We start from the raw sequence: 112,020 nt of genomic DNA, 5'->3' as shown, positions 1-112,020 counted from the left end.
TTTTGCTGTTTTACCTCCTACATACTATAGCATCTCCAGTTGTCACACAAATACAGAAAGAGTGATGCACCTGCTATACAGAAATACGGTATGGTTATTCAACAGAAAAGCAAGTATTGCATTTAAAATACATAAAATGCAAAGTACAAAGTAAGCAAATTATTACATTTTCAAAAATCTAAATAAGTGTGTAATATAGCAGCTGTTCAACTTCAGATTCAAATATTATTAGTTCACATACAGTACATAACCATACAATGTTTTTTTATGACTAGATTGTGACGTTACAAAAAGGGGGGGGGGGGGGGAATATAAATACATAAATGCATATATAAAAATTACATATTTACATAGATTACAATAAATTAATTAATTAAATTAATAAAAAAGAAAGATAGAATATGAAGTATATGCATATGTATCAGCATTTTAATTCCTGGGAGGCAGAAATAGTGACTTATGTATATTATTTTACCTAATAATGTGCAGCTGTGAAAAATGTGCAGTTATGACACTGAATGTGTGCAAAAAAATTGCATGTTGAGTAAGTGTGTTGTGCATAGTTAGATAGATAGATAGATAGATAGATAAATAAATAAATAAATAAATAAATAAATAAATAAATAACAGGTTGAGTGCTTCGCCTTATGAGTCCATACTCTAGACTGGCCTATTTTTAAATAAAGCACTAATGTACTGTGTTAACATTAGAATAATAATTTTTTAAATATATTTATAATTGGTCTTTAGCAGGTTTCTAGGAATAGGTTGGGCATGTAGGTGAGTGTGTGTATGTGTGTGTGTGTGAGTATACCTCACACACACACACACACACACACACACATATACACACACTCACCGAGAGAGAGAGAGAGAGAGAGAAAGACACGACTGGAAGAAGATCAATAGGACAGAGGCCCGACTGACTGTCGCTGGTGGACAAACAAACCGAGAGACCGGTTCCATATAAAAATAAAATGCTTACACGTCATCTAGTCCATTTTCTGTACTCTGATCTTTCAGAGATACTCTATCGGATGAATATTCATTGAAGCAAACATTGTTCTTCAGGATGCAGTTTTAAAGTTAGACCCGTGTTTAATTTTTCTAACACCAAACATTTTAATGTGAGAAATGACACATCATAGCGTTTTTATCTATTCGTAGATTAAAAGTCCCCTTTAAAGTCTTTAAAGTCCCCTTCTTGAGTTAAACAGCTAAATACAAGTCACATCCTGATTTTAACTACAGTTTAGATTACAGTAGACAGGAATAATGTGAACGATGTGAAAAGATGATCTTTCATTATTGTACATAAACCAATGGGAGTTTTCAAGAACACTGTAATTATAACAGGGTACATGGCTACATAGACGCAGTGAAAGTGGTAAGGAGAAGTGTGAGAGAGGGTTCTGTTTTTTTCTGAAACAGGAACTGAAATAAGCCACATATGGAGGCAGTTTATTGTGCAAATCCGGCTCCCTACTGCCATTCTGTGGCAAATGCGCTTAAATACGCTGAAGGACTTCTGAATCTTAGACTTAATTTTCGGATGGTTTTGAATGAAGTTCTAGCAACTTGAGGAACTTTCAGAAAAATAAAAATACTTGCAAACATGCAGAATTATAATAAGTCAAAATAGCACTTTTTGAAGTAATATGTTTTTCTGAAAGACATGTAATCGGCATATTCTCACTTCTTGCAACACAGGGGAAGAGGAAGAAAGGGTTTTTGGGTGAAGTTCATTTGATGGTTGGGATTTCTAGCCTTTTTGGCACCCTAGGCAGGATTCTTATTGCCATCCACACCCCCGCCCCCCCAACCTTCCATAAAAACGTTTAAGAATCATTGCAAAATTGCCTGAATTAGTAAATATGTATAAGTGCGTAAACATAGACTGTATTTTCATCTTAAATGTAAACATTAAAATAATTTAAATGGGCGAGGGTGGTGGTGGGGCAGGAGTGCTCACTGGCGCCCTCTAGCTGGTTACACTTAGTCTGCCTATACCTAGAAACATTGCCGAGCCTTAAAACACAATGAAATTGATATGAAAACATCTGCCAGTTGCTAATATCATGATTGGGTGCTTTAAAATGTAATTTATTTTTACAAACTATAAGCCAGAACGTAATATGTAACAATTATACTGATGATATTGCGCACATGATGACACAAACAATATTTTCCCAAATGAAAATAGAATTTGCCAGTTACTAATTTTGCTTACTGCCACTTTAATTTTGTGCTTTTGAAAATTAGCTGAGCATGCAGGACATGTCAAATTGTCCCGACTCCATTTTCTTCTGAATGCTCACATGCATTTAATGTCTTTCTTTGGATTGTTGGAAAAGACCATTGTCTCCTAGCTCCAGATAACAGCTCGTATTCTGTGCCCTCTAATCCTCCAATTTTCTCCCTCTGGATTATTGAGCTTCATGACCTGATGTTCTGTCAGTGTTTAGCCTATAAAACACTCCACATTTTGGAATTGGATAGTTTGATATAAACCACAGCACAGTTATAGAACACCCAATAAACCTTATCTGTCCTTCATGTGCTCTTTTTGGTTTGGACTGAATCAGGACGAATACAAAGCTGCACAGAAAGAGAATGTAGTTCAGTGGAAGCTGAGAAACAGGGGCAGAGGATTTTGCAGCCTGTGTTATAGGATTTATATTATTATTTGTTGCACTTTGTTTACATGGACACTATATGGACAAAAATTAAACCTCATAATAGGATTCATATGTGGTTTTTGAACATCCCATTCCACATTTAGTTTCTATTTGCTGTTATAATAACCTCCACTTTTCTGGAAAAATGTTGCACTAGAAAGTGTGCTTATAGAGATTTGTGCTTTTTCAGCCACAAGGGTGCTAAACAACTCAGGTACTGATGTAGGTGAGGTGAGGTGAGGTGAGGCGATCTGGGGTGCAGTCAGCATTCCACATCCTACCAAAGGTGTTCAGTAGAGTTGAAGTCAGAGCTTTAAAACAGATCTTTCACTCCAACCTGTACTGTATCTTCATTAAGCTGGCTTTGTGCACAGGGGTATTGTCATGCTGGAACAGGTTTGGGCCGCCTAGTTCAAGTAAAGGAACAATTTAATGCTACTGCTTCCAAAAAAACATCCTATACAGCTGTGTGCCTCCAGCTTTGTGCTAACGCTTTGGAGTAGAACCACATATGGCTTGAAAAGTTTGATGTTCTAAAACTTTACTCAGATACTCGCCTCAAACTGGCATTGAGTCTGCAGGTCAGCTCAACTTTTCACTCAAGACCATTCAGGATGTGGTATAGTATAGTGCATCTCAAGTCCACTTATTTCTCAACCAAATAAGATTTAATACAAAAGAAAAATGACCTTAAATCACTGTAAGTACAATAAATGCCCAAAAAGAAAAACTGACGCAATTTTCCACTGTGCCAATGTATTATGAAATTAGTGTTATAAGGTGATACAATTTTAGCATTTTTAGAACTTTTTTAAAAGGTCCTAAAAGGTTTTGGTGCAACCTCTGAGTGGCAAATTATGAGTGGCAATTACAGTATAAGTGGCAAATTGTACCAGAAAATGGGATCATATTGTTTCATGCTAATGAAAACAATATTGCTTGGAGCTGCTTAATTTAAAGCTTTTAGAACAAAGAAGTCAAACTGTCCACTTGAAATTTGTTTAAAACACACTTTAGTTTTCTGTATATTATATCTACACTTCTAAAAAGGGTTCAGAGTTCTAGCTACTTAAACCAATTTATGGCTAATATTTTGTAAAAGAAAAATTAAAATAAGTTGAAATAAAAAAGGAATCCCACAATAATATTATTGCATACCACCACTTTAATTTTAAATATCGCCTACAGCCACTTTAATTCTGCAGTGCTTTGAGAAAAGTCCTGAATCAACTGTCCTCCATATTACAAATTGTATATGTTTTTGTCACAACTATTTACACATTCAGTGAGTTTAACGCATTACTCCCTCTAAATAAAGTTTAGTCCTTTTACCAATTTTGTTTCAATACAAAAGGAACCAGGAATGCTAATTTGAGTTTATTGAAATGTACTTTTTCTAGACAGTGGAATGAGCACACGGTGGCTTGTTGATGACTCATTCAAAAAGCACAAGCCATCTTTTCTATAACAAGACCTTCTGTGAGACCTTTTCAGACTTTAAGTTCAGTCCTTTTCTTTTTATCCTTCACAGCCTTCATCTTAACCCTATGGGTTCCATTTCCCATCTGTCTTTGTGATGATGCACACTGCAGCTGTGGGCTTTGGGTTTTTCCAGACCCGTCCTCTCAAGAGTCATGCATTAAACCAAAAGGATGAGGAGGAGGAGGAGACAAAGGAGAAGGAGGAGGAATTCAGAGGGAGACTTTCGCAAGAAGCTATAGATCTAGCCTGTAGCACAAGACTAAAAGCAAACAGAGGAGGTCTTTGAAATATTTGAAATTAGAGAGTAGGAGGATAAAGCCGTGTGGAAGAACTCAAAGAGGCAAAGACAGCCATCTGAACCTGAAGCATAAACAGATATAAGCCTCAAGGAAAGGGAGAAATCCAGACCAGGCACTTCTATTACATAACAATTGTCTTTTATGGTTTAGGGAAAACCTTTCATGCTAATTTTACTGATGTTAATTCGGTACATCCAGTACCATACATCTCCTGCAGCACATTTATATAAATAGTCTTTGAACACAAGGCAGCTGTGCTCACGGATCCTGAAAGCCAAATATAAACTACAAAAGACAAAACAAAGAGAATGGATAGGGTGATGATTTGTATCTAGAAATTGGTATAATATATTTTGTCTATATTAAATGGTTATATTTTTCTATGGTTATTTATTTGAAACCCAGCACTGTTGAGTGATTGATCCATTTTCTTAAACAGGGGATTGAACAGTAGTTAAATTGTAATTCAGAATCGCAGTCCTAGAAATACATTATTGTTTCTACTGTATGACAGACGCTGCATATAATCAAAACCAAAGAAATGTTTATATGGCGAAGATTTTCTGTTAGGAAGTGTTTATTTCTCTTTCTTGGAATCAGTCTGCAGCGTCAGCGTTTTGGAAAAGTAAGAGGTAAAGCAATAAATGTTTGCTTCATGACAAAGTTTTCTGGACCGATGATTTTGTGCTTTGTTGTTGCTTGGAAACATAACAAGCTACATATTTCTCTTGTTAACTTCAAGGAAGAAAGAAATGCAGAGAAAAGGACAGGCTTGGGAATGGGAAATTTGTTTAAAGCTAGCATAATGTAAGTGACAACAAAACTAGCTTGTTTTGTGGCTGATCTACAACATTATGTTACAACAAATGGATAAAAAAACACAATCATACACTTTCCCCATTTTCAAACAATTGTTTTTAACATGGACTTTTACAGACAAGGCTGTCATGTAAACATTTCATTGAGAATTTTGATGTGTAAACTGTGACTTGGAAAGTAAATCAAATTAAGAAAATTAATCCTTCAGGTAAACATGGACAGGAATAGTTAGAGAATAGTTCACAAGATAGATGAGACGCAGTGGTTGGCAGTGCATTTCACAACTTGGCCTTTAATGGTGTACTGCCTGAATCAATTCACCTCAATACCATCATTACGATGCCACTGCTATAAAAACCATCAATATTATACAGAAACACAGAATAACAGAGCGCTGCATTACAGACAGGAATCTCATACAGTGAGAATGAATGCAATTACTAAAGCAAAAAACACAATAAACCCAATTCAACAAGTCTCTTTTCACTGCTCCCACAGATGCATACATCAGCTCTAAGCAGAAGCATCAATATTAACTTCATAAGAATGACCCTGGGTTTTCCATGAATTTTTGTGCATTTTGTTCATGCCTTATGGTTTTCCTGGGGATTTGAAATGAAGGCAAATTGTGGGTTTTTTTTACTGCAAATTCAATGGAAAAGAAAATACAAAAGTATGAATAGTTCATGAAAAAACAACTGTTTTGTGTGGTTTTGGCCGACCTTTCGTAACAATGTTCCACTTTTCTTGAACAGTCCATCTTGAAAATGTCCTTGTAAGAAATCTGTGACCAAATCAATTTCTTTCCTCTGTCAGTCATTTGCGGAATAAAAAAACAGCTATTAAATACATGTATGTTTTTGAGCTTGTGCACTATGCTACAGATGCAGTTTGCGAGCTCTGTCTAGTGCGCTCTTTGACCATTCAATCAAAGGACCCGTTAGAGGGCCTCAGAGTCGCTAGCTTGAAATCTGATTGGTTAAAGCAGCAGCTTTTGAGCAACATGGATTTGAAGCTACAGGTGCAAAGTGTGCATTGTGAAGGCCATACAGCAGATACATTTGACCCCCGTCATCACGTGATGTGACGGCTGAAATTTGATTGAATAGAAAATCAAACCTAAACTTAAACTTTTTGTACTGGTTGTACTGGTACTTGAAGCAAACACTATTAAAACAAAAGTATAGACTATTAGCAAAATTTAATAAACGTTTTGGACAAAGATATATTAAAAGTAAGTGTGTGATTCCTGGAGAGAAGGCATTGCTGGCCCGGACATTGTGTCAGTGTTGAGACGCCATTCATTTATTCACAATTAATTTCTTAATTAGCACTTGCTGCTGTAGCCATTAGGATTTGAGATTTTGAACATCCTGTACACCCTTAGTAGTGTTTGCCTCGCACCTGTGTACTGTAATTACTTACAATCCCACTACTAAAGCGTGTGTTGAACCAGAAGAAGAAGAGTTTGGTTCTCTTCTTCTCTTCCCAGTGCCACCTGTGGCAATCCCATTACACCCAGATGTCTGCAAGGCTGCATGGTGGCTATGGCAATTCTTTAAAAAACTTAAATGCACATAAAATTAAATTGAAATAGAAATACATTACTGTGTTGTTCTGGCCATTAACAGCAACATGAATGGATTCTCATGCCGTCGTTCTGAATTTTTCACTTCAGGATTTATTGTCAGTGTGGTCCTGCTTTAATATCCTCTATCCCAAAACAACCCTGAATGGGAGACTCTGTAGGGATTGTGTGCAATCGCTCAGGCTATTGTGTTTGAGTTAACCACCTGATGTTCTTCTCTTTATGTGAATATTTATTTCAGGGCGCGATCGTCTTGCCGAAATTGCTAGACCTGAAGAGACCCTCTATTCAGTCCAAGTGTTTTGAATCATTCCAGACTCCTGATACACAGAGGTCATCTGTTTTATTTACTGCAGCAGATACCCCAACAGTGTGAAATGTTCTGGGACCTGAGGGGGAGAGAGGTAGCATTAGCAGAATTTAGCTGACAAATACAGCTATGTGACTAGCATTGTAGATGAAGTTAATTCCACATCTGTTCTACTGAAGTCTTTAATCTAGTTGGGTGTCAATTTACATTACTCATACATCCCTTCATACACACACACATACAAACACACACACACACACACACACACATACAATGCCTGTGAGGACCTCTCATTGACATGCTAAATGCAGCTAACACAAACATGGGTCAACAAAACATTTTGTCTGCAGTATTCCTAATAGGTAAGAGCCAAATTTCAAATATTTCTATCCTTGTGGGGACATTTTGTCCACTCACAAACACAAGCCATGCACAAACATCTGTTTTGGCTATTCACACTTCAAACCATGCAGCTGTAAAAGATGCACAGCCAACCTTCTGGGAAAAAAGGATTCAAATCATCCCAATTCAACATATGCTACCCACTAAATAAAACGCAAATAAATTGGACATTGATTGACTGGAAGAAAGAATCCAAATTTTACATTTTTGGCTCGAACACAAGATTTGATGTAATATGTAGAATGAAAGGAGATGTTAGAAGACTGCCTCACACCCACAGTCAAACAATGAGGTGGAAGGGTTTGGCATTGTTTTGGAGCAGGGAAGGTTGGAGACTTATTCCAGGTGAAAAGAAAACTACACCAACATGGCTACCATTCAAAAATTCAACACTATGCAGTTCCAGTTGGACTGTGGCTGACTTCTTCATGATACCATTAAATTACCTAGTTTATTAAGTAAAAACTAAAGGAACGTACAAGCGTCTCTTCAAAATGATAAAAGATTAGGTGTTTCAAAATGTTGACAGGGCACAGCAGATGCGAGGGGGAAAAGGCACAGTCTTTATTACATTTATTGCCAGCTATTTTGACAGTAATGGCTGTATGTGGAATTCTTTTCAGAGGACAGTAAATCTATACTTTTATACAAGCTGCAGATTGACTAAAATATATCCAAGTTTAATTTCTATAGTATTGTTCCTTGAGAAGATATACAAAAATGGTTGCTAAAATTATTTGGAGTACTCACTTTTGTGAGATACTGTATATTTACATATTCTTATAGATATACAGTATAAGCTAATATTCTGGATACTAATAATATATGGTGCTTGGCCCCCTTTGTAATCACTTTTCTTTTCTTTCGTTCTTCTTATTTTTACACACACACACACACACACACACACACACACACACACACACACACACACACACACACACACACACATGGGATTGTATAAAGGCACTTACATACAGCCCACTGTGAAACAAGTCACATGTCATGCGTCAAGTCAAACCAGATTCGGGCCAAATAGCTAATTATAGCAGATTGATGATCTGATGTCCTGCACACATGACGAAGCTTTGGGACACAGAAGCTTTTTAATAAAGAAACAGATCTTTACAGTTTACTGACTGTCTTCTTCTAATCTGGGTGTGGAAAGTCAGAACTGGTATTTTCACATTAGATTAATCAGGGTGTCCAGCGGATTATTTGGATTTTTGAAGACTTAACTCAAATCTAAAAAATATGGTACTTAAAAAGGAGCTGATTAAAGGGTTATAAAGTTGTGAAACATCTAAATAATAAATACCTTTAAAATTACTTTACTGGAGCAAGAAAGTTTCAAAGTCCATATAGGAGCACAGAAGCATAAAAAAAAAACACAAACACCACCAAATTACTAAAATACTACTTTCAGAAGAATTAATAATGGTGATATATGTGGATTTTTGGGACATAAAATAGGCAACTTATTTAATGGAGCACAATTTGGTCGGGGGGCAGATGATTGTCAACTGAATAAATTGAAGAAACTGTAATAAGCTAGACAAAATAAAACCTAAACTAATTAAAAAAAAAGTGAAGTAAAGATTGTCTAACATGTAACATGATGTAAATTTAAGTATTTTAACAAATATAGCACACCTCTGGACACAGGTGGAATTGCACCTGGGGTTGAGTAAAATAAAACAAATAAATAAAAATGGCAAAAATCTAATATATATCTCATTGGGTTTAGTATTTGCTTATCTTGAGCACAGCAAAAGTTCATATTTTTGGCCCCTCAGTGGTTATTTAAAAATATACAAAACAAAGCCTCGTCCAAATGAAGTCATAGGAAAAGCTACAGCCATGTATCCCACCCCTCTGCATAGCTTTAACCCCACAGAACATCACAAGTGCAAGTGTAAATTATAGTTTGAAATGATGACAACACCTCAACCTGCCAGCTGCAGTAATTCATGTCTATGGGTTTTAGCATAGCTGAACATCTGTTAAACTGCCACAAGCAACAACCTGTGCATGTATAACACACAGAGAAACATGAAGTCATCTGTATTAGTCGTGTGTAAGTAAACAGCGTTTATTTATATATACTTTAAAGGTCCTACAGGAAAATTTCTTTGCATATCCCAGCTATGTAGAAAGTCTGTGTGCCCATGGAGCACAGATGGTTAAGGGCCTTGCTCAAGGGCCCCAAGGGTGGCAGCTTGGTGATACTAGGGCTTCAAAACCTAACCTTCTGAACAGTACCCCAATGCCTTAACCACTAAGCTACCACTTCACCTTAACACTAATAGCATGATAAGACATGCTAAATTTATACAGCACATGATGTGCCTGCTGATTAGCATGCTAGCCATGCTAACCTTATGTGCAGCTATCCAAACATTGCATAAGTGCTGGCAGTGTCATGACTGCACATACTTCTCAGGAATATATATTATAAGTCAATTTAGGTGCTTCTGGTTGCTATAGCTTCATGGCTCTTAGTTTAACTGTGAGCTTGAGTTACCAATCGATATTGCTATCGAAATATCACAGACGTCTTGCTGGGTTTAAAGGTTTACTTGAGCTACACCCAAAACCCTTTTTTTAGAAACAAATAGGAATACTTTCTAGAGTATCCAATGATTTGTTGTTTGTGTTTTTTTTTTATTTATAAGTTTTTGCATTAGACATGTATATATATATGATGCTGTGCCTATCACAGATTTTTGAAAATGGATCAATATTCTAATAATATCGGGTCAGCAAAGTTGTTTTGGCCATCCTTATTCTACTTATCCAGGACGCTTTTTATGTGGAATAATAAATACAACCAGTAAATTTAGGTGTATATACTACTGCAGATTGACTGCAGTGGTTCTTTGGCGGTCTTGTGATGTAATCTTACACCAGCATTTTAGGCATTGGCACATGACAGTATCTGATTCATAGTGCAGTGGTTAAGTTGTGGGACATTTGATAGGAAGGTAATGAGTTAAAATCCCAGCACAACAGCCACTCCTGGGATTTCAGCAAGGTCCCTTTACTGTAACTGTCTAAAAAAGTATAAGGGCTTCTGTCAAATATCTGAAATATAATGTAATGATAAGCTATCATTACTTTAACCAAAATACAACTTAGAGCCATGCTATCAGTCTCAGTTAACTAATAAAGGATATAATAAAAAAAATGTTTTGCCTTTATTTGCCCTTTGGGTGCAACCGAAAAAAGCAATCATACATACCCCCTGTAGTATAATTCTCTTAAGCAAACTAATAAAGTTGATCATAACGATTGCTCACACATTTAATTTTTATTTTCCTCACCACATTGTTTCATTATATTGGAGTCTGTTGGCCCGTTACACCACGTATGGTTTACAGTGCGCACATTGTCATTAAACCTAACAATCCAAGAAAAGTTAAAAACACGATCCATCAGCTACACAACCAATTCGATGCAAACAGGTTTGTTCCTGATTCATTCAAACTGTGAGTCAGTATGAGGAAAAGCTTGCATCTGTTAGTCCTGGTAATCGTCTAGACTAACCAGGAACAGACCTGAAGCAACAGGAATCATGGTTATAAAGTCTTTAATAGGAGGAAATTGTGCTCTTTTGACTGCATCTGGATTAAACACTGTATCTAGTGGTTTGACTGGAAAAGTACAGTTTTTAACTAGGCTTTTCTATTTACAGCTAATATTGACTTTGTTCTAATAAAGAAATGACAAGAAATGGTTTCACCTTAGCAACAGGATTTCTAAATAGATTAGCCAGGCTTGGGGACATAGGGGGCATGTCATAACATTTTCATAATATAGCCTGGGGATGTGCCTCATTCAAGGGCGTTTATAGTGTTGTGCCAATGCAAGCTGTTCCACTGCCAGCTCCAGGTTCAGTCTCGAGAGATTTATAAACAAACATTAATAAAGTTGAAGGATTAGGGATGTTATACTTGTATGCAAAGCTTGGATGAAATGAACACATTTTTTTTTGGTTTACCGTAGCTAAAAGAAGCCATGAAAAAAACTCATTCTATAACAGCCACCTCTAAAGATTATTACTTGTCACACTGTATGACATACGTATAAAAATTTCTATAACAGACTGTTCCCAGAATGAGGACTTTCTAACAGAAATAAATGACTATGTTTCACTTGTATAAGTACAGGGTGTCCAAATTGTCTCCATACATAAAGAACTTTGTTGAATTGAATTGAATGGGCATTTAGTACCACACAGATGAAGATGAGTTCTCTTTTAAATCTGGTTCTTCTCAAAGCTTCTTCCTCATGCCATCTCAGGGGGATTTGTCCTTGCCACAGTCACCACTGGCTCGATCATTAGGGATAAACTTACAAGTATAAAGAACAAACTTACAGGCACTAAACTTTGTATGTTGTTTTATAGACTTTTAGAACCTTTTAATCTCTAAAGCTTTCAAATCTTAAACTTCTATGAGACAATGTCAATTGTTAAAATCACTCTACAAATAAAAATTAGCTATTAAAACAGTATGACAGCAGCACACTGGTTGTGCCTTTGTAAGTGGATGTTCGGTGTATATGCCTTGGTTGGTAAAAAAACATTTTCAGTCTTTTTGAATAAGTTTTGCAACAGTGTCCTGATCAGCTTCCCAAACCAGCCATGCAAATGATTTCAATATGTGATTCTTTTGTCAAAGAAATAAATCAAAATGTAAACGATTTGACATTTTGTTAAAAACGTAATGTGTTAATATTCACTGTGTAATTCTGTGAAGAATTTGAGTACAGTTTGTTAGAATAAGAAAGTGTTTTTCTGTCTATTAGTTTCATTGTTTTATCTTTGCCACTATTGTTTCATGAGTTCTGCATCATACAAAAGTTGATTGGTAAATAAGAAATGATCTACTATAGTAGCGCATACAATGTCACATTAAGTGTTCCAATATTCAGCCAATCAGAGTGTATATATGTCCCTGGTGGTCTACTGGTTAGGATGCGGCGCTCTCAGTGCTGCGGCCCGGGTTCGTTTTCCAGTCAGGGAACCAACCCCAGCCATTGGGGTGGCACAAGCTTCAGTGCCGGTCCCAAGCCCGGATAAATGGGGAGGGTTGCGTTAGGAAGGGCATCCAGCATAAAAACGTGCCAAGTCAAACATGCGGATGGCGCATGTGGCGACCCCTAATGGGAGAAGCCGAAAGAAAGTTTTTTAGAGTGTATATATGACTTTGAGGACCAATTGTCAATGAAAATGATATACTCCATTACTCCAAGGTGTTATTATCTTCTGGTCTCTGTCCACCCTGACTATATACATGCACACTGTATATACATTCATATATACAGTAAATATATATATATATAGACAGACAAAAGTATGTGGACAGCTGAGGGTAGAATTGGAATGTACCTTTTTATATCACATTTCACATTTAGTCCCCATTTGCTGTTAGAATCACCTCCACTCTTCTGGGTAGTACAGTAGTGTGGTAGTGGAGATTTGTGTTTACTCAGAAACAAAGGCTTCAGATACTGATGTAGGGTGTGGTTCGGAGGCCTGGGTTTCAGTCAGCATTCCAATTCATCCCAAAGGTGTTCAAAAGGCTGGGGTCAGAGCTCTATAACAGGCAGCTCAAAATCTTCCACTCCAAACCATGCAAACTATACCTTCATGGAGCTTGGCACAGGGGCATTGCTGGAACAGGTTTGGGCCTCCTAGTTCAAGTAAAGGGAAAAGTGAAGTGAAAATGTATATACAAATATACAACTTAAACTGTGTGCCTTCAACATTGTGTTTTGTAAAAGAATCACATTATGTATAGCTGGTCAGGCATCCCGATACATCGTCCATACAGTGTAGGTGCAGAGGTGACAAAAGTATACACATCCTTTACACCCTTTAAACTTTTTTACTTAAGTGAAAGTAAAGAAGTCTTGGCTCAGACATGTGCTTAAGTAAAAAGTATTTATTACTTCCACCTGTTTTAGCTGTTAACTGGACCTCACATCATATAAGATAGATAGATAGATAGATAGATCAATTGCTAGCTAGCTAGCCTAGTGGGTTAATGTCAGGGTCCCCATGAGGATGAGTTTAAGAGTTTGATTCCTGGTCGAGCTGGTTGCTGTGTTGGTAAATAAAACTTCTGGACCTTGTCAACTCTGAAAACATTTTAATTCTGTGTTGGATTAATTTCTTGATTTCCTGGTCTTTAATGAAAGATAACTCCACCAAAAGAAAAAAAAAAAAAAAGCACTTCTGTGGTAGCTCAGTGGGTTAAGGCTTGTGCGTGAACACGGTCCTTAATATTGTCCATGTTGGTGATAAGGTTTCAAAGCCAGTCCTACATGCTATCTTTCTTACTGCGCTGGCATGAAACAAAGTATGAACCCTCCAAAAAAGCACACATGCTTTTCAGCAGTGGTCGCTGAGTGTTTTAAGGCTTGTGCCTCATCTAAACATGCTTCCCAATCATGGTTCAGTGGGTTAAGGCTGGTGCCTCACTGAAGTCCTAGACTTAACAATCGACACACACTCATATAGACCTGCTCTAAACAAACTTCCTGGCCTGTCTTCCCTGATAGTTCAGTGGGTTAAATCAGGTGTCTTGCTTTTGGTGGGGTTTAGGGTTCGAATCCTGCTTTCTGCCTGTCAGTCACGATCAGGATTCACTTCCTACATCTTTCTTTAGCGATATATTTTTGTTTTTAATGGGTTGAAAAGAAAGATAGACCTGCTCTAAACAAGCTTCCAAGCCTGTCCTCATTGATGGTTTAATGGGTTAACGTTGGTATCTCGCTGGTGGTGGGGATCATGGTTCGAATCCTGCTTTCTTCCTGCTATTTACAATGTAGGTTCAACTTGTGCTACTTACATCTGTATTCGCTTCCTACATCTTTCTTTAGCGTTAAATTCTTGTGTTGATGGTTTGAAAAGAATGATAGACCTGCTCTAATCAAGCTTCCCATCCTCTTTTTTCTGATGGCTTAGTGGGTTAAGGCTGGTACTTTGCTAATGTTGGTGGTCAGGGTTCAAACCTGGCTTTCTGTTTGCTAGTCATGAGGTAGGTTAAATTCCTGATTCCTACATATTCATATTCTTGTTTTGTTGGGTCAAAAAGAAAGATAGACCTGCTCTAAACAAACTTTCCAGCTTGTCCTTCCTGATAGTTCAGTGGGTTAATGCTGGTGCCTCGCTAATGGTGTGAATCAGGGTTCGAATCCTGCTAGTCACGATATGGGTTTGCTTCCTACGTCTGTCTTTAGCGTTATATTCTTGTGTTGATGGTTTAAAAAAAAAGATAGACCTGCTCTAAACAATTGTTGCAGCCGGTCCTTCCCGATGGTTCAGTGGGTTAAGACTGGTATTTTGCTGTTGGTGGGGTTCAGGGTTCGAATCCTGCTTTCTGTGTTTCTTTCTGGTCTGAATTTCTTGCTTTGAAGCATGAAACGAAGGATAAACCCCCCAAAAAAAGAAGGTGTGTTGTGGGACTTGATGGCTTTGTGATAAAAGCCTTGTCTCTGAGCTCAGAGGTTGCTGGTTCGAATCTGGCTTGTCCCCACACTGGTTGAGCTGTGTGGAAAGTAGTGTGTGGTGAGCAATGGAGTGGGTGACTGTGAACAAAGGTTGTGAAGACCTGCTTCTTCACAGCCTCAGAAAAAGTAAGGGTGATAGGTTTTTGGCAGAATTTTTCCCGATATATGCAAAACTAAGTCGATACTTTTTTGGACGTTTTTGCTTCATAACCCCCTGTTTTCAGCTTCTCAGACGCTGGGGGGGCAGATGCCCGGATACTGCCCCCCTGCTTTAGGATACACCCTCCGAATCCACATCCAACCTTCCACACTTTTAACTTTGAGCCCTGGCCGGGTTTTGAACCGGCAACCTCTCAACCCAGAGGCAAAGCTCTTTCAATTGAGCCACAGGATCTCCTGCAAGAACCCGATTTTTTAGGACCTTTTTTGGTTCTTTTTTAAAACTTTAAAAAATTTTAAAGGAAAGCTAAGCAATAGGACTCGAACCAGGTGAGTCAGATAGCAGCAACCACTTCACTGACCATTACACCAACACAGGAGAGGCAAACAAGCCTTTGCTTATTGGACTCTTGGCTTTTCTATAGTTAGGAGACCAGCGTTTTCTCTTAGATCAAGATGGTAGAGGGTCAAAATTTTTCCTTCCAAAGACAAAGAGACACAGACACAGCTTTAGAAAGAGTGAGAAACAAATAGAGAGACAGCAAGAGAGAGACATATACAGTGAGACAGAGACATTTACTAAAAGAGAGACAGAGACAATTAGATAGAGAAACTAGAGAGACTAAGATAGCGAGATATAGCCACTTCCTGTTGGAAGTGTTTATCCCGAGCGACTCTTTATGATCTCATTTACTAAATGAGCAGTAGTGAGTTAAGTGCTTGCTCAGGTGCCCAAAACTGGCAGCTTGGAGGTGTTAAACATGTATCATATTTACAGCATGTGATATATATGTAAGCATACGTACAGTGATTAAATATAAAGGCTAATTCAGTGCAGAGACGTGTGGACATCATTAAGAGCCTTTGCTATGTTTCCACACGGACAGTTAATGAGGTGATACCGGAGAAACTGCACCTCTTCAAGTCAAGTCAGGAAGCTTATATATAGAAAATTATAGACATTTTACAGATTTGAATGATGTATTGTTTTTATCTGTACGATCAATAAAGACAGTAATTTAAGTTTGTGTCGCCATTATGAGGGAAAACCCCACAAAACGCCACCTAGAGGGTTAATGGTGTGAATCATGGCGGATTTTGATGTTTGATTTGAGACTTGGCGCAGAAATAAAACAAAAGTTTACTGATTAAAAAATATTTTTATCTGGAGTTTATTTATTTATTTTAGATCTAAGTAAAGAAAGGACGTCGTGGATAAACGTATTTTTTGCCAAAGGTTTAAATTTCGCCTCTTTTTAATTTAGTTACTTATTTATGTATTTACATTTTTTATAAAAATGGTGAAACAGAAATTCATGCTGAATTGGTAATTTTGTGCGTTTAAAATGTTTTTAATTTTTACAGCCAAATATACATATACATTGGTACCCTGCTTATCGACCGGCTCAGACATCGACCTTTTCGCTTAGCGAACAGTTTTTTGACCAAAATTTGCGCCCGCTGAATGACCAAATGCCCGCTTATTGACCTTTTTTTACCCCCACCCACGTTGAGCTTTTTTTTTTTTACTTTTGTAATGTTTTTATTTATACTTTTTACTGTATTATTGTCAGAAATCCACCTGCCACGTCCCTTTCAGTGGCTGTCAAAACCTCCGCTTTTTTCTGAAGCCCCCAGCTTCAACAATGCACACCTGGGGCTCATTATTCACTCATCCCCAGCTCCTATATAAACCACTCATTCAGCCACACTCCTTGTCAGTTATTGTTGGTATGTGAAGGTGTTTGGTGCATGGTTGTCTGTGTTTTCCCTGTCACACGTATTCCTGTGCGTTTCTTCCTTTCCTCTTTTTCTCCATGCGCTCTCCACGGCTGCGCTTTCTTTCCAAAGCGCACCCCGGATTACCTTTTTCCTCCCGTGCGTTCGCCCATGGATCTTACCCCTCCAGGCCGTACTACGGATATCTCTCTCTCGTTTGTCGGGATTCTATGGACTGCCGTGTGTGTGTGTGTGTGTGTGTGTGTGTGTGTGTGTGTGTGTGTGTGTGTTTTTGTGTTAAACTCTCCGTGTTTTCGTTAACCCAATGCGAACTGTGCTCCGGCTTTGCCTTCGCTCATTACGCTGCATAACAATTATATACAGTATTATTTATGTACCTGTATTATTTAGTATTAATACTGCTAAAAACAGGGCAAAAATTGGTAATAAATGGGTATCGGTGAAGGTCGGGAACGGATTAATTGGTTTTCCATTATTCCTTATGGGATAATTACATTCGCTCTCCGACCTTTTCGCATTTCGACCGGTTTTAAGGAACGGATTAAAGTCGATAAGCGGGGTACCACTGTACATACATACATACACATATGTATATGTGTGTATGTGTGTGTGTGTGTGTATATATGTGTGTATGTATATATATATATATATATATATATATATATATATATATATATATATATATGTGTGTATGTATGTATATATATGTATGTATGTATATATATGTGTGTGTATATATATATATATATATATATATATATATATATATATATATATATATATATATATATATATATATAATATTAATAAAACTAATTAAAATGTTGTTACCTAATGAATGTATCCAGGCTGAAGATCCACATATAGAACACAAGCAGAGAAAAGATGATGATGATCAGGAATGTGTCTGTTCTCAGTCATGTTTACATCACTGACTCCCTCTGTCTCATCCACATTAACCCCAAACTTCTTACTGCCTTCTGCCTGCTGATTCTTATCTCCATAAACTAGTCTACATCTGTGGTGAGTGAGAGACAGGACTTTATACACCAGTGGATTGAAAAAGACATGCAATAACAGAAAATCGGTTGTTTGGCTGAAATTGCACGCAGGGAAAATTAAAAAAATATATATTTATGATAATCAGCACTGTCTAAAACTTAAAAAAAAAAAATCCAACCAGGGGTTTGTGCCCAGCAGGTATTACTGCTGGGAAGAATATCTTTAGTGTGTAGAAAAAGTGCATAGGAAGTCAGGAGCTCTGGGAATTTAGGAGGGGATAAAGCAGAAAAAGGGAGGGGAAGCGTGAATTAAAGTACAGGGAAAGCAAAGAAGGAGGAGGAAATCATATACAGCGTTCATGAGGAGGGAACTCCTTTGCAAAGAGAGAGACTGGGAGAGAGAGAGAGAGAGAGAGAGAGAGAGAGAGAGAGAGAGAGAGATTCCAGCTGATCACGGGAAATCATCATCAGCAGCAGCAGCAGCAGCATTCGGATCGGCTGCATGAGGACCCCCAGGTAAGTTTACCAGCTCATGCAATTATATTTATTTTGCACTTGCACGCTTTTTCAGGAGCGCGCAAACTAAATGCGCGTTCACAACGTGCGCGCAACTCGTCGGTGCGTAAATTACCGGCAACATCTAAAAGGAAAAAAAATGCAAGAAAAAAAAAAAAACAAAAAGGAGAAGGAGAAGTCGGATGATTGGCATTTATGACAATCTGGAGCAAATCTTGAGTATGTTGTTCTGGCATTTCCCTGGCATGTATTAGATGCAATGTGTGCATGCAGCTTTTCTCCACTCATTACTCCTGCTTCCTTTGTGAGGACGTGGCTCTTTTTGCAGTTTTTCTTTTTTTTCCCTTCTCTCTCTCTCTCTCTCTCTCTCTCTCTCTCTGTATTAAAACATCTGGATTTGGAAAGAGGTACAGGGTTGACTCGTTCCACTTAATAAATAGCCTCTGAGCACATGCAAAAAAAAATGCCCAGAACAATCTTTCATAAATGTGTAAACTTTGGGACTTTGTGTCACAAGACAAAATAAAAGGGAAACATAATTAATAGAATATGTTGAGTAATGAGAGTAATTCTCTGCGCATGCGCGGAGGGGATTTGCAAGCTCTTAATTTAGTGCTGCATACTGTGGGCTGTGGTCCTGCAGGACACAGGAATTTAAAAAAAAAAGTATATTCAGAATGATTCATTTAAGCACAAAAACGTCAACAGGAAAAGAAATGGATGAAGAGAAAGATGGATGGGTCACACAAGGATTAGAGTCAAAGGTATCAAGAGATGAAGGAACCTGAACACTGAGTCAACACATTGCTCAACATTCCCAATAAGACAATGTCCGACAAGACGGAGTGCAAAAAAAAAAAAAAAAGGAAAAGGAGTTGACAGCCTGGTTTATCATCTTAAAGGAGCCCAAAAATCTGCCATGCATGAAAAATGTTGGAGCAAGTCAGCCCAAAGACTCTGTTTATCTGTTTAACATTCCTATAACTCAGTTAAACACTGCAGATTTCCTCTTTCACCCACTTCTTAGGGTTGTGGAAGCCAAGGAAAGCCAAAAGTCTCGATATGTGTCATAAAATTCCTAGCCAACGTTCACAGGATACAGTAACAGCAATAACACAGGGTCATGAGTGTCAGTTAAAGGGCCATCACATATGTTATTTGGGTAGTTCTAAGAGAGAAAAAAACATAATAAGCTCTCTAGTTATTTGGAATGTGCAGTAAATTACAGGTTAAGATATGCCTGTCCTCCCTCTGTACTAGTTCTCAAAGTTTCGAAACCATAAAAAGCTCTACCACTGAGCTACAGCTTAAATCCTAAAGATCCATCCTGTTAGTAAGATCTAGCCATTTCTGCCTCAATTGTTGTGCGTTCTGAGATGCATTTCTGCTTACCTCTGTAAAAAGTGATTATTTAAGGTAGCTAGAGTAACCTTCCTATCAGCTTAGATCAGTCTGGCCTCTTTTCTGAACTCTCTAATCAACAGGGAGTTTCTGGCGTGAGAACTGCAGTACAACAGATGTTTTTCACATCACGCTGTGTAAACTCTAGAGACTGTAGTGTATGAAAATGCCAGGAGATCAGCAGTTTCTGAAATAGTAAAATGTCTTGCACCAACAACCATGTCATGGACAAAGTCACTGGCTAAAATCGCATTCGATCCCCATTCTTATGTTTGCTTTGAACATGTGAAGCTCTTAACCCTCGTTCACATGTGTTTATGCATTGTGCTGCTGGCACATGATTGGCTGAGCTTTTAATCCAAATTAAGACAGATTGGGTCTAACCTACACAAGTCATGTAATAGCTATAAATGTTTTTACAGCTGCACATGAACTGGCAACTCTAGTGGGAGTATTTGACTAATTATCCTCGCAAACTAGAATAAATTAGCAGCGAATAAAAACACTTCAACGGTAGTACATAGTCAGTGGTCAAGGCTTATAAACTTTTCTTTTTGGTTGCACTTTTTTGTATGCTGTCTTCATATTATCATAAATGTTTGTTTCCATGCCAACTATCTCACATAAGAAAAATCTTTGAGAATTTAATTGCATGGTAATTGCGTCTCTGCAGGCGGTAAACAGGGGCGTCTGTGGGGCTTGTATGTGGGAATGTTTTTTGGCAAGGGCAAAAGTCTAGCTTTTGGCAACCACAATAAACATAAGCAAGCACAAGTGCTAGAGAGGTAAACGGGAGAAAACGTGACGACTGTATTTGCCATTTTGCATGAAGCAAACAAAACTTGCTTGTGGGATCAGAGTGAATATAACATTTACGGCATTTGGCAGATGCCCTTATCCAAAGCGACTTGCAATTATCTCACGATGATGCCTCAACACTGCGGTGCTGCACAAAGAAGGACTTATAGAATAATAATAAAAAAGTAATACTGTGCACCTGCATACACCATCCTGAAGTTTCACGTAATGTCTGTGAGCTAAAGCTGGGGTGGATATAATCATAATATAGCACAGTGACAGATGTACGCTCCGAGGGTTTTGATGGAGGAAAGGGGAGGAAGGGGGATGAAGAGGTGTAGAAGAGTACTGCTCAGGAAACAAGTCAAATTACAGCCAAAAAAAACATAGCCTACAGGGCCAAGTTCTGCACCACCTCCCACATCTCGGTCTCTCATTTTCTATCTACCTCACTTTCTCTCCTTCTTGTGCTTTCTGATATTTATTGCAATGCCAAGAGCTTGACCTCTATTTCTGCCCTTGTCAAAAGACATCACTGTCTCATTTTAATGTTTTTTTTTTCTCCCCCTCTAACTTAGTCTCTGGATTCTGTCAAATCACCAGCACTGACCAGGTGTCCTTGGGGGCCCGTTCAGCATGAGAAAACACATTTTACGGCAGATTGCCTATCAGGATAAATGCCTTCACTAAAACAAACACTATCGTTCTTTTCCACACGGCACGTCGCACATTTCTGCCCGACACCTGCACAATGGCTTTATAAACCTGCCTCACTTATAGTGTGGAAATGAATGAATTTATCTTCTACAGTCAAAATATAAGTTTTGCGTTTTAATGCCAAAAGATTGTTTTTTAAGACATTTTGGAGCTAATTCGTTGATTGCTCCTTGGTTTGTTATTCCAAGGAAAAGTTCCAATTAAGAGTTTCACTTGAGAAATTGTCCCCCTGTGCTGATGATGCAATGTTAACGCTGTTACAAAAGGAAATACAATCTCAAACATTAGGGATAATGGTCAGGTTTTACAAATAGCTCCTAAAAAAAGGATTGAGAACTCTTTCTCACAAACCAGCAACGTTCCAGCCAATATTCAATATCATATTAATGAGAAATCTAACATGGTGACTGTAGGTAGTGATGAAGAGGGAGAATGTTATTACATAGAGTGGGCTAGGATGTATTTTTTTTTTGACAGTGATATTTTCATGAAAGCTGATTATCAGAATCCAAAGATAGACAGACTGAAGGATCAAAGCATTGCTGCATTGCACAAATGACGCAAAAATTTACTCTCTTTAGATAAGAGAGACCAATTCCTAATAACCAATTATGTCTGTAATGTCTCTTTTATGTTCTGAATGCATTACATCCCCAGGAGATTTGCCCACTCTGGACTTAATAATGTCAATTACTAGATGCCTTTACTCTTAAATTTTTTTCCCTAAACAGGTATTTATTTCTCTCTCTCTCTCTCTCTCTCTCTCTCTCTCTCTCTCTCTCTGCATCATCTATCTGACTCTTTTTCTTCAGGTGTGGTCATGTCTGGATTCTTTCTACCTGTGCTGTTGCTCCTCCCCCTGGTGGCTTCGGTCCCCTCCCCCTCAAGGTCACCACCCAAATACTGCCGCAGGTGCTGCGATCACCTGGACCCTCCTATCAACTCGCCCCGTCCCGTGGCCTACCAGGCTCCCGAAGTTCGCACGTTCATTAACATGACCATTCTCAAAGGTGAGGCTGTACTGTAACTATATACTCACACTTCAGTCAGGACAGTATTATTATATTACACATTCAGATTAACCTTTAATGGTGTCATAGAATATAAAACGCAATGAAATAATTTAAATATTTTCCTCTGAATGCTTCAACTTAGGCCTGTGCTAGATCATATGTAACCCAGTAATGACCCTAACCACTAGCCATGCCCACTAACATGCTTACTTTACTGCACTCTAGCTCTCTCACTCACATACACACACACTCTGCCTGACACATTGCCCAACATTGAACCAACCCTGCGGTTCTGGAAAATGGCTCTAACAAAACCCCCCCTCCTGCATGCAGGCCACAGCTCTGGGCATTCTTCTGCTTTCTTAATTTGAAAAACCGAGCCGAATCAGGCGAAGTCATCCTGTGAGGCAATAGCAGCAGGCTCAACAGGCGTACAGACCTGGCAGGAAACTTGCCGATGTGGCAGTAAACTACAAGCGGCAACATGTGTGTCGTGCTTGTCTGTGTTTCGGGGATTACAGCCCTGAGAATATTCAGCTCCTTGCAGAACGCCTGTACTTACTCAGAGCTCAGTAAAAGCTGTTCTGGTGGATTTTGCTGGGAATGGGAAAAGTAACAGCATGTGGTTAGATGTTGTGTAGTGCAGATCTTCTTTACTGTAAAATCTTTCAAAAGCAACAGCCGAATTCATATAGTATCAAAACATTTGAATTCCCATGGCATATAAGAATAGGGATCTTCAGGTACATAAGCGCCAGTGAAGTGAAATTATTTCTGCCTCACAGCTGTATGGGTTCTAATGCATAATGTGAGTGGTGTGGTTTGGTGCTTAGAGTTTCTCCACTACCGTTCCTGCTCACTTACTCGGTTGTGCCACACATTTAAATACAGGCTCCCTAGATTTGATACTCACCCCTTTACCGATACACACTTTTACTCTCTATGTTTCCATCCTTTCATCCATTCATATGTTTTTGTCTTCCAGGGGACAAAGGTGATCGAGGCGAGCGAGGAACACCGGGTAAGGCAGGGGCAGAAGGTCCTCCGGGTTCCCGAGGCACTACTGGTCCAAAAGGCAGCAAAGGGCAAGCCGGAGCTACAGGAGACCCCTGCAAGACACAACACTCGTCCTTCTCGGTGGGCCGCCGGAAGGCCCTCCACAGCGATGACTATTACCAAGCGTTGCTCTTTGACACCGTCTTTGTCAACAAGGACGAACACTTCAACATGTTTAAAGGCAAGTTTTACTGCTATGTCCCGGGCATCTACTTCTTCAACATCAACATCCACACGTGGAACTTCAAGGAGACCTACCTGCACCTGATGCAGAACGAACGCGAGCAGGTGATCCTGTATGCGCAGCCCAGCGACCGCTCCATCATGCAGAGCCAGAGCGTCATGCTTTCTCTCGAGCTTAACGACGAAGTATGGGTGCGCCTATACAAACGCGAGCGTGAGAATGCCATTTACAGCGACGACGTTGACGTCTACATCACCTTCAGTGGCTACCTGGTGGCTCCTGCTGTGTAAAAAAAACACGGATGTTTTCTCAATACTGAGAGTAGGATTTATGGATTAAGGCTTCTCTCAGGGAAAAAGCGTGCCAAGGGAGTTCTCTGAAAGGGAAGGAAACAGTGCTCATTTAATAATCACAGTGCATTAGGTACATTTGGCTGACAGATTTACATATTGGTGCTAATTAGACACGGTACTTTTGGTACCCTTTTAAACCTTATGATTTTTGCTGTGTTAAATAGAATTCCTTTGGCTGCAGAGCAGCCTTGTTAACTTATCAATGGTTGAAAGTATGCTGAATATCCTTTAAGTCTTCTTAGAAGCGTCCTCTAAACACAGCATTATACATTGTGAAAGGAAACCAGGTCACCTGTACTGTATTTGTCCCTCCCAAAAAATCCTCGCCTAATGAAATGGGGCTGACTGGAAAATACTCCAGACTTACATAATCCTTTTGTCTGGATCATCGTCTTTAATTTTGACCAGACAATGTCTCTGGTATCCCAGAACCAGCCTGATTTTAGTAAATATTTTTCTGTGTTGAAAAGACTTTTGCTTATACCAGCTGGACATACCAGCTTTTTCAATGCCATTAACAATAATGACAGAGGTAATAATGTAGCAGTAGCAGTACTTAGGCTGAAACCAAAAACTCAGTTCATCCTGCTAATGTTCAAAAAGAATCAGTCCATTCTTTGTAATTATAATCAATATAATTATTTTTCATATAAACGAGCAAATAAGGTATTAGATATGAGATGTGTGGTACAGGATGAATACATTAGGAACTTACTCAATTCTCTTTAAAAAGTGACTGTATACTTTTGGTGTAATGGCATGCAATTGGATTTAAATTTATATATATATAATTTTTGTTTTATCATTTTTGGAGACACAGGCATATTCCTTTTTTGTATGCAACAAACCAGTTAAAACACAAAGCAAGAATTGAAAGAAAATATTGTTAGTATTGAAAGTAATGAGTCCAAATGTAAAAAGTTTGGAATATAGAACCAACATGGCAACCATTTTATACATCAACACCATGCAATTCGGTCTGGACTACAGCCAATTGGAACCAACTTCACCATATAACAAAAGATTAGCCCAAAGCATACATCTAAGCTAATTTATTTCGAGAGCAAACAATGGGCTGGAGTGTTATCTATTATGGAATGGCCTGCCCAGTCACTACACCCAAATCCTATTGAACTGCTCTGGGATGAACTGGATCACAAGGTCAAAAAGAAATCTCCAACTGGTGAAGAACACCTTTGGCAAATTTTATAAGAGGCATGGCAAAGAATTTCAGCTAAACGTTTGGAAAAACTAAATAAAAGGAATAAAAGGATGCATGTGTTTCTTAAAAAACATAAGACTAGATGTTTGCAAACTTTTGACAGGTGCTATAAACACAGTTGCATACCCTTGCATCTTAAACTAAATATGTGCATGAATCCAAAGTGGATTAAATATCCTGGTACTGGCCCATTTTTACTGTCGTTTCTTTTGCTGCATGCACATCAGCTTAGGCCTTTTAACGACAACCATAAAAATAGAAATTGAGCAAGGACAGGAAAACTTGGCTGATGCTTAACCTACTTAGCATACCGGATGTGATATACCACTTAACTTTGCTTAGCCCAATATAAAAACTAAGCCTGAAAGCTTTTATCCATGCAATGTGTATTAAAATAATGTACCCAGAGGGATTCATTTGAAGATGATTTAGCACTTAAGTATAAAAAAATGGGGTCTTACGACAAAAAAACGGCCAACTGGCAATCAATTTTAAACAGTTTTGGCACAGTAAATGTACTCTATTACTCACATTTGTGTTGTGCAAATCCTACATTGTCAAATTGTGGATAGTGAGGACAGGACATCATGGAAGGGACAGTGGAACTTAAAAAAAAAAAGAGTGGTGTAAAAGTGTCTAAGCTGAGCTGTATTAATACTTTGCAAATGATATTGATTGGAGCTGAAAGAAAAAAAAAGAGCCCACCCATCTGTCTCTGGAAGGAAACTCAGCTGTGTTTGAGCTGCTGTGTTTATAGACACCAGAAACAGGAAACCAGACCAACTATCTGTAATCACATCCAGAGAAAAAAAAAGAGAGCGTAATGAAGGACCAGGGGGTAGGGCCTTGCTTGAAATAAACCACACATCTTTATTTTTTTATTTTTATTTTTTTACACTAAAGCAGCCTGTTGTCAAAACTACTATTAATCACTAATACAGACAAGAACAGTTGGTTCGAGGTCAAAGAAATGTGTAGTTTGGACTTATATTTGCTGTTATAGACATGTTTTATTATCGAAAAAATGGCTAGTTCTCTGCAGAGAAAACCACACTTGGCTAAGGCAGAGTTAACGCTGATGTTATTGCTTGTATAAACAATTAAACATAAGGTTATGAGCAGGTCATGGTGAGACAGTGTCTACAGAAAATTGCAACCATTTGGATTTTATTAAGTTTGCCCGACTGTATAAATATGGTTTTAATGGCATTGAGGAGGTTTACAGTGTTTGCTGATTTTGGATCAGTTTTTCCACATGTATGTGTGCAAGTCTGGGTTTCGTTTAGTCTTGATTTTTAAGGTTGTTTTGCAGCTGTAAGCTCAATTTCGAGTCTTTGGCATCTATAGCTGTGGCAAATATCTTACAGGAGCACTATTGAGTTCCTGCCATATGACAGTTTTACTTGTTTTGCTGTGCTAGCAAGTAAAAAAAGAATTAAAATAAAACACAGCAAGGTTTTAGAGTAAGTTTAGGATTGGCTGGAGTTCACCAGAAAATGCATTTTTAGGTGATGATACCATCGAAATCATGCCTTAAAGTAAAGCTTTGAATTTCTGTAGTTAGCATATTATAACAAAATTCTGTTTTGTGGTGAATTTATCATCAAAACTTGCCTCAGAGTAAAGCTGGCATTAGCTGAAGTTAGCATATAAAAAACAAACATTTATGACATTTCCAGTGGATTTTGCTTTCACAACAGTTCCAGCTCAAGGATAGTTTTTGCTGGAGTTGGTATATCACAAAACAATTTATTTTCTTGTGTCTGTCTTTTTTAAAAAAAAACAACCTCAAGTAAGATGTGTCTCAATTTAGCATCTTTCAAGAAAGACTATTTATAAAAAAATTCAGCTGATCTTGCCAGTAGCAAGGCCAGGGGTCTCAACATGTGATTTTACAAAAAGATCTTTCAACTTTAGTAGCATTAAGACGTCTATGTGTGAAGTTTGAATTAGCTGGAGTTAGCACATTACAGGAAATTGAATTTATTTTCGATTTTCAGTATTTCCTCCCATAACAAAAGTTTAGAATGGACCCATCACTTTAAAAAAAAAAAAAGAAAGTCCATTTGGGTAGGTGCTGCACTCAAAAATTTAAGATGTTTGAATATCACCAGAAAATCTCATTTCAGGTTATGGTACTATAAAAAAAATATGCCTTAGCTTTTAGAAGGTTTATACGATTTCTAGTGTTTTTGTCATTGAATAATTAATTCAATCTAGTATTGTCTGAAGAGGTTATATTATAAGAATTTATTTTTAAGAAACATGATGTGGGCGGAGGCTGGTTGGTCTGGGAGGAAAGCTTTTATCAACTTCCAAAAGCACATTACCAAATAAGCTGGCACTTTCCAAATTAAGCTTAGCAGTTATGGCTCATACACTTTAACCAGCCAATATCTGCTCAATTCCACATCTAATCCAGATGTTACTCTGGACTTTCAGATGAGTGGAACTAAACAAGGCAAAGATTGAACACCAGGCGTTGGTCACTCACCAAAATCCGTGAAGTAGGTCAAATTTCTGACTCGCTGATCGGGCTATTTTTAGAATAGAAAACCAGAACTTTATTAGAACCTGAGGAGTTGTATCAGTTTGCCTGTCACACTGACCCTTTCTACCATGTTTTCACAGATTACACGTCAGGTCGTCTAATTTCATCATGTTTGCAAATAATAATAATAATAATAATAATAATAATAATGTTGTTCAAGCAGAGGTTTAAGCACCTGGTGTTTCTCCAGGTGTCCCTGATGCCGGGTCTGAGATTGGTGCTGTATTAGGAAGGTGCTAATTTGTAGGTTTACTGGCAAAAGTGCACTTTTTTTGTATACATGAATAGAAATAATGCTTGTATTATGTAAATATGTTTTTATGTACCATCTATCATCATTAAAAATGTAGCAAAGTGACTTCTGATCGGCATGTGTGTTTTTTAGTAGGAGAGCATGAAGTAGTAGGCTTGTTCTTGTTAGCACATCTATCTGTGCCTTGCTATAAAAATACTTTGGCAGTCTGTGTACCCTCAATGTCCTCCAAACATTGCTCAGGCTTTACTTTATCCTCTGCTGTGAGTGTGTGCAGCTTGGGCTGTGATTACAGAGACAGACAGACAGACAGACAGACAGACAGACAGACAGAGAGAGAGAGAGAGAGAGAGAGAGAGAGAGAGAGAGAAAGAAAGAAAGAAAGAAAGAAAGAAAGAAAATCATGGTTTTGGACTCCACCCTGCCCACTAATGGAGGCAGAGCAAGAATAAACCCAGGCTAGAGAGTGCACACTGCAGACATCACTTCTCTTCCTCTGTAATCAACCTCCTGCTCCAGTTGTGTTTCTTTGCCTCCTTTTTCTTTCTCCTTTCATCTCAACTCCTGTCCAAATGCCTCACTGTACCTTTTATCTCCTCTAATTAATCTTCATGGTGCTCATCTTCTCACCTCTTCCATTGTAATTACATTATTCTGTACTCCTTTTGATGCTTCACTGTAATTCATCTGCACCAGTGTTAAACTTTATATTTGGATGTCATTTTAGTTGTCATTTTCTTTGCACCGTCATGAAAATGGCTAAATAATTGCTAATGGTTTATAAATAAATAAAAACAAGCACTTCATCTAGTTAAATGGTTAATAACCAGGCATCACATTATGACCACCTGCCTAATATTTTGTTGGTCCCCCTTTTACAGCCAAAAAAGTCCAAATGCATTAACAGCATTCACTTCTTCAGCAATTTGAGCTACAGGAGCTCGTCTGTTGACCAGCCTTCACTCCTCATGTGCATCATTGAGCCTCTGCCACCAATGACCCTGTTGCCGGTTCACCGCTGTTCCTTCCTTGGACCACTTTTGATAGAGACTGACCACTGCAGACCGGGAACAGATCACAAGAGCTGCAGTTTCGAAGATGTTCCGACCCAGTCGTCTAGACATCACAATTTGGCAAATATCAAACTTGCCCATTTTTCCTGATTTAACACATCAACTTTGATTACAAAATGTTCACTTGCTGCCTAATAAATCATACCCACTGACGGGTGCTATGATGAAGACAAAATCACTCACACTCATCATAATGTTATAATGTCATTATGCCTGATTGGTGGGCATATTTAAATAATCCCTTAATCTCTTATTTTATTCTATATTTTATGGCATTGTCCTCTCATTGGTTGCCGATAACCCGTCTCTTAATGCACTTGTTTCGATAGTAACAGCTAATTTACATGGACTTGTTTGGCCAATGCTACCCATATTACAAGCAGAGTTGGCAAAAGTACACACATCCTTTACTTAAGTAGAAGTACTGATCCTCATGTTTTAAAATACTCGGGTAAAAGTTGAAGTACTGATTAAACATTTTTACTCAAGTGAAAGTAAAGACATTTTGGCTCAGACATGTACTTAAGTAAAAAGTAGTTATTACTGCTACCTGTTTTAGCTGTTAACTGGACCTCACATCATATAAGATGATAGATAGATAGATAGATAGATAGATAGATAGATAGATAGATAGATAGATAGATAGATAGATAGATAGATAGATAGATAGATAGATAGATAGATAGATAGATAGATGGATGGATGGATGGATGGATGGATGGATGTGATAGCCTAGTGGGTTAATGTCAGGGTCCCCACAAGGATGAGTTTGAGAGTTTGATTCCTGGTCGAGCTGGTTGCTGTGTTGGTAAATAAAACTTCTGGACCTTGTCCCATCTGAAAACCTTTCAATTCTGTCCTTTCTGTGTTGGATTAATTTCTTGATTTCCTGGTCTTTAATGAAAGATAACGCCACCAAAAAAAAGCACTTCTGTGGTAGCTCAGTGGGTTAAGGCTTGTCCCTGAACATGGTCCTTAATATAGTCCACGCTGGTGATAAGGTTTCAAAGCCAGTCCTACATGCCTTCTTTCTTACTGCACTGGCATGAAACAAAGTATGAACCCTCCAAAAAGCACACATGCTTTTCAGCAGTGGTCGTTTAGTGGTTTAAGGCTTGTGCCTCATCTAAACATGCATCCCAGTCTGATCTCTTCCATGGTTCATCGGCTTAAGGCTGGTGCCTCACTGATGGTAAGGATCAGGGTTTGAATCCTGCTAGTTGCGATGTCGGTTATGTTCCTGCTTCCTAAATCTTTCTTTAGCTTTATATTCTTGTGTTGATGGTTTAAAGGTAGATAGATCTGCTCTAAACAAACTTCTTGGCCCGTCTTCCCTGATGGTTCAGTGGGTTAAATCAGCTGTCGTGCTTTTGGTGGGGTTCAGGTTTCGAATCCTGCTTTCTGCCTGCCAGTCACGATCAGGATTCACTTCCTACATTTTTCTTTAGCGATATATTTTTGTTTTAAATGGGTTGAAAAGAAAGATAGACCTGCTCTAAACAAACTTCCAAGTCTGTCCTCACCAATGGTTCAATGGGTTGACGTTGGTGTCTTGCTGGTGGTGGGATCATGGCTCGAATCCTGCTATTTTCCTGCTATTTACAATGTGGGTTCAACTTGTGCTACTTACATCTGTATTCGCTTCCTACATCTTTCTTTAGCGTTAAATTCTTGTGTTGATGGTTTGAAAATAATGATAGACCTGCTCTAATCAAGCTTCCCATCCTGTTTTTTCCTGATGGTTTAGTGGGTTAAGGCTGGTACTTTGCTAATGTTGGTGGTCAGGGTTCAAACTTGGCTTTCTGTCTGCTAGTCATGAGGTAGGTTAAATTCCTGATTCCTATGTCTTCATATTCTTGTTTTGATGGGTTAAAAAGAAAGATAGACCTGCTCTAAACAAGCTTCCCAGTTTGTCCTTCCTGATGGTTCAGTGGGTTAATGCTGGTGCCTCACTAATGGTGTGAATCAGGGTTCAAATCCTGCTTTGTCCCTGCTAGTCACGATATGGGTTTGCTTTCTACGTCTCTCTTTAGCATTATAGTCTTGTGTTGATGGTTTGAAAGAAAAGATAGATCTGCTCTAAACAATTGGCATAGCTTGTCTTTCCAGATGGTTCAGGGGGTTAAGACTGGTATTTTGCTGTTGGTGGGATTCTGGGTTCGAATCCTGGTTTCTGTCTGGTCTGAATTTCTTGCTTTGAAGCATGAAACGAAGGATAAACCCCCAAAAAAAAGGAGGTTTGTTGTGGGACTTGATGGCTTTGTGGTAAAAGCCTTGCCTCTGTGCTCAGAGGTTGCTGGTTCAAATCTGGCTTGTCCCCACACTGGGTATGTTGTGTGGAAAGTAGTGTGTGTTGAGCAATGGAGTGGGTGACTGTGAACAAAGGCTGTGAAGACCTGCTGGGTTACAGCCTCAGAAAAAGTGGTGGTGATAGTTTTGCATTTAGGGGAGAAGATAAAAAAAGTTTTATTAAATTTTTTTTTTGCCAGGAGCCTAAGTTCATACTTTTTTGGATGCTTTCGCTTCATAAGCCCCTGTTTTCAGCTTCTCAGATGCCAGGGGGGCACACGCCTGAATATTGCCCCCCTGGTTCAGGATACGCCCTCTGATACCGTCCACAACCGACCTTCCACGCAGCCATTTCTGACACCTTCCTCACTATGGTCACCGGAACCTTCCGCACTCTTAACTTTGAGTCCTGGCTGGGGTTTGACCCAGCAACCTCTCAACCCAGAGGCAAAGCTCTTCCAATTGAGCCACAGGATCTCCTGGAAGAACATGATTTTTAGGACCTTTTTTGGTTCTTTTATAAAACTTTTTAAACAATTTAAAGGAAAGCTAAGGGGTAGGAATTGAACCGGGTGAGTCAGATAGCAGAGGCCACATTACTAACCACTACACTACCAGAGAGGTGGCAAACAAGGCTTTGCTTATTGGACTCTTGGTTTTTCTATAGTTATGAGACCACTGTTTTCTCTTAGATCATGATGGTCTCCTTCCTGTACATTCTCTCAGTTACTCGAAGTATATGAGAAGTGACTCAGGTACAAGAACCACATCTCCAACACCTGCACCATGATTTACCAGCAACCAATTTTAATGACTTTTCATTGTTCTGTTTTTAAAAACTTTTTATAATGTTAAATATGAAACTAGAGGTAAGAATCGAACCAGGGAAGTCTTTCATCATAGATCGCTAATGGCATTACTTCAAAACTCAAAACTTTGTTAGGCATGTAAATAAGCAGGAAAGACAGAGACAAAGACAAAGAGACACAGACACAGCTTTAGAAAGAGTGAGAAACAAATAGAGAGACAGCAAAAGAGAAACATATACAGTGAGACAGACACATTTATTAAAAGAGACACAGAGACAATTAGATAGAGAAAATAGAGAGACTAAGATAGCGAGATATAGCCACTTCCTGTTGGAAGTGTTTATCCAGAGCGACTTTTAATGATCTCATTTACTAAATGAGCAGTAGTGAGTTAAGGGCTTGCTCAGGTGCCCAAAACTGGCAGCTTGGAGGTGTTAAACATGTATCATATTTACAGCATGTGATATGTATGTAAGCATATGTACAGTGATTAAATATAAAGGCTAAATCAGTGCAGAGACGTGTGGACATCATTAAGAGCCTTTGCTATGTTTCCACACGGACAGTTAATGAGGTGATACCGGAGAAACTGCACCTCATCAAGTCAAGTCAGGAAGCTTATATATAGAAAATTATAGACATTTTACAGATTTGAATGATGTATTGTTTTTATCTGTACGATCAATAAAGACAGTATTTTAAGTTTGTGTCGCCATTATGAGGGAAAAACCCACAAAACGCCACCCAGAGGGTTAATGGTGTAAAACATGGCGGATTTGGTGTTTGATTTGAGACTTGGCGCAGAAATAAAACAAAAGTTTACTGATTAAAAATATTTTTCGGTGGAGTTTATTTATTTATTTTATATCTAAGAAAGGACGTCGTGGATAAACGTATTTTTTGCCGAAGGTTTTAATTGCGCCTCTTTTTTATTTAGTTATTTATTTATGTATTTACATTTTCTATAAAAATGGTAAAACAGAAATGCGCGCTGAATTGATAGCGTTAATAAAATTCAGTGCTGTTTACAATAATTTTACTTTTGACAGCCAAATATAAATATACATACATACATACATACATACATATATATATATATATATATATATATATATATATATATATATATATATATATATATATATATATATATAAATACAAAACGAATTAAAATGTTGTTACCTAATGAATGTGTCCAGGCTGAAGATCCACATATAGAATACAAGCAGAGAAAAGATGATGATGATCAGGAATGTGTCTGTTCTCAGTCATGTTTACATCACTGACTCCCTCTGTCTCATCCACATTAACCCCAAACTTCTTACTGCCTTCTGCCTGCTGATTCTTATCTCCATAAACTAGTCTACATCTGTGGTGAGTGAGAGACAGGACTTTATTCACCAGTGGATTGAAAAAGACGCGCAGTAACAGGAAATCAGTTGTTTGGCTGAAATCGGCGCACAGTGAAAATAAAAAAAATATTTCACCAAATCAGTGGATTAAAACTAAAGTAACGAGCCGGTTTTGAAAATGTAAGAAGTAAAAAGTACAGATATTTGTGTAAAAATGTAATGAGTAAAAGTAAAAAGTACTGATACCAGAAAAATCTACTTAAGTACAGTAACAAAGTATTTGTACTCCGTTACTTCCCTCCTCTGATTACAAGATTCATTTTTTTTAGGAGTTCAAGAAAAATATAAAGCTGGTGAGAAAATCAGAGGTTTGTAGCTGCTGTAACGTGTGTGATCAAAGGGAACTGAAGGGTTGTTTGGTGGTATAAATGGATAATATGCTAAAAATTATCTGATATTTGAGTGTATGCAGTACCTCACGTTTGGCAACAGCCTCCCCCTGATTTCATCCATTATTTCATCCATTCTTTCTACAAATTGTTCAGTGATGAATAAATTAATAGAGAAACTGTGCAGTTACTGGAACATGGGAACACGGTTCTGAACAAACAGGTATGTACTTTTTTTGTGTAAACTGAAACGATTTTCCACACTAACTTCTCTCCTCTTTTGTGATTAATCTCCTGTCATCTCTCCTGGAATGAATCTGCGCCTCATCTCCTTTCCTTTCTTCTCCCATCCCCTGTAATTAACCTACACCTTGTCTCCTCTTTTCTCGTCTCCCCTTTCCCTCCTCTGTAACTAATCTGCAGACCTTCTCCTATCTTCCCCTCATCTGTATTTATTCTGCACATTCTCTCCTCTGCTCTCATCCGTCTCCGTGTAATTAATCTGCATATCCTCTTCTTTCCTCGCTGCTCCACCTCTTCTCTTGCCATCTTCATTGTTCATCCTTATCCACTCCCAGCCTTTATTCATTGCACTAAAGGATTCACTGGAGCATTTTTTTTTCTCTTTTAATGCAGTATTGTTTCTAGCCAGCTGCCAACAGACTCCGGGCTTTGTTTTAGCCTCTTTATGAACTGCTGTTACTCTTATTGGATAGAGCCAGGAGAGTGTTATATCATTCTCCAGTCCTTGTCCTAGTAGAGGTTGTCTATCAGGATACATACTCAGATGAGCAGAAACTATGCGGCGGTTATCTGATCTGACCAGTTTTGCTTGCAGATTGTGCGTACAACTGTTGTTGAACTGGCATCCTGCAGAATTTCCTTTCCCAGCCTCATTTATTATCTCTGATTTTAATATGGAGATACTATAGCTGAACCATTTATGTTAAGGGTGGGGGGTGGGGGGGTCAGGAAGCTCCTTTCAAAGAGCAGCCGAAGAAAGATCTTTGTTTTTGTCTCATTATTCACTAATAATTCTTTGATGATTCTCAGAAAAAAATACGAGAAGCCTCCAAAGCCTCCTTCTTTCATCAAGAAATCTTGAATTTATGAGTATTAGAAAAACCTAAGTAATTTGAGAAAAAAATTGGCCTGCATTTGCATAGTGGAAGATGATTGGTTCTTACATTTCATGATGCCATAATGCATTCCTGGCACATTCCCCCTAAAAACTTTTTCCAATGGGATTTACATTTCTTTTCAATCCCTGTTTCTTAAAAAAAATAGTTTTTGAATCTGTGCATTTAAAAACATTCTGAAGAAAGTGTTTCAAAAAAAGGTCTGAGGTGACTTCAAAGGAGCAGTTTGTAATTGTTATTTTTCTTTACTTTAGGGGTAAAATGCTTATTGACAATATTTAATCTTTAAAGCATCTACAAAATATCTTGGAACATTTTTTGTTGCCAGGCGCAGAGCTTGTTTTTTTCCACACAACTGATGGCAAGGATGTTAATTTACAGGAATTATTTCTCAAACTAACACACACACACACACACACACACACACACACACACACACACACACACACACACACACACACACACACACACACACACACACACACACACACACACACACACACACACACACACACACACACACACACAGTAAAGTGCAGTTTGTGATCTCTCATTATTCAGGTCATCAGCATGCCTTGTTTTGGGATCACAATGCTAAAAGCATCAAAAGGAGCACTAGGAAGTCTTGTCCTATTTTTAACGCTCAGTACTTGTGGGGATCAAGTAAATACACTGAAGTACGTGGGATAAATAATAGATGGAGGAAAATCCCAAAACAAACAACAGAAAGAAATGTGGAGAGTCTGAGACTGAGAAACTCTATCTAGCTCTGAGGTAATTACCATCAGTAAAAGGCCCTCAATGTCCCTGTAGCCCCTCGAGTAATCCACAGCCACTCGATACTTGAGAAAAGGAACGTTTCAGCATGGAGAAAGGCCAGGGCAAACTTTTAACAAGTTCAAATGTTACTTAAAAGAAGTTGTAAAAACAAAAGAATGCAAAAACAAAGACAGGAAAAGGGTGGATATTTTTTCCCAATACACAAACCAGATGCTCTTGGTGTGCTAGTATATGATCTGAAGCTGTTTTAACTTAAAAAAATTTAAAAAAGACATTATTTCTTTAACTGCATAGCACAGGATTTTGTGGTCAATACTCTGTGGCAGAACTCCGGCTGTAACTGACCTTACCAAAACCAAAAGTTTTGCTACACAAACAAGAACAACCCACTCTAGTGCAGAGAAAGCTAAGCTGTGCCTCTGGAGAGTTTCCTCCGCTTATTTACTACAAAGGCAGTCTAGAGACTGGATTTATCCCCTGATTTATTCCCTGGCAAGAGTTTCAGCACAAATTAGCCTGGAAGACAGAATCGTGGCTCCTTGATTTCTCCGTCACTACAGTTTAACATCTTTAGTGTCTGTACAGAGATTTAACATTGAAGAGGACATAAATCACTCACACCTTTAGTGCTCAGATTTTATCTACAGGCTATCTACTCTGAGGTCTTACTAGAAGGGACGGAGCTTTTGTACTTTTACTGGAATATTTCTTTTGCTTGAATAACATTTATTTAGTATACTTTATAATTAAACTAAATAAATATTAATCCAGCAAAAGAATTACTTAAGTAAAAGTACAAAAGATTGTGGACACACATGAGCATAGATGTGGTGTGTTCCCAGTCTACAGTGGTCAATATCGATCAAAAGTGGTCCAATAAAGGAACAGTGGTGAACCGGCGACAGGGTCGTGGGCGGCCGAGGCTCACTGATGCACGTGGGGAGCGAAGGTGGGTCCGTGTGGTCCGGTCCAACAGACAATCTCCTGTAGCTTAACTTGCTGAAGAAGTGGATGCTGGTAATATGCTCGACAGATCAGGACTGTTTTGACAGCAAAAGGGGGACCAACACAATAATAGGCAGGTGGTCATGTTATCCCTGATTGGTATATAGACATAATCAAGTACATAAATGAAAATACAGATACAGTGTAAATTCTACGTATGCACAGTAACAAAGTAAAAAATACTTCTTTACTGTCCGTCACTTTAATGAATGCAATTTTGACCTGTTAGGTTTCTTTTACATCGTTTCCTAATCGCAGGTCTTTTACCACAAGGATCTCTGATTTTAAGTCCAAATTTAAAGTCCCAGCATCACTCATTCTAAGGATTCTTTGGTTGCGATTTGAGGCCGACATTCTTAGATCAGGGGGGAACAAATTTTGTTCCAATGTGACCAAAATATAGCTGAAGCTTTTGCAATGTTAAAAACAATGTTCACGTTCATAGCTTAGGACTGCACACAATTCATAAGACAGCTTCAAATACGAACGTATCATAAGTCAAATATTTTCTTTAAACGTACGTCTATCGTAAGAGAATGTTTATATAATGTGAATTATTATAATACACGGTCAGGAAAAACACATATTTCATCACACAGCACATCAAATTAATTTTAGAAAGAAGTCACAGCAATGACAATTTTTAAATTAATTTATTATAGTTTCCGTCATAGAATTCATTAATTTTCTGTTCAGGTTAACATAGAGCCATTCATATACAGAACAAAAAAAAAAAAAAAAAATCTTTTTTTTTAATTAATTCATAAATTTACACTGTCATCTTTAACCACAGAGCAGAAAAAATAAGTCATTTCGTCTCATAAATGCGCTCTTTTATGTAAATACATCAGCATTTTTTTTCTTTTCAGTTTTTTTACTCTCTTGCTCTGCTGGGAAAGATATTTTAGTGAAGTGGTTGAACCCTGAAAGGGACACAAATGAAGAAAGAAATGCAAAAATGTGAGCACGCAATGAAAAGAAAGGCGATGCCAAGCCACCGAAAAACAAACACAATTACACAGAGTGGGTTTTTTTTCCCCCTAAACCGCATCCTTCCTTTGTCTTTAGAGATAAAAATTAAATAAATAAAAGGAAGATGCAAAAACATGACAAGACTGCTCAGTGTATATGTAGACCTTGCAGCAGTCCTTGGATACTTGCAGGAAAAAAAAACCCAGGAAGGCTGGGAACTAAATCTGGCAACCCGGGCTCTGATAGAATTAAAGTTTTTATACACATTTAGTGTTTGTGGCAGACTCTGCGGGTCAGTATAGGTCTGTTTGTGCCTCATGACTTATTTTCGGGACGATGCAGCGAGACAGACGTTGGGGTCGATGGTGGGACCTGAACAGATTCAGCTGAGGCTTCTCATGCCCTCTAGTGGTTACAATCTAGCATCACGTGACATGATTAAGATTATTCCGAGGACACGGCCATGTTAACAACAGAACTGAACCCAGTGCAGTGCTCCTTTGTGATAAGAAGTACAGAAAAAAGGAAACTGGTTCGTCCAAGCAGAAAAAAAAGAAGTAAGAAATAAACAGAAATAAAAAAAAATAAAAAATTTAACCTCGGTTTTTCATTGAAACCTAATGATTCATTGCAAAAGAATGCTAATAATGAAAGAAATTATTAACAGATGCAGGTTAGTGAAATCCACAGAGGTCATCCATCATTATCATGCTGCAAGGCACCAAGCAAATGAATTAAAATCGCCGAAACTCTGTGCCATGGATCCGCAAATCTTTACCTTTTTCACTGCGGCCATTTTTCCCCCTCTATTATACAGATAATCAGCAACCAATCAAATCAAAATGTGTTTAGAAAAACAAAAAACAAAAAAACATTATCTAGAGACTATTTGATCTTGAGATAATAGGGGGAAAAAGCCTCTGGACTTATTCAGAGTATGTAGCTTGATAATATACATTATACACAGTAGATGATTAGACCTGCATCCTCGATTAATGACCTAACAGCGGATCAGTGGAGAGAAGTCAAGTGTGAAAGAGTGTGTGATGAGTCAGATAGATAAACCAAGCACACACACACAGTATCCACATTGTGTATCAGGTAATGTTTACAATCCTGACTCTTGTGTGTGTTGCACGTGTGTGTGTCTATCTGTCGCAAGCTATAAAATACGATAAAACACAGCATATGGAGTGTGTACACACACGTGCACACACACACAGTCTATTTGTTCTACTATTACCACTGCTCTCGATTATGAAATGAAATGATTGGCTGCTATTTTTACACAGGACCCGACTGTGGTATATGAGAGGGAGAGAGAGAGAGAGAGAGAGAGAGAGAGAGAGAGAGAGAGAGAGAGAGAGAAACAAAAAACTGAAAAGCAGCACTACATTGACAGGCAGAGATCCCTGATAGATGGGTTAAAAAATTCACAGGTACATAATAATTAAATGGGAAAAAAAAACAAAAAAACAAGTGCATATCAGATATGTTTCAGTAATATCAGTTCCAAGTGTTGATTTTTATGACAACAGGAAGAACAGACAGGAACAAGTCATAGATGGCTAGACAGTGCTTCAAAACTAAATAGCTCTCCACTCCTTTACGTATCTTTTTTTCTGTCTGCTTCAACAAACAATTATTTTATCCCTTTAATTTTTTTGAAATAAACATGATTCAAATAACTTAAACAGGAAACAAGGACATGCAGAGTAACAACCGGCTCATAAATCATTACAACCATCAAAGGAAGAGCAAACAAACCCAACAGGACAACAACGCTTTTTAGTGGAGACAGAGAGAGAGAGAGAGAGAGAGAGAGAGAGAGAGAGAGAGAGAGAGAGAGATTTATGCATTTACACAGATCCCTAGTGCAACTCCTATAGAAATGAATGATTAGTAAGAACAGACACAGGTTTGGGTAGCAGCCAATCATCTGCGAGCTATCCCTCGTTCACCTCACATTCAGCAAACAAAAAAACGAATGCCTTCCGGGACTCCGTTTTTCACTCTTAAGCCCATATAACGTACAAAGTTGAATACAATGTGCCACTTTATTGATGTAAAGAGAAATAATCTGTGCCTCACAGGAACCATCCACTCTCTAGCGGCCCAAATAGATTTCTTCTAACGTGTCTGGCTTTTCAGGGTTTTTGTTTCCCACTGAAAAGTTTTTTCCCCTTTCGGTCTCTCAGGTGAACAACAAAGAAAGAAAAAAACAACAACAATCAAAGCAATCTCAGCTCGTTTGCGCTCCTCTATTATCCAATGTCAGATAATTGGATCGTTTATAAGGCCATTAAAATAGATGCCATGCTTTGATTCGTTGCCTTTGAGGAGCACTTTTCATTAAACAGGCCAGCGTTCCATATTCCCATTTTCCCCTCCATCCTTCTCTTTGTATATTCCCCACAGGAACCTTTTCAGGAACCCAAGGACCTGAATTCCTGTACTTTGTCCTGCAGAAATATGGAACATCTCAGGAAACTTTTCACAAATACGATAATTTTGGAAAGCCTTCCAACCCAAGAAGCTTTCAGTAATTACAGGAACTTGGGGAGCATTTCTCTTGCAGAAACCCATTTTTGGTTCCAGAGATGCCATCACTTTGTGAACATGTTCATATTTGACAAGATTTCAGGAAATTGCTAAGCATTTTTATGTCCGAAAAACATTTTAGGGATGCCAGCTTTGGGAAAACTCGCACTGCAGGGACTTCTTAGAGAATGTCAGAAACCTCCGCCCAATAAATGAAGTTTTGCACAAATTCAGCACCTTGGCAAAGATTTCTAGCCTGGGAAACCTTTCCAGGGGTACCAATACTTTTATAACATTTCACATATACAGGAACTTAGGAAATTAGGAAAGATTACCGGCCCAGAAACCTTATCAAGGATACCAAGCACTCTCAGAAGATTTTCATCAAAGGAACATTTACAGGAAATCAGGAACTTGGGAAGCTTTTCTATCCTAGAAACTTGTAACAGTTTCCCAGCAGTTTTGGAAGATTTTCAGAATGATTTTCCAAAATTTTACCTCAGGAACATTAACTTCAGTGTATATTTTGAGTATATTTTCCCCACAGAAACCTCTATCCAGGACTACAGAAAATTTAGACTTTTTCTGCACCAATTTTAATATGTGTTCCAAGAACTGTTTCCTTTTCTTCTCTAGAGCAATGTTTGTGTCTGTATTGCTGTTGTGCTGACTTTTTTGACCAAAGTGAAATTACTGCTATCACTCTAGAGGTGTTTAGTTTCTTTTCTACTACGAATTCCTGACCTTTGTTTTAAATCAGCGGTAAGATGGTGCGCTTGTGAAGGGCGAAGCACAAAATTGTATGTTTGTTCAGACTTTGGTGAACAATACAGAAGCTAAAATCGCAGTTTCCTCCTCTAGACTTCCTCTTCAAGACTGCATTCCAAAGTGAAAACATCAAGGCTTTTTTTCCCTACACCTCCCCCTACTAAAGAACTAAGAATCATATTTCCGATTTCAGTCAGCTGTTCATGTTCATGTTATGCTGACTGAGACTTCCTGCGGTGCAATTCTCACACTTATCTGCTCTCTCGGCATATCGAATCGCCAGGTCATGTGGCGCACGTACCGATTTTGTCAAGCGACAGGCATCCCTGTGTCAACAAGCTTGGATGTTACATTTTAATATTAACAGATCTATAGGACATACATTTTCCTGGGCCTCCTGGGCGTCTTTGAAGGCTAATCAGTTTACTAGCATGGAAATGTTGCATGTTGGAATGCTGGAGGCTGGGTAAAAGTCTCAAAATTCTTAGGAAAAGAAAGCCTAGAAAGCTCCATCTTATCAACAATTTAAAAAAAGCAGACGTTACTTAAACCTGAGATTAGCAAACCTAGCAAGCTAGCAAACATTATACCAACAATTACACTGAGTAATTTGTACCGGTGGTAAACTAGCTAATGTACATTAACAATAACATTAGACCACAAGCTGGCTGGAGAACTTTCGGCTAACTGTCTCATTGTGCAAAGAAAAGAAATTGCTTGATTTTTTTACAGGTAAACTACCCAATATTATGCTAACTATTATATTCAAGAGATATTCAAAGCTCGCCAACGTTTATTTTATTATATAAAATGTTAGAACTATTATAACATAACTGGTACACACTAGAGGTGAAGTAACTGGCTAGTGCGCATTGTCAACTATTATGACGATGTCATTTGAACCGATTTTGCGATATGTTTTCATTCAGGAACTCAAACGAAACATCCGGAGGTGCTTATGAGGAGTCCAAAGAGGCTTCATTCTTTCTGAATGAAACACAGCCCAGAAGCAGCAAAGAATGTCATGCTTGTGTTACTGTTCAGCAGTAGAAGTAACTTGTCGTGCCACCGAGTGAGCGTGTGTCCAGCTGTGCGCATACATCTGTAAAGCTTGTTAGGGATCCAGGATCCCGGCTGTAAACACGGCACTGCTGCATTGCAGATGTGACAGGGCACAGCGGAGCTTTGTCCCGAACGCAGCAGCTTAGAGGGCGACGCTATTAAAGTGCATCCTCTTAATCCTCTTGCTGTTCTGACTCAGCGCTCAGAGCAAGTGCACACTTGGGGGGGAAAGAGAAACTGCGTCAGCAGCACACACGAAGAGAGCGATGACTGCACAACACAGGCATCTAAAACAGGCATCCTCCTTCAGATTCCCGGTAGTTATCAAGAGGACTGTTTTGAACACACCCTGAACTCGATTAGTCTCCAAGGCACTCGGTTTCGATTTCACAACTTCAGATTTTTTTTCTTCGCTCGACCAAAATCAATTTTTTAAACCAACTACGGCCCCTGAAGCTTTTTGAAATGAGGTCTGAAGAAAAAAATTTGTAGAAACTAAATTATTATACAATTATTTTAGATAGATTTTTGAGGGTCTCAAAAGTGTGTACACCACCACCTTGATTTTTTTTTACACCCAGGAGGCCCCGCCCCTCAATCCTTCAGGCCCTAAATATATACGACAGCTGAATTAAATTTTTAATAAAAAAGGGGGGTCAAATACATACTTTCCTCACAAAACCAATTTTTTGCTATCAGCACAATGCACCTGCACAGAATGCATGCTGATCAGAAACGCATTCGGATTCGAGAGCGTACGCACCGATTCGTTTGTCCGTTTGCTTATTAAACAACGACCCTCAACAACCCTCTCTGGTCAGATCAAAGTTTCATTTAGGTATGGAAATGTCGCCACGTTGTTTTGAATAATGTTCACTTCGCAGCCAGCGATGGCATGTCACCATGGAAACAGCCCTGCCTGATGCAGCAGGGCAGAGCTTGGCGTGCCCGGTTGAGCACGATGCCCATCAAATCCTCATCATCCTCTGGTGTGAAGGACTGAAAAAAGGCACAAATCCTACACACAAGAAGCAGCTAGTGTGGCGGGGAAAAAAAAATCCCACCGTCATAAATCCAGGGTTATTTTTGGCAGGCGGGGAGTGCTCTAAAGCCGGCAAGGAAGAGAAACGCAGGGAGGGGAAATGTGTGTGTGGGTTTGTGTGGGTGTGTGTTTGTGTTTCGAGGGGGTCAAATGTGGAGTTTGTTCGACAGAAAAAGAAGGAGACATGAAAAAATGTACTGTGATTTTGTTAAAAATGCACAGAAAATGTGTCGGTTCTTTTTGTTGCTTCTCTTCCTCCCTATATTTGACACTCATGAATGGATTTGTTGCAATGTAGAGTTTTGTTCGAACACACACACACACACACACACACACACACACACACACACGGATGTGAACACCCCATACTGGGGACTTTGTGACCTCATTTGAATGCTGGGATTTAGCTGATCTCCCTCTCCCTCTTTTTATTCCCATACAACCCCTGCTGGTTTACTACCCCACTATTCATACCCCCACAATGACACAATACACACTGCTGCTTGAGATAAAGTTATATGAGAAATGTTTTGGATGTGTCTAGATAGCCACATTTACATCAGCTTATAATATGCATATACTATGAAGGTTTTTTTTTTTTAATTCTGAATGTTGCTGACAGCAGCCTGGTTCAATTTTTTCATTTTTTTCCATTTGATTTATAATTTATTCTATATTGCAAAGCGTGTTCATATTTGCTTTCGTTTCATTCAGCACCTGGTGTAGAAGGCCATGTCCTACCAAATTTACACATCATGGTAATTTGGAGTGAGATTCACCCCATTCCAGGCTCTCCTGCTTTTGATTTGCAATTTTACAAAAATTACAATTAGTTTTCTGTGACGTTTAATTTACTGCCTAAAAGAACGATTTAACAAACTCAAATGGTTACAGGTTTGTCGGTGAAAACATCGCCGTCTATTTCACCAAAAATCTGCCCTACAACAAAAAGACAGACCAAGAGAGAAGGATGGAAAGAGACAAGGGAATATTGTCTGCTTCTATATGCCTTGCCTACTGAAATGGGCTCCTGCTGTGCTGAACATTGCCACCAACCATAACGTTTTCCGTTCAGCTTAAGCGATGAAAGGGACAGACCTACTTCTGCTCTCTTTTCCGACTCCTTTCATTTCTCCTTTTCTTCTCTATTCACCATAACTGACTGACAATGTCACCCAACATCCAAGACATTTTTTTCTTTCTCCATAATTGAACCCTCTGAGTGCAGTTCATGCCACTGGCCAAGAGTGCAAAAGTATATCGCCCCACTGGCTTTAAAAATCAGAGCGAAATCTGGACTCAAAGTGCTGCATTAACTCATGTTTCACGCATTCACAAATGGTATCAGATTTAGAATTCTTTCCCTCTTTCATAGGGAAATCGCTCCACTGACTGCTGTAACAAGCCTATTGTGGTTTTTAAAAATGGTCAAACATATAAGATAAATCTGCATGTTTAGTTTTCATTTTTTCAAAGTCTGCAAGCAAAATAATTATAGGAGTGCACCGAGAACCATGAAGGCCAATCACAACACACACACACACACACACACTCTCTTTATCTCTTTCACACAAAGGGCCATAGTTTAGTAAACCCATCACTAAATAGAGTGGTCTGGAACAGTCTTTTGATGGATTCTGCATATCCATTGAGCAAACAGCAATAGAAAAGAAAAAAAAAAAATCACATATGTTCACCCATGGTCATGGCTGGTCCCACCCAGCTCTGCCAGAGACTGGATGGAAGTAAATTACCTTTGGAATATGATCCAATGAGTAAGAAGGGGGGGGGATGTAGGCAGAGTTTGGTTCCCTTCCTCTCCTGATAACTTCCACTGGATTTATTTCTTTAAAATTCAGATGAACTACATTTAAAGTCCACCTTGTCTCCTCATTACCCCCCATTTAGAGCAGGCTGCTTAACATAAGGGTTCTCCAGCAGGTAGCGATAGTTCTCATAATTGTCTAACATATACTTTGGGGCATACATGTGCTCTTTAGGGTCCGTGGGAGGGTATTCCTGTACAGAGCCATCAAACCAACCCCCAGTTCGGATCAGCTCACGAATGTAATTAAGGTCCCGCTTGTCCTCGTAGTCACCCCAACGAGGGAAGTCACCATTTTGGGCAGATACAAGTTTGAAGTGAATGCCCTCGGGAGTGAAGCACCAGGAACAGTGCCATCCAGCAAAATGGAATGGGCTTCCAAGTGACCACTGCACCAGGATGTGTCCCGTGTCATTCTCGTATTTGCGGAAATTAGGCATGGTGTAGTACTCGCGCCGGCGCAAGCGGATGCCATCATTTTCATAGACCTCCTTGAGCATCCCCACTGTGCACCCTGAAACCACTTCGAGAGAGCCAAGCTGCTTCCAGAAAAAGCCATAGAGCGATTTGCGCATGTGGATGGCAAATGGCTCAGTCCAGCCATCGAACAGCTTGAGGAAAAGAATGCCCTCACGAGCCGGGATCTCGTCAGCATCATTGATGAGGAAAACATCATCAGGACGTGCACCCCGCACTCTACCCATGCCATTTCTTGTAAGGAAAGTGCGCAGGTAGTCATCAGCAATCCAGCCGTCCTGTCGGCCGCCATCGGGAAAGTGGTCCAGGAATACATAAAGGATCTTATGACGCATGTAGTTGTAAGTCCCATTCAGCAGCATATGCAGGAAGCTTAGTGGGCGGCGCTCTCCATATGCCGTGAAATTAGACTCGCATACAAGAAAGAGATCAACAGCGTTAACCAACTCATGGAAACGAGCGTGGAGCAGGTCAAACTCATGGTTGATGTTAATCGCATTAATTATGCGTCGAGGCTTCTCACGAGGGGTCAGTCTCTCTTTGGTCGGGAGGTTTGAGTGGTACACCATTGTGGGCACTCCACAGTAGGGACCGTGCCAACCAGAACGGCAAACACACTTTACAAGACGCTTGCCACGTTTGGGCTTCAATCGGCCGGGACTGGAGTCTTCCACCAATTTGGCTCGTGCATTGGAGTCCTCTGCAACTTGCAAGATGTTCCTATGATGGACCTCAGCCACTGTAGGCTTACCTTTTCCTGCCCCAGAATCATCTCTCGGGGGCAGTATCTCTGTCCCCTGCCGGAAGCACAGGGCACCAGCTTTTGTCCGGACAAAGTAAGGTGTGTTGTCCTCCTGGAGGATGAAGTGGCGCTTGTGCAAGTCACCCAAAATTTTTATGGGGTCTGGAGTTGATGCATGATGGGATTCCTGTTTCTTCACTATAACACTAGGAGAATTCAATCTCACAAGGTCCACTCCTTGGTGCACTGCACTACTGGGTTGCCACATAATCAACTTCATGTCTTCTTTCTGCTGTCAATACACAAAGATAATAAAATAAGATAGAAAGTATGTGGTCAAATTTTATATGTTTAAATGCACTATATGGCTAAAACTATCTGAACACCTCAATAAGGTGATGTGGAAGAACTTCAGAGGCTTGCACATAGTCCTGACCTCAACCCTACTGAGAAACTTTAGGATAAATCATTGATACTTATTCCTAATATTACAATTCAAAATCGTGTGGAATCTGAGCCATAATAGATGCAAAGGAAAGACCAATTCCAATGACTAGTGTTGTGTAATAGGATGTTTACCAAGTACATAAGGATGTCATGGCCATAATACTTTTAGCTATATCGTGTATATACAGTTAATTTTATATATAGGTCTTTTGTACATTAAAATAATATAAAATTAAATATATAATATAATATTTACCTCGGAGTCTGGATCCTTGTGTTGTGGTTCCTCTGGCCTCACCCAAGGCTGTGGTGCTTCTGGTTCTCCATCTACTCCTGCACCCATGCCCCCGAGTTCTTCCTGAGCTCGGTGCCTGGTCTCTGAGGGTCTAAGAACTGGAGGAGGACCCTCTTCTGGAGAGGCACTAGACAGTGGGGTGGCTTTCTCTTTCCAAAAGAATCCAGTCACCATTATGAAGGACTTGATGTTTGGATATGGTGCTGTAAGTTCCCGTAGCAGTGACACGTAATGCAGGGCCTTGTAGTAGTGCAAAAACGAAATGACACACAGCCCCACAGTGCAAAGCAAAAACACTCTGTGACGTCGCATTTTCATCCTATACATAAAGAAGGGGTGGGGGGGAGAAAAGATTCTTCAGAAATATTGACATTTTCTACTTATTCCTTGACTATGCAAATTAAACTTGGCCTAGCTAGACCACACAGTATCTGTTTTGTAGTGAAGGTCAGGTTAGTTTAATGCAGGACCCTCGCCAATCATTTAAGGTTATCTCTCGCTTGCTCCCAGCCTCTCATTCATCTTTGTGTTCTATATCGATTGCAGTCCACCTTAAGCAGGAAAACCAGACAGAAGCAGAGACACCCAACCTGGCTGAAATAGCATCTGATACACAGGCTGAATGTCAAATTGCTCTGGCCTAGAGCCCATGGCCCTCCATTTTGCAGCTAAATCTAGAGAGGTCATATTTTTTATAGATGGGACTGCCACATGAGAATAAATGAGATATGAAGAGAGCAAGAAACACTCTCGAAGAAAAAAAACAAAAACTTAAAACTTTCACAAAATCTGATCATGAGAACGAAGCCATTGTGGCTCTGATGTGACCCCCTTGCTTGCCTTCAACTGTATAAGCTGTGTGCATGAATAGGGAAAAAATGAGAGCTCAAAAAGAAAAAGAAAGAGAGTGTACAATTGGCTTTATTCTGCACTTGGCCTGACTTTCTGTTTCTCTGCGTTTTGATTCTTTTTCTATTCCCACTGGCCTGTTCTTCTTTTCCAGGCCTGTATGCCCTCTCTCTCTTTTTTCCTGCTTTTTTTCTTATACATAGTAACAGCGGGGAAGGTGGTTAAGTGCTTGGAGAAAGTGTGACAGGAAAGAATGCGCAAACGTGACCCGTATGAATAAAAATGCTTTTATTGCCTTTAAACATTATGGTTCCTGGCCACTCTGAAAGAAACGCTGTTAGCATCTCTTTTTTTTTTTATCATAGCTGCAAAAAACAAAGACAATGCAATCAGGTTTAAATTAGATTAATAAATGAACTCACGACACAACAAATGTTGCAGAGATGAGATCATTGTTGGTAAAATGGCGACAGTTTTATTGGAAACTCACTTATTGAAAACTCTACTCCACTCGTATTGGAGCGTTCGGAGCTGTGCAAAGAATTTGGCATGAACCTTTTTCTTATTCCTTATCAGTATCAGTATTTGGGTGTGCTCACAAGACACAGCCTAGCAATTGGAAAAAACCCAGCTGGGTGCTTGCTATATCATTATGATACTTGACTCGAGTTATTTGGATAAACAACATACAGTGAAGTGCACTATATCATTCCTGCTCTGCCATTTTTTTTCCGTGGAGGTGTGATGCCATTGAAAAAAAGGAATCTGTTCAGTGAGCTTCCTATGTAGCTACCAAGTTAGCTACCATCTGTAAGTGACAAAATAGAGATCATTTATAGATACTTTCTTTCGGCTTCTCCCATTAGGGGTCGCCACAGCGGATTATCCGTATTCATGATCCGCATGTTAGATTTGGCACATGTTTTTACGCTGAATGCTCTTCCTAACACTACCCTCCCCATTTATCCGGGCTTGGGACCGGCACTAAGAGTGCACTGGCTTGTGCAACCCTAATGGCTGGGGTTGGTTCCCTGACCGGTGATCGATCACATATAGATAAAATATTGAAAATCAAATTACATTTCTTTTTCTTTCAGAAAGCAAAAACCTCAGCACATCCTGTGCTCTGCCGCTGACTAATTTCTAAATGTTTCAGGGTCAGTAGCTGCTCTTCTATTTTTTTTAATTGACCAATGTGATGACAGTCTCACACATCTGGATTTGATTGTTTTTCCAAGATACCTAGATAAAGTTTGCCCAGAAGCAGCACTACCAGAAGCATATGAACATCCTTTCCCCTTCAGTGAAATAGTTTTTTTTTTTTTTCATTTTCTGGTTTCTCTTTTAGAAACCAGATCTTGCAGTGTCTCGTTCCAAAATTTCAAAATTCACCTAGATGATCTCAATTCCTTTTATTTCCCGTTCAAGTGAACTATTTATTTTTCATCAGTTTTCTTCTGACAGTCCACTCCTTACCCATACTAATATGGGATCTGTCTTTTGTGCTTTGTTCTTTAATACTAATGAATATCTATATATGCTAGATAAGGTGGCAGATGTGCTAGTCATTCAGATAAGACGAGAGTGCTGTGGAAGATAGAAAAACATTCATTGCCAAAATCATCTAATCAAAGTAAAAAATATTTCGAATTTGGGTCAATTTGTGTTAAAGATACCCACGGGTCCAAAAGCATATTTATGTAGTAGAGTATATCAGAGGTACCAACATTGCTAACAAGATTTCAGCAGGAAGGAAAGTTGTCTATGGTTAGGTAGCTTTTTTTTCCCAGACCACCAAGCAACAACTAGTGAGGAAAATGTCAGCAACTTAAATAATTTAGATTAAAACTAATTTTTCATAACCAATCAAAGAGAGGATAGTCTCACCTTTTTGGTTTCTACTGGCTCTCAAAGCCGAGGCTCGTCAATTCACAGGTCAACGTTCACCTAGTAGTAGTTGCGAAGGCAAAGTAACCACTATGAAATGTGTGCCTTTGACATCCTGCATCCTTTCCCCTTCGGTGAATTAGCTTTTCTGCCAGGTGAAATTTATTCGTATTAAGACCGATTGCTGCTTTATCTGAAAAAGAAGGAAAGTGTAGTTTTTAGGTATGAGGGACAAAAATCATGAATGCTACACCTAAAATGCATGTTCAAAAAATGCTAGCTAATGACATCTATTAAGTCATCTATTAGGACTGTCGAGTTGTGTCACCCATCAGAAAAGTAGCTGTTATTCAATGTGGAAATTGACAAATCTATCTGTCCGTCTAAATATATTGCTTTTCGACTACAAAAATGAATGGGTCACAGGCATAGATCTACACTTACATCGCTAACACTCTATAGTCTGTTTATTCAGGCACTGAATTTGCTTCCTCAAACACTCTCCCTGTGAGGACTGGTTCAAAACCCCAGGACTCTTAACTCTGCCAGGAACCCAAACACTTCCATTGCTTCTGCTTTAACACACATCAGTCGAGCTTCAACATTTCTCCCCTATGGTTTGTTTGTTGTAACAGCCACCTGGTAATCTAAGGAAACACAAATCTCAGAATTGAAAACGAAACTGTAGATGGGCTGGACAGGAAGCCAGTAAAAATGAATAAACCAAATATTTAGACCTTTCGCTTTGGCTGATTTTGCAGATAATAAACAGAGAATGAAAAAGCTTGACAGTGAAACTCATAGCTTGAACATGTTGAACCCAGGAGTGAAATGTGTGATAATTTGATGCTAAAAACCTAATGTCAGTCATACCAGCAGCTACTGCTGCAAGAGTGAGTAAGGTAAAAAAAAAAAATCATCAATGGCCTTAAGGGTAATACAGCTATTACAATAGTGTATGATTGGGAATTTACCTCACCAGTTCTCAAAACCATTATTAGGCAGTGTGTGGCTCCATAGTTAAAGCTCTGGATTACTGTTCATAGGGATAAAGGTTCAAGGCCCAGTTTCAAGGTACAGTTATCTGCCTCTATACTTTGCACTGTGATAAAGTTAAACTTAACATAAACTGTACTTAAGTCTAATACTATCTACCATCTTATATATTACAAAGATTTCCACAGATTTTATAATAAATTCTCTAAAACTATGATCTTTTCTGATCTTTCTGACCATACTATTAACATTTTAACTGTAACACTTCCAGTAGGTAATGTCAGCGTTGGATGCAACTGGGGGGGGCAAAACTGGGTTTAACAATAAACTTCCTTACCAAACACAAACAAAATCATAAAACACACACAGATGAACCTAAATGACCAGAATGAGTCAATCAACGTGTTGTGCTATTTTTCAAAGACAATATCGCAAATGGATCCTATTTTGTGTGACAGAAGGGACAGTTTTCTGTGGAAAACTAGGTCACGGACCTCGCCCCTTACACAATGTCTCCCGGTGGAACATGGAATGTTCCAGAAATAGCTGGAATTTATTTATGGACACAAAAAGCACAGTTACCCTGACCTTTATCGGTATCCGTTACATACCATTTAGACAGGCCAGTAAAAGCTCAGATGATGGTCCCCAGTATTTTTTTTTGCTGACTTTACAGACTGAATATTGTGTCCTTGCAGTGTCCTGGTCTTGGATTCACTCCATCCTTGCTCTTGCTGGCAACAGCTGGCCATGCTGATCCCAATGCTGTTAACCTCCTTAACCGTGAGCTGACTATGATCATCTGGACCACAAACTCGAGGTGTCAAGGTGCACATTGATTTCCTTTTCAGTACGCATTTCAATCAAAGCTCCTAATGATTGTGTGTAACTATTGGATTTAGTGACAAGCGTTGTTAAGACTCTCCACGTCGAAGGCCATCTGTCGTCTTTCTCGCAATTAAACTACGACAGATGTGCTGTGACTTGGACCACGTTCATAGGCTTTTCAGCAAAGGCCTATAATTTTTCTAATAAAGAATCTCCTGCTGGGTGACATGCCTACCTCTAGTGTTTAATATTCATGCCTGCGTAGAGACTTTTAGCAGGATCAGATGTATTGTGCTAAATTTGTATGCTCTCTCGCTGGAAGCGTGCTGCTAACATGAATCTATTAAGGTATCCATTTCACTCGGTTGTACATATTTGTCTACGGCTTTCCACATTTAAGAAAAATAAAATATGACTTTTCACTGGCCATATGTCCTTTATTTACTTTATTAAAAATGTCCTTTATCTACCCTGTGTGAAGGTCAGTAACAAGTCAGAAATCTAGGAATTAAAAAAGGCTTCTAAAGAAGCACATTGGCTTGTATTTCTATTTCTTTGCAGCAGCAATCTAAAATATAGGTACTATACTGTACCATTCCTTGTTGCTAGGTTGGTATCATCAAGAGTACATCTTTTGTAGCTTTAATATAATACAACACATATCTTGAATATGCGTAATATCCTTTTTACCTAAAAATAATGTTCATTCAATAATTGCACCAAATACCCCACCATCACCACCCAGAGTTATCAGTAAGCATTTTACAATACGAATGACTCTTTTTTTAATATAATATTAAACCTACAAATCAAAGAATGATAGTTTTATTACATATAATATCAGATAAAATCATGACTCATAACTGTTTAAATTAATGCGCAACAAGGTTTCCCGAAGGGGCAATTGTGTTTTTGGGGGCAAAAGTTTTGCTCTATTGTTTTAACTATCATCAGTTAAAACACCATAGAGTATGATGTTTACTAGTTAAACATTCCTCAGATAAAATCTTCATGAGATGGAAGTAAATTTTACCAGAACATATCAGATGAATTATTTCTAGGTTAAGATTTTTTTCTTTGAGAAATAAAAAAAAAAACGAGTGATCTTCAGGTGACTTTAACAACCAATAATATTAGATTATGCCATTATTATAATCACAAATAAAGTACGCACAATAGTTTCAGCTAAAAAGCTTATGCAACTGGTGCTATTTTGACCATGTGCGTTACCAGGTCTGCGATTTCATCATGGACAAAAAGTTAGAACAAAGAGAAAACGTGAAATTCTGCATTAAACTGGCCAAGTCTGCCACAGAGACGTTCGGCATGACATGCGGCGATGCTGCAACGAGTCGTTTGAGGTGTTTTGAGCGGCTCGCGCATTTCAAGAGAACAAGAACATCATTTAAAGACGACGAGAGATCAGGAAGACCTGCGACGAAAATCCCAAAGCCATTCGACAACTTGTGCATGATGATCGCCAGAGAACGATACATATGATCTCACTTCCGCACCCAACCGTCTCGCAAGATTTGCCTCCAGCAGACTTTGCCTTCGTCCCCGAGATGAAGATCTAGGTCAAAGGTCGCCGTTTTGACACCATTGCATAGATCCAGTGCGAATCGCAGAAGATGCTTGACATGCTTCGAAAAGAAAACTTGAAAGACATATTCCAGAAGTGTCAGGAATTCTGGGAGCACTGTATTGCTGTGCAAGGGGACTATTTTAAATGTGATTGTGTGTACATGTAGATAAATAAATTGTTTTCTTGTAAACAGGGCAAGTCTTGAAATCTTTTGATTGTCCCTCGTATAACCATGTCAGCTAATTCGAAATTCTGTTTGTTTCACCATACTTATTACTCTGACTTTCTTGATTTTTTATTTAAAGTCTTTTTGAACCTTCATGGTCAGGTCCTGATCTAAATCGATAAAAAAAAACCTCGGGCGAAAACAACCCACACAACTCCACACACAAGCCTACAGCCTCCAAATCAAGCATCATGCTGGGAAGAGAAAATGATCCAGTTGTATGCCTCGAGTCTAATATAGGTGAAAAATAATTTTTTAAATCCCTTCATCACAATTCATGCATTCAAAGCGAATGCGATTAAACAGAATTAATTGCCAAATAAATCTACCGGAGCAGGGCGTTCGTTTAAATATTGTTTAAGGAATGCCAGGCTGCTAAAATATTGATTAAATGAGGATTTAAGAGGATTGCTCTTATCTTTCTGTAATTTATAAAATCAACAAAACGAGTTTCTTGGACTGCCTGCCATCTGGAGTTCATTCAAAATTTATATTCATGACATCATCATGTAGGCCTAACGTCAATGATGTGTCTGTATCAGATTTCTTAATGCCGGTATATCTTCACACCTCCGCTTTGAAATTTAAGTTTGGTGTCTGTTGGATCAGTTATACGATGCCCGTGCTGCTCTCCGGTTTCGCGTGATGTTGCTTCACACCCAAGAACGGCGGAAGACAGACGGCCAGCAGGCACCAGAGCAGATCAGGGCACAGACCCACACTGAATTATACAACGAGATTAAACGAGGGATAAGGGAGCAAGAGTAGGGGAAAGACAGAAAAGGAGATAGAGAGATAAAAAGAGAGAGGACCTGGCAAGGTGAGGAAAGGACTAGCCAGCAAAAAGAATTCATCAATAATGGAAGTGTACTGGACAGAGAGAAGAGGATTTCTCCCAGCTGATTGGGCTCTGTGTGTGTGTGTGTGTGTGTGTGTGTGTGTGTGTGTGTGTGTGTGTGTGTGTGTGTGTGTGTGTGTGTGTGTGATGCTCTGGCAGCCTGTCTCCCAGAGCCAAAGTGAACAAATCTGGTCTCCTCTGAAATGGAGTTCTACAATCCACCGAGTCACCTCGATGCCCTCATCAATAATGCAGCTAAGCCGCTACAGGAGGAAAAGATCTCCTCTGAGCTCTAGGCACATACAAAGCAGAAAACCTGCAAATACACACAGCTGTGCTAGATCATTTAGAACTGAACTCGATTCAAGTGCAGAATGAAGCCCCAGGTGCCTCTCAAATCTGGACTTTTTGACAGAGGAAGCCCATGCTAGTGCCTTTTCTCCTTCTGAGATTTCACAATACACAAATCTTTACATAGTAAATGATTAATTGTGTAGCGTGACAAACCGAGGCCACACCTCTTTCACTGGGACTTTCATCATAAAGGCTACACCTCCTTTTATAGTGAAAAACAGAGGCCACACCTCTTTTACTGTGACAGACAGAGACCACACCTCTTTCACTAGGACTAACAGAGGCCACAACCCTTTCACCAGGACTAATAGACACAAAGGTTACACCTCCTTTATGGCTACTGGGACTTTCAGTCGTAAATCTACATTTTCTTTACTGTGACAGACAGAGACCACACCTCTTTCACTAGGAATAACAGACACCCAGACCACGCCTTCTTAACTATAATAGATAGAAACCACACCTCTTTTACTGCGACTTTGTCATAAAGTCTACACCTCTATTTATAGTGAAAATAGAGGCCACACCTCTTTCACCAGGAATAATAGACACCAAGGCTACACCCTCTTTACTGTAACAAATAGAGGTCACACCTACTTTACTGTTACTGGGGCTTTTATTTCTTAAATGTACACCTTTTTTGTGACAGAGGAGACACCTTTTTTACCAGGACTAACAGTCAGAAAGATCACACCTTCTTTATTTTAATAGAAAGAGGCCACACCTCCTTCACTGGGACAGAAAGAGGCCACATCCCATTTCACCAGAACTAAGACACAACGACCACACGTTCCTTACTGTAACAACCAGATGCCTTACCTTCTTTACTGGAACAGATAGAGGCCACTCCTTCACTAGGAAAAACTGAACAAAAGTTATACCTCCTTTTATTGTGACAAACCGAGGCCATGCCTCCTTTAACTGGGGTGCAGTCACAAAGACCAAACCTCCTTCATCAAGCCTATGACACAAAGACTATTCCTCTTTTACAGGGAACGCCACTGAAACCACACCTCTTTTGCACAGAGGTCAAATGTCCTTCACCACACTAAGACACTTGCTACTCTTTATTCATCACCTTTGCCCTAACGGAACAACAGATAATTGGTTAAACAGTAAATTTACACAGAACAAAGTCTCTCACACACACAAACCAAAACACACACACACACACACACACACACCAACACACACACGTGAAAAATTCCTTTGAGTACGAGTCCTGAAGTGCTGATTAATGAACTTCCTGAAATCACTAGCTTCTATTCCGCAAAATCAGATCGAGCGACGCAATTCGGGTTTTCTTATTAACTATGGTCATACCGCTGGGTAGTCAGGGGTCACACGGTTTTATTTTGGTAAGTGTGTGTATTGACCATCTCACTCAGGCGTCCTACAGATGTCCCATTATCATCGGTCTCCAGGCAGGAGTCATTATTTTGCCAGACTGCATTATATACCGTGGACCTCCTGCACAGACTAACAAACTTAAACCTAAGTGAGACTCCTGCAGGCTTTTTTTTTGTTGTTGTTGTAGTTATAATTTTGCATTGCACGTTACAAAAGTACTACTTTAGCTCTAGGCACACAAATAGAGCGCTTACCATCTGTTCCCACACATATATTTTTAAAGTAGTTAAGTTACTCTCTGTAGCATGTAATGAGCAATCTTGATTAAAGCTTTTGTTCTACCCAGTTTCAATGAGGTACTTTTGTTAATTGGTAAACCATTTAAGGACATTTTCTTGTGTTAAGAGCACTGACAACACTGATCCACACACCCATACTACCTTCAGCATATATTAGATGCTTTCACTACATGCACACACACCCCAAGACTCAATATTTTATCCCAGACTTAATGCTGTTATATACATTGCGATATTATTATTTTAAACCTGCTGCTGCTCCATAGCTAATCTGAATGATTGCTTCGTTACCTGCATCCATATTAACCATGGTTCTCAATCCTGTCCTTAGAGAAATAAGCTGCAAGGACACGCTTGAATATATGTACTGTAGTTTGGAGAGCGGTTGGACGACCGAACTTTACCCACTGGTTATTTTTGCCTATAACACTGTTACTGTTATACTGCAAAACCTGGGTATGCAAATGTTTGTTGATAGCAGTACACTATGCAATTGTTTATTCATAATCACTTTCTGGCATCTTATTCGCTTAGATAAAAATCACACGAGATCTTTTACATACGGTTAGCATTACATGGGAGTCCAAAAACGGCTTGTTCACTAATTACAAATACAAGCTGTATATCACCAGCTAGGAAGTAACTTCACAATAGTGTAATACAGTCGCAATTTTCATATCTTTGAATATTCATATCGGTATCAGATAAAACCTGAATTGTGCGTGAACGTGGTTTTTTATTTATTTGTTAAGTCCAAATGCACCAGAAAAAAAAGAAAGAAAAGAGCCAAGGATACTCTGTAACGTTTCTGATACATGGACAGATCCTCAACCTCAGCTACATCATTCACATTGCAACAACTTACATCCTGTTGTGTTTTTAGTCGCGTTTGTACTTGCCTGCGATATTTTGCAAGGAATCAACTTTCAGTTCTATTTCCACAATACATTTCTTAAATCCCTTGCATTTGCTAAGAACTCACACCTCCTGCATGCTAACATTAACACAATCTTTGTACGTCTTCGAAGCTTTATATCTGGATATTTTACTCATGAACTGAATATGAAAGGAAAAAGTACGTGTTCTTATATAAAAGGCAATGAAAACCCCCAAAATAATTACTACTCTTCATATCTGTATGTGTATCTGTTTTGAACTCATTAACTGTTCATTAATTTACTACGACTTCTGCTAGTTACTAAAAGAAATATGAGCACGTGTGGATCTTCGAGGAAATCTACACAGTTAAAAACAATTCTTCATTACAAAAATCAATGTTACTAGTGTGTCTAGAACAGCATGAGAAATGGGAACCTGCCTTGTTTTTCATCTTGTGAACAGAATAACCTTTACGTCTCAATAGCGGAAATTAATAGCAACAATGCTAGATTGAAATCCCAAATAATAACAATAATAATAATTAGCATTATTATTATTATTATTATACCTTCATAAGCCACTATCTTATACTCTATTCCCCTCAGGATGACACAAATTCTGCCACACACATACAGACACAAAAAACCCCCACAGCCTATAATTATAGCCTCCTCTCAAACACTGAACGGGAGGAGTACCGGTGTTTTGCCAACGTTAGCGATATTGTATTGTTCGATCAAAGACACATGCCGAGTCTGGGCACTCGACAACATATCGGCGCGTTTGCCTGTTGCTCAGGAGGAGCTGAATTGTGGAGTGCAGAAGATAAAACAAGCTGTTTAAGCGGGGAGAGAATAAGACGTCTCAACGTGTAGGAGATGTCGAGGTTTATTACACTTTTATTGATTTAATGATCTGCGTGAACCAAGTGTTTCATTATAACAAAACAATAGCTAAAGAAAAGAAAAGGCTAGCAGACATTATAGCAACAAAAACTACACAAGCTGAGGTAAACATTATGGCACTGTTCACCGAGTTCGAAAATATTCTTCAGTTTAATGTAATACACATTTCCCTGAGGAACTGTTTTGCTAGAATTGTTTGCTCGGCTACCAAAAAGTCAAAAGGTGCTAATCGAGTGAAACAGCTGACCTAATAAAAGCTGAGGTGATAACAAATAGGGCTAACACATGCTGTAAAAGGCATTGTTATTATTACTGTTGGGATTTCAAGTAAGGGTTCATAGTGTTTCTAGATTCTCCATCCTTACTCTGGTGCTAATTGAGTTAGGAAGCTGATCTAACAAACGCTGAGGTGCAAACAAACAGAGCTAGCTAAAACAGGAAAAGTCTCTGGCATATGTTGTTGTGTTTAAGTCAGACACAAAGTTCATAGTTCCTTAGTTCTGTGCTAGCAAAGCTGCAAGACACACAAACGCCAACATGTCCAGATAGCATGTCATTTCATTTGAGGTTAACAACCAGGGATTTTACAACAATCTCCGAATTATGTGTGAAGAGATTGGGCTAATGTTTTGTGGAATTAGTATCATCATATTAGATCACTGATTTGCTCTTAGTTTAACAGCCTGCATACATTTGTGTTTGTGTTTCATTTTGGGTTTACAGTGTCACTGCGAGATTACACTTTCTTGCCTTCCACCCCCACAGAAAGCCTTCAACATCTACAGCTGCAGAGGATTTCTGCAAACGCCTCCCTTAGCGTTCACCTGCGATGCTAAAATAAGCCGAATGAGATTGCATTTCTGGTAAAGGCAAAGTTTTCTCTCACTGTCGAATTCGATTCAAATCACAGCCAAGTGCGTTACGGGGCACAAATTGTAACGTTCTTTCCGGCTTTTACTCTTTATGACACTCTCGTATGCGACACCCACGCTTTTGGTACTGTCTCTGCCGCATCTCTCTTTTTCTGTCTTTCTCGTAAATATTGCAGCGCAGGAAGACAAGCGAGTACAAGCGAGCAGCATTTTAAGAACGAGTTCAGCGATCTAGCTAAAGCTTAAAACCTCTCGTCTAAAGACGTGAGGATTCCCCCGACTTGTCTCTTACTCTTTTTTTTTTCTCTCTGTCTCTCTCTCATTCAGTCTGACTCATCTCTGTTCCACTGTTTTTTTCACATTGGTGATGAAGCAGTAATGTAGCAGTATCTTTTTATTTTGAATTGTCAGTCAGACGTCAGAAAATGTGCATGGGTGCATAGGTGTTTCAACACAATACTTGAAGAAAAAAAAAAGCTACAGATACTTGAATAGACTCGCATTACAAGCACCAATGCAGCAAACGAATTTGCTAGCCTTTTATACAGGTTGGCACAGGGATACAGGAAACAGACATGAACGGAACGGGATACAATCATGACTGGTAATGACGGCGAAATTCCCTTTGCGCAGCACTCACACTATTACCTTTCTTATAAAAGGTTTTTACAGAGAACGCTTATTGTGCATTACTCCACTGCTACATTATAACTAATGGCAAGGGGTTTTAAATGATCTCTCACTGCTTCCAAACAATTGCCAATGCCCAAATATCCCGTTTCCTGCACCACCCTGTAGTACTAGACATAAAGGTCAGAGATCATGTTCGTCTTAGCATAAACGTACTGCTCTGTAAATTCTTTTGCAAATTTTGCTTTACAGAGCACTAACCATGTGTGTTACTGTATTAAAACCTATGCATACAAAAACAAAGGAGGAAAAAATAAATCATGTTTTTTTTAAAGCTGAGAGAAAAAGATGTTTTTCTGAAGCAGGTTTTGGACTGAAAAGCTGAAGCAGCTTTTGTCAATGACAGCTTATTATTTGACAAATAATACTTTCTGTGTAAAAAATGCAATGTCAGACTTACAGCTGAGATTCTTAGTGGAAAAATCTGACAAAGATATATACAAGCATTTCAAACCTGATACGCATCATGCTATATCGGTTTGCTAACAAATTAGTCAGTAATTTTTTAAATATTAAGAACAAAAATGTATAATATATAACCAGCCTCTTCCAATCAAAATTTCTAATTAGCACAAAAGATTCTGATGACACCAGCTCCAAAATCATGAGGCATGAATCATTACAATACCAACGTCCCTGTAAACTGATGCCAATTAATTAGTTCATGTACCATGCCTGTCAGAGGTTCAAAAACACCTGGTCATTTAAGGTTTGTGAGACACATGCATGTCCCTTTTTTTTTTTATATGGGACAAACCAGACAAAACAACACAAGAATTAGACAGTGAATGACTACAAGAAAGTTCTGTTTCTAAAAAGTTCTACATTTGACGATTTTGTCTGTAACGGAAGAAGTTGTGTATGACAGAAAACAGGAGAGATGATGAGAGCAGACTGCCTCATCCCCACAGTCAAACATGGAAGTGCAAGCTTAATGGTTTGGGGTTGGTTCAGGAAAACCGATCCAACATGTCTACATTCCATACTTCAACACCATGCAATTCCATCTGGACTGCAGCTAATTGGAACCGACTTCAACATATGAGAAGACAATGACCTGAAGCATACATCCAAGCTCTGTAAGCGTTATTTGGAGAGCAAACAGTCGGCTGGAGTGTTCTCTATCATGGAACAGCCTGACCAGTCCCGACGTCTAAATCCTACTGAACTGTTCTGGGATGAACTGGATCACAAGGATCGAAAGAAATCTCCAAGTACCAAAGAACACCTTGGGCATAGTTTTACAAAATGTTTCGAGGAACTAACTATCCAGATACCAAAAATGTGTAAAGCTGTTATTCATGCTAAGGCAGGAATTTTCAACTTTTGACAGGCACTCCAAGTTAATTTATTTCTATCTAAAATTACAGTAAACAATTCATTACAATAACAAGTTCACATCTTAAGCATGTAAACAATGACACTGTGTTTAACTCATTGTGCAAATATTACAACTTGCTTCAGCCAACATCAAATACTACAAGTGTTCATTATATTGCTAATGGTACCTATAGTCTATTGATTACGTTCATGGTTTGACATGTGTTCAATAACCTCAGTTAAGCGACCCTTAATCTAAAGCCCTAGTGAGAATTTGAAAGATTTGAAAGTATTCACCCGCAAACCGTTGGATTGTAGCCAGTCTTAATTAAAATGATCTGCCAAACGATTAAACGTAATGTCCTTTGACGAACGATCAGCTATACCTCAACCTGACATGCCGTTTGCTACAGCCACTTTAGAAAGTTCAGAGCCTGCACTTTAGTGTCTGGATGAGGATGGAGATGATATTAAACAAGCTTCAAAGTCAAGGTGTCAGACACACACTAAACTTAGAGGTAGCTGAATCGCAGCAGAATATACTTATGAATTTGGAAGTAGAAACGTCAGATGAGGCGTTTCCTGAGACGCTTTACTGCCCACCACTGTTCTAAAGAGTGGCTACTTGAGTATTTGTCATGTTCAGCTTGCACCAGTCTGGATACTGGTGTCTTTCAACAATATGTAAAACTGGATTTTTTTTTTTTAATTGGTTTGTATTTCCTCACCATTCACTGTAAATTCGACAGATTTCGGACATTTCCGAAATACTCGAAAACAGCCCATCTGGTGCCGACAACCACGTGACACTCTTCCACTTCTCACACTGGCTTGTGGTTGTTAAATATAGCTTCGAAACTGCTCCTGAATAATTTCATGCCTTATGTTTCCTGCCACATGGCTGATTAAGTAATTATTTACTTTACACCTGTGTATGGTAAAGTGTACACATTTACCTTCGACAAACATTTGCTATACATCATAAATAAGCAGAGACGAGAAGTACATGATAAGCAACATTTGACAGATACATTGTGGATGAGGTGCTTCACAGTGAACATGATGTTCACAAAGTGGGTATGGTGTCATTTTGTGCATTGTAGAGCTGCTTTTGGATTTTTATCTCAGTCATTGTAAATTTATACTATTTTCTATGTTTTTACTGGGCTTAAGGACATTTTCCTCCCTGTTCGTCCGTTAAGAGCGAAAATAAAACATGTCTGGGTTACGTTTGCTGGAATGCTTAAGTTTTGCAATGTATAAATTCAAGCAAATTAAAAAAAAAAGTAATTTACACCAGAGTTTTCAATTAGACTGAATCCTACATATGTGAGAAGCATGTGATCTGCCTTAAGAGAAGATGAAACAAAGTGTGATGGAAACTGTGGAGATGTGTGTGTGTGTGTGTGTGTGTGTGTGTGTGTGTGTGTGTGTGTGTGTGTGTGTGTGTGTGTGTGTGTGTGTTATGATGACATTTTGTAATTTCTCATAAATGTTTAAAATAGCATATTTGTGGGGGTTCTAAATTCTCAAAATATAAAACATGTTTTCAAGATATGATTTGAGAGATGAAGAATACAGAGGGATGAACAAACCGACTAACAGACAGATTTATATAATCTTCTTAACAATTAGAATAAAAACAGTAGAGAGGACAAAGAAGACAGAAAAAAATGAGAGAGAGAGAGAGAGAGAGAGAGAGAGAGAGAGAGAGAGAGAGAGAGAGAGAGAAAGAGAGACAGCGAGAGAGGAGAAGAAATGGACGAACAGAGTTTTAACATCTTTTTAACAGTTAAAATAAAAACTAAGAATAAAATTGTAGAGAGGACAAAGAGGACACAAAATAGAGAGAGAGAGAGAGAGAGAGAGAGAGAGGAGGAGGAGGAATGAACAAACAGATTGACAGACATACTGAGAAAGACAGAGAAATTTGGATAATCTTGTCAACATTTAGAATGAAAAGTAAGAATAAAAACAGTAGAGAGAACAAAAAAGAGAGAGAGAAAAAGGATAGATAAACAAACAGACTGACAGACAGACAGACAGACAGACAGACATACAGATAGATGTATATAATCTTGTCAACAATAGAATAAAAAGTATGAATAAAGACAGTAGAGAGGACAGAAAAGAAAATAAGGGAGCGAGAAGAAGAATAAACAGAGAAATAATGACACGGATGGATGGATGGATGGATGGATGGATGGATGGATGGATGGATTTATACTGGATTTATATGTTGTTTACAGTTAGAATAAAAAGTAAGAATAAAACTGTTAAGAGGACAAAAAATACAAAAGAGAGAGAAAGAGTGTATGTAAGAGACAGAGAGAGACAGAGAGAGACAGAGAGAGACAGGGGGGCTTTGAAAGCAGGATGTTTAGGCTCCATACAGGGTGGGGAATTTAAATGTTAGGCTAATATGGTATGATTAAAACAAATGCGGGGATGACAAACCCAAAACGAGTGGTTCAGCATCTGATGCTAATCTCACTGCATAAAGCACACAGAAGGAGCAAATAAAATTTGGGTCCGACAGCCAAACGAGCCGAACAACAGTGTGATTGGAAGAACAGATGAGATGGAGGGAAACAGAGGATCGGCATGTCGATCATTTGCGTGTCAACATCGGTCACAGTCTGGCTCTGGAACAAGCAGGACCCGAGAGATGTGCTTGGAGCTGCCTGATGTTTAAGCATTCGCAGTGAGTCAGGGTGAAGAAATAATCCAGGTGCCTGGGGCTTGTGTTATGCATTTAAACCAGAGTGGTTCATGTAAACATCCTCATAAGGTCTTGTCTCAGTAAGATCACACACAAACTCACTCACACTTACACACACACAAAAAAACCTACCCACATATACACATTCAGTGTCCCATCCAATTATTGTCTCACTGCTCTTTCTTGCTCTACTGTCCACACACACACACACACACACACACGAATCTCTCACTCGCCCACGCACACAACCCGAGCTTTTCCACTTTCCAACACAGACTTTTGCCGCTCGCACACTGTCCTACAGTGGTACACATGTTGTTTTTGTTTTAAAACTTTACGGGAAGTTGAGTCAACCCCCCACCCCCCCACACACCCTTATATAATGCTACACTGCGATAAGGCTATTATATGTGGACTATTTATACTGTTAGTGTTGTGTGATGTGCCAGTTCATTAACCTGAAGAAGTGGATTATTCTCCTCTAACAACAAGTCCTGAACGGTTTCAAAACAAGTCTAGCACCACAGCAATCTGGCGAGCATTATTTAATTATTTCCAATGAATTAAAAGAACAGAAGTTCTGTTCGAAATGTTACTAAGGACCTGGAAGGCAGGAAGCCCTGAAGACTCAAACATAATGGAAAACCGTACGGTCACAAAGCACCGACGCTGGATGTTAAAATTCTATACAACAAATTCGTACAGAACAGACTTCACATTTATGTCCCTGTGATTTAACTACTAAATGACAAGAATGAGCACATTAATATAAACCTGCGATTTGCATTTTGTCAGAACTACTGTTATACACCAAGTCTTACAAATCAGAATATAAAATGCAATGCTTCTATCTTTTTACATTCTTGCTTTTCGACTGTCCAATCAGAGCTGCTCCCAGTGAACCAGTCACCATAATACACACTGCAATAACACCAATTTAAACAGTGCAATATTTCTTATGTGCAACATGTTTGAAAGTGTAACTACTTTATTGGTGGCCTTTTCTATTTATAAATTGTGATGTAAATACATGTATTATTTCTCTTTCTTATAACTTTGCACATTTCTTTTCCCCACTGTGGGACAAATAAAGGTATATCTTATCTTCTAGATAGTAAAGGTAATAAGGTCAGTTGAAATAGAATTTCTTATATATTGTAATATTGTATACATCTCGAGAAATATAGTGTATGTAATTTTGTACCTATCGAGTTTCCTCAGCCATTCCAGAAATACATGGCACTTTCATTTACTTGGTTCATATACTAAACTTGTAAACTTTATCTACTGAAAGCATCAATCAACCTTTTTGGATATCTATCCCATCATTCATATCACTGGAAAGTCTTGCTGTGGCTTAAAGGATATCAAGTCTGTTTCTGAAAAACTGGACCGGGTATGAGATTAGAATCAAATATTGAGTCAAAAGGATTTTTGAGGCTTAGAAGGACTTCTTTAGTGTCAGCAACCTTAGCTCCGGCGCAAAACTATACAAAGGAAGCAAGTCTTATGCGATCAGCTACTATCAGCGAAGAGGATAACGGGTTAATATCCCATCTGGAGGAAAACAAATGAACACATTCATTAGACACATTTTAGTATGCTTCTTTGAACTGTTAAAGCCACAATCCTGAAATAGAACATTTGTGGTTTCTCAAAATCAGCCTCAGACTCTGGTGTCATACATCATTAACCATAAAGGCTAGCTAAAAGCCTGAGTGACTCAATTTTTAACAGAAAACTAGCTGTAAGTGTTTGCATATTCCTTATAGCTACAGCTGCCCTGGGCAGACGTGCGTAAATGTGCATCGCAACCAGAAATGCAACAGAGCTTACAAATTATTAACAATATTAACGATAACAGAAAAAAAAGTAGCAGGCTGAAAGATGTAACAAAAGGCTTCTGGTTCTCCAAAGCTCTTCTAATGAAGCTTCGAAGTGTTTCATTGAGTGAACATAATGATTCAGGAGGGTGATTCAATAATGATTCATACAATTCATTGTTGACAAAAGATTTCATAACCTCATTGCACTTGGTGCAGGACAAAACCCGAATAGCAGAGACCGTAATGAGTCACGAGGCCCATAGATAATGCATTACGATTATCATGATAATGTTTCAAGACAAATCCAATCTGAACAAATTCCTTATATATACACACAATTAAAATATAGGTTTTGTTTGTAATGTCTTTCTGGCCTGTTGACATTTTTTGACATCGTCATCTGTTGGTTTATTTTTACTCTGGTTTCCAGCATTACCCACAACGTTGACTGGTAATGACGCTAGTGGGAGGTATGCTGCCTTCCTGGTGCTTTGTAAATGGTAATTTGCAAGATGTAAAAAAGAAGAGAAAAAGAGCTTAGGTACACAACTGCTAATAGGAAGGACAAAAAAAGTAGCAGTATAACTAAACAACAAATATCACAATTATAAATTATATATCATGGTGAAGATATATTTTGAAGGTGGTACATCAGTAATCATAATAATAGCTTAATAAATTAAGTATTAATAAATATATCACTAATGATTATTACAATCTTTACTACTGATTTTAATTATGAATATTACCGTTTCGCATTTTCTTTCTTTCTAGAAAGGTTCAACGATTTAATCTGAATGATCCCCAACCTCAGTCAGAAAACTTCCCTACGATCTTCAGTGGTCTCTATATTATAGCGCCTATAGTTTGAGGTGCATCCAAATAAAAGTTTTCTGAACCAGAACAAGAGTTTCCAAGCAGGATTTTCCACACGCCTTTTGCAAATGTATCTTGTTGTGTTTTTTTGTTTTTATTAAACAGTAATGGTAATGTTTTAGAATAAAAAAAATAGTTACTAGATGAATCAAAGATCTAATTGTGTTTCAAATTCACAGTAAATCTCTAAACGCCAACAGCAAAGAAATGAAAACAACACTGTTTTCCACACATATACAGCAATAAAAGACCATTTTCTGAAAGTTAAAAGCCAATTCGCCGATCGCAGCTTAAGCCAAAAGCTTTAGCTCTCCTTTGGTAAATTCAGTGTTACAGTAACAAACAGAAGAGCTAAAAAATGCAGGGCTAAGCCAACCCCTCCTGCTGCTCAGATTCTGGGAAGTTTAGGGGAAATTCAGTCTTTGTGAGTGAAAGAATAGTGTTTTCATTTCTATGCTTAGCGCTTCCTCACACTTCGCTATGTCTGATTAGATTATTTAATTTGTTTAGTTAAGCAGAATACTGAATAAAAAAAACCTCTAATTTAAGCCAGTCCCCTGCTAGCCGCTGCTAACTAGCGTGTTTTATTAGAAACACAAAATGAAATCTAACACTGATTCATTAGTCAAATATTAGCTAAAGCAGCTGTAAAGCTAAACAAGTCACGGCGAATTGCTAAGGTAAACTTAGTTGCCAGCTAGATTATGGTTAGTGGTATGTGAGTTAGCTTAAAAACTAGCTAACTGCATTTGCAGTGAAATAGTGACACAGAAGACAAACTCTGGTGAAGAAATTGTGAAGCAAAGGTGTAAACAATTCATACAGAGGATTTAGCTTGAGTAAAGCTACGACTAGCACTGAGGAAAAATGTGGTGCTATAAAGTCATTTAACATTTTTGTCTGTTTTTGGGAGATGTTTTTAAAGGGAATGTAGCATTTAAGAATCTGTACCTAGGTTCTACGCTGGCTAGGTAGTAAACTAGCCATTGTGAATGTCAAGCTACAAAAACAGTGAGGTAAAATTTGAGACATTACACAAATTAATCTTTAGCACTGCCTCCATTTTGGTCCCAGTTAACTATACTGGCCTTTCTACCATATTAAAGCAAACCCTATTTATTGTAGACATTAAAAGAAATACAGAAATATGTTGATATTAAAAATATTTGTTGTATGTCTGTTAGCAAGTCGGAAGGTATTTGGTTGGAGCTATTTTATTGGTGTTTCAGTGACAAGTTAATGATTTTGTGCAGCGCAAATATGACCGCGAAGACATTCCACATGCGGTTTTAATGGTGTTTAATGGGAGAAATCACTTCAGGGAACTCAAATATGCTGTAGTTGATAAAAATGAACGAGCAAGAGCTTCTTTCACTTGTTTTCCAGAGAAATTCAGCATTATATTATAATTTAAGCCAAAATTCTGTTACAGTCCCCTGCTAGCGTTCATGTTTTTATTAGAAACGTGAAGAATGTTCAGCATGAGACGTTCAGCATTATATTCTAATCTGATGTAGCAGTAATAGAGACAGCAGAGTCAAATATCCAGTATTCGATGCAGCTATACGATGCAGTTATGATGAGCAACAGTAGAGATTATTAGATGTAAATCTCTGAATGTGTGTACGACTGCAATCATTTTTAGTTACTCCGCACTTTTTAAAGACTGTGCTGCATGTGTAGGACCGGAAACCGAGTGCATATCTTTTTCTTTTTAAATGTAATCCCAGCACAAGTTACAAAGGCCAATCAGTTTGCCCTGGCTCCATTCCTACCCTTGGCTGCATTGCCATTCTCAAATGTAATTGGCTGATTAATTTTCCCATGCATATTGCATAAGAGTGAGAGGGCATTCCGGATCATACGGCTCCCTGAGGAACGGACAAAGGATGGGTTACGTCCTCAGCAATGACTCTTCTCTATTTCATGACAACACAAATGATGATGATGATTAAAGGACAAGCATGCTTTCCTTCCCACACCCAACGTACACACAAACACACCCACACTCATACACAGAGAAGGTGGTACCAGTCAAGCAGTGCTGGAGGATCTCAGACAGTGTGGTGCATTGCAAGGTGTGTATAGGCATGTATGTGTGTATGTGTGTTTGTGTGTACATTGGGCGTGAGCAGTATATAATATATATTTAGAATGCTCCAAGAGAAATCCAAAAAATATCTGCTTGATCTGCGATTCTTTGGTCTGATTTCTCTGCTCTCCATCTCTCTATTTCGAAAGCCAGCCCTATTCAACTTGACCTTTTCTTTCTGTAACCCTGTGCACATCATCTTTTCACACTACTAAGCACGCAAATTGCAACAATTCCCAAAATTCCCTGTAATGGCACATATCCCCTTACACCACATCCTGTTTATTTAAATGCACAGCCTCAAATGGCAGAAATAGTTCGGAGGAGCTTAACATTAGGAAACATGCCTGAATGTTATGTTGCTTTTAATTTCCGATACTAGCGAGAAGAAACAAGATCGCTAGCCAGATGAACGTTGTAATGTTGGTTTTTGGGTACAGAAGAAAATAGATATTGAATTTCTTGTTTTCATACCAACTGAAGGCATAAAAACTCTGCAACAAGGTGTGCAATGATGAAACAAATTGCTCTTTTTGGAGTTATTGTTCCATTTCCCCTCAAATCGTTTAATTGTATTAAAAAAGAACCAGAAGGTGTTGGCAATGGAGACTCCTTCCAAAAAAGGTCAACAAACGTCTCCTCACTAAAGACTTCACCACATCAACAACTGTACAAAGTCGACTATAAGATACTCTGTTATCAAGGAAACATTAACATATTAGTTGTTTGCTTCTTCAATGATCAACCCATCCTGACCAATCAGATTTGAGACTTCAATAGCGCTGTTTAATGACATCCTTTGCATACTTTCTTGTTCAGTGAGGCTTTCTTGATCTTTCCTTCCTGCGCGCTCATTCACCTCGTCTCCATTAACTTTGCTCCCTCTTTCTTCTCTTCTGACATTCTCTTCAGCTCCTTTACCCCTGAGCTCTCTGTGATGTGATGGCAAAATGGCCTTTCCCTTGCTCAGGAAGAAGCTAATGAGTTGGATCTTATGAGCTTACAAGGCACATCATACAACATAATATGGATGGAAAATTGAGAAAGAGAGAGAAAAGACAGGGAGAAAGATTGAGAGAGAGAGCGGAAGACTCTAAAATACGTTTCTTGGGATTCAAACGATATTGAAATACGACCTCAAACTAAATGATTTGCAAGGCAAAATACGATCAGTAAATGCCCCAAATGTGCCGAACATTACTTCTTCCCTTTTTGCCGACTCCTTTCTTCTTTTTTTTTTTTTTTTAAATCGTATAGCAGCTGGTAACATGACAGTCCATCATATGCCACCCACAAGTGACGCGGTGCCCGAGTTGAATAATGATGTCTTTGAGACGTGAGATGAGATCTGACTCAAAGGGGTTGCTGTGAAGTCCAGACTGCGTTTGCATGTGCAAACAGTTCCGTCGGTTCATGAGTGGACATATACGTGTGTGTGTGTGTGTCGTGCTCATCGATGGTCATCTGTCCTCTTTTCTGAATCATGCTTGCCATTTAGAGCTGATGCCATGCTGAAAAAAACAATTCGATGCTAGCTAGAGAGCTGAGGGAATAGATGAATGCCAATGCCATTGTGCCATTAGATGATCCTGAGCACACTTGAATTCAAGGCTTCTACAGCATGGAAAAAACAGTGTTGTGACCCTCCAAATCACCCAAAAACATGCTTGGTTTCACTTGATCTGTGGCTCCGCAGATTCACATAAGGAATGAAATATGGTCAGTCATCAATACCAGAATTTAAAAAAAAAGTTGTATTGTTACAGTAGTTACAGGACTCAATTTCTGATAGATCTTCTTCTCTGGTCGTTATCTTGCTGTTTGTGTGTTCAAAACAGACCTGCTTTTATTGTAATTATAAACTTTCCACTCTTCTTGAAGTAAAATTTTGTGGTAGTAAAGTCAAGTCCTGATGTAGGTGAGGGTAAGGAGGTCTGGGCTGCAATCAGTGTTCCAATTCATCCCAAAGGTGTTCAACTGGGTTGATGTCAGAGCTCCATAGTGGAAGAAGTCCAACCCATGTAAACCATATGTTCATGGTTCTCCCTTTGTGTACAAGAACAATGCCATGCTGAAACAAGTATGGGTCTCCTAGTTGAAGTGCAGGAAAAATGTAATGCTACCCCATCCAGAGCCAATTGTCTGCCTCCAGTTTTTTGGAACCACGTATAGCTAAAAGAAGTCAGGTGTCCGAATTTGTTTATATCGTGTATGTATCTGTTCTGCCTTGAAGAACGTTAGCAAAACCAACCCCCTTAAAAAAAAAAAAAAACCTGTTTTCCAATCACCCGCCGTGTCTACACACGTTGCTGTGGCAACTCAAGTCAGTTGTGGCCCTTCAATGTGTGTCCTTCACAGCATGGTGGGGCAAATCGTGGATCCAAGTACGGCCTCAACATGCATGTGTGTGTGTACATGTGTGTGTGTTTCAGAATTGCTGTCCCCAAACTGCCAGCATGACTCCAGGTCTACAAAGGGGCCCATTCTCCAGCCTTGCTGGCCTCTCCGAGCTCCAATATCTCGTTCCATCAGAGCTTTACTCTGTCCATACAATGGGCTCCTTCTCTCTTATTATTCAGTCTATCAACCCCCCCACACACACACACACACACACACACACACACACACACTCACACAAATAACACATCCATTCCATCACCTTCACTCTTCCTGAGACTTTCCCTTGTGGTTTTTTTGGCACATTTTTCATGATTTTAAATGATGTTGCTCGAAGATATTTAACTTTTAACAAAAACGCTTTTCATACTAAAAAATTATTATCCCTCGTAATAAAAACGCTTTCATGTAGTTAAAGGGGATGCTTTTGTTGCCTAATGATGAGATTTTTCTTTTAATAAAAGCCAGTTTCTTTGCCTACCATCTAGATGTTTCGAGAGGTTTTCCTCATAACGAAGCGCTTCCTTGTAATAACAGGACGCTTATCTGGTTAGAAAACGTTTTCAAATAGAAATAAGCTGCTTTTATCATTACGAAAACTGTTCCTCATAATAACAAGACCCTTTTTTTTTTTTGAGGACAAGGCGGTTCGTTTATGAGAAGAACAACAACGTATGTATCTCACAACTAGACTTTTTATTCTACTAAAAACTGATACATATCCTGTTATCATTGTTTTTACTTTATAATAATGAGAGACTGAGGAAGATTCGGAGACCAAATCAGACACAAATACACTATACGGACAAAAAGTTTGTGGACACCTGACCATACAATGTGCTTTTTGAACATCCCATTCCACATTTAGTCCCCATTCAATTTCCCTATTTTACAACACCTGATACTTCAGTAGTTACTGATTACCAAAAACCTGATAATTTCTGATAGATCTGCTTTTCTGCTAGTTACGGTATCTTGCTGTTTGCGAGTTCAAAAGTAGACCTGCTTTTACTGTAATTATGAAACCTCCACTCTTCTGGGAAGGTGTTCCACTAGGTTCTGGAGTGTGACTGTGGATATTTATGCTCATTCATCCACAAGGGTGTAGATGAGGTAAGAAAGCCTGAGGTGCAGTCATTCCAAAAGGTGTTTGATAGAGTTGGGGTTGGATCTCTATAGCAGAACATCTTCCAATCCAACCCAAGTAAAGCATATCTTCATGGTGCTTGCATTGTGAACAGTGGACATGATGGAACAGGTTCAAGCAAGACATCATATGCTCTTTGTGGGAACAGTTTGAGAAGAGTCAGGTGTCCCAATACTTTTTGTCCATAGAGTATATCGGTCCCAAGCCCGGATAAATGGGGAGGGTTGCGTTAGGAAGTGCACCCAGCGTAAAAACATGTGCCGAATCAAACAAGCGGATGATCCGCTGTGGCGACCCCTAATGGGAGAAGCCGAAAGAAAGTATATATTTAATACATGCAGCATATTGAAGCTGATAGATGATGTGTTCTGGATATTTATAATGCTTTACAATTAATATGGAATTTGCAAATGATCACTGGTTTAGCTTAAGGCACCCTGTGTCAGTAAAAAGGGGTGTGGCCTCAAAGGAACCCTGAGGACCTGACAGTGGTTCAGGATGGGGTTCCTAAACATTTCAAGAGGCTCAAAATTCCTTCTTTTGGCCCGTTTAAATGTCAGCATGTAAAAGGCCAAGCTTAATAACGTCACCTGGTAAATATTATTTATGGGGAAGAGGCAGATGTTTTCACATCTGGACACTTCGGTGGCTATTTCCTTGTGTACACTACAGCTGCTGTTTCAGATTGACCTTATCTTTAAAACAAACATGATATCAAGCAACGACAGATTATTGCTTTAACAGTGAAAATCGTTCAATAGTTATTTTACTTCTTGCATGAAAAGCAAATAAATAAAGGGCGGATGGATGGATGGATAGTTACCTTTACACCTTTCTCACATTCTTACCTTCCTTCCACCACCTTTCCTTCCCCTTTACCCTTCTTTCTTTCACCCTTTCCTATTCTCTCTCCATTCCTTTATCAATATGTCTTTCCTTCAATCCTTCCTTCCATCTTTCCTCACACATTTTCCGTCGGCCCCTACTTCCATTTCTCACATTCATTTCCTTCCCAGCTATAGTCCGTCCATCCTTCCTTACTTCTAAGTGATTTTTCCATCTTTCTCTATCCTTACTTCCTGCTTTCCTCATCTTCCTCTTCCTTCAAGTTACTCCTCAGTTCCCGCTTCCTTTCTCCCATTTCTTCGTTCACAGCTTTCCTCTTTCCTCCCATTCTTTCCTTTCACCTTCTTTTCATCCGTTCCTGGTGTCTTCTTTTCCTCCTCCCTCTTTCATTCTTTCCTTTCTTTTATTCTTCCTTCAATGCCTTTCTTATTTCTTTCTCTGTCCTTTCTTCCTCCCTACATTGCTTTCGCAATTTGTTTTCTTGTAGTACCTTTGCTTTTTTACACTCCCTTTAACCTTCCTTCCTCTCATTCTTTTTGTCCCGGATGCTGCTTGCCTTCCCAAAAACACACAGACTTACCGATATTCACTTTTCCCCTCTTTTTTTTTTTTTTTTGCCTCTCTGCTTCGACACGCCCAATGTCTCTCGTTTGAAAATAAAACTCTATGTTAGAGCCAATCAGCTTTCTTCTTACCATCTACACTCACTTTAATGGCCATCACCATCTCATAAACACAAGTCTGCATCCAGTCATGAGGGGTGTGTGTGTGTGTGTGTGTGTGTGTGTGTGTGTCGAACAGAGGGTTCAGCTCAGGGCGAGCAGAATGTTAGAAAGGACAGAAGCGGTGACAGAAGAAAGACATTGTCCACATTGGGACGTGTTCATATTACTCAGGAAGGGACAGGAAGAAATGCAGATAAAGGATTTGCAGAATTATGTGAAATATAAACAAACTAAACTGCAACATTATACATTTTAATTCATAGATTCGTTTTTTGTTTTTGGTTAATCTTAAATTAAGCACCTCTGTTCTGACAGGGGCCGGAGCTCAGGGCCCTTAAAAATGCAAACAGAAGCTTGAAATGAAAAACTCTCTGCCATCCTCTATTTCATACCTTCCTTTTCCTTCTCTCGCTTTCACTCTCCCTCCTTCTTTCTTTCTTTCACACAGATCATATCAGATTTTCAAAGCTATATATATGTATATAATTCTTTCTCTGTTTCTTTTTATTTGTTTCGTTCTCCCTCCTTCTTTCTTTCTTTCTTTCTTTCTCTCAAGTCAATTTGTCAAGACTGCAGATCATATCAGATTTTCAAAGCTATATATATTACATACAGTATGTATAATTCTTTCTACCTTTCTCCCTCCCTTCCTCCCTCTCTTTCCCCTCTTTCTTTCTTTCAAGTGAGTTTGTTTACAGTGCAGATCATATAAAACATTTCAGAGCTATATACAATACATATATATAATTCTATCTTCCTTTTTTTCCCCCTCCTTCTTTCTTTCTCTTCTTTTCTCTCCATCTTTCATTCTCTTTTTTCTTCCTCCTTCTTTCTTTCTCTCTCCTCCTTCTTTCTCTCTTTTCTCTTCCTCCTTTCCTCCTTCTTTCTCTCTTTATTTCTCCTTTACTCTTTCTTTCTTTTTTCCTCTTTCTTTCTCTTACTTTCTCCCTCCCTCTTTTGTTCTCTCGTTTTCTCCCTTTCTTTCTTTCATTCCTTTTCCCCACCACCTTCTTTCTTTCTCCTTCCTTTTCATTCTTTTCTCTCTCTCTCTTTCTTTCTTTAATTCTCTCTTGTTTTCCCCCCTCCTTCTTTCTCTCTCTTACTTTCTCCCTCCTCCTTTTTTTTCGTTCTCTCTTTTCTCCCTCTTTCTTTCTTTCGTTCTCTTTTTTCTCCCTCCCTCCTACTTTCTTACACCTTCCCTCTTTCTTTCTTTGTTTCTTTCTTTATCCCCCCTTCTTTCTTTCATTCAAGTCAATTTCTCAACACTGCAGATTGTATGAAATTTTTGAAGCTATATATAATTTTTATTACTATAAAAAGGTCTTGAAAAACATTTCGACTTTACAAATGTGCACCTTTAAAATGTTGATAAAAATCGGGAGAGCACTCGGCTGGAAGAGCACTAAAGCGCACTAAAGCGTAATTTAGAGATAAAATCATTAAAAAGGGAAGAAAAATCTGATGCAGCTCGATCTCTCACATTAAGAGATGACTGCAAATCGCATGTCTGCTGTTCAGAAAAGGAAAAAGGAAAAAACTTGCCTCGGTGCTCGGCTTTGCTGCCGACTTGTACTGCGCAAAAAGGCTTTTTGTTTTCCTTGTGAAGTCGATCTGACTGCTAATATTTCCTGAAAGGCATACTGAAGCTTGTACTGAAGCACATGGCAACAAAGATGATCACGTGCCACATTTCGAATCTGGTGAGATGCCCTTGATGTGCGAACAAGGGCGTGCTTGTGCGCTTACCTACAGCTTTAATGTCATGTTCCAGCAAGACTCACCTGAGATTCCCTTTTCTTCAGTCTGCCAAGAAACACCTTCTGTGGATCACATGCTCGGCTACTATTTCTATACGATCCTGAACCCGATTCCTGATTCAGCATCACTCCTTCTGCATCTGAGAGCTCCTGCTTTTTCGTTTTAAAAACTATTATCTATTATAAATATGTTATAATCTCCATGACAGACTTTGAAAGCTAAGTGAGGGCTGATGATAAGAAACACTTTGTACAGGGTGTGATTACATCTGCCAAAGGGAAAAAGACAATTAAGGGCATGTCTCAATGGACTATTGCTCAACACAACAAAGATACAGAAAACGGGGTGTGGTGCGGGATTGAGACAAAGGTGGGTCGAGCTCTAGCGCAAGGGTTAATACTGTTATAGAAAATGAGAAAATGAGGAAGAAAGAAAGAAAGAAAGAAAGGAGAAAGTAACTGAAGCAGAAAAGTATATAGGAAAAAATGGAGGGAGGGAATAAAGGATAAAAATATTGAAGGCAGAAAGGAAGGAGAAAGTAATTGAGGCAGGTAGTAAAAGTAAGAGAGGGAGGGAGGAAAGGATAGATGGAAGGAGAAAAGGGCATTGATAGATGTGGGGAAGGAAAGGAGTAAGGAAAGGATAGAAGGAAGAAAGGATTTTGAAAGAAAGAAAGAAAGAAAGAAAGAAAGAAAGAAAGAAAGAAAGAAAGAAAGAAAGAAAGAAAGAAAGAAAGAAAGAATGAATAGGAAGGAAGAAAGGAAAGAGATTTTAAGGAAGGAAGAAAGGAAGGAAGAAAGAAAGTAATGAGGAAAGAGAAGAAAGAAAGGAAAGATTTTAGGTGATGAAGGAAGAAAGAAAGAAAGAAAGAAAGAAAGAAAGAAAGAAAGAAAGAAAGAAAGAAATGAGGAACAAAGGAATAAAGGAAAAAGGAAAGAGATTTTAAGTGATGAAGGAAGGAAGGAAGGAAGGGATGTTGAAAGAAGGAAAAAGAAAAGAAAGAAAAGAAAAAATGAGGAATAGGAAGGAAGAAAGGAAAGAGATTTTAAGTGATGAAGGAAGAAAGAAAAACAGAGAAAGAAAGAAAGAAAGAAAGAAAGAAAGAAAGAAAGAAAGAAAGAAAGAAAGAAAGAAAGAAAGAAAGATGAGGAAAGAGAAGGAATAAGGAATAGGAAGGAAGAAAGGAGAGATTTTAAGTGACGAAGGAAGGAAGGAAGGAAGGAAGGAAGGAAGGAAGGAAGGAAGGAAGGAAGGAAAAAGGAAACAGATACAGAGGGTCAGTGTTGTACATAACATGGGACAGAATGAAAAACAGCACAGTACAGAACAGAATTCACCCGCACACAGTATTGAATTGTTATAGTGGACACTCGTCACTCCACCCTGTAGGTAGGGGGCAGCACAGAGATTCTTTGTTTCACACAAATTTAAAGAATGTGTCCTGCTCCCAAATGGTAAAACAGATGGACAAAGGAAGCGGACATGAGACAATCTGACAGAAAGCAATGTATTAAACAAACCCTGACAGAATTATAAGAGTTTACAACAATGGCATAATTATTCCCCACTACTTCCTCTATTCAACCACTAAATCCCACCCATGTGGAGGAGGGAAAGCGAAAGAAAGAAAGGGGTCAGATGAGAAGTTAGTCAGAGGGCAGAGTTTGTCGAGAGTTGAAAGTAAGCTATCAAAGCCCCCTTTCAGAAAGCACTGAATGTTTCCCACTATCACAGAGGACATTGTGTCCTTGAGCCACTGAATGAGAGCTGAGTGTTTTTTTTAGATTTACAGTCACATTAAATACAGCATCAAGCCAGGGTTCCAGCAAGTCAACAAAACCTGGACACGTATTTATGGTGGATAGAAGGTAGAAAGAAAGAAAGAAAGAAAGAAAGAAAGAAAAGAAAGAAAGAAAGAAAGAAAGAAAGAAAGAAAGAAAGAAAGAAGAAGAAAGAAAGAAAGAAAGAAGAAGAAAGAAAGAAAGAAAGAAAGAAAGAAAGAAAGAAAGAAAGAAAGAAAGAAAGAAAGAAAGAAAGAAAGAAAGAAAGAAAAAGAAAGAAGGGAAGAGAAAGGTAAGAAGGAAGGAAGGATGGAAATTATAAAAGGGGAAAGGAAGAAAAAGTTAGTGAGAAATGAAAGAAGGATGGAAGGAAAGAACAAGAAAGTTACGATAGAATAAATGAAGGAAGGAAGGAGAAAGTTAGTGAGGAATTAAAGGAAGGAAGGAAGAAAGGTAGTGAGGAATAAAATAAGGATGGAATAAATGAAGGAAGCAAAGAGAAAGTTAGTGAGGAAGGAAGGAAGGAAGGAGAAAGTTAGTGAGGAAAGAAAGAAGGATGGAAGGAAAGAAGAAGAAAGTGATGATGGAATCAAGGAAGGAAGGAAGAAAGAGGGAAGAAGGGAAGAAAGATGGAGAAAATGATCATGGAATAAAGGAAGAAGAAAGAGTGAGGGAAGAAAGAAGATTGGAAGGAGAGAAAAAAAAGGAAGGAAGGAAATTTCAAGAAGGAAAGTAGGAAGGAAAAAGTAATGTTGGAAGGAAGGAAGGAACAATCTAGTATGGAGAGGAGATGGAAAGAGAACCTGAGCAGAAAGGAAGCAGGAGAGCAGAAAGCTGAGTAAGGAAAACTTCAGTGTGAGACAGATTGTGAGCAATAGAACTAATCATTCCTGTGCAAGAACAAAAAAAAAAAAGAGAAAATAAACACTAAACATGTGCTGGCTGGTCGACTCGATTCGGGAGAAAATTTGATGTTTTCCCACCAAAATCATTTGTAGAAATAACCGGGCCACATTCCTCCTGCTCTGTGAAATCTATTTTCACATTCTATACACTAGAATTTTAGAGAAAGCGTGAACATCAACCAAATGATGAGTTAATCCTTGCTTTCTAATCACATAATCTGTAGCAGAAACAGGAGAAAAACGAAACCTTCATTCCGGAGAGAAACCGAGTTTAATCTAAACATTGCTGGGGAAGTGCAGGAGCATGTCCAGATTAATCGCCTTGCAATAAACTGCAGTGATACAACACACCTACACATATTAAGACTAACCAACCCATAGTGTATAAACACAAGCCCTGCAGTAAATAAACATCCGGGCAGGAACATTCTAGATAAACATCACCATAGTGTAATGATACTAATGGCCAGGGTGGAATATAGCTTTGGTTCGACTCGTTTGTCATAATCTACTGCAGGATCGGCTCATCCCGGGTTGTATCCTAAATATATGCGAGGAATAAAACACTTTTAGGATAATCAGTGATGGCTGGTGAGATTTTTAAATGTTTCTTTCCAATCGCACATCGCAACATCATTTTATTCATGAAATAAATACAGTACAGGTCTCCTCTATTGTTTATTGCAGTGGTCCCCAACCCCCGGGCCGTGGACCGGCACCGGTCCGTGGGTCAATTGGTACCGGGCTGCACAGAAAGAAGACATACCTGTTTTGGAAAAATACATATTTTGGAAAATTACCGGCTTCTCTCCTCCACGTCTGTCTATGACTCACTCTTGATGCATGTCATGATGCCTCGGTCACATGTCTTACCTCCATCCGCTACCTTCCTAAAGGAGCTGCTCCGGCTGCTAACACATAATACATTACCGCTAAATTCAAACCCCCAAGCTCGCAAAATGAACAAAAAACAACACAGTGGATTTACGTTTATTATTATATTTGGAAAATACCAGTTTTTATGCCGGTCGTATCGTTTCGTTTTGTTGTATTTATCCGGCACACCTTAAAGGCCGGTCCGTGAAAATATGGTTCAACATTAATCATTAATAAGTGTTGGGGACCGCTGTTCTATTGTATTGGCAAGAATCTGGAGATATGACACAGGGGTTGCGATACGAAATTTTACGACTCATTGCGACATCGTTTTAGGATTAGGAACGAATGAAGGAAATAAATAAAGTAAAGCGGTCATTAAGAACGCACCACCATATGTAAACCTTAGCAAAAAGAAAGGAATTTAACCAGAACACAGTGGGATCTTACCCGTATCATACCTCAGTGGCATCAAGAGGCATCAAGTGGCATCAAGTGTTTTAAAATACGTGAACACAATTACTATCATTGTCCCTAACAAGGTAATTAAAAAAATCAATTGTCGTTAAAGACACCGAATATGAAATGGGATTAAAGATGATGATTGTATTATAGTGCAGATGGTCCCAGAGTTACGATGGGTCAACTTACGATTTTTTCGATCTTACGATGACGATAGCAATACGACGAAATTGTAAAAATATTTAACATTTCCTTCATCAGGCACAGGCAGCTAACCCTAATTAGTGTGTATTTTTTTTAGTGTTTCAAACAGCAATTTTAGTTATAAATGCATGTCTTAAAAGCGCCCAAGAAAATAAAGCAGGAAATACTGCCACAGTCAAAGCACCATCTTCGACTTACGATATTTTGGGGTCGTCATAATGTATCTCCATCGTAAGTAGAGGAATATCTGCATTAGTATTACCATAGCATCAGGCTAGTAGAAGAAGCATGATCTGAGCGCCAACTAGTGTTTTACATCTACAAGCTACAATCCTATGGAGGCAAGAAAATGAAAAATTAAGACTATTGGTGTACAGTCGTGTCCCACCTCATGAAGATTGTGGACCTTTAAAGAATTAGATGACGACCCCACCAACATCACGAAGCATCTAGAGATGTACCAGCGCCATATGGATCCCACTTCATGTAGCATTTGGACATCGGACCTCTTTGAGTGTTTGAAGGTTCTGGCATGGAGAAGCTGGTGTTGGATCTATAATGATCTCAAATGAGCTTTTTTATGAGTTGCTCAGTAGCGCCTCCTGGTTCCATAACCTTAAATGACTGTATAAGACTTTAGAAAGGACATTACTCATAATCTTACATCCCGGTGCTCATGTTAGTTCTCACTCTCCGGTGTTTTGTATTTGTATTATGTATTAAGATATATAATTACAATCTTGATATCACCCAAATGTTCCCTTGAGTCTGGTTCCTCTTTAGGTTTCTTTCTCATAACATCTAAGTGCAACCACAAAGAGCACATGTTGTTCCTGAGGTTTTTAATGCCATTTTAACATATTCCTGCCTGAAGAACAAACCTCACAAACAAAACCTTGCCGTCGGTGTAACCCTGCTATTAAGTTATACCCATAATTGTTTTTACAGCAGCAGTTAAACAGTTAATGCAAACAGTTAGCATTATGTCAGCATTAACAGGAAACAGTTAATGCTAACATTAGTGGCGTGCGCTTATGCTAGTACTTCCCGTCACTGTTTAAGTTCAGAGATTTAGAAGACTGCCATCTATTTAGCAGTCAGGATATAAACTCAAAACTGAACAACTGCCATAAATCTTTATTTTTTTTTTTATTTCAAATATCAATTTTGCGTTTTCGAGAATCGCTACGGTATCGGCGAGCAAAATGCTCATGTGTTTTCGATATTTTCTAACACCCCTGGTCTCCTCACAGACCCTATCAGTATAAATGCGAGATTTTGCGGTGTGCTCAATCTCTATGTGGACGAGTCGTTACTATAGAAACGCCAAGTGCTTTACATACGGTGTAAACCAGTGGATTGCTTCGATCTAGAAAAACCATCCCGACCAATCAGATTCGAGAATTCCAAAACGCAATGTATATAAGCCTAAAACAAGAAAAGAACTGTTGTACTAAAGATTATTTTGCTTCACTCACTGAGTATGTTTGACGGTCATGGGAGTTCAGAAGTCTACTCAGAAACAAGTGGGCGGGAAAACCGGCTGAAAAGAATAGCTTTTTTTCGACGGGTTCGTGGTGAAACAGAAGTATACAGACCGAAATCATGGCTTTCTGGTCAAGGAGTTACACAACCAAAGACGTGACTCAAGATCTCCTGTTTCACAAGCTCGCCCAATATATGCGAGCTTAGTCAAGAAGGGTCGCCCACATATATACACACACATCAACACACACACACACACACACACACACACACACACACACACACACACACACAGCATCCACAAAGAAGCCGTTTCTGAAATAGGGCATCTTCAGGGCATTGACTCTAAAAGAAATCCCCTGAAACACAAACATGTATGAGGGTTGAGTTGAATTGTGACACGTCCTTTATTTACAGACAAACACGTCGCTGTTGTCTGTTCGGCTGTTACAGCTCGGGCACAGTGAGGCCACTGTTTCGGTCACTACTCAGCTGTGTGTGGGTTTTAATTCGATACTGTGATTTACACTGTTTGCTTGTGGAAGTGAACAGACCAAGACTGTGGCTTCCTTTCAGAAAGCAAAATAACATATACAGAGGGGGGATATTGGGAATATTTCCCAATGTCAGATGATTAAATACTAATATATATATTTATTACTACTATTGCAATATCTAATATTTTATAATTTTCTTCTTTTTTTTTTTCACAATTCCTTTAAATTTGTTATTATTAATTCAGTCTATTGCTCAAATCTTCCGATTGTTTAATTGCCAATACATTTAGTGAGCACAATAAACATACTCTTATCTGGCAAAGCTACCATTTGAAAAGCAAAAGTAAATGCTGGATAAAATCAGGAAGTTAAGAATGACTTGTGGGTATGTTGTTATAGAAAAATGAACAGCTTCCGCTTGGATCTCAGCATGCTTGTCAGACATATCTTTATGGATGAGTGCTCACCAACTTAAACTCAACCCCAGCAAAACAGAACTGCTGGTCATCCCAGGTGATCCATCCCCAGGTCAAGATCTACAAATAACACTTCATGACTCTCTGCTCTCCCCTTCAGCCACTGCTTGTAACCTTGGGGTAACTATGGACAATGAACTGTCTTTCTTCCCACATGTCGCTAATGTTGCTCGTTCTTGTCGATTTCTTCTCTATAACATTCGAAGGATTCGACCATTTCTGTCCATACAGGCTGCCCAGGTGCTTGTTCAGTCTCTTGTCATTTCAAGACTTGACTACTGCAACTCTCTGCTGGCAGGTCTCCCCCTGAACGCTATTCGACCACTGCAAATGATCCAAAATGCAGCTGCACGGCTTGTGTTCAATCAGCCCAAGTTTTCCCACACCACCCCACTGCTGCGCTCCCTTTACTGGCTTCCAGTAGCTGCACGTATCAGATTCAAAACACTGATGCTTGCCTACAAGGCCAAAAATGGACCAGCACCATCATACCTCAGTGACCTCATCACATCTCGCACTGCACCACGCTGTCTGAGATTCTCCAGCACTGCTCGACTGGTACCACCTTCTCTCAGAAAGAGAGGTAAGTACAATTCAAGGCTCTTCTCTGTTCTGGCACCGAGGTGGTGGAATGAACTTCCCCTAGATGTCCGTACAGCAGAGTCCCTGATTATCTTCAAGCGACGACTAAAGACCTACCTCTTCCTGAAATACCTAAATTAGCACTTTCCAAGTTTGTAGAATTCAGGTTATATTTATATTTGAGTTTGTAATCTTGCGTACCAGTGTAGATTTATTCATTACTAGAGATTTAAAGCACGTTTGTACGTCGCTCTGGATAAGGGCGTCTGCTAAATGCCACAAATGTAAATGTAATGTAAATGAACAACATTGGTGTGAAGTACTTGATGCAAACTTGAGTTTTTTGTGTCCAATGGTGTATGAAATATACTGTAAGTGCATAAATATATGTAAACTATGTTGATTTTTTGTAAAAAATAACCCCAAACTACTGAGTGCTACATTCTCCAACACATCATACCATTATTTTAACCAATTTTAAATTATTAAAGAATTGTTTTTTTTTCCTACAAAGCATGTGCATTCTTGTACAGCAGTTCCCAGAAATAGTGACTAATCCCTGTTTTAATCCCCAGGTGCAGACGGTTTGACAATAATTGGTAAAGTAAATACCTGCACGCTGCCTATTTATGCACTTAACTGCATTACCGCCATTTACGTCGCAACTTGTTTCCAGGTATGAGACACCGAGCGTCCAATAGAAACAGATCCCGTTAATTTAGAAAACCGCACACATCAACGTTAAGTTACTGTGACTTCCTTCCTCTTCCAATGCCAAGTGCATTCTGCCTCACGCCTTTCCGACCTTAAAGGACTTTTCATCTTCAAAACAACTTTCAGGCAAAAAAAAAAAAAAAAAAACATTCACACTTTATGGCTATTTGTTTTATACGTCCTCTGTGTTGTAAAATCTCTAGAAGACATAAAGTAGAAGGACACTGTTCATTTTATGAGGGAAAATTGTTTTTTTTTAATGGTATATGATTTTTAAAGGCTTTTCTCAGGGTGGGATGGAAAGCTGGCTTGTGACTATGCAAGTGGTTGGCTGTTCATGTTTCGTCCTGCTGACTCAAGGGTTAAGAGTTCAAATTTTTACAAGAGTTTTGGAAGAATTACATTGAGATATGAAACAATGCTAGCATTATTGGTCGATCAATCATATCTAGGCGAAGTAAACAAAAAGAGAAGTGAGTGTCAGCCTGGGAAAACCCTTCACGTGCTAAAGATTTAACATTACGGTAAGGTTTTTGTAAACTTTACACACCGATCAGGCAGAACATTATAACATTTTGACTAAAGTAAATAACACTGTGATGAACTATGACACGTCATAGTACATCAGACATCTGACAAATCTAACAAAACTGTCTTGCCTGACAAATGTAAAATTTCCTCTCTTTTTTTTCTTTTACCAAACCATCCCAGAGAAAAAACTGCCCTTAATTTGTCCTTCAAGCCTATATTTCTTCATCTGCTTCGTTCAAGTGATTGAGAACATCAGCCAGCTGGCTGGCACAGAGAGTCCAACAGCTGCCTACCCTTTCCAATCTCTCTCTGGGTCTCTCTGAGGGGTAATGTCCCACATAAAGTGGACCATTTTTTTGGTGTACTATGAAATTAACAATTTGTTTTGTATTTTTTTCATTCGAATGTAAATTTAATTATTATTGACTAAATAGAACTTGGTTTAAATATGACAGAAATAAGGCTTTGATTCTGTTTCAAGACGAGATTTGATTTGTAATCGCTGTTTTTCCAAGTGTGTGTGTGCGCGACTGCGAGTGTGTTCCTCTCCACGGCTTATATTTACACATCATCCCTGTAAGTGAACTCAAATAGAACGTTCCATCATCCATCTCTCTGTCTGCGCCGCACGGAGGTCAAAGCCGGGCCAGCACCATTTTCCCTGAAGTTGGTATGTTCGGTAAGGTGACACGTCCAGGACAAAAGGCAGCCAGGCAGAATGGCTGCTATTCTGCTGCCTGCGTTTTGACATAAAGCGTGTGTGCGTGTATGTGTTGGTGTGTGAGAAAGAGAGAGAGAGAGAGAGAGAGAGAGAGAGAGGTAGAGAGAGAAAGAAGGCTGTGGTGCCTTTTATAGAAAGAGCTCAGGGACAAGTGTGAGCTGATGGAGCTGTTCCATCATTTCTGAAGTGCCTGGCAAATAGCATCACAGTTGCAAAGACAACTGAGGCGTTCAAAAAAGAGCCGCAGCACACCTCAGACTCTGTGTATGCATCATCTCTGATCCAGCTACGTTACTCGGGTCTGTTTTTGTCCTGAAATGTGTTGTATGTACCCCAGTTGTATAGTCGTAATGTGGAATGGATTACCACCCAAAGTCCTAACAGCTCATCGCTCAATAAAACATCAAATCGAGTGGTTACAGCATCAGCCGGGGCTGGTAACCAATCAGATAAGTACTCCTGCTGTGACAGTTTACCAGCTCTGAATGTACATAAGGAAACTGTTGGAAAGAATACAGAGAATTGGTAGTAATTATATTACAAACACGAATGGCTATACAAGATTAAGTTTGATTGTAGCTGCAATAGCAACCATCATAGAATTGGTACTGGTTTTAATGGTTATCCTGACCTTGCAATGTCCCTTTGGTACTGGAATTTGTAGCATTCTCTGCCTAGCATGTTAGCTTAAATTGAAATAACCAATAAAACACTGTTTGCTACTACTGGACACCAATAGAAACATTAGGACATTGAATGTCTAATAATGATTGCTTTGGTTTGACGATTATGTTTCAATAAAACAACCAATCAGAGGCACTACACAAAAGCATTTGGTAATTGTTCTCATTTAGCTGATGCTTAGCAGAGGTGGAAAAAGTAAGAAAATATTCTACTCAAAGTAAAAGTACTGTTACTTCAATGAAGTTTTACTTAAGTACAAGTAAATTTTTTCCCTTTTGCATTATTTGTATTTTTTTTTTTTACTCAGTAACAGATACGATTTAAAATGTAGTAAAAGTACAATACTTCAAACAAAACATACGAAGTAAATTACCGATTTCAAAAACTACTTTATAAAGTAGATTTACACAAAAACTACTCTGTCACAGTAACACAAATAAATCTATTAATTAGTAACAGTGATTATAGCAGAATCGCAACATATACATCGGAATTTCAGCGGCTAACGTTTATTTTTTGTTTAATTAGCAGGTGAAAAAAATGCTGCCCAACTAACAAACAGGACTTTAAAATGTGGTCATGTGGTGTTATTTTCTTCATTTGCATTAGACAGCAGTCTATTAAGCTTCGTTCCGGATAGAAACTGAGGCAGAGGATGAACGTATTCTATTTACAACAGTCGCAAAATTTTTAGCGATAATAAACATGCAGGAGTTTCCCGCCATCCAATTTAACAGCTATTGCGATTGACACTATCTAATACGATCGTTAATTGCACAAGTTTAAAAACAGGCTGTTAATGTTTAACTAATTTTAGAGAAACACACACTATTCCCCAATGGCAGACACGTGAAATGATCAACCTTTCTAATGCAGCCGAACTGTAAAAGAAGCAACTAATTCTTCTACAAGACCCCAAAAAACTGACCAGTTCACAAACACAAAAATCAAACAAAACAGATAATAAACCAAAAAAAACAAGACTACAGGAAAAAAACGAATCCATAGCACCACAGAGCTAACAAGTGATTGCTAGCAGCCCTCCATTAGCATGCCACGATTTCCTTCATGCTAATTAAGGCTTGCGCGCCTTCGCTTTTCGTTAAGCATGATAGGATGTAACTTTAGGTTGTTAATTGAAATACATAAGCAAAATAATTCGATTAAAATGCAATCAAACAGCTACATTGTTGCTAGCATAGCATGTCAAACAGTGGCCTAGCGCAACAGCAAATACTGAGGACAAATTTAGCCTCTTTTAATCATTTTGGTCTGTTCTATCATTAGTTTTAAGCCTTCAGTAGATCCAGAATTATTTTAAAGCAAGCCGTCTAGTACTAGCGTTTAATCCCTGGGTATTCAGAGCTTTTTGCTGATTCCGTTGAAGAAAATCTCATCTCAGCAGGCCTCCTCCGAAATCTCCGCCATCTGCAGCGCACGCCACTTTTAACATCATCGCCGTTAAACGTTGCTCATCAAGACCAAAGAAATTGACCTACTTAATCAGAAATTGCTCCTGTAATCCGGATCCTTTGGCCAATATTTCCATTACAATAGAGCTACACGGTTTTCAATGTTCAATATCGAGATCATATCCATTCCTCCCAATGATTTCACCAAATTTTGAGAGACCTTAGAAGAACAAAGCAGGTTTTTCTTTCAAATCGAAATGCTCTATAAGTGTCCTCGGTCTAAATAGTATTAATATAAATTCAAAATGCCACAATTGCTGTCGATCTCATCATAGAGGCATCAGACTCCTTGCTGATAGAATTAACGAGTCGGTCTGAAAGAGTGCTTTCATCTCTCCTTTAACCTCTCCCATTCTTGCTATACCTTTCTCGTCATTTTTCTAGGAAAAAGATGTGGCCACATTACATGCAGCAGTCATTCCTAGAGAACACACCTCAGGGTAAACAGAAAAGGTTGAAGAAAAGTTGGGAGAAGGTGAGAGACTTTGCCAGAGGCTCCGTTAGAGAGATGTCACATCAGATAGATGAAGACTGAGCGATACTTGAGCTGTAGCAATCTGCGCACTGTTGCCCAACAGCCTCTAAGAAAATGTGGTCTGAAGCCCAAACTATGAATTCGAAATGCCAATCTTTGTTCAGCATTTACTTCCAACTAAGGCTCCATCCAGAGCAGGCATTTTGGACCAAATGAAATTACAAGATAAAGCTTTTTCTGAGTCCTGCAAGGCAATATCACAAGTTTCACTTTCTCACGATTCCAATATACCAAATACAACATTTAAAGCCCTTGTTTATTGGATGGCAAGTTCAATGAGGTATTTAAAGAGGTGATATGCTCTATAGGCTCTATAGGACTAATAAAAAATGAAAGGAGCACTCTAAGGTTTGCAGCCAAATTAAAGAAAGTGTAAAACAAGTGATGCTAGCTTCTCTTCAAACTTCCTTCTGCATTTATGTTGCTATTGCAGTCTGGAAGTTGAGTCATATCAACAAAAATTCTATCTGGTTGTATCAAAACGTTTCACTACTCATCCAAGCAGCTTCTCCAGGCTGAGGCAAGTGTCCCCAAATTTGTATGCTCAAGGGATGTGGATCCTCCTCTCCCGGAATAGCCTCGTTATTGGACAAGCGGAGGTAAAAGTTGGGAGGGATGTGTCAGGAGTAAGGGGAGTCGTTTGGCTACCCCAGAGACAGAGAATGAAGAAGTGGATGATGGGGGTCCTTAGATGTAGCTTTTCTGATGGATATTTGAAGAGGTCTTGAACTTCTTAGGGATGGACATCCACCATTCCACCAGAAAAGCCACACCACACCTTGTCCCTTAACAAGACTATCCAGGGAAGGGGAGGATCCTCGAAGATGGAATCCTGTCAACTTCCCTCAGGCTGTAGAAGCTGCTCGGAATGAGTATTGAAACGTTTCGATCCAACCAGACAGAAGTCCAGTCAACATGACTCAACTTCCAGATAACCGCACAAGGATGACTACGAATCTTCACAGACACTTTGCTATTGTAGCTTGACGATTTTTGTTCAAGCCTAGTGTCCAAGTCAAGAGCGTTCACTCTGTAAGTTGTAGCTTTCCTTTAAGAGTCTAGAACGTTTTGGCATAAAACCTTGTTACGTACCTCTACAAAAAGAAGAAACACTACAACCAGAAAACCAGGTCAACCGATAAGGGTTTTTCTCTGGATGATGCTGATATTTCGAAATCGGGGCAGCCGATGGCCAATACATGATGTAGATTTTTTTTGGCCGATATGTTTAACCAATCTTTTGACTCATCTTATTAAATCTAACTGTTTGTTAATAAAAACTTATACAAATTAGCTTAAACATTTATTGACACAAACAAGCCTCTGTAGTTAATGGACTTGTTACCAGGTTTTAGTACCTGTGCCTTCCTGTAGCCTAAACTAAAGCTGGATGAAGGCTCACTAATAATACAATTCCAAAAAGTTCCTCGCGTTCTCTCTCCAAAAGATAGTATCATTTTTTACATTTTTTAAATGTAAAGCCTGGGACACATCAAGCCGGCAGGTTGCTTGTTAATTATCGCGTTTAGAATGCACAATTCGATCCAACGATTATATACTGAGTTGGAAAGCTTGCTCTTCAAAATGTTCCTGTCAGAAACCCAATAGGATTAAAGATTTGCAATGAAAACCAAGCTATTCAAAATATCAGATAGTACACGGAGTGCCTGAGATTTAGGATCATTTACAGCCATTGTGGAGACAATTTAATGCTGCCTTTCACAGAAAAGCACTCGATTCAAACTGGGTAAATAAAACACTGATGTATAGGTGAACAGAGTCAGATGAGGCTCTACATCAACTCCTCCCTCTTGATCATACGCACTCCTAAATACTTTGTTCATGTTAAGAGGAAATCAGAGCCTGGCACTAAACCACCTTTTTCTGATCTCCACTCCAGGGCTCTTTGCAGTTTCAAGGCTCCTCACATATCTTATCCAACCCACGTTGTGCTCCGTAATGAGCTGATGAACTAGATCAGATGTGTTGGGATTTAGGAGACCTTGGAGCTATGCGAAGGAGTGTATCTCTGCGACTAGAGCTAGCTTTAAGCTTCAAGTGGCCTGAAGGCCAAGGCATGCTTTATAGATACTTTGAAGAAGACTTTGAAGGCTGGGTTGTAGACATGTCATATTTGGAACTAAGCATGATATGTTTTTTAGTCAGGAGCAGGATCTTGAGGTTACCTCAGGAAAAAATACTCAACTCACCAGTTCTGATGTGTGTCCATGTTTGGGTTTTGTGCTCTGACTGGACAGTTGCATGGTTTACATTCAGCTTCGGAAGTAAAAAACACCCACATGTATCGTAGCTAATGATGCGTCACACGTGTGTCCACAAAGTGGGCTGTACGATCACGAATAAATATCAGTCCTCAATCGTGCTTTACACTAAAAAGTTTGGGCTAGAAAGAAAGCAGCCCTTTATACTGTAATGGAAGATTTTAGACAACACCCACAGGACCCACAGTGTTGAAACCGTCAGGGACGAGTAAACAGAACAGAATGTAGAGTAAAAGGAACAAACAAGGACACGATTTATCATCTCAACCATTATCATTAAGAATGTTGATCAAAAAGGGCACATCTGCGAGATTAAAACTTGCTTTGCTTGTATCATTGGTCTCTGTAACTTTTTTTGTAATTTCTTTCCTCGTTGTTAGGAAGATTCCCATTACAAGCCCATGCTGTTTTGTTTTTTTTTCTTATGGAGACTGACAGTGCAGGAACGGACCATACCATTGGAAGTGTAATTGCAAAATAAAAAAGAGAAAGGCTTAAAAATGGCACATGGAATCAAAATCCAGGTATCGACATTAAGCATTAAATATATACATCAAATCATCCGAGACATTTTAGGAGGGTTTTGGAATCCAGAAGTTTAGGTAGGAATGGACAAATACCATCTCAGGGTTAAAATATTCCCTCTGAAAAGTCTTTCGGTACTAAAATATACAGATTTTGATCGACAAATGAAGTCAAATGATAACCAAATTTAAGCAAATTCCCCAAATTGGCATCCCACCTTCTACCATTCAATTTCCTGTTAACACTTATGCTATGGCAGCTGTTTCCACCAACCTCACGTCTGTATGTTCCCCATCTTCAAGGGTAAAGTTCTCACCAGTAGTGTGTAAGAGATATCTCTGTTCTCTCTTGGCATAAAGCAACTACAGTATTTTGGACACGTTTCCTCTGACAGCTTGTCCACCGAAAATCATCTGGACCATCTGCATGCTGAAAGTGCTGGTGAACCTCAACCTCAGGTTTCCATTTGTACGATCGTAACAAAGTAGCTGATGTCCATGTGACATGGTCACGTGTCGGTCATCACGCGTGCCCTCGCGATCGAGTTAAGGGTGCACAGTTGTATTTAAATGCATGCACGTGCTTGCGTGTAGGTGTAGGCACGGTCACACTAACTAGATATACCAGTGTGCATGGGGTGTGTGTGTGTGCGCGCGCGCTTCCGTGCTCGAGATTGGAGTGTGTAAGGAGATGATACATACCCATCGCCCGGTTTGGGGGGTCTCCAGAGATTGAGTGAAAGCTTTAAAAAAAAGCGAAGAAAGATCCGGCCCTTTGTTTAGGCTCGAGCGCGGTGAAAGTCAAACCGACTTTGGGGGGTCCAGATGCGGTCGCGTGCTTTTTGCGTAGAAAAAAAAATCCAAATAGAAATATATATAGATATGTTTATATGCAAATGTTGAAAAAGAGAAAGAGAAAGATAGATCTGGGCGGTCTGACGGCGGCCTGAAAGATGCCCGGTCCTCTGCAGGAGAGAACCTGCAGCACGGGGAGGCGCTTCTTGTTCACTGACAGCCGCGCGTGAACACGACGCCCGCGTGCGACCGCGCGCCGACGCCGCAGCCCTGGCGATGCCGCGCGCGGCCGATCGCCGTTGATGAGGAAGAGGGGGATGCGGCCATGCCCGGTTGCTTTAGCCGCTGATGATGATTAGGATGGTGATGAGGCGGAGGAGGAGGAGGAGTGACGATGATGCGGACGGAGTGGAACACGAAATCGACGCTCGTGCACTTCAATGCACACTGATTCTCCTCTTTTCTCCGGTTTTTTTTTTTGACGTCTTCACGGCGCCTTCCCTTTCCTTCCTTTACCTTTCTTGCTCCGCGTGTGTTCGCTGCTGCTCCTCGCGTGACTCGAATCGCGACGAAAACGACGCCTTTCCGCTCAGCGCAGCAGCACCACCAACAACAGCTCCCCCCTCTCGCGCGCTGTTATTTTCATTCTCGCTTGAAAAGAATACGAGAGGGAGGGAGGGAGGGAGGAAAAGGGAAGGGAAGGGGCAACGCACGAGCCCCCGGCTCCTCCTCCTCTTCCCAGTTTGGTCCCTTAGCGTGCACACACACACACGAGGTGGGGTATGTAGTGGAAGCGTAGGGGCGCGTGCCAAAAGCGAGCACTTGAAGCTAGAGGAACATACAGGAAGTCCATTACCGTGTCATTTCATATGATCAAGAAAAGCAACATTTGCACCAATGATATCAAACCCATTTCTCTATTAGTGTCTGGAGAAATCTTTACTGAATTGCTGTTAAATAATAATAATAAAAGATTGAACATCTCTCATTTATTTGTCCAACAGCTTCCTCTTTTTTCCCCCTTCCTTCAGCTTTTTGTGATTATAGTGGGTGGATCCATTCATTTAAGTTTCAAGCTTTGGAAATATTCGGGCTGTGAGGATCCGGAGATGTGGAGGAGTTTCCTGGTCTGAAATTTCCCAACTTGATTGGTAGCAAAAGCTTCCCACAGTTATCATTTTACTAGCTGTTATTATTTATATCCACTGGTGGTGGTTTCCGTATGTTCTTTTCCAAAAAATGGGTTGATGTATGTGGGTCTACACAGTGCACATTGTGTAAAGTCATACGTGTTGACATAAGGGGACATTGTGTAGGTGTGTATATAGGGGTACACAGTGTACATTTTGTAGACACATATAGGTATATATAATGGACATTGTGTAGTTATATTGAACTTTTTGACATTGTGTAGGTGTTTACTGACGTACATAGTGGACATTATGTAGGTGTCTACTGATGTACGGAGTGGACATTGTGTATGTGTTTACTGACGTACAGAGTGGACATTGTGTAGGTGTTTACTGATGTACGGAGTGGACATTGCACAGGTGTTTTAATGTATGGAGTGGACATTGCGTACGTGTTTACTGATGTATGGAGTGGACATTGTGTAGGTGTTTACTGATGTACGGAGTGGACATTGTGTAGGTGTTTACTGATGTATGGAGTGGACATTGTGTTGGTGTTTGCTGATGTACGGAGGCGGACATTGCGTAGGTGTTTTAATGTACAGAGTGGACATTGCGTAGGTGTTTTAATGTATGGAGTGGACATTGCATAGTTGTTTCAATGTACGGAGTGGAGATTGTGTAGGTGTCTATTGATGTACAGAGTGGACATAGCGTAGGTGTTTACTGATGTATGGAGTGAACATTGCGTAGGAGTTTCAATGTCGGAGAGGACATTGTGTAGGTGTTTACTGATGTACGGAGTGGACATTGTGTAGGTGTCTATTGATGTACAGAGTGGACATAGCGTAGGTGTTTACTGATGTATGGAGTGAACATTGCGTAGGAGTTTCAATGTGGAGAGGACATTGTGTAGGTGTTTACTGATGTGCGGAGTGGACATTGTGTAGGTGTTTACTGACGTACTTAGTGGACATTGTGTAGGTGTTTACTGACGTACAGAGTGGACATTGTGTCCGTGTTTACTGATGTACAGAGTGGACATTGTGTAGGTGTTGACTGACAGAGTGGACATTGTGTAGGTGTTGACTGACGTACAGAGTGGACATTGTGTAGGTGTTGACTGACGTACAGAGTGGAGATTGTGTAGGTGTCTATTGATGTACGGAGTGGACATTGTGTAGGTGTCTATTGATGTACAGAGTGGACATAGCGTAGGTGTTTACTGATGTATGGAGTGAACATTGCGTAGGAGTTTCAATGTCACGGAGAGGACATTGTGTAGGTGTTTACTGATGTACGGAGTGGACATTGTGTAGGTGTTTACTGACGTACATAGTGGACATTATGTAGGTGTCTACTGATGTACGGAGTGGACATTGTGTATGTGTTTACTGACGTACAGAGTGGACATTGTGTAGGTGTTTACTGATGTACGGAGTGGACATTGCACAGGTGTTTTAATGTATGGAGTGGACATTGCGTACGTGTTTACTGATGTATGGAGTGGACATTGTGTAGGTGTTTACTGATGTACGGAGTGGACATTGTGTAGGTGTTTACTGATGTATGGAGTGGACATTGTGTTGGTGTTTGCTGATGTACGGAGGCGGACATTGCGTAGGTGTTTTAATGTACAGAGTGGACATTGTGTAGGTGTTTACTGATGTACGGAGTGGACATTGCATAGTTGTTTCAATGTACGGAGTGGAGATTGTGTAGGTGTCTATTGATGTACAGAGTGGACATAGCGTAGGTGTTTACTGATGTATGGAGTGAACATTGCGTAGGAGTTTCAATGTACGGAGAGGACATTGTGTAGGTGTTTACTGATGTACGGAGTGGACATTGTGTAGGTGTCTATTGATGTACAGAGTGGACATAGCGTAGGTGTTTACTGATGTATGGAGTGAACATTGCGTAGGAGTTTCAATGTACGGAGAGGACATTGTGTAGGTGTTTACTGATGTACGGAGTGGACATTGTGTAGGTGTTTACTGACGTACTTAGTGGACATTGTGTAGGTGTTTACTGACGTACAGAGTGGACATTGTGTCCGTGTTTACTGATGTACAGAGTGGACATTGTGTAGGTGTTGACTGACGTACAGAGTGGACATTGTGTAGGTGTTGACTGACGTACAGAGTGGACATTGTGTAGGTGTTGACTGACGTACAGAGTGGAGATTGTGTAGGTGTCTATTGATGTACGGAGTGGACATTGTGTAGGTGTCTATTGATGTACAGAGTGGACATAGCGTAGGTGTTTACTGATGTATGGAGTGAACATTGCGTAGGAGTTTCAATGTACGGAGAGGACATTGTGTAGGTGTTTACTGATGTACGGAGTGGACATTGTGTAGGTGTTTACTGACGTACTTAGTGGACATTGTGTAGGTGTTTACTGACGTACAGAGTGGACATTGTGTCCGTGTTTACTGATGTACAGAGTGGACATTGTGTAGGTGTTGACTGACGTACAGAGTGGACATTGTGTAGGTGTTGACTGACGTACAGAGTGGACATTGTGTAGGTGTTTACTGATGTACGGAGTGGACATTGTGTATGTGTTTACTGACGTACAGAGTGGACATTGTGTATGTGTTTACTGACGTACGGAGTGGACATTGTGTAGGTGTTTACTGATGTACGGAGTGGACATTGCACAGGTGTTTTAATGTACGGAGTGGACATTGCGTAGGTGTTTACTGATGTACGGAGTGGACATTGCATAGTTGTTTACTGATGTACGGAGTGGACATTGTGTAGGTGTCTATTGATGTACAGAGTGGACATAGCGTAGGTGTTTACTGATGTACGGAGTGGACATTGCACAGGTGTTTTAATGTACGGAGTGGACATTGCGTAGGTGTTTACTGATGTCGGAGTGGACATTGCATAGTTGTTTACTGATGTACGGAGTGGACATTGTGTAGGTGTCTATTGATGTACAGAGTGGACATAGCGTAGGTGTTTACTGATGTATGGAGTGAACATTGCGTAGGAGTTTCAATGTACGGAGAGGACATTGTGTAGGTGTTTACTGATGTACGGAGTGGACATTGTGTAGGTGTTTACTGACGTACTTAGTGGACATTGTGTAGGTGTTTACTGACGTACAGAGTGGACATTGTGTCCGTGTTTACTGATGTACAGAGTGGACATTGTGTAGGTGTTGACTGACGTACAGAGTGGACATTGTGTAGGTGTTTACTGATGTACGGAGTGGACATTGTGTATGTGTTTACTGACGTACAGAGTGGACATTGTGTATGTGTTTACTGACGTACGGAGTGGACATTGTGTAGGTGTTCACTGATGTACAGAGTGGACATTGCGTAGGTGTTTACTGATGTGGAGTGGACATTGCGTAGGTGTTTACTGATGTATGGAGTGGACATTGTGTAGGTGTTCACTGATGTACGGAGTGGACATTGTGTAGGTGTTTACTGATGTACGGAGTGGACATTGTGTTGGTGTTTACTGATGTACGGAGGTGGACATTGCGTAGGTGTTTTAATGTACGGAGTGGACATAGCGTAGGTGTTTACTGATGTATAGAGTGAACATTGCGTAGGAGTTTCAATGTACGGAGAGGACATTGTGTAGGTGTTTACTGATGTACGGAGTGGACATTGTGTAGGTGTTTACTGATGTACGGAGTAGGCATTGTGTAGGTGTTTACTGACGTACGGAGTAGGCATTGTGTAGGTGTTTACTGACGTACGGAGTGGACATTGTGTAGGTGTTTACTGACGTACGGAGTGGACATTGTGTAGGTGTTTACTGATGTACGGAGTGGACATTGCACAGGTGTTTTAATGTACGGAGTAGACATTGCGTAGGTGTTTACTGATGTACGGAGTGGACATTGTGTAGGTGTTTACTGACGTACGGAGTGGACATTGTGTAGGTGTTTACTGACGTACTTAGTGGACATTGTGTAGGTGTTTACTGACGTACAGAGTGGACATTGTGTCCGTGTTTACTGATGTACAGAGTGGACATTGTGTAGGTGTTTACTGACGTACTTAGTGGACATTGTGTAGGTGTTTACTGACGTACAGAGTGGACATTGTGTCCGTGTTTACTGATGTACAGAGTGGACATTGTGTAGGTGTTTACTGACGTACATAGTGGACATTGTGTCCGTGTTTACTGATGTACAGAGTGGACATTGTGTAGGTGTTTACTGATATACTTAGTGGACATTGTGTAGGTGTTGACTGACGTACAGAGTGGACATTGTGTAGGTGTTGACTGATGTAAAGACTGACACTGTGTATCACTGTCCCATGTGTATTGGTCCATCCTTCGACCTCTACGCCCAGACACGGAGTTAAAAAAAGAGCTCGGAAACAGGGCATTTCTGTGCTCCATCAGCCGAAGTGTCTAACATGTCAGTGTGCAGCTGATGAATGACTTCTGCACAAAACGTCCTGTTTCTAATCAAGCGTTGTGTACACCAGACGTTCTCCAGCTTCTAAGATTATTAGTGTGGTAGCCTGCAGGTTCGGCCTGTCAGTTCACAAAATTCCCATATGGCTGGCCACTATTAGAGTTCTTGTAAGGCCATTAGAGTGCACTTTATCTGCTGTTTCTCTTTAACGTGCAGGAGAGGTGCCGAGAGCGAGCGGGTCTGCTCAAACAAAACTGTAATTAGAGGCGCTTGTGTCTGGCATGTTCGCGTAGTGGAATGTGTGAGTGAGGTACAATCTAATATTGTGAGTCATGAGATACCTCAAAATCACGAGTACAGTGTTCTGCCTTAGTAGCATTTTAACATGATTAACCTGGATGCTTCTTTCCATGTGTCCTGTCTGACGCCTGGACAGAACTGAAGGTCTTATTTACTTTGAAAAATACAACATAGCTAAGAGTACAGACACTACACACACACTTGTCTACAGTCTCTTTTCATCCAAGTGTACTTTTTTTAGTTCACATCCATTTTTATTCCCCCTTAAAGCTTTTTGAAGTCCCTAAATATGACATTTCTTATAAATTATGATAATTAGGATAAAATCGGATTTTCCAAAAACTGGGACTTTCAACTTCATGTTACCCGTCAATTGTACTGATTGAAAATGATGGGTTTCTGTTTGGGTTGGATTTTTTTTTTCCCGTTGCTATATTAAGTATTATTGTGTAGTATAGTGTAAAGTAAAACGACTCGAAAGCAACCTGGTTCTTTTCTGTATCGTGCCAAAGCCTTATTTAGCCTGGACTCTGTTTTGGAAGACTCTTGTGGTACACTGAAAAACAAATAAATATCAAGCAATCCACTTCCTCAAATCAAGATTGCTTGGTTTAAAACTAATTATAGGCAAATTGATGTGTCCGGTGAAGTGAGAGAAATCTTTTGGCAAATAAATATATATAATTGTGAGGAATGCTCCGTCTGGAAATCACCTTAAAAAAATACCACAAACAAAAAAAAAAAAACTGTCTCGGGTTTCTTTCCCAAGTACACTTCCACTTGTGGAAGATCCTCAATCTATACAGAAGCGAAACTTTTTACCAGTAAATGTACCAATGAGCTACAGCTCAATAAAACCTGTGCTTTACATTGGCAAAAATACCATTTCAGTGAAAGAAAAACTGCATCTAGACTTTTATATTTTATTTCAGCAAGGCACTAGAAACAAACAGACAGAACCCCATTACTCTATTCGACAATATGCTACTGTATTTAATAGGTGAGTAGAATATAAAATTACTGGTATATATGTATATATACATATATACACACACACACACAGCTTAATAAAAGCAAAGTGGACCCAGTTTGTACAGCAGTATTAATTAGTAATTAGTAATAATCGTAAATGTATGGATTTTGTATTTGCTTTTAAATTGCCTAAATGTTCAGAACACTACCATCATAAGCTGCTTATAGAACTAACGAACAAATCCTACCAAATTCTGTGAGCATGAACGCCTTTGTAGCTGAAAGAGATCTGATAATATTGAGCTGGAAGACTAACTCAAATAACTAGTAAGTAGAAATGTGTGGAGAACTTGGGTAACTTCAGGTTCCACTGCACCCACTGTTTCTGGGGCCACTGAGTTTCAAGAGGAAGAAGGTTCCACAGAGCCAGCTAATCCAGGAGCACCAGATTTTTCTAATGCAACAAGCCATAGATCCCCTTCTTCCTGAGGCAATCCGTCGCCAAAGGTCTACCCTGAGGAACTTCCAGCATCTTAGGCAGTTTTTGGGCCTTCAGAATTGAGCGATGAACATGCCTAATCTGACCAGTCATTTAGCAGAGCAATTGTATACACCACAGGGCTCCAAAGGGTCATGCATTTCATTAATACCTCTTTACATCCGTGATGTGCAGAAAAGTCTCTCGGGGCACAACCGAGAAACAGCAGAAGACCACATCCTTCTATTTGTCGGTCAGAATCTGAGGCTACATTTTGGGAACTGAAACCTGACGGAGTGGGAAAGAAATAAAAAATGACAAAAAAAAACGACTCTTCCTGTAGTGTTCCATAGTGTTAAGTTTTTTTTCACAGTGGTTGCAATGTAGTCGAATGTCATTTCGAAGAACGTATTGGACCAGAGTACTGCTGAACAAACCAAGGATTATTTTCAAGGATTTGCGGCACGCGATCTTGAATATGACCTACTACCTATTAAATACAGAGTATTTGCAACACTGTGCAAAAACGATAACCCCAAAACATGATACAAGCCGAAACAATCTTATCCTCCAGTCATAACAAGTGTACAGTATATTTCTCTCCAACGTCCACTGATTAATGCCGCCCAGCATACCCGACGTTAAAGAAAAAAATAGAGGGCAAAGCAGGGATTAACATGGCATAACAAACAGAAATAGAAAAGCATTGTAATAAGCGTATTAGGTAAAGACACAGCTGGAAATACTTCCGAGTACCTCGTGACGTTCAGACAGCCGCAAAAACGACAACATTTTCATCGTTACTCGATGACGTATCGATTTTGCTTAATGTCAGTCTCTAGAGTCTGGTAATAGAACATCAGCTCGGCCAAATGATGGAAAATGGGTCCCTTGATATGTGCTGTGGAGTGTTGAGGCCTGATCCCATCTTTCTAACAACAACAAAAAATTAAATAAGATACAATATAGGAAATTTCCTTTTGGATCTTCAGCTGGTGAAAGTCTTTAAAGGACGCAGCTCTGTGCGCGACGTTAGCGTGCACGTTTTCAGCAACCGGACTGAGGTTTGAACCGATACAGCGTAAAAAAAAAAAGAAGAGGAGCAGTTCAAATAGCAGTGTGTTTGTGTCCCGATTTTGAGCTGGGCGATGGAACGAGATATCAGGATCGGACGGGTCGCGATACACTTTCGTATTGTATGAAGCCGGTATGCTTATAAAGTTATTTCGATGTTCCCTCCAGTAACGAAGTGATATGTTCCATCTGGATGCTGTAGTTTACTTTTGCAAAACAGCCATATTGCTTTTACTTAGCAAAACTTCAGAGATTGAGAATTGTGGGATGACCAATGCCATATTACTCCACTTTATGGAGTTTATACGGTTTGTGACTCACCCTAATGGTAGATTTTTTTTCCCTGGAAGTCACATTAGGCTTAATATCCTTAATAACTTACACCAGTATGATGATATTCTATGAATATCTATTAATAATAATAATAATAAGAATAATAATAATAATAATATATTTTGCATTTACTTGCCCAATGAAATCTGAGCTGTAATTGAACAATGCACAAGGCAGACACTGCGAATCCCAGCGTCTTTCCTGCAGAATGCGGCTATCAAACGCTCTGGCCTTGATAAAGTCCTTGCAGAAGGCAGCAAATTGGAATTCAGTGTAACTGCATGCTGATACAATCTATTCTACATGTCAGTACTGCTGGAAGCGGCCTTGTTCTCCAATTGTCCCTCCTCGATCTCTCACTGAGGTCCCGGACCTCTGGTTCCTTCGCTGTGCTCCGTGCCCCACATCTGATAGAACTGGGTGAAGTCGACGTAAGGAGGCACGCGACCCGTCTCGTCTGGCTGTGCCGCCTGACTCGCGCGCTGTCTGAACAGGCTGCCGTCGCCCGAGCTGGAGCTGGAGCTCTGAGTGCGCGTGTTGGTGGACTGCAGCGTCGCCGTGGGACTTTGCCTGGACACAGGAGACACATAAAAGCCTTATGATGGGCTGTAAAATGTGCATGTCTACTACAGGAGACCTATTAGAAGGAACTATTAGGTTATCGGCTGTTTGTGTGTAAATGTTTAACAATTATTGAACTGCACTAATTAACGTGCGGAGAAAGATTTATGATTTGTATTAGAGTATACCTCAGTGCTGTTGAATTCTCATTAATAAATGATTTAATAAATCAGTAATTGTTGTTAAACAGAGCAATAAAGGAGGTGGTGTGGCAGGCTGTCTTTTATCCCAGAGGTTCCTCATGTCTGTGTTGCTATTTTGGTTCGCTCTTTTATATCTGCTGTTATAGCATATAGTCTTGCTGGAGTCCCCACTTACACCCCTGATTACACCGTATAGTGTCTCGAACAATGAGAATGCTTAATCTTTATTTACTCTCTGCTTGTAGAGCAAACATGCCTCTGAGGTTCCAGTGACCACTGTTCCTGTCCTTTCTTCTCATCAGATCTGCCTGGTTCATCCTGACGCCCTACCTCTGGATGGTGCTCCGTGCAGCTGGAGATGGTTCCAAATCCACAGTCTAAAGATCCTTAAAGCCGCTAAGCAACATTCTTTTGTACAAACTCATATGCTTTATCTGTGTAAAGCTGCTTTGAGACAATACCCATAGAAAAAAAGCTCTATACAAAAAATAAATAAATATTTTGTTTGAGTTGAATTGAATAAATAGGGGGGGGGGGATGGTTGATTAAACACAACACATACAGCAACGAGAGTTGAACAGGCTTGATTCAATCCATTTACATTTAAATAGTAGACTTCTGAAGAACAGCTTGTAGAACGTGCGGCGTGTGCTTCTACCATGGCTGTAACGTGTCAATGAGCAATGCAGCGACGAACTTCCTCAAAGGAGAACAGCGCGCTTAATTGCAATATAAAATAAAGACAGGAAATGAATGGAAGTAGACTTCTAATTAATACTCGTGTGCCTCTGGAGAAAGGCACAGGTGCGCCTTGACACGGATACGAGCACACGGAAAAACATCCAGCAAACGCCGCTACGAGGACCTTTTAAAATATTCATAGAAACTTTAATGGAAACCTGGACTAAAGACTGAGCATGAAGGGGGATGAAAAAGGGGTGGGGCTGAAATACATACCCAGGGGTGGGGGTGCCTCCTTCCAGCGTGGAAGCGGTGTTGGTCCCGTTGGTAAGCGTGCCCTGTGTTGGCATGACCAAAGAGAGGGTCACACTCGTCTTACTGGTGCTCTGGTTGTTTGAATAGGGCACAGAGACAGGGTAGATACGGCCACCTGAGGGGGAAAAAAAAAAAAAAAGAAGTGTTGGAGTGAGAGAAAGACGGAGAAGTGTAGAGGAATAGGGTGTTAATACAAAAACATTGTAGATATCATTGAAAAAAAGAATGATGGAATATAGAATAAAAGAAAAGAAAAGCCAAAGAGGAAATGGGGGTGGGGGGGGCGAGGTGAAGAGAGGAGAGAAAAGCCATTAAAAAAGACAGACAGAACAAGGGCAAGGAGAAAAAGGTTGGGGTAATAACAGAGAAATGAAATAGATGGCAGATAAGTGAGGCAGAGAGATAGAGATAGACAGAGAGAGAGACTGAGAGTGTGAAAGTAGGCAGAGGGTCTTAAATAAAGACGGGTATGATATATGAGGGTGCTGCAACTATTCACTCTCAACGATCGCTCGTTCTCTCGGTATTGATTTTTACACACTATACAATCTGCACACTGTAGTTTCCTATCGCTATATTTAGTAACCAAACAAAATCATTCTGCATTAATGAGGAGGGGGGGTTCATCTGCCAGTTTATTAGGAACATTCTTGCAATTTTTTTATCGGCCAATCACGTCGCAGCGGTGCAGTGCAGAAAAACATCAAGATGTCATGTCCAAAGACTTTGACCAAGGAAATCTGGTGCACACACTAATGCAGTAATAACTGCAGTAACTCAAATACAAAAACAAATGCGGTGAGAAAAAGCATCTCTGAATTAGGGCCGTTATACACACTGACATAATCGTCTTTTTCTTTATTAATCCGAGTCCTTCTGCTATCAATACGATTCAACGGCTTCATCCTGTTCTATCTGAAAAGCAAATCATTTCAGGCTGAACACAAAAGATTCTAGTGGTTAAACCCTTGTAAGGTTTCTACCTCGAAACCCATGCAACTGTCAGTCACTCCGGATTCATTAGCCGATTGGCTTCTCCTTGTGGGCGGCGTAACGCATTTTCTGTAATGTTAGATCATAATCATAAAAAATATTGATGCAAGAGGAAGCGGTGCTGCAATACATTTGCACAATTTGAAGCCGTTCAATAAAAAAAAGTAAAAAAAAAGTAAAAAAAAAAAAACAAACATCTAACGTTTATGTTTAATATCATGAGAGTGAAATGTTCTTGAGCTGTACAAACTAATTTTCCTACATTCATTTTTTTTTTTTTTTTTTTTTTAATAAAATGCAATGCAGAAACACTTCTGGGATTTGACCTCAACCTTGCAGTCACTGGTGCAAAACTTTAAATGCTGATCTAATGCTGCCCTTATTAATCCACTGCTCACAATTATGTTACTGCTCTCTGATTATAAAAAAACATTAAGGGGGAAGGGTGCTAAAGCGATGCTACAGGAAGCGGTGCAGGTTCTGAAACAGGAAGCCGTACAAACCAGCAAATGCATGTAATAGATGAAACTCGGAGCGAGACAGATCAGCTGTCTGTATGCACATTTTTCTGCAAAGTTAGAAAGAATAATTTTTGCATGCAGTTGCATTCAGTACCTTCAACCAAACCTGTTCCAGCATGACAATACGACAAAGCCGGCTCCATGAAAATACGCTTTGCATAGGATGGAGTGATCTTAAAAGGCCTTCTAAAGAGCTCTGACCTCAAACCTACTGAAAACCTTTGAGTTGAATTGAAATGCTGACTGCACCGCTGCATCAATACTAACGCCCCTTGATCCTGAATGAGAAAAACGCCTTTAAACCGAAAAGCCTCCAATGTGGCTGAATTACAACAAATCAGCAAAGATTTATATTATATTTTATATATATAATCCTGCCAGGTTTATAGGTCTTTAAACCTGACGATCATGTGAGCCAATCAATCTGCCGTTCTAACACAACTAAAATTTGATATATGTTAAGATATATCTCAGCTGGAACTGAAAAACTGAGCTACTTTGTGCTTGCTTTGTTTTCATCCAACCACAGGAATGTATCTCCCACTGGCCCGTGCTGATTGAATGTGTTCTCGGGCCGGCGCCAATGACACACGGCACAAAACGTGGAACGCGACAGCTGGCTCGTTGCGTCAGGGTCCTTTGGCTAGCTCGCGGGTCGATGACGCCGTGTTGTCAACCAGAACATAACAAAATATTGTGTATAGAGCTAACTTTTAAATACCGCAAACATTTGGAAAGAAACTTGCGCCGGAATACACGGGTAAATATGACACCGAGAGACCCGACACGCGCACTCAGACACACACACACACACGTAGGGAGAAAGGGGCAAAGAGCAGGGTATGTTTACCTTGTGTTGGAGTAAGTGAGCCGTCTGATAGAGGGTAATTAATGGTGCGAATGAGCAGGGTCATGTCCTCGTGGCGTGAACACTGCACCGCTCTCTGTTTGTCGTAGGCGTCATAATGAAGCCGCTTCACGCGCTCCACCACCGACTGGGCCACCGCCTCCACGTTGCCCTGTTGGGCCAACTCTGCCGACACCATAGCAACCATCTCCTGGAGGCAGGAATTATGGGACATGGAGTCCATCAGCGGCATCGGGGTCAAGTTATAGTAAACCAGTGACCCAACAGCATCCCTGCATCTTTTCCTTATTCATTTTATCCTTTCTTTTTTGACATATTTACTAAAGCAGGTCACCGGTTTCTTCACCTTTCACAGCTACTCGATGCAACACTTCATGTTGTCTGTGTGCTTTGCACATTGCGCCATTAACAATGATGACGAACAATAAAGAAAAATCCTATTGAAGTCTTTTCTATTCCTGGAAAAATCCACTCTAATCAAAGGTAAGAATCTTGCGTCGTTTCATCCACAGAGTTGTGAAACACTGATTTTTCCAGACTTCTTTATTTTACTGGAAGATCGAAATGGGAAAGTTTGCGATTGTAATCGCTCTATTTAGGCACGTTGTAGCACATACATCTGTCTCACTCTATGAACTGCTTTCAATCAAGTGCACTTGCATTGAATGAAAGTACATATTCAGGAAAGTACCAGCTATTTGTCTGTTTGCCAAGTTGCATACCAATGTAGTGTTAGCCAGGCTCACACTGTGTGATTTTTTAAATAGTCCTTTGTGATTGGTGCTTGTGAAGACTGTGGTGAGCACCATGTCACACTGTAAGATCTCGGTTTTGTCATAACGTCAGACTGTACCACAGTCAAAAATCGGCACACACGAGAAAAGAGTAAGTATTGCGAAGCACTAATTTTGAACCGTGATCAAAAATTGTGGACACAAGGACGGGTACATCGATCGAAATGAAATCAGTTTGTAGGAATTACTAATAAAACACACCTGATTGGCTTGCTCGGGTCCGTGGGCGGTCTCAAGGGCCTTAATGAGCCCCTCTGACATTAGCAACAGGAAGCCGGTGACTCCATCCAGCGTCTGACCGCCGTGAATCTCGGGCTCGGCGATGATCGGCTTGCTCTTGGCAGCACTAATAATGGACGTGTGGAATAAGCAAACCGTCAGGTTTAGCCACCGGATGCAGCTATTCAATGCTGCTCAATTGTGCACTTTGTACAAGTGTGTGTGTGTGTGTGTGTGTGTGTGCGTGTGTGTGCAAGAGAGGTCTTGAATTAAAAACAGCAACATCCTTTGCATGCCTGTGGCATCCGGAAGGCAGGAAACGGAGGTTTGGCTGAGCAGGTTAATGTCATGGACGAGAGGAGTAATGCTGTAATTGTCCAACTGGACAGCAGTCAAACAGACAAGGTGGATAACAGACCATGAGGAAAGGGAGAGACAGAGACAGAGACAGAGAGAGAGAGAGAGAGAGAGAGAGAGAGAGACAGGAAGGCCCCTTAGATGGAGACGCAGGCACAATCCAAGAGACTGAAAGCGAGAAGAAACGGAAACAGTCTGGTGTATACAGAGACAGAAATATGGAAAGACAATGAACAGGTACATGCTGAATCAAACACTGGGCCTCGTTTTTTAGGCTGGATATGAACAAATGCACTCATAAATCATTCACGAGGTTGCTGCGATTTTTAAATATGGATTGCCTGTCAAGACGAAACGGTAAAGTCTTATTTATTTCAAATGCACATGTGAATTTAATGAGACCTCAAATAATTAGTGATTCAAAAGTAGTCCCATCATGACAAATGATGGAAAATGGAGACTAGCTCTCAATTTATAGTACAAATAATATAATAGAACGACTTAGTAGATGTCTATGGCTGCGGGTGCTCTGCTTTGGGTGAGCTGCATTGCTGGAAGGATTCAGTTCTGTGTGGTTTTTGAGGGCTTCACTAAATATAAATCTGCTGTGAGTGAGCTGATTAGCATTTACAGACATATGCGTGAGGAAATCAGTGGGTGGGAAAAGATTTTGTGTGAAAAGATCTGGTGTGAATTTGGCTCTAACACATTCACATACCATGACGGAAATAAAGTCAAATTTTTTTGGTTGGTGTATAATGAAATCTTAAATTTTTCTTTTTCAAAGCTGAGATTTTGAGGCCCAATTAATACGAGGTGGTATCAAAAAGTTTCAAAACTAGCTTTGTTTACAAGAAAGTACATTATGCTTACACAAGATCCCCTTCAAAATAGTCCCCTTGCATGGCGATACAGCGCTCCCGGCGTTCCTGACACTTCTGGGATGTGTCCTGGAAGTATTCTATGTGTCAAAAAACAAACAAAAAAAAAAAGCGCCGACCACTAAACTGGATCTACATCTTCAGGAAGAGGGTGAAGTCCGCAGGAGCCGAATCTGGCGAGTAGGGTGTGTGCGGAAGTGAGGTGATGTGGAATGTTTCGGTGATCCAACAATCATCATGCACAAGTTGCTAAATGATTTTGCCATTCTCGGCAGTTAAACTCGTTGAAGGTCTTCCTGATCTCTTCCAGTGATGTTCTCACTTGAAGCGAGTGTGCCACTTAAAACACCTCGGACGACTCGTTGCACCATTGTATGCATTGTGTGTCATGTTAACCGCCTCTGTGGCAGATTTGCCCAGTCTCACACAGAATATAACGTTTGCTCGTTCTTCTAACTTGCCGTCCATTAAACCGCAGACGTCAAAATAGCACCAGTTGGAACCGTTAGTCTCGAAACTTTTTGATACAATCTCGGGGACTAATAATAATAGAAGTTGTGAAACATGTAAATATCTTGCCAGGTGTCTCTAGCTGATGAGTTTCAATTGTTTCCAATTTATAAACAAAAATGATTGTCATGACCAACAGAACCCACCGGTTTGCTTCAGGCCGAATGTATTGGGAATGTTATCACTTAATCAAAAACCTGAACCTTAATTCAATTTCCACTTTAGTGTTTATGCAAAGCACAAATACAGAGCAAATGGAATTCAGAGTTGCAGTGAGACGGGTATAAATGCTAAATAAAATGTCTCCGACTTTAATGAAATGAAAACGAGGGCTGATTTTAGCTCTGCGCAAACAGAATTGCGAAAGATGTGTCAAAATCTGAAAGATTATGGTGCATTTACTTCCTTTTGAACCCACCTCAGGACATCGATGTCTGTGTAGCTGAATTTCACCTTGTAGTCTCCAATCCGCCTCAGACTGCTCTGACCTGCGATTATCCCCACCTGTCTGAGCCGATTTGGGTCCAGGCCTGAGAAGAGAGGAAAAGGGAAAGAGAGGGGGTGGGGTGGGGGGAATATTTCTCTAAGAAAGAGTTTTATCTAACCATGACAGAGGAAAAGATGACAGCCCACACACCGTACTCACCTAGCTGAGCAAGTCTGGCCAGCTCATCTTCATTATCGATTGTGTGGGCTCGTCCGATCTGAATCACCTGATTCTGACGGTCACTGGTGTACTTGCACAGCAGAGCTCGATTCGTGCCTGAGCAGTACCCCAAACACACACACACACACACACACACACACACACACACACACACACACACACACACCAGTATATTACTCAGTCTGATTTCACTGCAGATGAGTTAATCAGTCAAAAGAATGTAAATGACTATGCAAATAATTCAGGGTTTCTGCAGGTTTCACCAAGTCAAATTTAAGACTTTTTAAGACCATTAAAATGTAAATTAAGACTTATCTCACACCAACAAACACGCACGCACACACACACACACTGCATCCAGACAATATTAACAGCGCTTTCACATTTTCTTGTTATTGCCTGAAAATCACTCAAATCAAATTCCATAATCTTTCATGATTTTCCAAAATGCGTGGGAACCCTGAATGTCTTCTCTTGATCTGCATGTAAAGACTGCAAAAAAACATCATCATGAAGACCCGACAGCTGGATGGGAGAACAGAAAGCCATTTTAGTGGAGATTTTTTAGCACGTGCGAAACCAATGCAACAATTCGGACTGTTCTGGAAAATAAAAGAAAGCACTCAGACATCGAAAAGGTCAGCCAAAATGACAGCAGATGTTGAAATGAAACAATGAGAAAGCTGTAAAGTCAGTGACATCACCAACGTCCTCTACAGGTCAGGGCAGAGGTGAAGGCCATCACAATCCGCCATTCAAAGAAAACACAGAGGCGATACAATAAGCTGCAACGTTCTAATCAGCAGAAAAATCAGAAGGGTGGACCGGAATTTGCAAAAAAATACAGAAATGATCCACAAACGTTTCGAAAAAAGCTTACGCAATGGTATAGAAAAGTATCATGAATAGCTTTCTCAACAAACGGCACAGTCACAGGGAGCACCGACCTTCATAGATCAGTGTGCCAAAAGACCTCGTCCTGGGTACAACGGAAGCAGTGCAACTGGTGCTAATCTATTACCACGTCTGATATTCTGACCACGTGTGCACTTTGACGTGAGTTTGTTGCCAAAAACATGATCTCACTTCCGAACCTACTTGGCTTCGACCTCTTTCCGAAGATGATCTTTTTTGACACTATTGCAAAGGATCCATTGCTGTGCAAGGGGACTAATTTTCAAGGTGATGGTGTATAAACATAGATAAATAAAGTACTTCCTTATAAACAGGGCTATTCTCTAAATCTTTTGACACCACCTCATAAACTGAGTGACGGTAACGTGGAAAAGTGGAGAAAGAAAGGATCTGCTCATGATCCAAATCATCTGAGGTCATCAGAACAAGCATGGTGGAGATAATGTTATGGATCGAACTTGCATGGCCCCTTATATTTACTGCTTATGTATATAATAATTATAGATTTAAACCGGCCAAATCAACCACCAGACCGTAACCCAACCGGACATGCATTTCACCTCCTGAAAACGAGTCTGACCAAAAGGTCCAACAAGTGAAATACAAGTGCAAGCCAGAAAAGGCATCACAAGCTTGATGTCATCCACGGGTCGTCTTGAAGCAAACGAAACTCACGAAAATATGAAATACGCTAAAAAAAAAAAACGTTCTGCTCGCTCCACGACTGCGCCGTGTTTGCTCATATTCTCCTCTACAATAATGGTTCTCTTTCCCTTCAGATGGAAAAGACCAAAAAAAATGTTTTCTTTCATCAACTGCATTACCATATCTGTCTCAGCTTTTTCCGAGACAACCTAACCTAGGGCGATGTGCCGCTTCGACCACAGCTTGACCTTTTTAGAAAGTCAAACCCGCATGCAAAACAGAGAAATTAGGCATTTTAATGTCAAACTCGCAAGAAAAAGGCAAAAGGTCTGTGTGCGCGCGCGCGTGTGTGTGTTGTGTTTGTATCTTGAGGGGAAACAAAGCAATGTCTGAACAGACAGCAGCACTAACGGAAGGAGATCGGATCGAGAGCTGAATGGCATTTATGTACATTTCCCGCAGGAGAACATTACATCAAGCCACCTGGAGGTGTAAGGGATATGACATACCGCTAGTTTAATACGTGACCAACGACCTAATAAAAATGCTGAATTTAGGAACTTAAATCCATGGTGTACTTTGGTATTTATATCTATATTTAGTACTAACATGGATTAATGTTATTTAAACCTGATAAACCAGATCTTCATGAAAATGGGCATTGCCATGCTGGAACAGGTTCGGGTTAGCCTCCGGGGGCATCCTATACGATTGTGTGACTACAGCACGATGGTAAGAATGTGGGCAAGAAGCACATATGGCTAAAAAAAAACTCTGGTGTCCCTATAATTTTGTCCATATAGTGTATGTTTAACTTGTAAATAATATAAATGTCTTGCAGCTTTTTTCAGACGTGAAGAAAAACAAAAAGGGGTGGACAAATGAAAAAAATAAAAATAAAACTGATGCGTGCGTGTGTGTGTGTATGTGTGTGTGTGTGTACGTACCCACATTAGCGATGTACAGCTTGTTGTTTAGAATGAGAGCAACAACAGCCGTGGCTCCGCCAGACACATCCTGCTCCAGAGTCTTCAGCCGCTCCGCAATCTTTTGACTCTGAGGAGAAAGCTGGTGAAACAACGCCCCCTGCAGAACAAAGAAAGGAACTGCATGACTTAAATGCTCTTTCAACACAGTACAGCCAAATGCTCAAATTCCTCAATTATCTACTGATAATAGAAAAAAAAAAAAAATCAAGAACCAACGCAATGATTCGTGCATCTCTACTAGTGGAATAAATCATTATGGATTACAAAATGTAAAGAATTAAATCTGTGTATTTAAATTCACCAGTGTGTAAAACTACACAAATATCAGAAAAAAAGATTTGTGCTTCTCCTTCCTTTATTCGGTGTTGAATCATAAAGCATGACAAATTTTTTCTTTTGTATTTCAGTACCTGGCTTTGCTGTGACCTCTGCTGTTCTACAGTGTGTTGTGCTTTAATCATGATGTTCTCATGCTCGGGACCGACAAAAGGAATTTTCTATTCATGAATTCGTTTTCTATGGGGGACCTTGAAAGACGCTGCTGTAACCATTCTCTTTGCCGTCCGTGAGTGTGTGTGTGTGTGTGTGTGTGTGTGTGTGTTTTGTGAGTGTTCTTGCCTCTGGGAGTTGCGATTGAAGGTTGGCCTTTTCTGCAAGTGCGTCATCGATGGTCTCAAAGTAACTCTTCTCCACCACATCAAAAGCCTTGAAGACACCGATAGAAACAAATGGAAGAAAACACAAAATTAATTTAAACCGAATAACCGTAAGTGACATCTATTACAACGTCATTTCATTTAACCGCTACATACACAAGAAGTCATTTTGAAAACATTCGAAGAGTCAATAGGACTGCACAGAAGTGTCCATTTTTTGTGTGAAGGCATGTCAGTATAAGAAAGTTCCCTATTAGGGCTTACTAAGTGTTGCCTCTGTGATATAGTAAAGCAAATCCGAAGATGGAAATGATTCATGTACATGTGCTTTCTTTTTCTAAATCAACACAATGTTTACTGAAGTATAAATTGTAACAGCTCTGATTCACCTTATCTACACCAAACAATACTAATTATCTTTATGTAATAAAGGCTGAAAAAAATAAACATTACGCTTTAATTAATTATACACTATTGCAACATGCATCTAGTTTAACTGTTATCTATGTATATAAAAAAAATAATAATTTACAGAGTCACTGAAAAATTGACTGAATTAATGGTTGACTTATTGACTGACCTACTAAATCAAACTTACTGACAGACCAGCTGATGTACTGATTGACCTATAGAACATCAGATTTACTGACCCAAAATCTTTTCGGCATATGAAATGACTGACTGGAATGACTGACTACCTAACTGCCCCACAGTCGTACTGAACGGCTGATATACACATACTGATCAATTTACTGACCAACTCTATTGCTGTTTCCCACAATAATCAACTAACTGACCTAATATTCAACTGACTTACCTTTCCATCTAACTGACTTACTGTCCAACAATTCAAACTACAGTCCAACTAACTGACTTACTGTCCAACAATTCAAACTACAGTCCAACTAACTGACTTACTATTTAAATAACTGACTTACTATTCAAGTAACTGACCAACAGTCCAACTGACTGACTTACTGTCCAACAATCCAAACTACATCCAACTAACTGACTTACTGTCCAACAATCCAAACTACAGTCCAACTAACTGACTTACTATTCAAGTAATTGACCAACAGTCCAACTAACTGACCAACAGTCCAACTAACTGACCGACAGTCCAACTAACCAACCAACAGTCCAACAACCCAAACTACAGTCCAACTAACTGACTTACAGTCTAACAAACCAAACTACAGTCCAACTAACTGACCAACAGTCCAACTAACTGACCAACAGTCCAATTAACCAACCAACAGTCCAACAACCCAAACTACAGTCCAACTAACTGACTTACTGTCCAACTAACTGACCAACAGTCCAACAATCCAAACTACAGTCCAACTAACTGACTTACTGTCCAACAATCCAAACTACAGTCCAACTAACTGACTTATAGTCCAACTAACTGATCAACAGTCCAACTAACTGACCAACAGTCCAACAATCCAAACTACAGTCCAACTAACTGACTTACTGTCCAACAAGCCAAACTACATCCCAACTAACTGACTTACTATTTAAGTAACTGACTTACTGTTCAACAAACTGACCTAGCAACTTAAATGTCCTACTGAATAAATGAGCAACTTAGTGATGAAACTGACTGCCTGACTATCTGACCTGACTATTACACCCGCAGACATACCATTCAACTACTAAAAGTCTGAGAGATCAACTAACTTTTTTGTCTAAACTAACTA

At 39.5% G+C, this 112,020-nt stretch overlaps 3 protein-coding genes across 7 annotated transcripts in view; 1 reads left to right on the top strand and 2 right to left on the bottom strand.

Moving 5' to 3' along the window:
* The first annotated feature begins 18,349 nt into the window (after positions 1-18,349).
* Positions 18,350-28,162, top strand: c1qtnf6b (C1q and TNF related 6b). The gene is made up of 3 exons (XM_046858544.1): positions 18,350-18,509; positions 22,238-22,435; positions 23,424-28,162. Exons 2-3 carry the CDS (start codon positions 22,246-22,248, stop codon positions 23,966-23,968), a joined length of 735 nt encoding a protein of 244 aa, XP_046714500.1. The 5' UTR covers positions 18,350-18,509; positions 22,238-22,245; the 3' UTR covers positions 23,969-28,162.
* Positions 28,163-37,529: 9,367 nt separating this feature from the next.
* Positions 37,530-91,773, bottom strand: mgat3b (beta-1,4-mannosyl-glycoprotein 4-beta-N-acetylglucosaminyltransferase b). Of its 5 annotated transcripts, none has more exons than XM_046845634.1 (4): positions 90,765-91,773; positions 49,801-49,993; positions 47,026-47,383; positions 37,530-46,614 (listed from the first exon to the last, which is right to left on the bottom strand). In XM_046845634.1, exons 3-4 carry the CDS (start codon positions 47,380-47,382, stop codon positions 45,172-45,174), a joined length of 1,800 nt encoding a protein of 599 aa, XP_046701590.1. In that variant the 5' UTR covers position 47,383; positions 49,801-49,993; positions 90,765-91,773; the 3' UTR covers positions 37,530-45,171. The 5 variants fall into 5 exon arrangements, with proteins under 5 accessions (XP_046701590.1, XP_046701611.1, XP_046701601.1 ...); XM_046845655.1 differs by lacking the exon at positions 90,765-91,773 and adding an exon at positions 90,337-90,749; XM_046845645.1 differs by lacking the exon at positions 90,765-91,773 and adding an exon at positions 90,380-90,749.
* A 7,870-nt stretch (positions 91,774-99,643) lies between these two features.
* tab1 (TGF-beta activated kinase 1/MAP3K7 binding protein 1) overlaps positions 99,644-112,020 on the bottom strand; it is a 14,655-nt gene continuing 2,278 nt past the window's right edge. The window contains exons 4-11 of the mRNA XM_046850055.1: positions 110,280-110,366; positions 109,620-109,758; positions 107,092-107,208; positions 106,864-106,975; positions 104,680-104,824; positions 103,667-103,874; positions 101,264-101,417; positions 99,644-100,112 (exon numbers count right to left, since the gene is read on the bottom strand). Of these exons, the coding sequence (XP_046706011.1) occupies positions 99,899-100,112; positions 101,264-101,417; positions 103,667-103,874; positions 104,680-104,824; positions 106,864-106,975; positions 107,092-107,208; positions 109,620-109,758; positions 110,280-110,366 (1,176 nt within the window). The 3' untranslated portion in view covers positions 99,644-99,898. The remainder of the gene's footprint in view (positions 100,113-101,263; positions 101,418-103,666; positions 103,875-104,679; positions 104,825-106,863; positions 106,976-107,091; positions 107,209-109,619; positions 109,759-110,279; positions 110,367-112,020) is intronic.

The sequence above is a fragment of the Silurus meridionalis genome, chromosome 1 (assembly GCF_014805685.1).
Source record: "Silurus meridionalis isolate SWU-2019-XX chromosome 1, ASM1480568v1, whole genome shotgun sequence".
Lineage (NCBI taxonomy): Eukaryota > Metazoa > Chordata > Actinopteri > Siluriformes > Siluridae > Silurus > Silurus meridionalis.
The sequence above is the reverse complement of the archived record's forward strand: the minus strand, read 5'-3'. Positions and strand labels throughout refer to the sequence as shown.

Excerpts from the sequence above, each read along its gene's own strand:
- c1qtnf6b (XM_046858544.1), top strand. The coding sequence starts at position 22,246 with ATGTCTGGATTCTTTCTACCTGTGCTGTTGCTCCTCCCCCTGGTGGCT. Across the intron at positions 22,436-23,423 it reads TAACATGACCATTCTCAAAG|GGGACAAAGGTGATCGAGGC; the intron begins GTGAGGCTGTAC and ends TTTGTCTTCCAG.
- mgat3b (XM_046845620.1), bottom strand. The coding sequence starts at position 47,391 with ATGTATAGGATGAAAATGCGACGTCACAGAGTGTTTTTGCTTTGCACT. Across the intron at positions 46,615-47,025 it reads ACAAGGATCCAGACTCCGAG|CAGAAAGAAGACATGAAGTT; the intron begins GTAAATATTATA and ends GTGTATTGACAG.